Below are 144,179 nucleotides of genomic sequence, written 5' to 3'. Positions count from 1 at the left end.
TATAGTTTAAATTTGTGTGTTTTAGTTTTTTTATATTTGAAATCGAAACGAACCAAACCAAACGGAAAACAACTAAAAAAAAAAACCTTTTTTTATTTTTTTAATAAATATAAAAAAACACCAAACTAACATGAATACGAGTCATAAACTTTGGCCATAAAAAAACATCATTCATACAAATCGTATGTACTTTAGTTACTCATTCACTTGAGTTTTATGTTCTTAAACTCGTGCATACACTTGACTGACTGAAAGTGTTGTAGTGTTTTTTTTTTTTGTTTGTATGCACCAGATAAAACCTTTTTTCTGCTGTTTAAAATAATTTATTTTCTGTTTTGTAGATTTTGTCGTGATTTTGATTTGGTGTTACTGTTGGTTTTTAATGTGTTTTGGAGTGTTAAATTTTTAATATTTTTTAAATGTTTAGGTTTATTTTTTTTTATAAAATAGAAGTTGAAGGTGTTAAATATTTAAATAATCAAATTTTTGGTATTAATTTGTTTAGTGGAAAAATTAACTACTTTTTTGCTATTATTAAAATGTTCAAAACTTAATAAGTTGTAAAAATTTTTTAACCATTTTTGGTTTAAAGATTACTTAAATGTTGTTCTCAGTTTTGTTTAAATTTCATGAAATTTTTTTTTGAAAATTACTATAGTTATGAAGAAAATAGTGTCGAATTGTTTTGTCTTGTTAGAATTACAATAACTCAACAAGTTCTTGAACATATTTTTTAAATATTTGTTAATATTTAAATAATATTTTAAGTAATTTGTTTTGAACAAGTTATAAAGCAAACTATAACTTTATTCCCTATTTTTCTAAAAGTTTAAATGATTTTGCTTTAAAATCATGTTAATAACAACAAATTTTAATGTATTTATTTTAACAGCGTTTTAAGTTTTATTTGCCAATTGAAAGTTGTCTATAATAATGTTTTAAGTAAATTATTTAAAAAGCTACTTTCAAATGAACTTTTATTATTTAATTTTTTTTTTTTCGTTTTAGAAAAAAAAACCGCTTTATTATATTTACTTTAACATTTAAGCAATTTTAAATAAAATATTCTAAATGTTTTTTAACACCTTTTATGACAAAATATATATAAAAAACATTCCTTTCAGTTTATGGGGGTTTTTTTCAGCCAGTTTATGACAAACAGTAAAAACATTTCAAATTACTGTCGTAACATCAATCAAGTCAACAAATAAAATTTTTGCGAAATATAACTCTCCAACGACTAATTTTAGCGTTAAGTTGAGGAGTTTTACAGCTTTTGCATCAAAATTTTTACATATAAAAATAAAATGATTTTTTTATTTAAACTAAGCTAATAAACTTTTTAACAAAATTTTCCTTTTAACACACCCCCCTTTTTCCTTTACTATTCTTTGCCTTTTTATTATAACGGAAAAGTAAAATATTTGATTTAAAGCTCTTGAAGGAAATGGCAGCCTGCCAAAGGAGCTTTAGTTAAAAAGGAGGGAAAGAGAGAGAGAGAGAGAGATATAAAACTTTATATCATTTATATTTCATATGAATGTATAAATTTTTTAATATATAAAACAGGATATCCTCAAGGATATATGTATGTTTGAGTGTTTGAATATTTTGTCTGTGTTTGTGCATAAATCATAACACTTAAGGTTACTTTGTTGCCATGTAGATGTGAAGAGGTCTTTAAAATTTTGAAAATTTTTACTGAAATGTTCATTTCAGAATTTGATTTAAATTATAATCTCTTTTCTTCTATTCTCAAGATTTCAACAGTTTTAATTTTTTTTCAAATTTATTTTTTTTTTAATTAAATTCTTTGTGTCATTTAAATTCAATAGTTTTCAAAACTTTTTAGTTCAAATTTAACTAAAACCGGCAACAACAACAAATAAACATAAATTCCAAAATCCTCACCAGTGTGTGTGTGTGTTTTTCCTTCTCCAAAAGAATTTACTTTTAGCAAATAATTTAAAAATTATCTCTAAAACAAAAAATTTAACTAGATTTTGCTCTCTATTCTCTGATTGTATATTTTCTATGAAATAATATTATTTTCATTTTTATTGTTTTTTTTTTTTCTATTTTTGTCTATATATGACAAGGTTTTTTGTTTTCATTTTGTATTTAGAGAGATAAAGTCTCAAATCTGTTTCAAAATCATGCTTTGTATGTTTTAAAAATTTGTGTATTTTTTTTTTTGCCCCCTGAATATATGCAATAGAATAAATGCCATGCTTCCTGTGCATTCATATTAAACATTTATGTCTCTGTGTGTATGTGTGTGTATTTTTCTGTTATCATTAATAACAAATCTATGTAGAGAATGAAATATTTTTGAAAATACTTTTCATGTGCATGGAAATTCTAACAAAAATCATGACCAGGTTGTAGATTTTGAATGTTTTTGTTTTCGTTTTAGCAAAACATGTCCTCGCATTTAAATGGCAAATAGAAATATAAAAAAGTTTTAAACTGAAATCCTTTGGCAGAAATTTATTGTTATTAAATTTAAAGAAATTTAAATTTTCAATAAAATTTAAAAATTTTGAATTTTATAAAAACAAGTTTCTCGTTAGGCTTAGTTTTAAAAAAACTAAATCCTTAACAACTTAGTTTAAACTATTTTGAAGGTGTTTTCCATAAATTCTCTCTATTTCCTTTATGTTTGTTACATATTTTGCTGGGTTATTATTTTAATTTCCATATTTTTGTTTTTTCTTTGTTATTATTGTCAAAACCTCTGTGTGTGTGTTTATTTGTTTGCATAAGAGTTAATATGTGTGTAGGTGTTATCATCACCAACATCATCATATTTTTTTTTTTTTTTTTTCATATTTAGCTACAAATAAATGCAAATTTTATTAAAGTAAAAGAGTCACCGCATACAAAAATCTGCATAAATAAAATGATATGGAAAAATATTTATGCATAAATAAATATGATAAACAAATATAAATAATCCAGGGGAAACAGGAGCTATTGAAAATATCAAATCAGCAGGCATGAGAGTAGTGTTTAGCATAAAAAATTGTGGAAACAATAAATTTGAAATATAAAATTTAAAAAAAGTAAAACTTATTTTCATTTTAAGCATCAAAAGATTTGACAGAGACCTAGGTGTATTAACTACTAACTAACTAACTAACTAACTAACTAACTAACTAACTAACTAACTAACTAACTAACTAACTAACTAACTAACTAACTAACTAACTAACTAACTAACTAACTAACTAACTAACTAACTACTAACTAACTAACTAACTACTAACTAACTAACTAACTACTAACTAACTAACTAACTAACTAACTAACTAACTAACTAACTAACTAACTAACTAACTACTAACTAACTAACTAACTAACTAACTAACTAACTAACTAACTAACTAACTAACTAACTAACTAACTAACTAACTACTAACTAACTAACTAACTAACTAACTAACTAACTAACTACTAACTAACTAACTAACTAACTAACTAACTAACTAACTAACTAACTAACTAACTAACTAACTAACTAACTAACTAACTAACTAACTAACTAACTAACTAACTAACTAACTAACTACTAACTAACTAACTAACTAACTGACTGACTAACTAACTAACTACTACTAACTAACTAACTAACTAACTAACTAACTAACTAACTAACTAACTAACTAACTAACTAACAAACTAACTAACTAACTAACTAACTAACTAACTAACTAACTACCTAACTACCTAACTAACTAACTGAATGTAAACTAACTAATTTTTCGGAGTTAAAAAATTTTACTCTTTTTTAAATTTTAAAAATTTGTAAAATTTTTCAAAATTTTTAAATTTTTCATTTTTTTTACATATTTATTTTAAAGTTTTTCAGAATTTTTAAACCTCTCCAATTTTCAAATTTTTTATTTTTTTTTGTGAAATAAGATAAATTTTTCAATCTTTTTATTAAAATTTTTCAAAATTTTCCTCGAATTTCAAGTTTTAATCCGTTCAGAAGTGTGAGATTTTCATTAAACCTACAATTATTTGTGTGTGTTTTCTTTTTTTAACCAGAAAAAAATTCGTACTAACAATTTCTTAGGATATATTTTTTTTCCTACCAATAAAATATATCCCTTAGGTTTTTTTTTATTTGTTTGCTGTTTAAGTCATGTACTTTTTATATCTTTTTACTTTTAAATAGCAAGCCAGCCAAAGAAAAAAAACCCACGCAAACCTGCTACAGTTTTCAAACATTCAGCATTTTCTTGTGGTAAGTAGTTAAAACCAACCACAAAAATACACATAAATTTTGAACATGCCAAAGATATAAACACAAAGATATAACAGAAAAAAGGATATATCATACAAATAATACATAAATATGTTTCGGGTACATAAACCAAAAAAACACTCATAATAAAATGTTAGAAATTAACAATTTTCCTAGAAATTCTTGTTAATAAAAATATTTGATTCAGTTTTTTATAATTTTCATAATCCTACCAACTTTTAATTTTGAGTGTAATTTTTCCTGTTAAACACTCATATTTTATTACTCTTACTCCAAGCTTAAAGCTCTTCTCTATAGTCATACAAAACTGAAAACTCCTTTATAATATCTTATGTATTTTTCTTTATACAAGAAAATTCTCCTTTCATTTTACTTACATTTCGTAGATTCATTCAAGAAACCAAGAAAAAAGCTATAAAAACAAAAACATACACTTTAACTTATATAAATTCCCTTATATCTTTTACATACAAGAAAGAAAAAAAAACAACAACAAACAAACAACCAATGGCAAAGATCTCAAGCTGAGATAAAAGAAATCGCATAAACTCAAACCGCCACCATCATACACTGAAGCACCAACTTACACACACACACACACACACGCATACACTGCTATCAACAACACAACAGCAAAATGTATAATCATCATTATCATCGTCATAACCATAATCACAAGAAAAGCAACAACCATCAACAATAAGAACTTTAAGCTAAACAAAAAAAAGCTATAATAATAAAAACACAAATCGTCTTCATGTTTAATGTCTTGTATTGGTAGTATTTCCCCCTTGTATTTTTTCGATTTGCTCTTAAAATAAAACGTTTGGATTTCTTTCTTTTCGTTTTTTATTACTCTCTGCCAAAACCTTGCAATAACAACAAAAACTTAGACGATTGTTGCTTTTGCCCTTTGATGTAGAAAAAAAAATTATGAAAGTAGTTGAAAGAAAAAACAAAAACATTAAATGAAAACTACGGGTTTGATACCACGGGAGACCAACTTAAATGTCATTTGTGTTGAGAAAAAAAAATATTGAATTTGGCAAAAGATATTACAATTTTCAAGAAATCTTAACAATTTAAAAAAAACAAAACAAATTGAAGAGAAAAGAACATTGAGATGAAAGGATATATGCTAAGGTAATGCTTTATATATTATATCTATTATGATCAGCTAAAAACCTGGCCAGACCATTACAGGCAATATGTACCAAGGACAACTTATTCGTTTGAAGCAAGCATGTTGCAATATCCGTTAAAACCATGTATTTAGAAAAATGTGCTTGGAAAATTTTGCCTCAACCAACTTTTAGACCAGACCTTGTCGCGTCCTACTACTATTTGTTTGAACGATATAGAACGCACTTTCTCTGGAATACGCGCTGACTTAAGACCAGAGCTTCCGAAAGTGACTAGATTCGTTCTATGTGGCAAAAAAGATGGGGAAAAGGTCCTAGCTAACATTGTAAAACTTTTAAGAATATATTCGTAAAGTTTTGATCTCTTCAGTCCATAAATAATAAAAATATAGAGAAAAAACTTTTAAAATTTTTATTTTAATTTCATAACCCCTAGATAACTTTTTCATATAATTGTTATACATAAAAGCAGTCGTTATAGTTTCGAGAATCTTTCTGGCAAAAATCAGACAAACATATTGATCCTACACCCACCTTAAAGTGTACCAATCGGCTCAGAATCACTTTCTGAGTCGATGTCCGTCCGTCTGTGTGTCCATGTATACCTTGTGCGCACGCTATAGGTCGCAATTTTCAAGATAATTTGATAAAATTTGGCCCACTTCTCTTCTTTTGACTTAAGGACGAAGCCTATTGAAAATAGTTAAAATCGGTCCATTATTTCGCATATCCCCCATACAACCGTACACCCCGAATATGGCTTTTGAGCTTATAAATATGTTAAATGTATTTGTATCACTCCAAAAATGAGCAAAACTTAGTTTTATATAAGTCTTAATGATACTGCTGATTTTCCTAATAATTGGCCCTTATTTGACCCTTGATCCTCCATATAAAGTCCTCATCATAAAATGACTTGTCATGACTTGAACACATAAATGTCGGTCATTATTTCGAGAATATTGTTAGCAATATTGGTCTATATAGAACTAAGATATGGTTTAAAGTATTTAACTGTCTCTATGACTTAAAAGCTTTTTAAGTAACAGACAATAATAAAGTAACAGGCAATAAAATATTGCTCCCAATCAGTCCATTAATGGCTGCGATATAGGTGAAACATTAAAATGTCAAAATTAAAAGCTTTTAATAAGCTTTAGCTCATAAGCTTTTGAATATGCTCATTTAAAATCTATTTTTTACTCAAAACTAAGGCTGATGTCAGATTGGGCGCTACAAACTTTTCCTTGTGTTTTCTCGCATCAAGCTTCGCTTTCACTCTGACATGACACATAGGAAAACACAAGGAAAGGTTTGTAGCGCAAAGCTTCGCATTGCTTGTAGCGCCCACTCTGTAGTCAATCTAAGAAAAATACTCTGCCATAGTGATTTCTTATAACAAAGCTTTTAGTTTAAAGCTTTAAAGTTTAAGGTTATTTTTCAAAACGTATAAAAGTTATAAACAATATCTACCTTAAAGCTCGGTACATATTCAATTAAAAATTCACCCGTTTTCGAATAACAATTTGTAGTTTTTAATTAGAAGTTACCGAAAGCTTTTTCATTTTATATAAACTTAAAAGTCTTCTACTTATATATCGTAAAAAATCACTAAAGTGAAATTTTGTTTGATTTATTTGATAATATAAAAAATAGCTCATTTGATTAGATCTTTATAAAGTAGTAAAAGTTTCCTTTCTAATGATATACAATTTAAATAAGTTTTCCTCTCGTTTAAAACAAATTGAACAGTCCAAACTTTAGAATTTGAAAATAATTTCCTCCTGGTTTCAGTTAAACTAAAATACTAGTAAAAGATTTTGTTTAATACTTTATACTTTTGTAGACAAAGTTTCCTTTCCACTGATATACAATTTATATAAGTTTTCCCCTCGTTTAGAACAAATTAAAGAAACCAAACTTTAGAATTCCAAATAATTTGCTCTCGTTTTCAGTTTAACTAAAATGCTAATAAAAGATTTTCTTTAATACTTTATACGTTTGTAGAGAAAGTTTCTTTTCTAATGATATACAATTTAAATAGGTTTTCCCCTCGTTTAGAACAAATTGAAGAAACCAAACTTTATTTGCTTCCGCTTTCAGTTTAAATGAAATGCTAATAAAAATGTTTGTGCAATACATTATTTTGTAGTGAAAGTTGTCATTAGATCTCTATAAAGTAGTGAAAATTTCCTTTCCAATGATATACCATTTAAATAAGTTGTCCCCTTCTATGGAACAAATTGATCAGTCCAAACTTTACAAGATAAATTTAATGTAATTAAAGAATTACATCAAAATCTAGCTCTGGTATTTTGAAATAAATGAGAGCGGAAGCAAATTTGGAGATTTCTATTATTTAGAATTTGTTATTATTTTTAAACTATTATTCATTAATATACTTTTAGCAAAACTATATTCCATTTTTTTTATTATTTTCATAAATCCTGACATTATTTTTATGCTCCTGTTTGTTACTCCCGTTTAGCTTTTGTCACTCGTATTTTAAGCGCCATATTTGTTTGGCTACATTTTCTTTCTACGCATATTCCTACTATAATAACTTTTTTTCCTCCCATAGACTTGTCATCAATACATTGACATAATCTCTTTACTCTCATACACACACACACCCAAACACTACAATCCTGTTCCAAAGCATACATTTAGGAGTAGTTTGCTATGTATGTATGTGTTCTAGTAAGTAAATATTTATTATTCAAACACTGTCGTCTACATATTGTCAATGTGACTGATAAATAAATAATTCAGGAATTTGTTACTAAAAATTCAAACAAGAGTGTTAGTTAAGGGGCGCAGGGGGTATGAGAAAAAAGAAATGTATAAAACAAAATGGAGGTGTTAAATGTTAAGGTTAAAAAGGCATATAAGAGATTTATTTTTGTTTTAGTATTGACATTTTTTTTAATAATTTTTAAAATATATATTAATCATTAATTTGATATTTAAAATTTTTATTAAACAAAATTGGTCCTTTTTTTCTTTGTCTTTATTAAAAGAAAATATAAAAATATTCTCAATGTCTTGAGGGATCTTTATGGTGGTTTTTTTGTTTTAATATAAAAACCTTTTTTTCGTATATTTTAAGCACAAACAAATTATGGAAATGGAAAATATTTATATTATTTTTTCTTATATTTTCTTTTGTTCCAAAAAAAAACAACTTTGAAATATTTTACTTGTCTTGTGTAGATTTAACCTTATTTCTTGGTATTTGTTGGCTTAAAGCTTGCTGGTACAACAGCAGAAAAACAACAACAAGAAAATTGTAAAACATTGACTCTTATTACTAAAAGGAAAACTTGCATCAAACAGTAGGATTAAAGGAGGAGAAGTTTTTGGATAATTTTTATGTAGAGAGTTTTCTCAAAAATATGAAAACTTATTACTGAAAATTTTCCTTTTAAACCAAATATTTTAAAAAACTTTTGTAAATTATATAAAACTAAAAGTGTTTAGCTTGTTGTTGTAAAAAATCAAGTAAATTACAACAACATTACAAAAGTTATAAAGCAAAATATGTCATAAAATAAATTGTAAATCAATTTTTTTTAAATAACAAAACTTAAACATTTCATTTCTAAATTTAAATAAAAATCTTTAAAAAATGTTTGAAAGGTTATTAAAATTTTAAAGATTTAATATGTTGTTGTAAAAAATCAAGTCATTTACAACAACATTACCAAAGTTAGGCAGCAAATAATTATTTTGTTTCGTTTAAAATTTCTTTCTAAAAATATCAGATTTTCCACACTCTTTTTATCTTTTTAAAATAAAAATTTTTTAAAAACTTTTTCAACTTTTAAAAAGCTAAAAGTCTTTAGTTTGTTGTTGTAAAAAATTAAGCAAATTACATTAACATTACATAAGTTATGAGGTGAAATATGTCATAAACTCCTGTTTAACCCAAATTTTTTTTCTCAAAAATTTTAAAATCTGTTTAACAAACAGATTTTTTAAAACTTTTTATATTTATAGTAAACTAAAAGTCTTTAGCTTGTGGTTGTAAAAGATCACTAAAATTACAACAACATTATGGAAGTTATTAAGTAAAAAGTGTCATTAGTTCATTTTTTGAATTTTTTTTTTAAATTTTTTTTTTTTTTTTGTAATTGAAATACAATTTTTCATTTTTAAATAAAACTTTTTAAAACCTTTTGGAATTTATATAAAATTGAAAGTCCTTAGCTTGTTGTTGTAAAAATATCAACCAAATTACAATAACATTACAAAAGTTTTGAGCTTAAATGTATCATTGCTTTATATTTTTGGTAATTTTTTTTATACAAAATATTAAAACTTTGACACAAAATTTTTCGTTTTTAACAAAAAAAATTTTAAAAACTTTTTTGATTTATGTTAAATTTAAAGTGTTTAGACTAAAAAATTAAGGAAATTTTAACGAAAATTACCAAAGTTATAAAGTAAAAAGAGTCACAACCTTATTGCAGCAAATATCTGAAATTCTGGTTTCAAACAGGAAATTTTTAAAGAAAAACTTTTGTTTGTTTTTATACAAAATTTGTCATTTATTTGAAGCGTTTTTTATTTAAGGAATTTCTGCTTAACATTTTTAGAATTTCGAAATTAAGTTAATTTGTTCTTTTGCCCTACTGTAGTTGTTTCATATATTTTTTTTCTCCTCTGCATAAACCACAAATTTTTTAGGGTAGAAGTTTTTTTCCATTTTTTGCCTGATATATATTTTTTTGGTCTTTCTCTTCTCAAAAGCCCCCAAGGTATCATAGAGACAGAGGATTTTTTTCTATCAACATATAAGTAAAAGTGTGTGTGTTTTTTATACCTTTAACTTCGACAGTTGGATTTTTGTTAAAGTTTTTTTCATTTGTTCAGTTCTTGTTTTGTATTATTTCGAACTTTCTTTTTGTAAATGCCTTAAAATATAAAAGTAGAAACAGCAACAGCATCCATTTTCACGTTCATATAAGGATTTGTACTTGTTAAACCCACTCCCCTGCCTGCTTAACTTAAAGCTTAACTCCCCCTAAGTTTTTTTTTTTTCTACCAAAAGAATACATATTTTTTATGTCCTTTTTTATAACCAAACCCAGTCAATGTGAAATATTTTTTTTTTCCAAATAAAAACGTGGTGGATATATGTATGAAAAAAAAAACAAATACTTGTTATATACATATAGATACTCTTAGTTATAGATACTTTTGCAAATATAGCTGTATATAACGTACAATTTTTTCTAGAATATATATCTGTGTGTTTATATAAATGTCTGTGTTCATTTCAAAATGGTTGCTTTGTTGGGAGGATTTTAACTTTTCTACTGTTTTTGAAATATGACACGATTGCAGATTTTGTTTCATTTTTTTTATAGTTTTTTTTTCAGTTCTTATGGTTTCTTTTTAGCTTAGTTTTGCAAACAAATAATAAATTCAAACTTTTGAAACAAAAAAAGAAACGTTAAGAAAAAATGACAAACAACATTTTTGGATTTCAAATTTAAAAGCTGGAATATTTAAATTAAACTTTAAAAGGAAATTTTAAGGAAAATTTAAATTAAAGGACAATTTTTAAAAGTTATTTAAGCAAATGACTAAATTAAATTTTTTTTAAATAACCAGTACAGTCCCATTGTGCATTATTATTACTTCTTAAATAAAAATGAATTGACAAAACGACTCACTTATGTAGAAAAATTAACTGCAAACTAAATGAATGGAAATTTTATTAAATTTTAAATTTAAATTTGGTTAAGAAACTAGAAAATAACATTTTAGTTTGAACAAATTTTCTATTGAAAATTACAAAAGGTTTATAACACAATTTACCCTATAACTTCAGTAATGTTGTTGCAGTTTGTACATTTTTTTTTCACAAAAATAAACAAAAGACTTTATTATTTTTATAACTTGAAAAAGTTTTTAAAAATTTTAAGTAGAAGATAAGAAATTGAGTTTCGAATTTTATATAATTTAAAAAAAAAAATTTTTTGAGGTTTTCAAAAAGTATTAAACTTTGAGCTACTGTAGCAAGAGTTGTGTTTTGACTATATTAAATTTTACAACTAAAATTGAAAGCTTAATAGATTTTTTAACTAGGCTATAAATTTTATAGAAATTGAATAAGTTTTATAAAAGTTTTTAAAGAAATTCAAAGTTTTAAATTTTTGGGGTTTTTCAAAAAGTATTGAACTTTAGCCCACTGTAGCAATAGCTGTGTATTGACTAGATAAAATTGTATAACTATAACTGAAAGCTTAAGTGAACTTCTAACTAGACTGTAAATTTTATAGAAATTGAAAGTGTTTTATAAAAGTTCTATAGGTTTGAAAGTTGCACAAAAATTCAAAATCTAAATTCAATGAAATTACAAGAACTTTACTCTAGTTATGGAGTAAAATGTAAAAACATAACTAAATACATTTCCAAAACTCAACAACAAATCATGTCAAATATGTTTTAAAACTTCCCCAAACAAATATCCTGTCAATTTGCAACAACGAAAACTCCAACCAAAGTCAAAGAGAAATAAGCACATACTCTAAAAGAAAAACCCCCAGCTACTATGTTTTATGCTCATATTTTATGACAGTTGTTATGCACAACACGTACTGTCAAAACCAAAAAAAAAAAAAACAAACCTTTAACTCTCAATACTCCATTCAAATGCCAACACACTCCACCACTGTTATCCCCATACAAAAACAACTCCACTGTTTTTACACAAAATTTATGACAATATGTATATATGTGTGTACAAACGGTGCTTTTTTCAAGTTTTAACTGTTGTTGTGTCAGTTAGACATATTTACGGCCATTGTATCAATTTGACATATGCGCCATTTTTCATTTCAACTCGTACTGTCAAAAAATGTTGCACAGTTGCAAAACAAACGTAACACTTATTAAACTAAATTGTATTTAAAAAGAAAAAATATTTTTAAAAATGTTTTACAAAACCAAAATAATAAAAATTATGAATTTTTTTTTTTAAAGGAATTTATTTTTGTTTAAAAACTTTTTTTAAAAAAAAAATTTTACAAAAGTTTTTGCTCATAAAATTTAACAACAAAAAAGTTATAGGCATTAAAGAGTTGTCGGTTTAATAATGAAAATGTTAACAATTTACTACCAAGCAACAGCAACAATAACAACAAAATGTTGCTTTTTTTTGGACATTTATTGTTGTTGATGATGGGGCTGCTGTAAACATCATGTGGCAACAAAAAAAAAGCTGTAACAAAAAAGCCTTAAACAGTAAAACACCAGAAGCTAACACATAAGGAGGGGGAAGTTATATGAATATGACAAAAAAATATCTAATTTCTCCCCTTTTTACAACATTCTACGCCTTTGGATGAAATGTGTAAATGTATTACTACACCCTCACTAAAACTTGACCACATTACCCATCATTATATTGCCAAACAGCAACAACATTTAACCATCAACTAGAAATATTACCCAACAACAACATAACCATCGACAGCAGCAACTACATGGAAAACACAGCTGAGGTCATATTCTGTGATTCCCTCTTTCTTCTTATTTCTCTATGGTTTTGAAAATTTATTTTGTTCGGGAGTTAAACAAAAGTTTTTTTTTTTTTTTTTTTGTTTAAAAGGCAAAGTGTGGAAATTTCTGGCCTGTTCTGACATTATTTTATACATGTGAAATAACCACATCGTATGTAGAAAATACCTCTCTGACATACACAATTCATCCATTTAGTCCATAGTACGTTATATGTAAGTGCAACATTTTACCTACAACATAACATTACATATGCAACATCATCATCATCGTCATTATACTTGTAACTAATATCAATAGGTTTTTGTTTCCTACTAAATGGTTTTTGTTTGTAAGGAAGGTTACCTTTACATTTTTGAACAGATTTTGGACGAAATTATTCCAAAAATTTTATTAAAAGTTTTTGACAAGTTTTTCTTCATAACTTGAGTAATATGTTAATGATTTGTTTGTTATTTTCCCACAATAAACTTAATACTTTCATAATGTTTTCAACGAAAAAATATTTCAAAAATTTCTTTAAAAAAACAAGAAATTTCTCATTTTGCTTCAAAGTTTTTCAAAAATTTTGGCAAAATTGTTCAGTTTTCTGATTTTTGTAAACAAAAAATAGACATCACCCTAAAAAATGTACACTACTCCGCAAACGAGTGTAAAGACTACTACTCAAAGGACTAGGACTGGTCAAAAACTAATTCAAATATGTATATGGAAAAGCATACTCCATTTAACATTGTGATGTCCTAGATGAGGACCGCTTAATCCAATGCATTACATCAGACTAATCCCAAAACTAGTCGCCCCTGCTGAAATTATGGGAGTACATGATCCACAACATGGTCCTATGTAATACAGGCTATGTACCATGTTGTTTTCAAAAATAATAAACATCATTTGATCAAATTTTCTATTGAAAACTACAAAAGGTTTATAACACAATTTACTTTATAACTTCAGTAATGTTGTTGCAATTTAAGAAATTTTTCACAAAAAGAAACTTAAGACTTTAAGATTTTTGTAATTTGAAAAAGTTTTTAAAAATTTTGAGTAGAAAGTGAGAAATTGTGTTCAAATTTTATATAAATTAAAAAAAAAAACTTTCTTTAAGGTTTTCAAAAAGTACTAAACTTTGACCTACTATAGCAAGAGCTATGTATTGACTAGATAAAATTGTATAACTAAAATTGAAAGCTTAACAGATCTTCTAACTAGGTTGTAAATTTTATAGAAATTGAATGTGTTTTATAAAAGTTTTTAAAAGTACATTAAAGTTTTAAATTTTTGCGGGTTTTCAAAAAGTTATAAGCTTTAGACCACTGTAAAAAAAGCTGTGTGTTGACTAGATAAAATTGTTTAACTAAAATTGAAAGCTTCACAAATCTTTTGATTTTGCTTTAAATTTTGTAGAAATTGAATGTGTTTTATAAAAGTTCTACAGAGTTGAAAATTTCACAAAAATGCAAAATCTAAATTTAAGTTTTAAATTTTTACCCCCTTATTCACAAACAACATTTTTATTTTATAAATGGTTTATAAAACAAAATTTCCATACGAAATCTAATTTATAAACTGTTTATAAAATAAAAATTTTGTTTGTGAATAAGGGGGTTAGAGTTTTTAAAAAAGTATTAAGCTTTAGCCCATTGTAACAAGAACTGGGTATTGACTAGATAAAATTGTATAACTAAAATTGACAGCTCTTCTAACTAGGCTATAAATTTTATAGAAATTTAATGTATTTCATAAAAGTTTTTAAAAGTAAATTAAAGTTTTAAATTTTGGGGTTTTTTTTCAAAAAGTATTAAACTTTAGCCCACTGTAGCAAGAGCTATGTGTTGAATAGATAAAATTGTTTAACTAAAATTGAAAGCTTAACAGATCTTTTAACTATGCTGTAAATTTTGTAGAAATTGAATAGGTATTATTAAAGTTCTTTAGGTTTGAAAATTTCCTAAAAATATTTACTGATTTGTTAAAGAAAATTTCAAAGTGGGATAGCTCAGATTCCGAAAACTTTCAATAATCATTTAAAAATGCAAAACTGATTTTGTTTAAAAAAAATTTTAAAAAACTAAACTTTTGCCTATTGTAGCGAGATCTGTGTGTTTTCTACATTTAATTTTAGAACATGTAATGAAAGCTTAACAGATCCTCTAACTGTTTTATAAATTTTATAGAAATTGTCTGAAAATTATAAAAGTTTTATAGATTTTAAAATTTCACAAAAATCTATACTGAAAACTAGCAATTTAGCTAAATTTTCATTTGTTAAAGAAAAATTTCAGTTTAAATCTCGCTGCTTCGTAATTAACTGTTATTTCTAGAGAAACCTTCTCTTTTAAAGGTTGCTACGCCTAGATAAATGCCGCCTTTGTTGTTGTTATTATTATTATAGTTGAGGTTTTGGACTGTTGTAGGGTTACATCCTCATCATCATCACTATCATTCATTTATACACATATATGTATGTAGTGGTTATTATTGTGTCCTACAAGGATGACTACACTTACACAAACGCACTTATGTGGCTTTTTTGGTTTTGGGGTCAAAACTTTTTATACTCTTCACAGTGTCAATGTGTGTAGTAGATTTTTATATGGCTGTCGTATGGTTGGTCCTTTTTTGTTGTTGTTATTTTATTATCATGAATTTGTTGTTTTTTTTTTTTGTGCTAACTTCTGCCACATAATAAACTTGATTTGACATTTGTTCATGTAGGGTTTGTTTTAAGTTTATTTCTTTTTTTTCATTATTATTTTTCATATTTAAAAAAACAAAAAAAAACTTAAAATTCCCTGTTCACATTTATTTAACTTTCTTTCTTGTCATTTTATATATTTTTGCTCGGTTTTTTTATTAGGGTTTTTATTAGCCAACTTTTTTTTTGTTGGTTTCTACACAGAATTTTTCATGCTAGAGGTCATAAATTTTAAGCTTATTTTTGTTAACAAAAAACATAGAAAAAAAACTTTAGTTTGTAATAAATCTGATACTTTTTAAACACAAACGAACTTTTTCCAAACACAAGCCACTTAGAAAAAAAGAACGTAAAAAAAACTTTAAAGGTTCCAGCTTTATGTTTTCATCTTCTTCTCAATTCTCCCTTTTCGAGTTTAACTACTTAAATAAGGTTTACTTTAGTTGATTATTTGTATGTGTGGTCCGACGGGAAGATCCAAACAACTTTGTGTGGTTTTAGTTCAAGGCGGTGGGCTAAAAGTAATTTTTGCTTTTAAAATCTAAACAAAAATCAAAGTGTTCGTTCGACTTTTTACTAAAACAAAGATGCCTTTAAAATGATAAAATTTAACAAATGAGACTGTGAAAAGGTACTTTCAAGTTTAATTTACTATTTTTTATTTTTTTTTACTAGATCACTTGTTAGTTTGTTTTACAATTTTACTTTATTTAATGGTTTAAGTTTTTTTTAATTTCTTTTTTAGGTAAGTGTTTGTTTTCATTCATCAATTTGAATTTGTTTGGTGGTGTTTTTTCTTTCCATTTCTTAAGTGAGTATTAAATTGAAATCTTAACTCATAAAATTTCTTTAAACAATTAAAATTAACACAATTACTTGTAAACAATAAAATTTGTTTGATTTTTAGTTTAATGTTTTCCCATTTTATGACTAATCTTTTGGGGGTTTTACATGGTATTTAAATATGTCAGAGAGATTTGATCTGGTTATTTATTTAGACACAAAGGTACTTCCTATTTACCTTAATAAAAAACCTAACAATAGGAGAAAATTTCAAAAATATGATAAAAATTAAAGCAAAACATTTAGAGGTTGTCACACATTTTACTTTATAACTTTAGTAATATTGCTTTAATTTGTGTGATTTTATACAACAATATACCAGAGAGTTTCTTGTTTTAATAAATTAAAAAACTTTTCAAAAATCTCTCTTATAAAATTAGTAATTTTGCTTAGAGTTTATAAAAATTTTCCTGATATTGTTAACAAAAGTTTTTGTAGGTTGCCACACTTTTTGCTTCATAACTTTGGTAGTATTACTACGATTTATCTAGTATTTTACCACAATATACTAAAGACTTTAAAATTTTAATAAATTAAAAAAGTTTTGAAAAATCTTGTTTCTAATCAAAGGAATTTGGTTTACAAATTCATAAAGTTACCAAAACTAAATTAGCAAAATTTTAAACAATTTTTACATTAAAACTTAAGGAATTTTTCAACAATCTACTCAAAAGTAAGCAATTTATAATAAAGCACTATGGGCCAATTAGATATAAAAACAATTCTTGTTCTTAAAGGGAAATTGTGTTTGAATTTATGTAAAATTTTGACTTTTAATTTAGATTGTCACACATTTTATGTTTATAAGACGTATTTTGCAATAAAAAACTAAAAATATTCGTACAGTGGGACTGATTTTTAAGAAAAAAAGTACTTCTTACAATTAAAACTAAATTGTGAACGTTTTTTTTTTTAATTACGACTTAATTTTCTTCATAACTTTTGTTAAAATTTTGAAATTTAGTTAATTTTTGGCATAAAGTTACTAAAGACTTTACTCTTTCTATAACTGGAGGAAATTAAAAAAATAAATTAAAGTTTTCTTGGGAAATTTCTTAAAAGATTTCATAAAATGTTCAATCTTAAACGACTTCAACAATAAAACATATTTTACGTCTAAAATTGTTTTAATTAACCAACATTTTGGTGAATTATACAAAAATACACTTAAATCTCTATAATTTGCAATTAAGCACAATGGGTCTTGCAGCGGTAAAAAAGAAAATTTCTCAAAATTAAAATTTAAAATTGTTTTGGTTTTTCGGCTTATTATTTGGCATAACTTTAGCAAGGTTTCTTTAATTCTATAGATTTTTTACAACAACAAACTAAAAACTTTAAATTTTATATAAATTTAAAAATATTTTGGAAAATTTCATTTTTTTACCAACAAAATTGTTGTTGAATTTCATGCAATTTTCAAGCAAAAACAATAAACTACAAGCTTTACAAGTTATAACAATGCACAATGGTATAGTTTTCTAGCAAATATAAAACAACAAGTATTCGTATCGAAAAGCACCAGGATAATAATAAAGCACAATAGGGCGGCTTTCTAGTAGAAAACAAAATTTTAAACAGAAAGCAAAAATTAATAAATTTTTCCTTTACCCGACGGCTGTTGCTTAATGTAAAAATTAAAACTCTCATATTTCCATAATTTTTTTAAAAAATTTTCAGTTTTTAATTTCAAGCAATTTTATGACAAAATTCTATAGCTTTTTTATAAATTTTTTAATTTGTTTTAATAATTTAAATTTTTTTAAATTCATTCTTTACATAAAAATTGTTATTTTTATTTCATTTCCTCTTTGAACATTTGTCATAAAAATGTCTACTTGAATTATAGCAAATTTCCGTTACATTTCTATTTTTGCATTCTACACATTAAAATTTAAATTAAAATATCCTTAAAAAAAATAAAATCACACTCTCGCCCTCTGCACATTGACACTTACTTTATCACTCATTTTAAATACTTTTCATTTCACTTCAATTATAGGAAATCAAAAAATACTCTTTCTATTTAAGCTTAAATAAATGAGAGTTATTGGTCTAACATTTTCCGACGGCTTTGCACATTTTAACTTTAAACAATAACTCGGCAAACGGAACTCGTAGCCGTAAATTTTATAGAATTTTTTAAACATTATTGATTTTTCACTTTTCAGTATTTTTTCACTAGATTGTTATTATTGTTGTTGTTGCTTTTTCACACTTTTTCTCTTTTATTTATATTTTGTGAGATATAGATATTTTTTTCAATACAACTGATTTTTGATTGAATTGAAGTCAAACACAAACACTTTCATATACAAATGTATGTATAAGCTATTCTAGAAATCATTAAAAATTTATAAATTTAATTTTAGAAAATTTTAAAGTGTTGTTGTTGAATTTTTGTTCCTTTAGCACAAAATTTTTATAAATAGTCCGTACAACGTAATTAACGCAATTAAAATCAAAACATTAATGACCTTATGGAGTACATAATAGTACCAACACACATAGACAGACAGACATACAGTATAAAACAACAGCAACAACAACTACAAAAGCATTAGCAAAAAAAAAAAAAAGAAATTATAAATATAAACTGAACACCTTCTCGACTAATTATGTTAATTGTAAATATATGTACATTTACTTATACATATAGACATTCAACTAATACACTGATATAATTGTTATAAAAAAAAATTTTGTACTTAAAATTTTTACTTAATATTTTATACTTTTAAATATATTTGTAATTGTTATACACATATTTATGTCTATAGCGAAGAATAACATACATACAGACTTTTTAGATATATGTACATATGTATTTGTTGGTTTATATGTGTATATGTTTTTTTTGCACTCACTTTTCGTATACACTCTCCCATTTATGGCCATTTACAGGATATGCTCGTTAAGTTTGTTAATTTGTTTTATTTTCTTTTTGTTTGCAAATTTAGTACTGGTACTAAAATTTATTAAGAAAAGTACCTTTTTCTTAAACTGCTTAAGTTAGGTGTATTTAAGTACTTAATTCAGGCTTTTAAAGTACATTTTATAAGGTTTTTTTGTAATTTACATACTTTTAGGGGCAGTAAAATGTTAAATTTTAAAGCATATTTTAGGGTATAAGCTACAATTTTACTATTTGGTAATGAAATGGTATTTAAAGGGAAAATTATGGGATTCTAGAGGTACGACATTAGTTGCCTGCAGGTCTGTCTGTAGACTCTATTGTCTGGACTGTAGACCAGTCAATAGTCCGGCCTACATAAAAGTCAATAGTTTGGAAAATAGACGAGTCTACAGTTTGGGCTATAGACCAGTCTAGATTACAGGCTAGTATATAGTCTGTTCTATAGACCAGTCTGGACTACAGATCAGTCTAAAGTCTGGACTATGGATCAGTCTATAGTCTGGACTATAGGTAAGTCTATACTCTAGATTCTAGAGTATAGATCAGTCTATAGTCTGGACTACAGATCAAGCTATAGTCTGGACTATATATCAGTCTATAGTCTGGACTATAGATCAGTCTATAGTCTGGACTATAGATGAGTCTATAGTCTGTAAAATAGATGAGTCTATAGTATGGACAATAGATCAGTCTAAAGTCTGGACTATGGATCAGTCTATAGTCTGGACTATGGCCAAGTCTATAGTCTTGGCATAGTCCAGACTACAGACTGGTCTAGAGTCTGAACTATAGATCAGTCTAAAGTCTGGAGTCTATAGCCTGGACTGTTGCCATGTCTATAGTCTTAACTATAACCATGTCTCTAGTCTAGACTATAGGCCAGTCTATAGTCTGGACTATAGACCAGTCTATAGTTTGGACTATAGACCAGTCTATAGTCTGAACTATAGATGGTCTGGACTGTGGACCATTCTATAGCTTACAGAGGACTAGGAACTAGGAAGCAGAGCGTGTTTATTTGTCGTGTCATCTTTCAGAAAAGTACATTTTCTCTTTAACTAACCAACGAAGGAAAGGTACCTTTCTTACTAAACCTGGCCTTTCATAACCCAATAAACTTGTTAAATAGTTAATAAAATGTTACCAACACTCGTTCCCTCTCCCCCTCCAGCTATAGAAAAGAAAAAAATCACAATCCAAGAAATCGTCAAGAGAGCACGAAAAAATTGTACGTTAAACAAGAAAAATCCTAATAAAAAAGTAAGCACTAAAACTAACACACAACGCCCTTTAAATCCCCCCACCTTTAAAACAGCTTGGGAGCTAAACCGAAAAAAATTCTATATAAAATGTATTTAAAAAAGACAGCCATTTTGTCTATACAATAAACAATGAAAAGAAAAAATACCAAAGCATACTTTTAAGAGCACGAAAAAATGGTGTCTCCTATAGCGAGTGCAAAAGGCGCAAACTCTGGAGCATGCGTTTTAGGATTGTGATAAAATTTAATGAAATTTCAAAAGAGAAACAGCATCCATGAATTGCTGTTTTAGTAATTTTAACTTTAATATTAAATTAAAGTTGAAAAAACGATTTCTTTTTTGCTTAAAATTAAAGCTTTTTAAGGTTATATTGCGCCTATAAATAGGCTTTAAAATATATTATAGACATTTTTGAAATTTTATTGAAATGTTTGCATTATTAAAAAGGTTGTTTGTAAAAAAAATTATAAAAAAGTTTTGGTAAAACCTTTTCATTATAATTTTAAGTTTAGCTTAAATGTAGCACGTGTTAATTATTTATATATGTATGTATAGATGGATGGATGGATGTATATTTGGGGTTAAAAATTATGTTAATTTCGTTTTAGTAGGGAAGGGAGGGCGGTTTTTGTTATAGTGTTCTGGTGAGAGAATATAACAGCTATTGTTTAAGTAAGTGTATTTATTATTTTAAAATAGAAGTGGGTTTAAAGCAAAATAATATAGAAATTGGTATGTTAGAACTTAAAGTGCCGGTTTTAGAGTTAACACTAAATAGAAACAAATTTCAAAGCTGAAGTCCATAGAAAGAACTGTAAAATCCAGCCACAATGGCTTATTCATAATAAATATTATTATTTTATTATTGGTTTATAAATCAAATTTTCTATGCTTTCGTCAAAATGAAATTCCGTTCTGAAAATCGGACGATAAATCTTCATATAAGGGGCTTTCCAACAACATTTTCTATGTGTTATTGAAATACTTAAAGAAACTTTTCTAAACCTTCTTTAATTTCCTTTAAATTTTCATTTAATAAATTTAGAAAATTTCCTTAAAATTTTACTTTCTTTAAATATTTTAAAACAAACAATTTTCTATATTTATTTTAAACATAAAAAATATATGTATGTATTTGTATAATCCAAACATATACAAACACAAGTATACCATTTTAATAGTGTATTCCGGCTATTAAGGTAATAAACTAAAAACTTTTTTTTTATTTTAAGGAAAATTCAAAAGGATGTGCAAGTTTTACTTATAAAATTGTGCAAACATACATACACATATAATAAAGTTTTAAACATAAATAAATATTTATGCATATGTATATACACACAGATGCATACATACGTTAAAATGTATACATGTGTTAGGGTAATGTTTTCCTTAGCTCTTGTTAATATGTTTGTTTTTGTTGATTCTTTAGAGAAAATCTTAAGAGCCGACATTTTATGGAAAACAAACTTAACTATAGAAGAAAGAAAATATACCGAACGAGACCATCATCACTCACACAAACATATTATTCTAAACTTAAAAACTATAAAGACAAACTAAAACTCTCTAAATGCCAATATTAAAGCCAAGATGGACTCTAAACAAAACATGGTAAACAAATACATACATACATATCTACAAGTGTATAAGTAAAGGACCAAGAAACTAAATATTTGCTAGTTTAGTTTCTATTTAAGGTAAATGCTTTTACATACACTTGTTTTACAACACAATGTTTTGGCTAAGGACTACTGTTCGTACACAAATCTAAAGAAACGGAAATGCACAAATATAAACACGCACTTTAATACACACACCCACACACACATATACTTCATAGTTAACCTCTTCTATACCACAAAAATTTTGAATGCATCCGCAAAAGCGGAAATGATATGCAAATATGTTGCAAATATTCTACTCTTTCCTTTGGTTTTTTATATTCCACAGCAATTTTATTTTTAAATTATTACAAAATTACTAAAATTTTACTAAATTATCTTATAGCCTTCAGGATATAAATGTTTATATTTTAAACTTTAGGCTAAAAACTACAAAAAATTATTAAGGATTTTATTATTATATTTTGGTTCGCATTATAGGGAAAATATCCAAAGAACTCAATAAATATTAAGAGAAAAGATAACAACCGAAGTTGAATAAGTTATTAGAAAAATATTTATTAAAGGAAATTGAATTTGGAAAATGCATGACAATTTCTTTTTAATAAGAAAAAGAAAATTTAAATTTTTCAAATATTGCAAAATTTTACATAAGGTAAACAATGTAAATAATAACCTAATGTATATAAATTCAAACTCATCAACATGAGTAAAGTGAAAATATTGAGGTTTAAGTTAGTTAAGACAATTTTTTACATCATGTAAACAATGTAAATAACTTACTTAATTCCATAAATTTAGTGAAATATTAAAATACTAAGTCTTAAGTTATTTAAGACAATTGTTTACATTGTGTAAAAAATGTAAACAAATAAATCAAGCATGTAAAGAATGTAATTAATGGGTATTAAGTATTTTGATTTTTATAGACTCAAACTCATATTGATGTAAAGTAAAAATATTAAGGTTTAAGTTATATAAGACAATTTTTTACATCATGTAAACAATGTAAATAAAATTTTTAATTCCAAAAATCAATCTTTAGTTAAAGGAATGTCAAAATACTAAGTCTAAAGTTATTTTAGAAATTTTTTTACATCATGTAAACAATTAAATTAATCATGTAAAGAGTGTAATTAATGGATATTAAGTATTTTTTTACAGAGAAACTTTGGTTTTGCAAATTTTACACAACCTTACATAATGTAAACAATGTAAATTATAGCGTTACATCTTTAATTACACACATTGGTTGATGTAAAGTAAAACTATTGAGACTGAAATTATTTAAGACAATTTTTTACACCATGTAAAAATGTAAACAGTTCAATCAAGTGTGTAAAATGTATAAATTATTTAAATTATGTTTGTTTTTCCAAAAATAATGTTACATTGTTTACAATAACTTTCATAAATCTATAAATTCAATCGTTATTTAATGAAATGTTTAAAGGATTATAACATTTGAGGCAATTTTTTACATTATGTAAATAATGTAAACAATTAAATCAAGTTTATAAAATATAAAACTAATATAAATTATGCAATTTATAACAGAGAAACTGTAATTCTTCAAATTTTACAAAACTTTACATAGTGTAAACAATGAAAATTTTTGCGATAAATCTGGAAAAACAAACTTTAGTTGATGTAAAGTAAAAATTTTGAGGCTGAAATTATTTAAGACAATTTTTGACATCATGTAAAAAATGTAAACAATTCAATCAAGTGTGTAAAATGTATAATTTATTTAAATAATGTTTGTTTTTTAAAGAAACATTTATTTTGTAAATATTTCAAAACTTTACATAATGTAAACATTGTAAATAAAACGAGTTATTTACATAAATTACATAAACAAATTAAAACAATTAAAGAACTGAAAGACTGAACTGAATGTAAATTATAGCGATAAATCTTGAAAAAAAGATTAAGGCTTAAATAATTTAAAACAATTGTTTACATCGTGTAAAAAATGTAAACAATTAAAGAAAAACTGTAATTAATGAATATTAAGCAATTTTTAACAAAAAAAAAATCGAATTTTCAAATTTGACCAAATTTTACATAATGTAAACAATGTAAATTATAGCAATAAATCTTGAAAAAAACAAACTTTAGTTGATGTAAAGTTAAACTATAAAATCTGAAGTTATTGCAGCATTTTGTTTACATTTTGTTATTAAAATTTTTCAATTTGTCTAGTCATTTATGTTGCTAATTTTTTAAAAGTTCCATAAAAATTATTAACAACTTTTATTTTAAATCGTTTAAAATTAAATCTTCTTTGCAATTGATTTAATCTTGTATAAATATTTTCAACAACAATTTGTGTGTTGTTGTTTTTTTCTATCAAAGTATTTATAGATATAAATTTTGCATTGGTATTTGGCTCATATAATTAATAATTAATCATGGAGATTTTAGCTAGAGTTATTATTAGTATTATTGTTATTGTAGTTGTTGCTATTATTATTATTATTTATATTGTAGTTTTAGTCGTGATGATTATCGCGTTTTTGATGGCTAAATGATAAAATATGCATAATTATACCCAAAGCATGACAGAGAGCCACATTCTACTATAATTTTTCAAATTGAAAATGTAAAATGGTAAATTAACACTGAGAGAAATTAAAGGAAATTTAAGAAAATTTCTTTAAGGAAATAAATTTGGTTTTAATATTTTGTTAAAGAACTTTGTAAATATTTTCTTTTAAACTTAACTAGCCATCTGTTAGTAAAGATCGGTTAGGTTTCCGCGGGTAGAAATTTCGAAAAACTATGTATTACAAAGCCAAAATCTTTAAATGAGAGTGTATTAGTATTGAACGAGAGATTTGTAAACTTCGTGTTTTGTTGGTCATTATTTGAATAAAAAAACCTCTCCTGCTCTTTAAGCCTATCACTGTTTTAAGCTGTTCATAACATAATGGTAATATGGTGATTGTTGTTTCGTTAATTTTCTCCAAGTGTATGACATTTTTTTTTTTTTTGCTATTTAAAATCATTCATCAAAAATCATCATAATTAACTACTTATCTATGTGCATATAGTTATAGTTGGTAGATCTCTCTGTATGTGTATATATTTGTATAATTAGAAAAGTGTAATTTGTTCATGTTATTGTTGTTGGTAAATATTCCCCAAGTGTTATTTAGTAAAATTGCTTAAATGCGATTTAGCCTCAACTAAATGCATTTTATCATAAACTAAAGCTAAACAAATAAACTCAAAAATACAAACATAGACATAGATTCATTTCAACACACACACACACTCACATATACATAAATACATACAAAAAGCCATTGGTTGTCAAAGTCCCTGTAGATCGGGGTGACTATAACAAAACGTTTAGGGAAATTATCCCTTCACGACCTTTCTGACTTTAGATTTGACCCAAACTTTATGACTTTAGATTTGACCTGATCTGGAAACGAATGAATTTATCCTTTATTGATCAAGAAGATCTTTTGTAGATTACTTGGGGATATTAAAATGACGATTGACTACCTCTTAGAAGCGTCATATTATATTCAAATATATAAATACGATTCAATCTCTCTCCAAATATCTATCTAGAGAGATTCCTTTTATAACTGCCGGGTATTTACGTGTATGTATGTCATTGTTGCAAAACAACAATAGATGTATGTATTTGTACACTTTGCTATTTAAGGTTGTGTTATTGTTTAATATTTATCGTGACAAAAACATATATACACATTTTATAGATATTATATACTATATATAGTACTAACACTTGTATTTGCAACATCATACCCAGTTGAAACATATACATTGTGTATTTTAGTTTTGAAATACACAGGGTAACGAACAGCAACAACAGCAACTATAAACCTCAACAAGAGCTGTTGTTATTAGTTATACAACATTAAAACAATAGCTGCTTAAAAAGCTGTTGTACATAGATTTAAATTTTGTCTCTGTATATGTATGTATTTGTGTTTAATCCACAACAAAACAAAGTACTACAACAACAACCACAACAAAAAACTATAATTTACGAGCATAAATCTCACAAAACTCTCTAAAATGCATTCAGTCATTGCAAAAGTATCCTTGTTGCTTCTTTCAATTATATTTGGCAACCGAAAAACATGGTTCAACATTTTGTTATGTTAACAACAATTGTTGGCGTTGCAGCAATGTTAGTAAGTAGAACAACAGCAACACTTTTGTTTCAATTTGTCTTAAAACCTAAAATCTATATTTGTTAAACTAAAACATTTTATACCATTTTAAAGCATTTTAACTTGTTTGTGTTTGTATGTGAGATGGTGATGGTGATTTGCTGTGTTTACCTGCTGGAAACATTATAATATAGAAAATATTAAGAAGTTGCTTAAGCAGTGTAGTCAAGGTATTGCAAAATGGATTTCAATTACAGAAAAAATCTGAAAAGTCTAGACACTTTTTAAAAACAAAATTGTTAAAATTTGTTCTTCTGTCTGAAAGTTTGTTCAAACCAAATTTTTGAAGAGCCCTGATATCTGACTGAGTCGAAATCTTAGACAATCATAACTGACAAACGTTCTAGAATCTTGCTGTTAAAAATTAGTAAAATCGGTTAATAAATGGCTAAGATATGACCAAAAAACTAAGAATACCTCGCTAGTTTAACCAATATTCTACATCATGTAAACAATGTAAATAATGCAAGAAAACGCCTAAAAGTAAACTTAAAACTTATAATAAAATATTAGTTATTGGTTCGTATATCTTCCTACTGAGAATCTAGGAAATCGGTTCGTAAAAAGATATAGGGGAAAACCTTTAATTACCTTGTTTTTTACATAATGTAAATGGCATAAAAATGCATAAATTTAAACTTTACCCGATGTAAAGTAGAAATATTATGATTGTCAATATAAGAGACAAGATTTTACATCATGTAAAAAATGTAAACAATTATATAAATCGCGTAAAATACATGTAAATTATGTAATTTTCAATAGATTCTGAAACAATAACAAACAATGTTAAAAATTCCTAAAAATTAGATTTTGTAAATGTAAAATGGAAACATTATGACTCAAAATACTTGAGACAATTGTTTACATCATGTAAAAAATGTAAACAAGACAAGCAATCGTGTAGAACGTGTAAATATATAAAATAATGTAGTATTTAATAAATAAGAATAGAATTTGAGAAATTTTTCATACATTACACGATGTAAACAATGTAAAAAATGTCAAAAATACATACATTTCACTTCTTTTAAATATACAATTCAAATATTATGATTGAAAATAGTTTTGAGCAATTCTTTACATAATGTAAAATATGTAAACAATTCAAAGAATCGCGTAAAATTCACAACTTATGTAAAATATGAAACTTATAATAGAAAAACTTTAATTTTGAAAAATTGTACATACTTTACATAATGTAAACAATGTAAATAATAACCAGAATTACACGAAATCAAACAATAAGTGATGTAATGTTAAAATATTATGTGTATAGACATTTGTGGCAAGATTTTACATTATGTAAAATATGTAAGCAATTAAAAAATCATGTGTAAAACTTTGTATATTAAGAAAACATTTATGTAGTGACCCTAAATTGTTTACAGTAATTCTTTACATAATGTAAAAAATGTAAATAATTCAAACAATCGTGTAAAATGCACAACTTATGTAAAATATGAAACTTTTAAGAGAAAAACTTTAATTTTGAAAAATTTTACATATTTTACATAATGTAAATAATAACCAGAATTACATAAAATCAGACATTTATTTATGTGATATTAAAACATTACGTGTAAAGTCAATTGTGACAAGATTTTACATTATGTAATTAATGTAAACAAGTAACAAAATCATGTAAATTGTAAAAAGTCTTGCATATTATGAAATTTTTTTAAAAGAAATTTTATTTTTTTTTAATTTTCAATTGTTTATATAATGTAAACAACATAAATGAGACCTAATATTCTTAAACTCAAAATTTATATTAAAGTTAAAATAAAGCAAATTGATCTTATTTAAGATCTAAGAAGTCAATCTTTTACATTTCCTCTTACTAATGTTTAAACTGCTACATTTTCTACACACATTACATACGTATATTTCTCTCTTTTCCTTCTTTAAATGCTAAAGCATTTGTAAAATTTGTAAACAATTTTACTAACTATTCATTTTCACACTAATTAGCCAAAAATTTACAAACATATAAATAACAACAACATTAATAAAATATTGTTATATTTTCTTTAGGAAATTAGTACTACATACTACTACTTACCACTTAAGGAATTATGGCCACATATCGAAGGTGCTTTGCCAAGTAAATAATCATCTTTGCAGATATATTTATTGTCGTCCAGCACATAGAGTTGTTCACCCGTACTGAGCTGTTTATGGCAGATACAACATGTAAAACAATTGAGGTGAAACACCTTATCACGAGGTTTACGAACGAGATCGGAGGGAGCAATACCTTGGCCGCAGCCACTGCACTTGGTACCATAGCGTCTATAATATATAGAAAAGAAATGAAAAAGAAAATAAAGAAAAAATCGAGTTAAAGGTTGTTTGAGGAAAAAAACCAAGCCTGAGTAATTACTTTTGCAGCACTTTTAGTCAATCACTCTATCAAATCATTTTTTTTTTTTTTTTGTTTCTACATTTAAATCACTTTGAATTGTTATTGCTTTCAATCATTTGAAATTACTAGCAGGTGTTGGATTTTTTATTTTTATTTTTTATTTTTTTGCATATAATGACTTTTACTTTAAAGGCATCATCTCTCGCCAGTAGTTTAGTTAGTATGTATTTGGCTTTTTAACTATTTCCATTCTAAATTTTTTTCTAACATTTAAAACACTGACGTGTGTTCTCTGTTTAATGTAAATGGTCGTCGTACTTTTTTTCTGTTTTATTGTTAGAAAGTTAATTGATTTTCTAGTGTGTTTGGTTGTTTTTTTTTTTTTTTTTTTTTTTTTTTTGTTAGAAATCTTTCTTTTTTTATAGTTTTGTTTTTAAGTTTTATTATTTTTTTCTACAATTAAATAGGAAAATAAATCACATCAGGCTGTCACAATACACTTGTCACTTCATCAGTTTTAGCATCGTGATAAACTTTAAGAAAAAACCAACTATAAAAAAATTAAAATATTGTATGGTTTACCTCCTAGGGAGGTTTTGGAAAAGATATTATTATGGTTGTGGTTTTTAATGGGAAAGAAAGAAAAATTATACACATTTAAGAGAACAAACCGTCAAGAATCTTTAAGAAAATGTGGTTATATGCTAAACTTTCTAATTTTAATAAAAATCTTATAATACATATATGCAATATATAGGTAACATCAGCTATTAGGGACCAAAAGTAGTTCGCAAATTAAAATTAAAATTTTCCTATAATATAACAGCAGCAGTCGGCTTCATTAACCTAGAGGAACCGACCTAAATCGGCTATTAGATGTGCAATGCGAACAGTCCATAGACTAATGAATCGACTAGTCAAGAGGTTATTCAATAGTCTGCTCAATAGCCTATTCAATTGACTAGCAATAGACTTGTAAATAAACTAGTCAATGACTTAATAAATGGAATATTCAATAGACTGGACAGTAAACTAGCCAATGGTATAGTAGACTAGTCGATAGACTAGCCAGTAGAATAGTCAGCGGACTGTCGAGTAGAATAGTCAATAGACAAGTTAACAGACTAGTCCAAAGTCTGTTCAATATACTAATCAATAGGCTAGTAAATAAAGAAGTGTATGGTCTAGAAGCCTGACTAGTCAGTAGTTTAGTCAATAGACTAGTCAATAGACTAGTCAATAGTCTAGTCAATGTACTTGTCAGTAGTCTAGTTAACAATAGTCTGGTCAATAAACTAATCAAGAGGCTAGTCAATAGACAAGTCAATAGTCTAATCAATGTACTGGTCAATGGACTGGTCAGTAGATTAGTCAATAGACCAGTTAATTGAGTAGTCATTATTCTTGTCATTAGGACTAGTCAATGGTCTAGTCAATGAACTGGTCAGTAATATGGTCAATACACAGGTCAGTAGACTAGTCAATAGGCTGATCAGTAGACTAGTCAATAGACTGGTCATTAGACTAGTCAATAGACTAGCCAGTAGACTAGTCAATAGACTAGTTAGTGGACTGTTGAGTAGAATAGTCAATAGACTACTTAACAGACTAGTTCAAAGTCTGATCAATAGACTAATCAATAGGCTAGTCAATAAAGAAGTGTATGGTCTAGAAGCCTGACTAGTCAGTAGTTTAATCAATAGATCAGTAGTCTAGTCAATAGACTAATCAACAGGCTAGTCAATAGACAAGTCAATGGTCTAATCAATGTACTGGTCAATAGACTGGTCATTAGACTTGTCAGTAGACTAGTCAATGAACTAGTCAGTAGGTTGATTAACAGACTAGTCCAAAGTCTGGTCAATAGACTCATTAAGTCAAGTAGCCTGACTAGTCAATAGACTACCTAGTAGACTAGTCAATAGACTTGTCAGTGGACTGTTGAGTAGAATAGTCATTAGTCTGGTCAGTAGTCTAGTCAATAGACTAGTCAGTGGCCCAGTTAACAACAGTCTGGACTAATCAATAGGCCATTCAATAGACAAGTCAATGTACTGGTCAGTAGAATAGTCAATAGACTTATCAGTACACTAGTCAATAGCAAGTCAAAGGTCTAGTCAATGAACTATTGACCAGTTCATAAACTAGTCAACAGATTGGTCGGTATACTAGTTAAATCAATAAACTATTCAATGAAAGTTTCCAAAGTCAATAGATACCAAAAAATGTTAATAAAAGAAATTTAGAAGTATTTCGTACTCACCTGAAAAAATCATTCCTGCAGTATAATTTTGATTCTCTACTAAAGCATTTATCCGTTAAAGGTTGAAGGCATTCACAGCAGCGCACACAGGACGCATGCCAACCGCGTTCTAAAACATTTAATAAAAATTTATCTAAAATTGGTTTATTACAGCCAGCACAGGGATCGCCAACACCGACCGGCGGTTCACTACGTCCTAGAAAAAAGAAGAGATAACAGAAATTAGAAAAAAGAGAATATATAAAAAGACAACTAACTACTACGCTAGCTACGCTACGCCCCAAAGCACCCATGAAGGGGATTTTATATGCTATTTTATAACTCAGATTTATATGTTTGACATGATCGTGTTTGTCTTTGCATGAGTGAGACAAAATTCTTTCTTCAGGTGATCTCACAATTTTCTTTGTGATCATGTTTTCTACTTAACCGATTTCACAGTGAAATATTGTAAATGAAATTTAAAGTAATTTATTTCACAAAAACATCTGTCATTTTAATTAATTATCAATTAGGCCACGTAAAAAATATTTGTTAAATTTATACTGCTACCGAAAAAAATCAGACGACAAAAAAGTAGAAGCTGCAAGAAAATCATCAATGTCTGCAGACTACACATCAAATGCAAATTATCAAACTTTGGATCGATTTAATGATTTAATGGAGGACTTGCAGCAGCACCGGTAACAACCGAAAACAGTAGCAACACAAATATGCAAATTTATTTTATACAAAACAATAAATAATTAAGGAAACACAAAGATGCACAAAAGTGTAAAACAACAAGTTTTATGGCTGCACTTACAGCTCCCAAAAACATTGCACGCTTTAAAGCAAAACTGCAGGCAACAGCAAGCAGCGTGTTTTGTCATGTTTGATCACAACCAGACATGGTGTTTTTTTTTTTTTTTGTTACAAACTGTCAAAATTTTCTATAAACGGCAACATGTTGCAGCAGCAGCCTGGCTGGCTCTTTTCCTTATGACTTTTAAAGTTTTATAAAATGATGAAACATTAAATTTAACCTTGATTTTTGGACGAAAAAAAACATAAATATTCATTCAATATCGCCATAGACTGACGATTAACAGTCTCGAAAGAGTTTTTTTCGGCCAAAAAAAAAACATTATTTTGATTGATGACATCCGTCAATTTTGACATTTTTAGTGAAAAAAGTTTATGTCTATGCTTTGTTTATTTTCTTTCTTTGTTCCTGATGTTCTTGGTAACCAGAGACCAACCAACCATCAAAGACCAGGTTATTGTTCAGTGAGTGTTTAATCACTCACTAACGTAAATGCTTTGATTATAATCATTAACAACATTGATGGGTTTCTTTCGTTTAACGAACATGCGGAAAATTTTCAACAAATGTTTGAAAGATTTTTATTTTGTTTTTGTTTTTAAAGCAGCAACTAAAACAGTGGTAGATAAAACTGAGCAATTTCGTTTATTTTTAAGACCGAGTTTGAAATAAAGTCGAATTTTTTTCCAAATTGTTCCAGATTGTCTTACTTTTTGTTTTATAACTATATTTCTATTCAAACAATTTACATGATTTTTGTTATCAACCTGCCTGGGATTATAATAAACACTTCTAAAAAGAATCGTTTCTTTCAGTGTTGAAATTTGAAAATTAACGTTATTACAACGTTATCATACTATTTGACATTTTTAGGTTATATTACATTTTGCTTCAGAACTTCAGTTATACTGAACCGATATGATTGATTTTCAATACACTATAGCTTAAAATAATGATTAATATTTTGGGAGGAAATTTTTCAAATCTGGGCTTTACTTTGAATTGGAGCATAGCAAGCAAATAGTCGGTTTTCCAAAATTTGACATTTTTCAGGTTATGACATAATTTTCATAATAACTTTATTTCTACTGAACCGATTTTATTAATTTTTATAGACAAGATTCCCATATACTTAGTATATATTATAGAAAAAAATCTATTAATTCAGACACATATTAAGGATGTAAGGCTGTTTGCAACACAAAAAAGTAAAAAAGTTTTGTCATCTTAAAAATCTTGAGGTTAGCTTACATATTACTCTATAACTTTGTTACTAATAAACTAATATCTTTGATTTTCTATAACAATCTCTTTAAGATAATGAGCAATATTTCGGGTAAAAATAGTTTAATTCCATCAACTACTTTAGACGCTAAAGTGCCTGCAATTATTCCAAATAAATTGTGATTTTTTTAAAAGAAATTTTAAAGTTTTCTTATAAACATTTGTTACCCACTGTATGCTATTTTTTTATTTTCTTATTTTATAAGCCATGTATCGATTTGTATCTTGTCAGTCAGTTAGTGTGTTTTTTTCTTTGGTAAATTTGTCCAGGTCAAATGAATTTCTCATGGTGCTTTTCTTCTCAAACTTTAACACAATTTTCAAATATTTTTTTTTTTTCTACTGATTCCCTGTACCAAAAAGTAGCTGGATACTACTGCTGCTGCTGTTGGTCATTATACAATTTCATGTTTAGTTTTGGGGTTTTTTGTCTTCTTGTGTGTATGTGTCTCTAATTACTTTGCCTTTTTAGTCTCGCATCATCACTTTACGGTCATTGTGATTTTAAGGTTGCCGGAGCTGATTTTATGTGTCGAAGACAAAAACTTTGTTTTATTAGGTCACCGCCTTTAATTTCTGCATATTTATTTACTAACTTTAAGAAAGAAAAGTTTGAAAATTTTATTTGAATTTTTATCACAACATAATTTGAAAGATCGTTGTTGGTTGCAGGGGAATATATGTATATAGAATATTATAAACAGAGCAATAGCTAAAAGTTTGTGTTTAAAGCATAGATCGTTTTAACGGGAATATGGCACGTTTTGTAGAAGTATTGATGAGAATCCATCCAGCTAATCACTCTCTTGATTACTTAGAAACACTTCAGAGATAATTGACTCTTCCCTAGATTACCTAAGATATGTGCAGTATCCAATTGACTTAATATTAGAATCAAATGACCTTAATATACATATGAGTCTTAGGAGAGGTTGATAGGGGAACTATATCAAATCCGAAAAGTACACCTACGACCCTATGGGGTCTTTTGTGCACTCCTTTATCTTAATAATGCTGGTGAGAGAAATCTTATATAGTGATCTATGAAGATATTATCGTCCGATATTATGTTTGGATACAAAACCTATGAATTTTCCAATCTGTGTTCGTGAGGGATGTTATATTCGGAATAATAACGCTTTCAAGATATTTGAATCTAATTTCGATAGCCTGACAATAACAAATAAATACCCTCTCCACCTGTTCTACATTTGTTGGAATTCACCCAATCCATTACTACAATGACTTCTGCACAGAGGGAAAAAAGACGTTTTAAAATTATATACGCCTGTGTGTTACCGAAGTGACAACGCTATGTTGTCAAACAGAACCTTGAGTTGTCGAAATAACAACGATTAATGATACAATGCGTAATCGAAATGACAACAATGCGTTGTTGCAATAACAACAATGCGTTGTCAAAATTACAAGTGAGCTTACTACGTTTGTTAATATTTAGACAACGGATGTGTATAAAATTTAGATTTCGACAACGAATTGTTGCAATATTGTCAACATTACATAGTGTTGTCGTACGTATGTATATACTTTGACAACGGATGGTATTGAAAAATTATAAACAGTTTGGTGTCAATTTGGTACCAGGCGTGTATATTTCCTTTTTCCCTCTGTATAGACAGTATGATTCTTAGATTAATAATAAGACTGAAGACAACTTACATAGCTGTCGTCTTTTAAAAAAAAGTTTTTTACAAAAACAAACTTTTTCTATATTTCTTATTTATAACAACTATAGCAAAAGTTTTACATAAAATTATATTTATTTCAAAAAACTTTTTTTGCCAAAAAAAATAATAAATAAATGTAGAAAAATATAAAATAAAACTCTTCTGTCTAGAAATTGACTTGATAATGTTTTGAAATAACTTTTTTTCCACATTATAAACAACCCTCAGGCCAAATTTTGCATCTTCTTAAGACTTCCTTTTGTTCCCTTTTTCAATTTTTTTATAAGCTACAGGTTTCATATACAATTTAAAACTTTTCTAAAATAAAACTTAAAATTTAGTTTTTTTCATTATTATTATTAAAGACTAAAGTATATTTGACACTGTATCATTATACGGTTGCACTTTTGGGCGAAAACTTTGAACAAATGTATGGATCCACCTACCAGCAACCCCTTTAAATATACGAGCAAATAAACTGAAAGAAGCAGAACAGAAGAACTAAACTCAACAACAGTGGTTAACAACATACAACACCCTCATAAATAGCTTGGGGTTTTATTTCACTGGTTGCTGTTAATAATAATGATGATGGTGATGAGGATGAGGATGAGAATGTTGCTGCTGCTCATTGTTGTTTGACTATTTTGAATGCATCCTTTTTTGGACCAGCAACATCAGTAAAGAAAAAAACCAAAACATACTTAACTCTTTTTATAACAAAATTTCCCATATGAGTTTAAGTAAGCAAATATATAGTTTTTGTTTAAACTCCTGCCAAGGTGTTGGCATTTAAAATGATTTTTATAAGCAGGCAACTTAACACAACTCAACTTCTCTGCTATATGTACATATACATATAAATGAATCAACTAAAATACCTGGGAGTATTTAACACACAGACATTTGGCATTCATTCTATTGCTCTTATGTTTAAGTTTTAGTTTTTGGTTTCAGTTCCTCTCGTTCACTTTTTTTGGTAAATTCAACGCTTGCAGCTATAAAATGGCATAAATTAAACGTTTTTTAAGTTTTATAATTGCAGCTTTTACTTGGTTACCTTTAGTCTCCTCTAGTCACACATTTATTCATGCATTCCTTTGGTAAGCGAGACACACAGAGAGTAAGTGTAAAAGATGTTGTTAAAATGGCACAAAGTTTAAATTTGCGTAACATTTAACAGCTTCTGTTTACTCTTCCGATAATGATTACAGGGTTCCTAATTAAGGAGTCATTTATTTAGAAACAAACAGACACACATGCACACGTCCCTTTTCAAGGTGTTTCATGTTGATTTTTGAGTTGAGTTAAAAAGTGAAAAGGATTTTTTGTACAACATTTAAATAAGTTATTTTTTTTAAAGGTTGAGTTTAAATGATTAGAAAATTTATAAATGAAGTGTGATAAAAGAAGTATTTATTTTATACATATTAGAATAAAAAAGTACTTTTTTATGGTACTTTTTATACCCTTAAACTTCTTGAGAAGGGTAAATTAATGTCGAGTGCTTTACGTGAACACCTGCCGTGTTGGCCTATTTCACGTTGGCCTTTTGCAACCACTGGGTGAGCTTCTGTGACGACTCACCATTGCCCCATTGTGTATCTTACACTCAGATGGGAATTTCTTTCACATGGTTGTACCGGTCCATATGCAAGCACTTTGCTCAAGTACTTGAGCTATCATATCTCTGACCATTACTGGCCCGTTGCTTAACTTCCAAGATGCAAAACTATCACTTCCGTTTACAACCACGCAGATGGAATGTTCTCTGTTGAGTGGGCAACAGCACCTAGAGACGTAACCGGTAGACCGAAGTACGAATCCATCAAATAAGCTGAATAGTTTATTTTTTCGCACAGAGAACACACTGTGGCAAATTTGGTATGAACAGAGTTTTCAATGAACATACCTGGACAAGGAAGGAAAATTCAATGGTATCACTTGCATAAGATACCTTACATCCATCACCATTCAACCCTGCACACTTCTCATTTATCAGACACACTTATAATATAACAACATACGACAGACTCACTCTAGGTATACGAACGGGTAAGATCCGTAACCGCTACATTCATCTTTTATCATATACAATTAACAGCAACTCATTTCAAACGCTTAGTCCCATAGTCGTCCTCTGTGGGGTATCTGTTGTCATTCGGCAACAGAACTGAACTTATCCTGAAATATTGATTTCGCCGTGCATCAGTATTATAACTGCAACTTACTCTTCCCGCCACTACGTGGATCCCGAAAGAACCTCAGCCAACTGACTAGCCAGGACAAGTCCTGTAGTACCAGATTATGTGGTTCTCTGGTTAGACCCCATGTTAAATCATACCAAGGAAAGTCCGAGGAGTGAATTGACATCACCAGTTTATAGTCCCGGCTGACTCCGGTACTGGTAGCACCTCTTTACCCCGGAATTACAATACACTATAATGAGGGCTTTCATCACGGAAACATGCCCCGGGAGAGTCTGTCTTCATGTTGAAATCAGTTTTCAGAAGACCGCAAATATCTACGAGAACTTATAAATGGAGACTTTTTGGTACTTTTTCGTTCATTAACTGGTACTTTTTGAACTTTTTAAAATATTGAGATGGTGAGAACCTATTAAAAGTACTTTTTTATACTTTTCCATACTTCGAAAGGTACATTTTCAATTTTCTATAATATTGAACCATGAAACATAAAATTAAACACTCAGAGTCCTGAGTTAATGAAAATCTGTTGGAAAGGGTTTTTTGGTACATTTCATTCAACGGGACCTTTAAGGTTTTTCTGCAATATTGAACCTACAAACATATAATCATATATACATATTAGGGTGATCGATTATTCGACATTTCCCAAAAACCGGTTTTCGAATAGTTCGAATAGTTAACATTTAAAAAAAACCGGTTGATATTTTTCAAATTCAGAAAAAACCGGTTAACCGGTTTTTTATTACAATTAAAAAATATATATTTTAATTTGAAAAACTTAATGTTTATGTTTAAATTTGATTAATAAAACATGGCCCGAAATGATTTTTAACAGTTTAAAAGATTATAACTTTAGATCTAGTCGTCTGATTTACATTATTTCTTTAATATAAAAAAATTAGGAAAAAAGTGGGACACTTCTGTTAAACATGTAATCCTAGCTTATTTTAAAAGCCCTGTTTAGGAAATTTGCATAGGCATTCCAATACTTCCATAAAATTTCAGCCGTAAATTAATTATTGTAATTGGAATATAATCTTAAGATTGCTAAATTTTATCAAACAGTTATCCATTTTACAAATAATTTTTAATTAATTAGGAAAATCAAAAAAGTTTAACCAAAAGAGCTGTAGAAAAATATACCCTTGTTCCTCGACTCGAATATTTTTAAAATTTAGACGGGCTGTATTATTATTTACTTAAAAATTTCATTTAAATAATCTTTGAATACAAAGCAAATAAAAGTATTCGAAACCGGGTTTTAAAAAGTGAAAAAACCGGGTTATTTGATATTCGAAAAATCAACATTAAGAAAAAACCGACACTGGTAAAGCAGAAAAAACCGGTTTTAAAACCGGTTGAAAAATCGAGTCGATCACCCTAATACATATATCCTGATGGAATGAAAATATGTATGTAAGGGTGAATTTTTTGGTACTTTTTGTTCTTCAACTGGTACTTTTTGAGTCTTTTTTAATATTGGACCTTAAAAACGCAAATTTAAACACAGAGATTCTCTTACTTTTTCGGCATTCAAATGGTACTTTTTTTACCTACATATAGGATGCTAATGGAATGAAAATTTATAAGATTCAACTTTTTGGTACCTTTTCGCTTTTTAATTGGTACTTTTTCTAGAAACATAGAATTAAAGACTGAGCGTCCTGATGGAATAAAAATCTATAAAAGGGGAGTAACAGATTACTTGTTTTGATTTCCCTCACTATGGTGAAGGGTATATAAGATTCGAATTTTGTACACTGAAATGCTAAACCCCTTTTTGGTACTTTCTTGTAAAGCTAAGTACTATACATACTATAGAAATTGGACGGAAATTTGTGAAAAAAATATTTTATGCTGAAAAAATTTAAAAATTTTCGAAATATTTTTTTAAGTTATGGAAGAGTTTGGTGCACTTTAAAACCAAAATCAATCAACAATCCAAATACTAAGTAGTAAGATTTTATCCCCTTTTTCATTAGAAAATAAAAAAGTACTTTTTGTTTAAAGCAATCTGTTTCTCTAGCAAAAAGTTTAAGGTACTAAAAAAAGTACTTTAAACTTTGAAAAAGCTGATTTCCAATTAAAAACAATGATACTGTTAAACTACCAAAAATATTTGTCTATCTCTCCCACATAATTTGCAGTGATTTTTTTCTCTCTGTGTATTTCTTTTCTGGTACTTTAAACTGTCAACACATGTCTTAGTGGCTTAATTCCTTGTAACTTCTTATGTTTTTTTTTCCCTCGACTTTCATCTTCTCAGCTGGCAGTATATGTTTTCTGTTAAAAACCTTCAACATTTAAGATTTCCTAAGTTGCCACGGTACGAGGCAAGAAGGAATGAAAAGATGTAGAAAAAAGTGTTGCAAAAAACCCAAAAAAAAAAAAGAAAATTATGTAATTAATGTTTAGAAGCTACCAGTTTGTAGTGTTGCGGTAAAACGACATTAGTTACATTTTAAACATGTTTTGTATATTTCTTGCAAGTTCTAGTTGGTGTAAGTGTTAAGGTTGCATGCCTCATCATACCTCAAACTGATCATCATATTCATAAATGGTAGAATATACCTATAGCAGTATGGATGGCACTTGAGTGTTTTAAAAGTTGTTCGTGTGAAATCTCATCATTGTTATTTTCTTGGCTAGAAGGGGGGGGGAGTTCTAAAGGGGGCCTCTTGTCGGTCATAAATTTACAACAAAGTCAGTGTTTTTATAAGATTTGTGGTTGAGTCTTTAAATGTTTTCTTTTTATATATTTCTTTCTTAAGTTTTGTTTATGTGTTATAAAGAAAGAAAACAAAATCTCAAGTTCATGATCTTGTTCGTGTAGACTTCAATATATCTTATGGTTTTTTTTGTTACGATCCATGCCCACCAAAAAAGAAGAAGTTGAAGAGTAAAACAACACACCTCCTTTTACAACCATACCAACAACCAACTATCCATCCATCCATCTATCTAGCCATATTGCAGCAGGCAGGCAGGCGGCTATGCTTCTGTTTCCACTTGGATATTGTGGCAAAAACAAAAGCTTTAAAATAATAATTCTCATTGTATTGTAAAAAGACGAAGAATACCAAGTAGAAGATGATGAGGATGATGATGAAGCTTAAGTCTTCGCCCCTTGACCACAACACGTACCAAGTATATAATTTTATATTATTGCTGTTGTTGCTGTTGAGCTGTGTTTGCTGAATGCGGCCGTAATACTATTTTTGTCATGCCTTGAACCCCGTCTTTATTTCCATTACATGGATTTTTGGTTTTCAGATTTTTCTGGTCATGTTCATGTGAAGCTGCCAACCGACCAACCAACCAACCGACCGACCGACAATGATGTGAATGAAAATGATGGTCATTGTTGTTTGTGGTGGCTGCAGTTACTTTTGCTTTATGTATTTCTCAGTCTGAATATTTAACTATCTGTCTGTCTGTCCGTCCGTTCTCTTGTCGGTTGTTACCACTTGATTTTGTTTTCTTTTTTTTCGATTTCATTTTTTCTGTCTTCTTATTCATTTATTCAGAAATTGTTTCTACAGCAGCTTGCTTCAGAAGCAGCTTCTTTACGTTTTCATATCCATATCTTTGCAACAACAACAGCAACAAACACTGAAATTGTAATATAATCCACCCATTTTTATATATAAATTTTTGTTTACTACCAACTTCAAACTCAAACTTCTTGTCTTCTTTGCCATCTTGTTTTTATGGAGTTTTTTATGGTTTTGCAAGAAAAAAATATAATGTCTCCCCTTTTTCCATTGGTCCTTTTGTGGCTCCTGTTGAGGACAGAGTTATAAAGATATGTAGAGCTTAATAAAAGGATTTGGGCTTTTAGTTGTTTTGAATTCGAAAGTCAAAAAGTTTAGTACAAAAAGTAACCCAAATACTACGTTTTTGTTAATATGTGGAACTCTTTCCCCTTTTCTTGGTACTTTTCTTTTTAGATTAGATTTTTTAATATTAAAATGTTCAAATTCAACAAAATATGGGGCATTTTCAAAAAGTAGTATTTTTAGTCCTATTAAAAAAAAGTGAAAAAGTGAAAATTTTTTCCCTTAAATTGAATTTTTTATATTGAAATAGTTTAAAATATTAGTTTTTGCCAAAATTTTAAGCATTTTGAAAAGGTAGTATTTCTACTACTTTTTTAAAAAAGTGTAATTTGTACAAATTTTGTCTTAAAAATGTTTCTTTACGTCGTTTTCCATTACTTTTGGCATTTTTAAAACTTTTAAAATAAATATTCATTTTCGCTAAAACTTTAAACATTTTGAAAAAAGTAGTATTTCTACTACTTTTTTAAAAAAGTGTAATTTGTACACATTTTATCTACAAAATGTTTCTTTTTATTGTTTCGTATTACTTTTTATATATTAAGCACTTTTTAAAAAAGTAGTATTTTTAGTACTTTTTAAAAAAGTAAATAAAATTATAATATTTTACTAAAAATTTGATTTTCTATGTTAAGATGTTTTAAAATTCATAAATGCAATATAATATAGAGCATTTTTAAAAAGTAGTATTTCTACTACTTTTTTTAAAAAGTGTAATTTGTACAAAATTTATCTTAAAAATGTTTCTTTTTATGGTTTTCTATTATTTTTTACATTTTTAGCACTTTTTAAAAAGTACTATTTTTACTACCTTTTTCAAAAAGTTTATATTAGTATAATTTTTAAAGAAAGCGATATTTTTTAATAATTTAGAAGAACAATTTAGAGATTTCACAATTTCTTTTACTATTTCTCTTATAAAATGTATTCATTTTTGGTACTTTTTGCAAGGCAATTGTACTTTTCTTAATTTTTGACTTAAATGGAAAAAGAAACGTTGAATATTGGTACTATTCTAATGAAAATCTTCTTTTTAAAAGATAATTGTTTTTGGTACTTTTTGGTAGAATGAAAAAGTCTAACATTTCTTCTTTTTTGATACTTTTTCTCTTAAGTTTAATTTAAAGTTCATTCATTAGATTATGGGTGAAGCATTTGAATGCTTTTTTTGATAATTTTCTTTATTTTTACCTTAAAATAGAAAAGCAAGCCTGAAAATTTCCCATAATTTTGATTCTCTTAAAACTCTGTCCTCTACCAAAGCGACCATTGTTATTTTTCTCTCTTTATAAAAAGTTTTTTTGCTTATATTTTCCGAGTTTTTTTTCCAAAGCCAACACATGAATGGATGATATTTTCTGTGTAGCACATTTTCCTTGATACTTCACGTAAGAAATGAAAGCAAAAAATACATTACATATAGTTTTTTTTCTGATATTGGACTTCAGTGAAACGTGACTAAAATGTAAATGCCAGAATTTTCAGTAGACAACAAATAAAAGCGAAAAAAAACGACAAACTCAACTGAACAGCCAACTGTAGAGAAATTGGAAAAATACATAAAAAAGGGAATTGTGTTGGCAACAATGACAGTCAAACAAATACATAGTGGAAAAAGTAAAAGAATTCAAGCAGCCGTATTTAAACACAAGGCAACTGTTTCTTAGACTCCTTTAAATGTTGATCAAATCTTCCTGCCACTATTTCTAGTGAACTCCTTTAGCTGTGTAAAGGATTTTTGTGTGAATGTTAAAACTCTGCCTCTTACGTTATACTACTTGTAGTAATAGTATGGAAAAAAATAGTACATTTCTCATTATCTTTTAGTCAAGATAAGTACACATCAAATAATGGAAATAAAACTGTTTAACATTCTGGTTGAAATTTTGTGTTTTTTTTTTGGTCCAGATTTTGATTTAAAACATATTCATGTTTATTTGCTGCTGGAAAAAAAAATTGCTTCAGAAATTTTGATTGATATTTGTTAAGCAAATGTGTGATTGTTTTAACTATTTAAGAGAAAAAAAGAATTAAAGAACTTTGTAAAGTTCCAGGAATATTCTTAAAGAGAAATGCAAACAAAGTTACTTCAACATTCTGATGGCTATAAATATCTTAAAGGTCTAACCGTTAATATAAACTAGATCCTCATAAATAGCGTAATCGATTAAGCTAATTATGTAAATCTGTTTGTCTTTCTGTCTGTCTGTCTGTCTGTCTGTCTGTCTGTCTGTCTGTCTGTCTGTCTGTCTGTCTGTCTGTCTGTCTGTCTGTCTGTCTGTCTATCTATCTATCTATCAATCTATCTATCTATCTATCTATCTATCTATCTATCTATCTATCTATCTATCTATCTATCTATCTATCTATCTATCTATCTATCTATCTATCTATCTATCTAATCTATCTATCTATCTATCTATCTATCTATCTATCTATCTATCTATCTATCTATCTATCTATCTATCTATCTATCTATCTATCTATCTATCTATCTATCTATCTATCTATCTATCTATCTATCTATCTATCTATCTATCTATCTATCTATCTATCTATCTATCTATCTATCTATCTATCTATCTATCTATCTATCTATCTATCTATCTATCTATCTATCTATCTATCTATCTATCTATCTATCTATCTATCTATCTATCTATATATCTATCTGTCTTATGTTTATCTTATATTTGTCTGTATGTACGTACATACACACATATGTACGTCTGTTGAAATCAATTTTCCCCAGATATCTTTGGGATCCGAGTCTTTAATATTTCTATTACAAAAATAAAATATTTTCCATCTCACAAAGACAATATGGGAAAGGGTGTTTAAGATTCGGCACAGGCGATTATAGAACACTTAGTTGTTATAATATAAATCGGTAAAATTTATATTGATTTGAGTTGGTATGTTTTTGAAAATTTCTAAATTTATTTTTACTTCCTCTTAAGGAAAACATGGCGACTGTTTACTTTTTCAACCATTTTTTTCTTACAAAACAAACGCCATCAAAGTGTATTTCTTTAAACATGAATTTCAATCCAAAAGATCTACCAACCGATACACAAATGTTGCAAATAAAAGCAAACAATATATATTTTTCATATAAAGTTGCTGCAACTACAACAACAATTGTCGACATTTTAGCTTTTGTGTTTTTTTTTTGAAATTTTATTGGAAGACATTTAGAATGTCTGTCTGTCTGTCGTTATATAGAACAGAAGAGCAAATGAATGAATAAATGTTTGCGAAAAAAACAATTATTTTACAACAGAAAAGTCAAGACAGGCACACCAGCAGTAAGAGAGTTTGAGGCATGCGGCAAAAACTCGCAATGCAGCAAAGAAAACAAAAGAATTGAAAGAAAAAAAAACGAATGAAAATGCTTATCGCGTATAAGAAAAGTTTTTTTTCTTTGCTAAACGTTTCCTTTTTTTTGTACTTGTGTCTTTTGTTTTCTTAAAAGCTGCCACAATATTTCTTAAACAGAAATGCAAAATTTATTCAGTTTTTTTTACATACATAAAGCAAATATTCTATATATAAACACTCAAACAAAACAAACGTAAAAAATTGCTATATATCGCCGTGGCAAGATAAAGACAAGAAGAAAAATATACAAAGAAGAAAAAAACTACAAAGAGCCAGCCATTGCAATATTGCGTGCCTAACTGCTGCTGCCTTCGTTTTCAACTGCCATTTGTTTGTTCAACGCAGTATAAATATAAAAAAAAAAACTTTTTTTATATATAAAACGCCTTCCTTAGGTTTTGTATTATTTTCTTTTTCTACATACATATAATGTAAAGTATATAAACTTAAGCATATGTGCTTGATAAACATACATACATATCTTTCATATGTGAAATGGTTTTTATACATACAAGTACAATATTTGCAATAATGCTTATCATAGCATTGTATTTTTTATAAGAAACAGTTCTTAAATAGAATGAAATCTTACTTATTTACATTTGTTACATGAGATGGAAGTTTTATTTACATAAATTAATGTTTAATAGTTTAAGTTTAAATGTACAAATGTTAGTTTTTATTAATGTTTGACAATTATTTACATTGTTTACATAAGGTAAAGAATAGAAAAGTAACAGTTTTGTATTACAAATTACATAAACTGTATAAATGCTATATTTTAGTTGATTTATTTAATTGTTTACATTGTTTACCTAACGTAAACAATTGTGTAAAACAACTTTATATATAATATTTTCAATTAACATGAACAGCAGTTAACATTTTATTAATTTTAGGCTTTATTTACATTATGTAAAGAATGATTATTTTGTTTAAATCAAACGTTCTATGTTTAAAACTACTTACTATGCAGTTGTAACTTATTTTACATGATCATTTTAATTGTTTACATTTTTTACATAATGTAAACAATTGATTAAACAACTTTATACATAAAATTTTCAATTTACATAAAGTACAGTTAAAATTTTATAAATTTTAGGATTTATATACATAGTTTACATTATGTAAAGAATGAATGTTTTGTTTAAATCAAACGTTCTATATTTATAGTTACTTACTATACAGGTGTAAGTTATTTTACATGGTTTATTTAATTGTTGACATTTTTACCTAATGTAAACAATTGTGCAAAACAACTTTATACATAATATTTTTATATTACATGAACAGCAGTTAAAATTTTATTCATTTTAGGCTTTATTTACATAGTTTACCTTACGTCAAGAATGATTTTTTGTTTAAATCAAACGTTCTATATTTATAATTACTTACTATACAGCTGTTACTTATTTTACTTGAGTTATTTAATTGTTTACATTTTTTACATGATGTAAAAAATTTCAAAACTTTTAAAATTTAACTTTACATCAACAAAAGTTTGAAATTGTGTAGTTTTGGATATTATTTACATTGTTGACATGATGTAAAGAATTAAAAAAATCAAAATTTCTCTATAAGAAACTGTATAATCTACTTGGTTTACAAATTCTACACGATTCATTAAATTATTCACATATTTTACATAATGTAAAAAATAACTTAAGTCTTAACTTTTTATTTTACTTTTAGTTAAGTTTAAAAGTGCGTAGTTTGAAGTACTGTTTACATACTTTACACTTTGTCAAAATTGTAAATAATGCTCAACACTTATAGTTCTCTACATAAATTACAAGATACACTTACTTTACATGAATTTTACATTATGTAAAAATTTACACAAAATATTTTCTCTTTTAGTAATTTATGTTTCCTTTAATAAAATGTAAAATTTATGGATTTTTGGGTATTATTTATGTAAAACATGTAAAAATTTATTAAAACTTTTAATGTTGTAATACCAATGTATTTTCAATAAAAATTTCACTATTTACGAGAATTATTTAATTCTTTACCTCAGGTCAAATTGTTCAAGTATTATTATAAATAACTGACTTAATTACTACATTTTTGATGTAAATTTTAGCTTATTTACCTAATGTAAATAATTAAAATTATCAAAGAATTAATGAATTTTTAAATAATTATTTTTTTTACTTGAGATTTTGAATTCTTTACATTTTTTACATAATGTCAAAAATTGTTAAAATATCAAATTTTTAAAATTTTTTATTTTTAACTTTAACTTAAGTTAAAATCTTATAAAGTTTTACTTTATTAACATGGTTTACACAAGGTAAAGAATTGATATATTGGTGAAAAAGTTTGCTTTTTAAACTCGTGGTGACTTTAAACTTAGTTTAAGTTTACTATTAAATAATTTAAATCAGAGAAATTGTTTAACTTTCTAAATTATACTTTAAAATCCCTGTTTAAATTGTAAACACTTTAAAAATTCGTCTTCCCCTTATCTCCTACATTCCTTCCCCCCTTTGTTATTTTTCCTAACATGTTTAGAGATTTTATTTTATTTTTTTTTTATTATTTTATTCTATTCAAGTACTTGTAGTATGTTGTACAGGAATAAGAAGAAAAAAAGCTGGTTGTGTTTTGCAAGCAAAACACGCTTCTCAATATCTCGAGAATTCGTATTCGTATCTTTAAAATGTGTGTTTGTTTATTTTGCTTTTCTTTATTTTATTTTTTCTCTTCTTATCTTATGAAGAACATGCAGTTTTCTTCAATAGAAAAATAAGAATAATAATAATGGGAAAAATGTTCAAAACACTGAGAGAAATAAAGAAAGCATACAAATGTTTATTTTACAGTGACAATAAATGTACGATTTTATAATAATTTTATGATGTTTATATTGCAAATTATGCATATTTTATACAAGAATTATTTACAAACATTTAACTCAAGTTATGGTCTGACTCCATAGGTCAATTGGTAGATTAGTAGTCCCTCAATAGATAGGTTGTGGGTTCGCTTCCCACTTTGCTTAAGTACTTGAGCTATCTAATCTCTGACCATTGCTGCACCGATGCTTAACTTCCGAGATGCATAAAACAACCACACAGATGGGATGGCCTCTGTTGAGTCGGCAACAGCACCTAGAGCACCAACTAAGTCGAGACTTTCGTTATTACTCACAGAGAACACAATGTGGTAAATCTGGTATGAACAGAGTTTTCACTGAACATACCTGGACAAGGAAGGAAAATTTAATGGTATCACTTGTACAAGATACCTTTCATCTATCATCATTGAACTCTGCATACTTCTCATTCATCCGACACACTCATAAGAGAACAACATACGACAGGCTCACTCTAGGTATACGGGCGGATAAGTTCCGTATATCCCTACATTCATCCTGTATCATATACAATTAACACCAACATATTTCCAACGCTTAGTCCCTCAGTCAATCCTCTGTGGGGGAATCTGTTGTCATAAGGCAACAGCACCGAACTTATCCCGAAATATAGATTTCAGTCTTTTAACCGCAGCCACTACGTGGATACCGAAGGATCCTCAACCAACTGACCAGCCAGGACAAGTTCTGCGGTCAGCTGGCCACCCGTAGTAGCAGATTATGTGGTTCTCTGGTTTGGCCCCATGTCAAGTCATACCAAGGAAAGTCCGAGGAGTGAATTGACATCACCAGTTTATAGTCCCGGCAGACTAATAGTACTGGTAGCACAGTAGAGGGAATAAGAAATATACACGCCTGGTACCAAATTGACATTAAAGATTTTATAATTTTTCAATAACATACGTTGTCAACAACACTATGTAATGTTGACAACGCAACGTTGTCAACATTGCAACAATTCGTTGTCAAAATCTAAATTTTATACTTTAAATTTACTTTATAGCGGCGGTTTAAACTTTGTTATTATTTTCAATTAGTTATAATTTTACTTTAAATTATAATTTTCAAAATAAATATTTTTATTTTTTTTAGAATGGCGCTACTGTTTTAAGATTTCTTTCAATTTATTCTGTTTCGAAAACCATTCAATTCCAAGTTCTTTTGAACAAAAAACAACAACAAAAATATTTTTTTTCTTTACAAGCAATTTAAGGTAAGAAATAACTGAATGAATTTCATTGTAAAATTGCACATAAGTATGTATGTATGTATGTATGTATGTGTTTTTTCTACAAGTATTTTTGTACAACAACTTAACATAGTTTTGTTATTCCGTTTTTTTTTACAATATTAAAAAACATTCCGGAGAAAAAGAGGGCTCCAAAAAAAAAAGAACACAATCCATTTGTTGCTGATGTTTTAAAAAGAAAAACCAATGCCGACTCTGACTGACTAAATATTGCAGCAGAGTAACAATTTTTAAACAACTACGTATAGTAGTTGTTGGCTTTGCTTGAGGATCAACCATATAAATTGAATGCAACAGCAACAACAACAACAACGAACTGCAACCATGGACAAGCAACATTGAACACGTACCACCCAATATTTTGTATTATTGAGCATGTTGGTTGTATTTCTGTTGCTGCTGCTGTTGCTGATGATTTTTTTGTAAGAAAGACATTTTCCTTTTTTCCTTCTTTATACCACACGTTCATTTGTACTACTACTTCTCGTATCATCGCTTATGCACAAGAAGCCATCACAGTAGTGGCTGATGCTGATATTGCTTGTGTTGCTGATGCTGTGGCTGCTGTTTTAGCCGTGTTTTATAGTTCTTTGGTTACTCTGGGGCTGGAACTTTAATAGTTTTTTATTTTTTCAGTTCAGTTCTTCTTATTTTTTATGTTTTTTTTTCAAGCCATTGTTTGGCTGCCATTATTATCATGTGCCACAAGAATAACAACAACAATAGCAACTACATCCGCAGTCTGTATAATAACAATAACAACAAAATCATAGTCAGCATTAAGTTAACAACAATTTACTTAGTTCACTACACTCTAGTAGTTTTGTTATAGGATCAATTTTAAAATAATTTTTCTGGATTTCAAAGGTTTCAAAGATGGCAGTCACTTCCTAAAAAAACTGGGTGCCTCTGTTAGCACTGGTTCCATGCCCACCAGCGGCTCTGGTAAATCTAAATTGCGGCTTCTCTTTAATATTCATTCAAAATTTTTGTTAAATTATACCTTTTAAAACACTTTTGCAACAATGTTTTCTAAATATTTATGCGCTACTTAGACCTCAATTATCTACTTTAATGGCGGCAGTTTGTTAACGCTTTTTCGATGTCCTTTTTCATTATGTCACCATTATTATAAATCGATTACATTTAACAAGCTGATTTTTTATGACATCAAATGGGCAAGTATTTAAGACAAACATAAATGTAATATTCCATAAATTGTTCAAAAAAAATTGTTCGCATATTAATGGCTTAATTACAAATAAACATGGGTCCTTTTGATGTAATATTCCTTTGAAAGCAACTTAAAAGTTAAAAGAATATTAAGGGTATTCACGTTTTTCCATAAAAATGTAAACAAAGTTTTCATATAAAATTTTTATAAAACAAATTTTGTTTTATAAACCTTTTATAAAATGGAATTTTGTTTAGGAATATGTGAGGGTAAACTCTTGAGTGAAAGTTTAAACTTAATAAATTTGTTGTGTTCTATGCATAGCCTTATTGTTAGTTTAAACTTGTGTTTTACTAACCCTTTACCATTTTTGTATATACAAGAGAATGAATACACTTACATATGTATGTGTTGCAAAGGTTAATCACGCCTTTTTTAGATTTTTATCTAAAAATGATTTATAAGAACCCTGTTAAAATGTGTCATCACAACCTTTACTGTAGTTAAAGCTAGAAAAACGCAAGAACAATATTACAACAATTTTGTAAAACTACACAGAGGGAAAAGGAAATATACACGCCTGGTACCAAATTGACACCAAAGAGTTTATAATTTTTCAATAACATCCATTGTCAAAGTATATACAACACTATGTAATATTGACAACGCAACGTTGTCAACATTGCAACAATTCGTTGTCGAAATCTAAATTTTATACACATCCGTTGTCTAAATGTTAACAAACGTGGTAAGCTCACTATTGGCAACGGATTGTTTGTACATAGTGTTGTCGTACGTATGTATATACTTTGACAACGGATGGTATTGAAAAATTATAAACAGTTTGGTGTCAATTTGGTACCAGGCGTGTATATTTCTTTTTCCCTCTATGTAAAGTTAAGGTAAAATAAATTTTAACCGAAAAATATATTAAAATTATTTTTATTAATTATATCCAACACCACTACAGTGGGGAGGGTATTATGCGTTTGTGCTGATGATTGTAACACCCAAAAATATTGGTCCTACATCTACCTTAAAGTATAACAATATGCTCAAAATCACATTCTGAATCGATTTATGTCCGTCTGTCCGTCTGTCTCTGTGTCCATGTAATCCTTCTGCGCACACAATTTTCAAGATAATTTGATGGAATTTGGCACATACTCTTCTTTTGAGCCAAGAACGAAGCCTTTTGAAAATGGTTGAAATCGTCCCTTATTTCGCCTAGCCCCCATACAAACGTTAAATGTTCTAGTATCTCAACAAAAATCGTCAAAACTTAGTTTTATAAATGATAGGGCCTCATTTGACCTAAGCCATCATACAAACTTCCCCATCAGAAAATGACTTGAAGGTCAAAATTCTCCATAAATAACTTTAATGTAGATGTAAATATACCAAAATATATAAGAATAAACCCATATTTACCCTTTCCTCAATATAACCTTCTTGTATAAAATCCCTTTTTTGTACCCCTCACCTTCGTTAGAAGGATATATAGAAGTTTGTCATTCCGTTTGTAATTTCCACAATATAATTTTCTGACCCTATAAAGTATATATATATTTTGGATCCATATATATAGCAGAGTCGATTAAACCATGTCCGTCTATCTTTTGAAATCCTTGTTTTATTTCCTTTCACAGGCTGACAAAATTTGAAAAAGTCAAAACTCTGAGAATAAGTTAGACGTTTCTAAAGTATTAAGCAGCGCTAAGTCCGATCTCAGATTTTCTCCATATCATATGGGATTTGAGAAAACGCCATTTTTGAGACGTTATAACAGCGTCATGATAACTTTACTTGCAAAATGTTATATGCCGTCAGAAACTCAATTTTATCAACTTTAAAATATAGGCTTAACATCTGCATATCTGCTTTCTTCTTCGAGATATCATAACCTAAAGATTGAAAATGTATGGTTTTTAAAAATGAATGCTTTTGATACCCTGTACAACTTTAGTGCAGAGGGTATTATGCTTTGCACGCCTATCTGACAATGTTGCAATTAACTCAAAATCACTTTCTGATACGTCTTAACTATGTCTTAGTAGTATAGAAGAAAGTATAGCGATGCGTAGCCGATACCCTTAAACTATTAAATGTAATTTATTTTTCATAATAAAGCATTTATCTTGAATATTACCTTGTTTCCGATTTATTTAAGCAATTTATTGACGAAAAACTAATTTTCTAAAAGAGGTTTTATATGGGGGATAGGAACAAAAATGGACCGATCCCGATAAAATGGGCTGGACAGATTTGTATTTATATAGTATTTGTCTGTGCTAACTTTCAATTCATTCATTAACACTGTTATTGCAAGTGTTAATGAATGAATTGCGGATATTCAAGTCACTTTCTGAAGGGTGCTTTGCATGGGGGCTACGGTCAAATGAAGTCTGATCATTTCAAAATTCTGCAAGGACATCAAGGCTTGTATAAAACTTAGTTGTGCGAAATACATTTATATCATACATAATTATGAGCTCAAAAGCCCTTTTCAGGGGTTTCAGTTGTATGGGGGCTAGGTGAAATAATGGACCGATTTTAACCATTTTCAATAAGCAAAACAAACGTGTATTCCAAATTTCATCAAATTATCTTGAAAATTGCGACCTGTACTTTGATAACAAGTCGATCGGTATACTTTAACATCAGCAAAAACGCATAATACCCTTCCCACTATAGTGGTGTAGGGTATAAAAAAGTACTTTTACGTTTTAGACAGAGATTAAAAACAGCTAAAAACTCTAATTAATATTTAACTATAATAATAAACCACAAACTTTACAAAGAATTTACAAATCAAATATTTATTTTACTTCATTTGTATATACATTTGCAACAAAAAAAAAAAACTTTAATAAATAAGAAATTAAAAGATATTTTGACACATTTACTTGCATAAATAATCATCAATATCATCATAATTATCAACACAGTCAATATTTAAGACTTTTTGAAAAACAAAAAAAAACTGAAATAAAATAAAAATTTAAAACATATAAATTTCTTAATAATCATTATTATTAAATGGAAATTATTTTAACAACAAAAATATTATTATATATTGACGACGTTTTTAACAACAAATATGTTTTTATGATTTTAATACTTTTACGAGTGAGAGAGAAGTCTCTAATAAAATTTATGTAAATTTTCTTAATAATTTTTGTTTAAATTTTATATTAAATATTTTTTTTTTTTGTGTGCAAAATTATTGTGGTTATATGTATGTATTTTGTTGTTATTATTATTATTTGTTTGTTTGGTTGGTCGTTCGGGTTTGTTGTTATTATTATTGTTATTGTTTGTGCATATTTTAAATATGCCTTTATTGTTGCTATATATATAAAATATATGCATTTTATATGTATATATGCAAACATGTTTTTTGTCTACTTTTAAATGTATACACACACACATTTATATACTTTTTTTATGCATTATTTGTTGGCATATTTTGTTTATGCATTTTCAAAAAAATAGTTGAAATTATTAAAATCAGCAGACATTGACAGTCTGTATTCAATAAATAAGTATAGATTAAGTTATTCATAAAAATTATATAAATAGTAGACAAAAAATCTCATATAAGTGATGGTCCTGTTAGTTCATTTCTAGAATTTTTCGTTTTAAAAAGATTGAAATTTAGTCTAGATCGCTTCTTTGAAACGCCAAATATGCTGTATGATAAAAGCTTTTTTTATACAAAAAAAGCTTTTTTGTGCAAAGAAAGTTTCCTCCTAGTAGTCCTCTTTCATTTAATTTCTATTTAAATTGTTTTACTTTAATTTTTCGGTTGTAATGTCCTTTGTTCGTTTCCCTTTCACTGTTAAATCATATGCATGTGTGCTTTAATGTTATAATCGTATTATAATGCTGCTTTTAATACTCGTTACAGCGTGTAAAATTTTTTTAAATATTTCAACAGTTTTAAAGATTGTAAATATATATATATTCGTAGTTTTTTTTTTTTTTTTTTTTTTTTGATTTGTAAAGACTGCCACTCAATGTTGCTCTTGAGAGCAGAAAAACAATGAATATGTTGGCAAATTTAAATAAATTTGCAATTTAGATAGTTAAACTCTAGTTAAAACAAAGTTTAAAAGTTTTACACTTTGTTGAATTGCTGTCAAATTGACAGATGAATAGTTGACAGCTGATTTGTTGCCTCATACAGACACATTCCTCTTTTTTACTTTTATAAGATTTAGAACTAGCGATTTTATTGGTGAATGGTAATGCATAGTATCGTTAATGTTTTAAAAGTTTGGATAAGAAAACGCTTATTTGCTTTGCATTTCTAATTTCTTTCAAAACATAAGTATTTGATTCCAATGAAATCTCTTGCAGATTAGCTAAAACTCTCTAACAAATGTTTCTTTAGAAAAAGTACCTTAAAAACAAAAGTACTTTTTGAAATAATGATCTCTAAAGTAGAACAAATATTTCCAGTTGTATAGCAATAGTTAAATTATATTTTCCTTTCAAACTTTGTTATATATAAGTTTTTTCAAAAGGAAATACTATCTAGTTATGCTAAACTGATAGAAAAATACTTATCTGTAAAAAGTACTTAAATAACTAAAGTACTTTTTTTAGAAAATTAACTTAAAAAAAGTACTTTTAAGTTAATTTCTTACAAATAATTTCTTTCAATACTTCACTATTTATAAATAAATAAGAGAAAAATTTCTCCCGTAAGTATTAATTAATAAAGTAAAGATCAAAGTTCATAAAAAGGTACTTTTTTGAGAGCTTTAAACCTTTTCCATTGCTATTGCAGTAGTTAATTTGTATTTTTTTTAAAAACTTGAATACTTTAACAACATTATTGCAAATTTCTTTAAAATAACTAAACACTCTTAAAATAATTTTCGGAATAATTTCTTTAAACATTAAAAGTACTTTTTAAGATAGGAAATTGCAAAGTTAAAAAATTACGTTATTTTTAAATAAGTACAATACTCTCCTCTCAAATGCTTTTTTAAAATGATATTCAAAATAATTATTATTAAAAAGTACTTTAAAATCGAAGGTACTTTTGTCACTAATTAGTTACTAAGTTTCAAATAGTACTTTCTAGTTTTTACACCCCAAAGAAATACTAATTTTTCTCAAAACTTTTGTATTTTTAAAGTAATTTAAGTAAAATAACTCTCAGAATAGCTTATTACTCTATAAGCAAAAAGTACCCACAAAATAAAAGTACTTTTTGCAATAATGAACATTAAAGTTATAAAAGTACTTTTTGATTAATTAAGATTAAATGGTATTTTCTTAAAAAATTTAATTATTTATAATTTGAAAGAAGTTTCTTTGAGATTACATACTACATCAAATCCGAAGAAATACACCTATCGGGCCTGTGCTCCTTTCATAAAAAGAAAACGGGAAAAAATTGTTCAATGTTTAGAAACTCAGATTCTTGTAATTCCTAAGAATTTTCCAATTAGTGTTAGTCAGGAATGTTATTTCCGGAATAACATCACTTCCAAGATACTTGGATCGAACTTCGACGATTGCCTGATAGTGGCAAAGAAAGTGCTCCAGAGTTTCACTGTTCTCTCCACAAGCTCTACATTGGTCTGTAACCGCACGTCCATTCAGAATACGTACCATGATACTAACTTCAGACTTGCTCATTTTGAGGAGATTTCTTGTCTTACTCTCATCGGGGTCACCCCATAGGATCTTTGTGGTTCTACCCAACGTTTCAATATTCCAAGAGAAGGCCTTATGGTATTCTCTCAACCATATTTTTAATTCAGCTTTTGTTGCGTCGAATGGTTTTTCGTTTGTCAGGTTAACTACCACGAGCTCCCTTCCCATTAAAGCTATTACATTCGCCCTTTCGTTAGCGACTACTCCCGAGTGTCCCGGTACCCATATGATGTAAACCTCACCTCTGGCAGAGTATTCAGTTATTGACTTCTGTCTGTCGGTAAATATTGTTTTCTTATTGTACAGTCAACTATTAAAACAATTAGTTACTCTATTAACCCCTTATGACTAGCCAAGTGGCTAGTACCTTAAGAAAATTACCAACTGCACAAAGAATTTTTGATTTTAAATACTTTATTGTTATTGTATCTACTATCTCAAGTTAAGTTATTTCATCATAAAACTGATATTATTTTTGTCTAACTTGATTATTGACAAAATGGCCGCCCTTTCAAGCTTTTATTTTAAAGAAAAATCTAATATAAAAACTACAAAATATTAAATATTTTTTTGTCTCTTTTTTTAAAGAAAAACATTTTGTGTCCATCATCATCATAATGTTGAACTTTATCTAATGGGAAATCAAATTGTAAGGCATCACCGGAAAAAGTGTATAAACGGAAGAAGACCAAGAAAAAAAGGAGAATATTTTCCCATACCTTAGAGGCTCATAAAAATGGTATTACTACAAGATTTTAAGAATTTCCCATTGAGTTATCTACATAAAAAAAATGTGTAGATTTTTTTGCTTTAGTTTTTTTAAGCCGCATTATCAGATGTTGCATAAAGCGCGTAAATCTCTGTTCTAATGGCCTCGTTTTAGAAGTTTCTGTGTATGTGTTTTTTTTCTTTCACTTGTATTCCTTGCTACTTAGATTGTCCTTTGTAATGTTAGTGTCAGTGAAAAAATATTATCTCAGACATTGCAAACACATTCGTATGCACACACACACACATATACACACTTTTGTATACAAAAATAAACTAAAATCGTAAAATCGTTTGAATATCCATTCAAAGTAAAATATACACCAGCTATAGAAAAAAAACACCCCTTTAAATACACAAACTCATCCATAGAATGAAGCGGTTACTTTCGGTGGATTTAAGCAAAACTAATGGGATCTTTTTGTGAATACAAAAAACCCCACTCCCTATAACCCAAACAAAAAAAAGTGGGAAAAAATAGCGACCAGAATTTGAAAATGTTGCAGTTGTGTGCAAAAGTCAACTTTCTTATCTGTGACATTAAATCGTTTTTAACTAGTGCTGCTGCGGCTGCTGATATTGCTGTTGCCGCCGCCTGATGCTGCCACACTGACAATGTCGTTTCTTTCTGTTGTAATCCAACACCAGTTCAAAGCGGCTACACAAAAAACACACAAACTCTCATGAAAAAATCTCAAAATTGTAATACCATTTAAACAGTCTTTCACACACACTCCTCTTGGTGCTGTTTTTTTAGTCAGTCGGCTTTAATTTTGTGGCTGCTAGTGTTACGCGCTTGTATTTTTTTATCTTTTGGGTTCAAACGTTTTTGAGTGTGTTTGTTTTTTTTCGCTGGTGTTTGGCTGGCAAAACAATGGTGACATTAAATTCATTGTTGTTGTTAAATGTAAGGTGGCCTTAGGAATTCTCTAACCCTCCCGATTTTATGTTGCGATAAAATTTTACCCAAAAAAATATGAAATCAAATACTTTTTTTAATGTTTTATTTCTGTTGTTGTAAATATTTTTGTTTTTTTTTTATTTGGGGATTTTCTAAATATCAAGGAAATGAAATCGTTTTTTGGCTGAAATTTACAATTCTTTGTAACCACAAAATTGCTTTTAAAAAAAGTAAAGATATTTTATGAAAATACCAAAGTACAAAAAAAAAACATCTGCAACTTCTACGTAAAGAAATATATGTATCTGTTGGCACGTAAATGGACACCCCTATTGCCTGTGGACTAGTACATAGACTAGTCTATTGACTGATCTACTGACTAGTCTATGGACTAGTCAATACCGCGGTCTACTGATTAGTTTATTGACTATTCTGTGGACTAGTCTATTGACTAGTCAATTGTCTAGTCTATTTACTAGTCTATAGACTTGTCTTTTGACTCATATATAAATCTGCCTATTGACTAGTCAATACCCCGGTCTATTGATTAGTTTATTGACTAGTCTTTTTACTAGTCTATTGAGTAGTCTATTGAGTAGTCTATTGACTAGTTGATTTACTAGTCTATTGACTAGTTGATTTACTAGTCTATTGACTAGTCGATTTACTAGTCTATTGACTAATATGTTGACTAGTCTATTGACTAGGCTATTGACTAGTCTATGGACTGGTCTATTTACTAGTCTATGGACAAGTCTATTGACTAGGCTATGAAGTAGTCTATTGTCTAGTCTATGGACTAGTTTATGGACTAGTCTATGGACTAGTTTATGGACTAGTCTATTGACTAGTCTATTGTATAGTGTATGGACTATTTGTTAGTTTATTGACTAGTATATGGACTAGTCTATGGACTGGTCTATTGCCTAGTCTATTGACTAGTCTATGGACTGGTCTATTGACTAGTCTATGGCTGGTCTATTGATTAGTCTATGGACTAGTCTATTGACTAGGCTATTGACTAGTATATTCACTAGTCTATTATCTAATCTTTGGACTAGTACATAGACTAGTCTACTGACTGATCTACGGACTAAGTAGCCAATGGACTTGCCTTTCGACTCATATATAATCTTGCATATTGTCTAGTCAATACCCCGGTCTATTGATATTTGGACTAGTCTATTGACTTTGGACTAGTCTATGGACTAGTATATTGGCTAGTCTGTGGACTATCCTATTGACTTGTATATGGATTAGTCTGGACTGGTCTATGGACTAGTCTGTTGAGTAATCTATGAACTAGTCTTTTGACTATTCTATGGACTAGTCTATTGAGTAGTATATGGACTAGTATATTGTCTAATCTATGGACTGGTCTATTGACAAGCCTATGTACTAGTACTTACATGGTCTAGTCTATTGACTGATCTGCGGACTAGTCTTTGGACTTGTCTTTTGACTCATATATGTATACACTTGTCTATTGACTAGACAATACACCGGTCTATTGATTAGTTCATTGGCAAGTCTATGGACTGGTCCATTGTCTAGTCTATCGACTGGTCCATTGTCTAGTCTATGGACTGGTCCATTGTCTAGTCTATGGACTGGTCCATTGTCTAGTCTATGGACTAGTTCATTGACTAGTCTACGGACTATAATATTGACTTATCTATTGCCTTTTCTATGGACTATCCTATATATAGGTCTTTGTACTAGTCTATATACTAGTCAATATAATATATAGTAATATGGATTAGTCTTTGGACTCAAATATTGACTAGTTCATTGACTATTATATTGACTAGTCTATGGAATAGTCCATTTACTAGTCTATGAACTGGTCAATATACTATTGCCCAACCCATGAATTTTCCGTGCCCGATAAAAAACCTTATTCATGTTTAGTACTTGTTTTTCCAAAAAAAAAAGTTCTATTTCAACGGACCAAACCTAACAAAGAAAAATTAATAACAACAACAACAACAAAAACTACCTCATATAATTTGTCGTTAAGATGTTATGGAACATCATTATCGGAAAATGATCAATAATAATAATAAATGTGTCTGATGTTGTTGTCGATGATCGGCCAACTTACTTACATAATAATGATCATTAATTATTGTTTAGCAAAACGCTGCTCTTTATCATAATCATCAATAATACACGCTTATAGTATATGGAAAAAAGCAATACGATGCGCTTTTTTTCAATAAAGAGGAACACTATGGCGTTGTTAATTTTTTTTTTTTTTTTTTTTTTGTTTTGTTGGGTCTTTCAGTTTTTTTCTGATTGTCAAATAATAATGGTGCGTGTAATGGTGTTTGTGTGTGTGTTGGTTATATGAAGTCAAGAAAAGGTGAATATTTTGTTTGTGAAAAGAACCGCCGGTGTTGTGTGTCTCTTTTGTTAAACATCATGTTTTTCTTTAAACCGGTGAGGCGCTTTATTTAAACACTTTTTTTCTGCTCTCAGTTAACAACCCGTTTGCGGCGGCGCTCTAACTATCAAAACTACAAGCCGTTTTTTTCAAGTGCTTAACATGGTCATTTATTATGGGTTTTTATTGAAAACCCATTTTTAATATTTTATTAATTCTGTGTTGCTGGTGTTTAAGGAGTATCTTGCAGTATTGTCACTTTTCAAAGGTATTTCCTTTTTCTTGCTGTTTCAAGTTTTAATCCTTTCATTTTTGTTGTCATTCCCCGGAGTAGTGTGTTACTGGCGTGCGTGTATGTAAGTTTGTTTTAGTAAATTGTCATCGTGTGTCATTAACATCTGTGCTTTTTGTGGGGTTCTGTTGCTGTGGCGTCTCACTTTTTTATCTCTAAACATTTTTAATAGAATTTTTCTTTTTGATCTTTTTTTAGTTGTAAGAAAACAAAATTTGTTATTAATAATTTTTGCTTTAAATAATAAAATCAGGCGGCTTTTTTATTCATTTTATTTAAACGTTGACAAAAACGTTTAGATGTAGGTGCTTTTTTGTCGTTTAGTGAGTGAGTGTGTGTAAAATATTTGAAAAGTTGTTGGTCGTTTATTTGCCAATGTCCATGCTGGGTTTGTGAGTTTTTTTTTTTTTTTTTTTTTTTTTGTTTATTTGAGCGGTATTCAACAAGTTGTAAAAATATCAATTAAGTCATTTTATGATTTGCCATTAATTGCGTGCCACTTGTAAAAAATTGTTTGTTTTTTTCTTTACATTTAGAGCGGCTGTTTGTTGAAGTTTACAATGAAGTCGGTAGCAATAAGTAGTAAGTTTAGTACCTTTTTTTGCATAATTATTTTCAAATATATAATTTAAATTATACATTAAAAGTAAAATAAACACAGTTTAGAAATCGTAAATTTTAAATAGAGTGCAATGCTAAGGCTTGAACATTAAAATACATATAGATAAATGTTTTAGCAAACTTTTTCTTCAATATAACAAACATTTTAATGGCATTAGTTGTATGTTATTATTTTGAACTAAAAATCTATATTATAATTGTAGTTAAGCTTTAATAAAAGTAATGTATAAAAGGTTTGTTACCTAAAAATAATACTTAATAATAGTTTAACTTACTTCCTATTACGTCAATATAACAAAATATTTTAATTGACTGTTAATTGTTAAGTTTTTAATGATATTAAAAGTCTTAAGGATTTAGTAATGAAATAGTGTTATTTTTTAGTTTGTTCTTCTTATTACAATTTTTTTTTCATGTACAAATTTCAATGTTTAGTTTTGGTACTTTTTAACTTTAGTACTTTTTTAATTATTTTAGTACTTAGTTTCCATTAAATTAGAATTGTATATTAAAAATTGCACATTAAAAGTACAAAGTAATGTTTTGGTACTTTTTTACATTACATTATTTCAGTACCTTTTAATTTTAATGTACATAATAGATTTCCAAAAAATTTTTTACACGAATTTTAGAAAAATTTCAGAATTGAAAAAAAAAAATAATTCGTTAAAATGGAAATGAACAGGCAGATAAGCTTGCCAGAACAGGATCTGCTTTTGAGGTCTTCAACGCCGTTCCAGTAGCAACCCCGTTAGGTTTTATCAAGAGTAGTATCCTCAGATTCATATCTTCAAAAGGGTGAAAATGCATAGAGGGAAAAAACCGGTAGAAAAGTACCGACATTGATACAATCTGTTGTCAAAAGTTAGCTTACCACGTTTGTTAACATTTACACAACGGATGTGTATAAAATGTAAATAACACCCAGTTATCATTATGACAACCACCGTTGTCATTTTTACAACGCATCGTTGTCAATGCAGCAACGTTTTGTTGTCATTTCGATTACGCTTTGTGTCATTTCGGCAATGCATCGTTATCATTTCGACAACACAAAGTTCTGTTTGACAACATAGCGTTGTCACTTTGATAACACATCGTTTTCACTTCGAAAATATACTGCCATATAAATAGATATTATAAAAAAGCCGCCACCAGTCGTAGATCGAATCTGCTTTTATGATTTGACTACGTCATGTATTATTTATATTTTATTTGATAACGTCGTGTATTTTTGTTGTTAATTTGATAACTATCCGTGCATACTTTGACCACGAATATTATCGAAAAATTATAAATACTTTGGTGGCAATTTAGAACCATGCGTGTATAATTTTAAAACGTCTTTTCCCCTCGGGGTAGGTGGAATAACCTAGACACATGTAAAGGGGCCAAGATATTGTGGCCCTCCTAAACCGAAGTAGACGGGATATATCGAGATTAATAGCAGTAATAACAGGACACTGTGTGCTAGGCAGACATGCAAGTTGGCTTGGTCTACCCTTCAATGAACACTGTCGCAGTTGCAAAGACTGAGAAAAGGAAGAAACGGTCTTCCATCTTCTCTGTGGATGCCCAGCTCTATCCGTTAAAAGAAACCGTTTTCATGGCAGTGATATTTGGTGAGATATCTGGATCTAAGCTGCTTAATGATATCCTGAGATTTCTAACTGCTACAGGCTGGATCTAATACTATATAATACTACATCTGACGAATGGAGTGGTCCGGTCAAAACAGAGTCTCTTCTCTACTTGACTGTTCGCACGTAGTGAACTACCACCTTAACCCAGATTTTGGTACATTTTTTTCATATTAAAAATTGCACATTAAAACTAATGTTTTGGTACTTTTTTAAATGAGTACTTTTTAGTACGTTTTCAGTTAAATATAATAGACTTCCAAAAAAAATGTTTACAATAATTTTAGGCAAATTTCCGGATTTAACAAAAAACTTCAGCAAAATTTAAATGTCATGGAAATTTTGCTACATTTGTACAAGTTTTAACTATAAAAAAGTACTTAGTAGTAAGTACTTTTTTGGTACTTTTCTGTTTTATAAGGATATGTTTCAACAGAAATCAAAAAATTAAAGGTTTCTTCACAATTGTTGTTATTTTTTCAAAAATTTTAACCATTAGAAAATTAAAAACTAGTAAATTCTTTTCTAATAGTACTTTTTTGCTAAAATAAAGTACTTTTTTAATGTTTCACTGCAAAAAAGTTTCTTATAGAACAATTAAAGCTAGATAATCTTCAAGCCAACACAATTTTAAGACAAATTGCGGCTTAAGGTATTAATCGAGCCATTTATATAGTAAAATCACAATCTTACGACCTGGTACTTTTTATAAAATAAAGTACTTTTTTATTGATTTACATAAAAAAACAAAACAATTACAGCTTTTTAGTCTTAATCCTTAAATATCTAATCCTTTACAAAGTTTTCTGAAAAAACGTCTATCCCCCCTTTAGGAAACTGTTTAAAAATTTTTTTTTAAAACTCGTTCTCTTTTTCAAATCCAAAAGACTGTCTTAGTGTGAATTGTTTTTAAACAACCTCTATATAATTTCTTCTTTTTCAAGCAGTTTTTTCCTCATATTTTTAGTTTTTTTTTTTTTTTTGAGGAATTTAACGCGAGAACTACTGCTGTGTCTTGACGCGATTTATAATTGTGAATGTTTTTTTTTTTTTTTTTGTGTTAACGTTGAAACAACGTTTCAGTCTCAACCTCAACTCTCAACATCACCTTCACTCATCCTCCAGCTCGTATGTATGTATGTATGAAATTTCTTATTGATGATGAATATTTCATTTGTTCATTGTCGAGCGATACGTAACGAATTGCATTTAGTTGCGGTCATCTGGGTTGTGTTTGGTTTTTTTTTTCTACTTTATTTCTTTCGGTTTTTTTATATTTATAGTGGTAATGTGAGCAGAGTATGAAAGAGTACGAGTCCGTCTGTCTGTCCATGAATCTTCTAAGTATGTTTAGCATTTTGTTAAAGTATTCTATACTAGAGTTGAAGAGTGTTGTTAAGAATGTATTATTTTCTTTTCTAGATACGTTTATAATTTTCTTGACATGTGTAAACAGTTCATCAAGTAGAAGATTTTATTAGGAATTTTTTAAAATCACATGTTTCGAGTTAAAGAGAAATAACCTGCTGTTAAGTCGAAATAGGAAAAAATGTGATAATTATTTACGTTATATAATAAAAAAAAATCAATTTAAAAATTTTCATAAATTTTTTTTAGAAATTTTAGAAATTTTTTGAAATTTTTATCAAAAGTTCAGATTTTTATTATACCCTACATCACTATAGTGGGAAGGATGTTATGCGTTTGAGCTGATGTTTGTAACACCCAAAAATATTCGTCCTAAACCCTTATGTCCGTCTGTCTGTCTGTCCGTCCGTCCGTCTATCTGTCTGTCTATCCGTCTGTGTATCCATGTAAACCTTTACAGCAATTTTCAAGGTAATTGGATGACATTTGTTACAAGGACGAAACCTATTGAAAATGGTTTGTTATTAAAAGTACTTCTTAGTATATTTTAACTAAAAAAAACTCTTTACAACAACAAAATTTTATTGATCTTTAAGGATGTTTCTTTTTTTAGCAGAAAAAAAAATCTATAATTTTTATTTTATTATTCTGCAAAAAGTATAAAAGAATGGCTTAATGTTTGGTCTTTAATATTTAAATTTTTGCCCAACGTCAACAAAAATATTTATGACTTTAACAAGGCAAACAGAAGGCGTTGTAATGTTGAAAGTAGTAAAATTTAATCAAAAAAAGTAGAAATAAAACTATAAAAAAAGCTTTACATAAAAATAACATAAATTTTGTTAAAAAAAAAGTTTACATAAACCAATAAAGTGTAATGCTGAAAACTCATAAAAGCTTTACAAATAAAACAGGGTTTTTAAAATCCTATACACATGATCGATTTAAACTCTTTCTTTCAAAACGTCTGTAAAAACTGTGTAAACTAATATATGGCTTAAAATGTGTTAACAGCCCTTTTGGTTAAGAAATCCCAGGATTTATTAATAAATGTCCGCGCGCGTGTTTTAAGCCTTTAAAATGGCACACTATAGGCAGCCTTAAGCTAAGCTTTTTTTTCTGTCTTTCTTTCATACTTCCACTCTTTTGTTTAGTTTTTGTAAAGAAATTTTATTTCTTTTGGTAAATGTTAGGAAAAACATAAATAAATGGGATTTTTCTTTCAAAAGAAAAGTATTTTATTTACTATGCTGCTGCTGTAAAGTTAAAGAGGCCTGCTGTTTACTGCTGCTACTAGCAGCATTTATATACATTCACTTCCTTGTCTAACTAACTGTGAGCCTTGCTGCCTGCCTGCCTGCTTGTCTTGTTTATTCATCTTTTGTGGCTGTTAGATGATGCTGATGATTTCTATACATTTTATGTAAAACTAGGAACAGCCATAGAAAACTGATCATTGTTCTGATTTAAATCTGTGTTAGAGTTTTTGTTCAATTGTTATTATCATATGAGTTTAAAGTAATTTTTTTTGCACATTTATTAAACCGCTTGAGTTGTAATTTATTTGCTAGAGATTTAATAGATTTAAATTATTAGCCTGTGGATTTAAATTTCTTAAATATGTTTAACTATTTGGGTGCAAAAACTTTCGGGTTTTGCAAAAAAAGTCAAAATATTTGAAATGGAAATGGATGTGTAAAACTGATGTCCGTTTGTCTTGTTAAACTCATCAATACTTTCAAAAATCCTTTGAGTTTTCATATAGATTTTAAAAAGTTCCGTAAGGATCAATAAAGTTAGAGAAATGCAAGAAAAAGTAAGTCCTTAACTACTTCTTTTAAGGAACATTTTTATTTATACTGAAAACTAGATAAATTTACTATAACTTTTCCTACACAATATTAAGTCCATTTTAACAAAACTCAGTTGAATAGTTTTACTTTAAAAGCCTATCTTAGGTAGAATCAAAATGACCAGAGTTTAATGTTCATTTGATACTCTAGAAGTGAAAGAGGATTTTGATGACATTACACATCATGCTATAAAAGCTCCCGAATAAGTCCAACTACAGTTAGTTAGACTATTTAAAAAAGCTATGAAAGCTATCCGTTAATAGAGGTTAAGTTTCAAAGATTTAAAAAATTATTTGAACATATTTTCAACAGTTTCTTTTATTATATTTTCCCCAAAAACATGTAAATTTCTCCTCAAATTAATTAATAAACATAAAAACAGAATAACGACGGCATGACCACAATTGCTAAAAATGAAAATAATTGATATATAAAACAAGTTTTAGTTTAGGTTAGGTTGATAGGAGGATGTATACTACATCAAATCCATAGAAATATACTTAGGCCACTATCGGGCCTGCTGTGCGCTCCTTTTCATGAAAAAAATTTGTTCACTGAATGTATTATTTTTCAATGAGTCAGGAATGTGATTTCCGGAATAAAATCACTTCCATGATAGTTGGATGTAACTTCGATAAATGCCTGACAATGGCCAAGATAGTGCTCCAGAGTTTCACTGTCCAATTTTGTATAGATGTGCTCGTAACCCTGTGAGTCCACTAAGAATACGTACCATCTTACTAACTTCAGACTTGCTCATTTTGAGGAAATTTCTCGTCTTGTTCTCATCAGGGTCACCTCATAGGATCTTTGTGATTCTACCCACTGTTTCATTATTCCAAGAGCCCTTATTGTATACTCTTACCCATATTTTAAATTCCACTTTTGTTGCGTTGAATGGTTTTGCCTTTGTCGGGTTAACTACCTCGAGAACCCTTCCCTTTAAAGCTATTACATTCGCCCTTTCGTTGCCGACTACTCCCGAGTGTCCTGGTACCCATATGATGCAAACCTTAGCTCTGGGAGAATATTCAGTTAAAGCTTTCTAACAATCCAATACGGTCTTAGATTTAATTCTATCACCTGATATCGCCCTAATTGCCGACAGCCAGAAGGCTGATGAGAAGATGAAAATAATTGTAATTTAAAACATGTTTTAGTTTAGTTTTTAAGACCTTAAAGTTTAAAAAGAATTACGACGGCAAGATGACCCCTAGAAATGTATAAGCAATAGTTGGATGTTTGTTAAAAACAAGAAAAGAAACTCCAGAGGATTCAAACTGAATTACGGAATTACCTCGGAATATCATCAGCATGAGGAAATTAAGATTCTCCCAGTCTAGGAACACAATGTCGTGTTGACTAATTAGTTCCTCCTGGGATGTTACAGGAGGAGTCATTCCAACGTTAATATCAGACAGTTGGCTTATCGGGAAGGATCTTCGTAGAACATATGCAATTATGTTCATGATCCAATAGATCAGTCCACGTACTCGGCAACTTTGAACGACATTAATGGAGACAAAATCAATTCCGCCGTCGCAGGATACCGCATGAATGTCGTACTTGAAGGTCGCCCATGACAGACTCCGAAGAAAACCTGCCGCGTAAAACAAGAGTAGTTCTTGCTCAACTACTATTGGAGTGTAGCAACAGGCTTAATGCCTACTGGACACGCATAGACCGAGTCGTCCCAATGAATGTCCAGCATGTGGTCACCGTTCCCACGATAACCATCACCTACCTATTCATCTGCTTAGCCAACCCTACTTCTCCTTGTCTAATGGTCACATTAAGTTTAAGTAGCACAATTTTTAGTCTTGGACATTGATGTGGAACCCTCCAATTAAATTATTGTATAGTTACAACAACAACGGTAAAGCGTCTAGTGACGTTTTAAATGAAAAGCTTTTGAAAAAATATAATATATCCATCCACATAAGAACTTTCGCTAGAACATTACCCAGAACAAACCCACAATTTCCTAAATATAAACTCCCGTTAAAAATACAAGTAAAATCACTTCAGATTCTTAAATAGCAAACTTGGAACTAGTAACCATAACTTCTGGTTTACGTACTGTGAAACATTGTTGGGATATCAAAACATTTCTAAAGAGTTTTGATGAAACCACATCTTTGTAGTTATACATTCGTGGTAGGTCCTATACAACTTATACTAGAAACTTTTTGGACCTGGAACTAATTCCGAGAGCAATTAAATATGAACAAAACAAACTATTGTATTAAATCACTAGCAAGAATTGCGTCGGTCTAGTGTTGAAAAATGTTGGAAATCATGTAAAAAGTTTAGAATCTAAAAACCGGGAATACTTTTTTTTTAATTTTAACTATTTATAAACTTGCCTTTATAAATCTATTGAGAAATCCTTTTACATAGTCTTTAAATAAAACAAATATTGACCCCAGAATCTAAGGTTTCATAGCAGTTTAATAATCCAAAAATCAAGTTCAAAAAGTTTTTGCCGTTTTTTTTTCTCGTAATTAAAAAGTTTTTTTGAAACAATTTCTTTTTTTCTTGCGGAAAAAGCCAACAGAAAAAGTTTTGACAGTTGGTTGCTTGTTGTTTTAACTGCACACACATACACATACACAATTAAACAAATACATATGTAAATAATAAACACAAACACACACTCACCTATATTGTGTTGATTGTTGTGTAAAACCGAACCAAACGCCATTAGATCCTTAACCGGCGGTGCTCTTGAGCCGAGGGCGGCGAAACCGTCGCCCAAAAATGACGCCAACGCGACAGCCCTAAGGGGCGCTTTAGTTACTTCGGTAAGAATTTTGTTAAACAAATTATAGCAGGTTTATAAGAGAATTTATTTTTGGATTTTTGTTTTTTTTTCACTTTTTTTTAGGGGGGTTTTTAATTTTTTAAATATTTTGTTGAAAAACAAATTTTCAAGATTTTTATTTTTAAGGATTTGAAAAAATAAATTATTTTAAATTATTTTATTGGTTTTATTGGTTTAAGGTATTTTTTTTATTATTATGAATTTGAAATCTTTTAATTGCCAACAGGTTTTTTGTTAGATTTTTTTATTGCACTTTTTTTTCTTTTCTTTTTTTGAAGTAAAAGGAACAAGTTAGACGGCGGCGTTTATTTTAAACACGAGTAGGTTGTTTTTTAACTTTTTGTTGTTGTTGTTTTTTATATTTTTGTTGACGTTAATTAGCGCGCGCAAAAAAAAAAAATCTACAATTTTTTTTTAATGTTTGTAGTTAAAGGATTTTTTTGCTATAAATTCCTGTTATTAAGGGGGTCGGTGAGTATGTGGGTTTGGTAGGGGAGTTAGACAGGATGTGTTTTGTGGGTATATGCGTATTTAATATTTGAGAGTAATTGAAATTATTTTAGAGTATGATGATGAGCTTTTCTTTTTTTAACGTTTTGCTGCTAATGATGATAATAAGTTTAATAATAATGATGTTTTGTTGGCGTTTGTTTGGTGTTGTTTAGAGGGAGTTTTAAAAAAGAGTTTTATAATACAAGTGGTTGTTGAGAAAATGACCTATGTTGTCGGTTAAGTTAAGGTTTAATTACTTAATTCTTAAGCAGCGTTTTTTAAATCACCGGGTTTTACACTGTTAAAAAGATTGCTGCAATTTGAGTTAAAACCTTTAAGCAGTTTAACACTTTTCACTTTTTTTCTAGGTTTAATATTTTCTTAAATTTTTCTTTAACTTTTTTCTTTTTAAAAGAAAATGACTTTTTTGCTCTTTTTTTGTTAACCGTTAAATTAATCCACAAATAGGTGTTACTAACAAGAGCTTTTAGTCATTAACAAATTTTCACTTTTTATAATTTTTTTCTTAAAATTTTATCCAAATATTACGTGTATTTTCTTAAACATTTACGTTTCATATAGTAATTTGTTGTATTTCTTCAGAAAATACGTTTTCTAAACTTGTATTTCATAAGTTTAATATTTATCCGCTACGTATAAACCGTACCCTCGCAGCGAATGTCAAACGAAAACTAAAATACGCGACGTTATTGTATGTGTACGGTTAATGGGATGGATGCCTCAAGCAACAACTTACTAAAAACTAAATCTCACAGATACAATATTTCAAAAAAAAACACACCAACAAAATACCAACAATAATAACAACATTTTAGCAGCAGCAGGTATAAACAGAACCGGTTTATCATACAAATAACACCAAACACAACAACAACTAAAGTTACAGCCTCTCATTGTTAAAGTTAGAAACCATTTATCTCTTTCTATTTGCTGCTTTAACTCTGCACAACCAACAGAGACAACAAATATTTCCCCTTAATTTTCTAACGCTCTCAGCTCTCCCAAAAAACTCTCCTTTAATCAAAAATATACTTTTGTTTTTGCTTTAAAAAGAGACAACTACACTTTCCTATAAACCAAAACTTCTCTTTCTTTCTCTCCAAAGTTAATTGTTGTTTTTGATTTTTCTCTAGCAATGGAGTCTGTTGATGACATTTTCATTTCAAAAGGCTGACTTGTCTCATATGTTCCGTTTTGTTGCTACATCTGCTTAAGACGGAGACATCATTTTTGTGGTTAGAGGGCGTTGCTAAGCAACTGTGTTAAAACTGTTTGTTGTAGTTGTTTTTTTATTTTTAAGTTTTTTTCAAATTGTTTTTGCATAAAACTTTTTACACGTTGTTTTTAATGCACATTGTGCTCTTTGCTGTGTGTTTTCATTTTTTTCCTCACAAGTTTGCTCTATTTGTTAAACTCTCTCCTCTCTTTTAACGCTAAAATATTAAAAGTATGTCTTGTTGTGTTTAGTTGTTGTTAGTGTTTAAAAGTTTTGTTCCAGGGTTTGTAAACAACTGTGTTGTTTGTTTTCTTTTTTTCTCTCAGTGTGTTTCATTTTTTTTTCTTTTCTGTTTTTGTTGTTATATATGTATGCAAGAGTGTGTTTACGTTTTGTTATTTTTTTCTCTGCTAGGAACCAATGGCATTTCAAAAAGTGACATTTTGCTCGTCGTTGCTGTCGTTTGGCTAAAGTATGGAGTTAATATTAGTGTTTGTAAGAGTGTTTATGCAAAAATTGAACCTACAAACCAACAGATACTAAGTTAACATATAGAGCCCTGTATACAACACTTCTTGTTGTGTTTTTATCATGAATCGAGTTTATTGTTGTTTGTTTATTTGTTTGCTATATGATGGTTTTGCTTTTCTCTTTGTTTTTATTGTAGTTGTAGCTGTTGTTGCTGCTGTTTAACTGAGTGTAGATTTGTGTGTATGTTTGTATTCCAAGGTAAAATGTCAAATACTTTCTGTTGTCTGTCATTTGTGTTGGTTCAAGTGCAAAACATGAAGTTTTGCTTTGGCTTTAACTTTAAGTGTTGATGGGTTCTTGTTTGGTTTTTTTCTTTTTGTTGTTTATTTTCACATTTTGTATTGTTAGTTTTTTTGTTACGGCTGTTTATAGTCACAGTCACTATATTGCCAGCCATCACAGAAAATAGGATTGCCCATTTTTAGGAGTATAAAATGGGTTCACTACAAGAGAATAACGACATCGAAAATGAACATGTTAATTGTAATTCCCTGCTTTTAAAATATGTACCTATCTTTGGTTATACAGTTTTTAATTTCAATTGAATTTTTTATAGAAATTTTTCAATAAATTTCCTTTTTAAAGGAAATTTTCTACAATTAGTTTTAAGGCATTTTCTATAAATTTCCCTTTTATACCTAGTATTTTTTTACAAATTTCCTTTTTAAAGAAATATTTTAAATCTCCTTATTAGAGGAGATTTTGAATAAGTTTACTTTTAAAGAATATTTTTATAATAAAAATTTCATTAAATTTCCATTATAAGGGAAATTGGTAATAAATTTCCCTTTTAAAGGGAATTTTCAATATATCTCCTTTTTAAAAGAAATTTCGAATAAGTTTCACTTAGAAAAGAAATTTCCAATAAATTTCACTTTCAAAGGAAATTTTCAATAAATTTCCCTTTTAAAGGAATTTTTTTATAAATCTTTTTTCAAGGGAATTCAGAATAAGTTCCCTTTTCAAAGGAAATTTTCAATAAATTTCCCTTGTAAAAGAAATTATTAATAAATCTTCTTTTTTTAAGGGAATTTGGAATAAGTTTCCTTTTTTAAAAACAATTTTCAATAAATTTCCTTTTTATAGGAAATTTTCAATAATTTTCCTTTTTACAGGAAATTTTTAATAAATTTCCTTTTTATAGGAAATTTTCAATAAGTTTCCTTTTTATAGGAAATTTTAAATAAATTTCCTTTTTATAGGAAATTTTCAATAAATTTCCTTTTTTATAGAAAATTTTCAATAAACTTCCTTTTTTATAGGATATTTTCAATAAATTTCCTTTTTATAGGAAATTTTCAATAAATTTCCTTTTTATAGGAAATTTTCAATAAATTTCCTTTTTATAGGAAATTTTCAATAAATTTCCTTTTTATAGGAAATTTTCAATAAATTTCCTTTTTATAGGAAATTTTCAATAAATTTCCTTTTTATAGGAAATTTTCATTAAATTTCCTTTTTATAGGAAATTTTCAATAAATTTCCTTTTTATAGGAAATTTTCAATAAATTTCCTTTTTATAGGAAATTTTCATTAAATTTCCTTTTTATAGGAAATTTTCATTAAATTTCCTTTTTATAGGAAATTTTCAATAAATTTCCTTTTTATAGGAAATTTTCATTAAATTTCCTTTTTATAGGAAATTTTCAATAAATTTCCTTTTTATAGGAAATTTTTAATAAATTTCCTTTTTATAGGAAATTTTCAATAAATTTCCTCTTTATAGGAAATTTTCAATAAATTTCCTTTTTATAGGAAATTTTCAATAAATTTCCTTTTTATAGGAAATTTTCAATAAATTTCCTTTTTATAGGAAATTTTCAATAAATTTCCTTTTTTATAGGAAATTTTCAATAAATTTCCTTTTTATAGGAAATTTTCAATAAATTTCCTTTTTATAGGAAATTTTCAATAAATTTCCTTTTTATAGGAAATTTTCAATAAATTTCCTTTTTATAGGAAGTTTTCAATAAATTTCCTTTTTATAGGAAATTTTCAATAAATTTCCTTTTTTATAGGAAATTTTCAATAAATTTCCTTTTTTATAGGAAATTTTCAATAAATTTCCCTTTTATAAGATGTTTTCAATAAATTTCCTTTTTATAGGAAATATTCAATAAATTTCATTTTTATAGGAAATTTTCAATAAATTTCATTTTTATAGGAAATTTTCCATAAATTTTCTTTTTATATGATATTTGCCAAAAATTTCTTTTTTATAGCAAATTTTCAATAAATTTCCCTTTTATAGAATATTTGCCAAAAATTTCCTTTTTATAGGATATTTTCCAAAAATTTCCTTTTTGTAAAGAAATTTTCAAAAAATTTCCTTTTTATATTAAATTTTCCAAAAACTCCTTTTTTGTAAGGAAAATTTTCAATAAATTAGTTTTTTAATGGATGAATGTAGTTTCCAAAGGATTTTTCAAGAAAAAATTTCAATAATTTTCCTTTGTTTGTGAAATTTTCAATATTTTTTTCTTGTTAACAACTCCCAATTTCCTATTAGAAAATTCCCCTCCTTTTGACTGACAATTTCTTTGAATGTAATTTTATATTGAGGGCATCTCCTATTTTGTAAACATCTTCTTTTGCTCTTCTTGTCTCTTTCTCAAAACCAGCAAAGCCATACGAAACACACAACACGCACACCTACTTGTAACGAAGGAAAAAATCCGCCCCTTCGGCATTTTACGCGAAGTCTTTTTATAACAAAAACAAAGAACAGCAAAAAAATATGATTCAGGTTGAGTTTTTTTCTTACAACAACAACAGCATACACTAATACAATGGAGAGGTGAGTGGGTGGGTGTTTTTGGCAGTTTCCATAGTTCGTGCTCTACATGACACGGTAATAAGCCAAAGATCAAGCCTTAAATATGGACAATAAAAAAAAATACTTTTTACACTTGTTTGTTGGTGTGTAAGTATGTATGTAAATAAGTATATATTTGTATGTAGGATTTTTGTAAATATGAGAGTTTTATTTTTTTTACTAAGAAGACAACAAAAAAAACTTGTATATCAATTGCTCTTCCATAGAAATGAATGACTTGAAGTTTATTTTTTTATTCTATATGAACATTATTTCTTGGGCCCATGAAGTCCTTATAGGGGGCTGTTGGTAACTAGCTGGGTGTATGCTTTATGTTAAGAAAAAAAGTTTAAAAAAAATATTAAACATTGCCTTTTTCTACATAAAAAATGGTTGCTCTAGTCGTGTTTTCTTGTTGGATTCTCTAGTGTTTCCTGTGTATGCCCGTTTGTTGCTTCAATTCTTCTTTTCGCCAGCTGTTCTGTCGTCTGTGTCAATTTTTTTCTTGTGTTTTTTTCGTTTCTTTTGTTATTAGAGTGGGTGTGTGTATGTTTCTTGTGGACTTGTTGGTCGGTCTCCTTCAGTTTTGTCAGTTTCGTTAGTATTTGTCTCTTGTCTGTGTTATTTTTGGTTTGTGTGTTTTTGAATTGAATTTTTCTTACAATGATTCTCATTCCCTGTACATTTTTGACATACAAAATATTGCACATCAGGGTGTTAAGCTGTGAAGTGTTTTTTCAACTTTTTTTTCTATATTTTTGTTGTTGTTGTTGTTCTTATTGCTGGTAGATTTTTTTAAAGGTTTGTGTGTTTGAGCTTTATTTGCTCTCGTTGACATACTATACCCACACAGACACTTATTTACTTATGTTTATATGTATGTATCTACATACATACATACATATGTATGTATGTATATACGTATGTATGTATGTACTTAACCAAGAGTAATTACCAGATTGAAATAATTGGACACTATCCCTAAAATGGGGTTAACAGTTTAAATTATTTTTCCCATAAATTTCCTTTTGGTTGCAAATTTACAATAAATTTACTTTTTCTAGGACATTTTCAATAAATTTAATTTTAAAGGACATTTTTTATAAATTTCCTTTGTTACAGACATTTTGGAAAATTTTGCCTCTTTTAAGGAAATTATTAATGGATTTGCCTTTTTAAAGAAAATTTTCAATAAATTGTCTTTTTAATGGAAACTTTAAATAATTTACTTTTTAAAGGAATTCTTTAATAAATTTCCTTTTTTAGAAAATTTTTAATAAAATTAAATTTTGAAGGAAATTTTAACATATTTCCCTTTTAAAGAACAAAATTTTCAGTAAATCTGCCTTTTTCAAGAACTTTTCCTTTTAAAGGAAGTTTTTAATTAATTTCTTTTTAAAAGAAATTTTTAATAAATTTCCTCTCTATATGGGAAATTTTCTATAAATTCCTCTCAATAAATTTCTTTTTTGAAGAAAATTTTCAATAAATTTCTTTTTACAGAAAATTTTTGATGAATTTCATTTTTAAAGGAAATTTTCTATAGCAAACTTTATATAAATTTATTTTGTAAAGGACATTTCATTTCTAAAGAAATTTTTCAATAAATTTATTTTCAGTTAATTTATTTTTTAAAGAAAATGTTTAGTAAATTTCCTTTTTAAAGGAATTTTTTAATAAATTTTCTTTTTTTAGAAAATGTTTAATAAATTTAAATTTCTAATAAAATTTTCTGAAAATTTTAATCAATTTAAAAGAAAATGTAGTAATAAATTGCTTTTTTTAAAGAAAATTTTTTAAACATTTGTTTTTTAGACGATATTTAAAATAATTTCTTATTGGGAAATTTTAAATAAACTTTATTTTTTAAGAAATTTTTAATAAATTTCCTTTTTCTACATTTCCTTTTAAAGAAAATTTTAAGTTTTTTTTAAGGAAATTTTAAAGGACCCTAACCGAGAAAGGACATAGACCCGTCTGCTATGCAGACGATGTCGTAATACTTTTAAAGGCAAAGGATACAAATTACTTGTGTAGAAGAGCTGAGGAGGTTCTGAATACGCCCTTGAGCTGGTCCTCAATGTTAACCCGGCGAAGACGGAAATCTGTCTTTTCACAAGAAAGACAAACATATTTACGTATAATGAACCTTGCTTCCTGGGCAAGGAGATACCGGTGACAGACAAAGTTAAGTACCTAGGTGTAATCCTTGACCGGAAATTAAAATGGAGACACCACATAGAGGACAGGATCAACAAGACACATCGGTGCTGGGCGATATGTAGGAGAACTATAGGTATAAAATGTGGTCTTAGTCCTACTATGACAAATTGGCTTTATAAAAGTGTAATTACACCAATTCTAACTTATGCTTCAATAATCTGGTGGACTGCTTTGGACAAAATGTGTAATATCAAACTACTACAGGCGTACATGCTGTGTTCTACTTCAACCAAAGCTCTGGAAACGTTGCCAGATATATAGAACACGTCATCGATGTATACTGGACACATTGGAAGGTTATACACAATCATCGGACGTATCTGATCGCATACCAGACACAAAATATGTCGGAAACTTTGAAACTCTGATCCCAGATAGAATGCCTTGGTCAAGCGGAACATTAGAGCAAATACCAGTAGGAATCCTTTGTTACACGGATGGCTCTAAATTGGGGGTCAAAGTGGGCCTTGGGTTCAATATTGAAGACCCAGCAACAGAAATATACCACCATTTACCTAATCATAACACAAGCTTCCAGGCAGAAGTCCGAGCAATAACGGAATGTGTAAATTGAATTGGAATAAATATGGCGCCCACAGCCCTTAATATATTTACCGACAGACAGAAGGCAATAACTGAATACTCTCCCAGAGGTAAGGTTTACATCATATGGGTACCAGGCCACTCGGGAGTAGTCGGCAACGAAAGGACCGGATTCAGACGAATGTAGAGCATGTGGAGGGAACAGTGAAACTCTGGAGCACTTTCTTTGCCACTGTCAGGCATTCATCGAAATTAGATCCAAGAAGTGATCTTATTCCGGAAATAACATTCCTGACTAACACTGATTGGAAAATTCTAAGGAATTACATCCGGGAAACTGAGATTCTGAACATTGACAAATAATACATTCAGTGAACAAATTTTTTTCATGCAAACAAGCGCACAACAGGCCCGATAGTGGCCTAGGTCTGTTTCTTCGGTGTAGTATACATCCTCCCTCCTATCAACCTGACCTGACCTAAAGAAAATTTCGAAAACTTTCCTTTTTAAGCAAAATTATCAATAAATTTCCTTTGTAGGGAAATTTTCAATAAATATAAATTTCATTCTTTAAAGGAAATTTTCCATAAATTTGCAAAGTTTTCATAAATTTCTTATGATAGATCTATTTTTTTCGATATCTCCTTCTGGCAACTCTTTCAAAACTTGACAAATAAAAATATATGACAGTTTGTTTGTTGTGCACGTAGTATGTGTGTGTGTGTGTAATTTCGTATGTGTGTTTATGTAAGTATAACGGTTTTTTATTATAATCTCTATGATATTCTTTCAACAACGAAATGTTTTTTTCGCCAACAACTACTACTTCTATTTATAGTTGTTGTTATTCTACAACTAATAACAACTACAACAAAAATACTACTTAATAAGAACGAAAAAAAATTGTTGCTTTAATAAATTTTTGGTTCAGTGTACTTTAAGGTGTAGAAATGTGAACGAATAAGTACGAATGTATGTGAGAAAGTTTATTTATGCACTGGATAAGAGAAGTAAAAGAAGAAAGAAACACAAAAAAAAATAAACGAACATTTTTAAACACAAGAGGAAAAACACACACATTATCATCACTCACACTCCAATAAGAGGAAAGAAAACACAACTGAAGAACTTCCGTTTGTTATATTTTTACTAAGAATTTACTTGAAAATTACAATAAAAACAAAAAGAAAGGACGACAAAAAAAAAACTTTTTTATTTTACAATTTTCTGTATTTTCCGGTACTTCTTCAGTTTTTTTTTTACAAAGTACGAACGAATATTATTCGATTTTAGCTTAAAAAATAAGTTAAGAAAAAAAGAATAAAATAAAGAAAAGAAATATGTAGAAAAATATTAACAAGAAACATATAAAAAGGTATTTGAGTTAAAAGGAAGAAAAAAAAATAACTCACAGATAGATGAGCTGGAAGTCCTTTGATGTTGCTGCTGCAAAAATAAAAAAAGTAAAATTTGAATTGGAAATAAGTAAGAAGAAAAGCATAAAATTCATATTTCAAATTATTGAGTTGTTAAAGATGAGAAAGAAGCAAAAAAAACGAAATACAAATACTACTTATTTGTAAGTATTTATTTTTTTAAGCTAAACATAAAAAGAATCTTAAATCCACTGATGATACGTTTATCATGAAGTCATTTGCCATGAATTCATTAAAAGTTTTTGGAAATTTTCTTTAACAACACGAGATATTAGAGTAGTTGTGGCAATATTGTAATGATGAATAAAGTAAAATTAATCATATTTATATATTACTTTGTTTTAAAGGGTTAAATTATTTCCGAATTGAATACTAGAAAAATAATTTTAAAATAGATTTTAATAGATATGTTTTAATAATCTTTAAAAAGGCACCTATTAATAACTAATATAACAGGAAAAGAAAATTTTAGAAAAAGACGAACCCCTTAGACCAAGTTAAACTTTTCTAAAGGTTTGAGCCGCGCTGAATCCGAATCTTACGCTCTCAAATCTCATCACATCTGGGATGTGAGATATCGTGCCTGAAGTTTGAAAAAACGCCTTTTTGAGACGTTATAACAGCGCCAATACAGCTTTATTTAAAAAATGTTGTATGTCATCTGAAAGTCCATTCTGTCACCTTTAAAATAAAGAGTAATTTTCACTAAAGTAAACTTTTCGTCATAAATTCAAATATCTTCTAAAGATCGATATGAAATATAATTGTAGGGCTTCCATATGTTTTCGTCTCTTGTATATGTGAGAACTTTCTTAAGCGTAAAAGAAAGAATGAAAGCTTATGAGAGACTTTTTGATATATCTCTACGTTCGTTATAAACCTGAAAGAGGATAAAGTTAGAATTTGATCATTTTTCTGGTCAGTAAAGTTCAATACATTTCAATAAAAGAACATAAAGAGTCATATTATTGGTTGTAACGCGAATAGAAATCGCTCGATCGATCTTTCACTATAAATATAAGAACTTTCGTAAACGTGAAAGAAAGAACAAAGAGATCTCTTTAAATGAAAATCTCTCTAGTTCTCTTTCTCTTTGTTCGTTATAATCCTAAAAGAGAATGAATTCAGTCTCTGATGGTTTTCTTTTCTACCCAGTTTAGAGCATTTGCTGGTCAGTAAAGTTCTCTATTAGTCAATATAAGAACATAGGAGTCATATTATGTGCTGTATCGCAAACAGAAATCGATTGATCGCGATCGATCATCCATTTTAAAGTGTGAACTTTTGTAAGCGTAAAAGCAAGGACGAAGATATTACTTTGACGACACCATGTTTATATGATAATATCTCTAGATAAAGAGTATCTCTCTCTTTTTGTTCGCTATAATCCTTAAAGAGGATGAAGTCAGGCTCTGATCGTTTTCTTTTTTACCTAGTTCAGAGCATTTTTAGGTCAATAAAGTTCTGTATTATTCAATATAAGAACATAAAGTCATATTATTTGCTGTACCGCTAATAGAACTCGGTCGATCGAGTTCGATCTTCCATTTTAAATGTGAAGAGATCTCCTTGTCGACACCATTTTTAAATGAAAATCTTTCTAGATCTCTTTATCTCTCTCTGTTTGTTACAATCCTGAAAGAGGATGAAATCAGTATCTGTTCGTTTTCTTTTCTACCCAGTTCAGAGCATTTTCTGGTCAATAAAGTTCTCTATTATTCAATATAAGAACATAAAAAGTCATATTATTTGCTGTACCGCAAAAAGTTGATCGAGATCGATCCTCCATTTTAAATGTGTGAACTTTCGTAAGAGTGAAAGAAAGAACGAAGAGATCTTTTTGTCGACACCATTTTTAAATGAAAATCTTTCTAGATCTCTTTATCTCTTTTTCTGTTCGTTACAATCATGAAAGAGGATGAAGTCAGTCTCTAATCGTTTTCTACCCAGTTCAGAGCATATTCTGGTCAGTAAAGTTCTCTATTAGTCAATATAAGAATCATAACGGTCGATCGATCATTTTGGAAGTGTTTACCGACTTCTTCTAAGAGTTTAATGCAACTTCAAGTCGGATTTAATTTTCTCCATAAATTTCCTATCTATTACGTCTCAATTTCTCTGGGAAACACTTTAGACTTCCTGGAATCATGTACGAGTTCCCGAGTTTCTCTATCTGTGTCACATTTGGCTCGATATCCGTCATAGTTTAGATCATCATTTGTCATAAGAAATCTGTTTATGAAGCTCCAGATAGAGTAGGTTATCTAGTCAGATCGCAAGACAAATGACTTATCCAGATTATAGTGCCGGCGGATTCCCATATTCCTGTTGTGCCAGGAATTTTGGAGTTATTCGTATCCACAGATACTAATACTTCTAGTACGCCGGTGCGGTAAAAATCATTTGACTTGCAGTCTGATGAGACAATCTACCCTATCTGGAGCTTCGAGTTACGTCTTGCGTCGGTTATTGGAGAGATTCCCTGGAGGTAAATGTAGTGGTTGAATGCCCAATTGAGGGAGGAGATTTTTGACATAAAAATTGACTTAAGTCTAATAAGTATTTCGGAAAAGGTTCGATGCTGTTGTCAGGACATCTGGTTACCCCGGAGAAGTGACTGTGGCACTAAATATTGAGAATGGTTTCATATACAGTTATTATGAACTGAATGTGTCGGATGTTTTCTGTAAAATTTAAAGAGTTATTTGATGGTTGACATGATAATGGATATATCCTATTCATATATGTATTAGTTCTCTGCTTTGTTAGTGTATATTTCAGGATTGACTCCGTTCTATCGCAATGTGTCCATTGTGTGCTCTTGGCGAAACAAAGGAGGCCATGTCAGCAGTGTTGCTGAGTCTGTTGTCGAGGAAGGCTTCAGCTATTACTATTACCTGAAGATTGGCGAGCATTCCTTTCAACTCTGAACAATGAAAATTTTTAAGTCATAGATACATATAGATGTCCTTGCTATCTTGTTATCCTGTGTAATATAACTCATCAAAACTTTTTTATTTAGACCTGCAGCAATCTGTCTTTTAATGATATATTTAAACACTAACAAAACCACAAATCACTTACCAAAAGACTTTACACACAACAACTCCCCATTCATTATATTTAAGTAATAACAGCGCCACAGCCCTGACAAATACAAACTGACCTTACAAGGCCATTCATTTGACATTAGCGTCTGTTAAATTTGTTTACAAAAAACATTTGTATTCATTTATTTAAAATATACGTTTTAGTTAAATTAAGTAAAAATGTTTAAAGAAAAATAAGTACTTAAGAAAAAGCTATTTGTGAAAAGAAAAATCTTTCATAATATTTGTTTTATTTTCTAAAAGATTTCTGAAAATAAGAAATGTTCTTATATAAATAATAGAGATTGTGGAAAATGCTTTTTCCATTTCATTTTAGTGTTTTTTTCTTTGTTATACCCTACACCACTTTAGTGGGGAGGGTATATTGGGTTTGTGCTGATGTTTGTAACGTACAATAATATTGGTCCTATACCCACCTTAAAGTATACCAATCGGCTATGTCCGTCCGTCCGTCTGTCCGTCCATGTAAACCTTGTAATCAAAGTACAGGTCACAATTTTGAAGATAATTCAATGAAATTTGGTACATGATCTTCTATTGTCCCAGGGACGAAGCCTATTGAAAATGGTTAAGATCGGTCCATTATTTCACCTAGCCCCCATACAACTAAACCCCGGAATAGGGCTTGTAAACCTTGTAATCAAATTACAGGTCGCAATTTTGAAGATAATTCAATGAAATTTGGTGCATGATCTTCGGTTGTCCCAGGGACGAAGCCTATTGAAAATGGTTAAGATCGCTTCATTATTTCACCTAGCCCCCATACAACTGAACCCCTGAATAGGGCTTGTAAACCTTGTAATCAAACAGAGATAATTCAATGAAATCTTCTATGTTACCGGAAACGAAGCGTATTGAAAATGGTTAACATCGGTCCATTATTTCACTTAGCCCCCATACAACTGAACCTTCGAATAGGCCTTTTAAGTTCTTAATTATGTTTAATATACTTCTATCTCGACAAAAAGCTGTAAAACCAACTTCTATATTAGCCTTAATAACCCTCATGAATTTTATAATTACATTTGACCCTAGCCCCTATAAAAAGCCCCCTTCAAAATTTGACTTAAATGCCACAATTTTATTCCAGAATAAATGGCTTAAGTATATCTGAGACAAGGTAAAATTCGACTTAAATGCTTCATTATGAAAACTAAATCATATTTTATTTTTGTAACAGGTGTAGGGTATTATATGGTCGGCCTCGCCCGACTATAATTTCTTACTTGTTTTTTTTATATTTAAGAGTCATCAGCAAAAGTGATATTCCTCGTTGTGCTGCAAGAAAAAAAGCATTTTAAACTGATGGCACATCTAAACAGAGAGAACAAAAATAAAAAAAAATGGAAAAGGTTTGGAAAATAAAACGAAACGTAAACATCCAATAAGACAAGCGTATCTCGTTTTGACTATGACTATCTACGTGCAATAATCTGTGTTTGAAACCATCAGGTGAAAAAACAATAGTTTCTACATTATTACACTCCTCCATTTCCACATGCCACTACATACTACACACAGCAATAGCAAACAGCAACTATGCTGCAACCAGACCCCAAACATACAATGTGTCAATTGTGTCCACCTACACACAACCTCCTAGAACGCTTCCTCCTTTCGCTCCTTTCCTGTAAAATCTTTAGAAGATTTGTAGGGTTGCGTGGTCTGTCGTTCGTTGTGTCAGTCGTTTGGTTGTTAGTGTCAGTTGAAGTAGTAGTATTTTGTGGTTATTATTGTGTGTGTGTGTGTGAATATGTGCTTCTATTTGGTTGCTAATGTTTGTTCGACTGTTATGTTTGCTGCTGGTATCAAGTGGCACGAAGTGGCATGGCACGTACAACAAGAAGATTCAACCATTTCATAAACATGATGCAATCAATGATAGCTTACAAACACAATCACACATTTATACACATATGTATATGGAAGCAAATACACACGTACACATACTGGAATGAATGAGTCCTTGTTGTACATGCTGAATACCAAAATCTTACTTGAATCGTATTTGATATTCTTGAAACGTCGACGTCCCTCTTTCACTGCTGCTGGACCCCAGAGTGTGGCACTAACTAAAAAGGAAAAGAGAAAAAAAATATGTATATATAAAATGGTGGAGAAAAAATATAAAACAGAACATAAACCACAAACACCAGATGAAAAGCATTTACTGATTTACGCGACGATACGTACTTTTCTTTTACATACATACAAACACAACCCACAAACATACATATTAACTACACTTAAGAAAATAATTATGTATGTAGTCCATACTCAAAGCAATCGGTAGCGGTCCCAAAAGTAAAAATTATGATTGATTTTGGAATGTAAAAGATTGAATTAATACAAAAATGGTCTTAATTTAAGCATGATTCGTACTTGATTTCAAAACATTCAAGGGGGTTTTTCTTTCTGTGTACCGATGTACAATTCCATGATGGTAGGTATGTGACGATTCTTATATGGTTATATATTTACTATAAAAGAAGATTGTATATGTTAAACATGTTTGTATTGTAGTCAAGTACATTCCATCTCTTTAACCCAATTTACCAAGGCGTAGATGCAGATGTGACTTTACATTTTATATTCCTTTAATGCTAAACTTGTAAAATTTAAAAAAGTTCTGGAGAAAGATTACTTTCAGCTCAAGAAATATTCAAAATTTAAAAAATTATGATCTTTCGGATATTTTTAAAATTAAATTAATCTTTCCTACAATCGTTTCGCTCTAGCTCGTCTCACAACTAGCTGCCGACTATTACGATCACTTCTTTGTTTCCTATTTAAAACTGCAATTGGGAATTTATAAATTGATTTTAAAAGCTCTCGATATATGTAGATTTAGACACAGACAGACGGATTATTAACTTCCCCAAAAGGTTTTAAGTTTGTTACTTGGGTTATTTTAACACTATTGTTATTGTTATTGAGGTTACAACAATATTTCCATACATAAAAACCGAAATATACATCTACAATATTACACTTGTTTACAACTATGTTAAATCCAAACATATACTTACATATTAATGTTACTACAACAGAAACAATGTCACAACTCAAAATTCAACATTTTTATATACTTTAGATTATAGTCGAGTCTATATAAAGTCTGGGCTAAAGCCTAGTCTGTAATCGAGATTATAGTTTGGTCCATAGACTGAATTAAGTTTTAATTTATAGAGAGTTTAGTCTGAAATATAATGGAGTCTATAGTCTAATATTTAATATAGTCTGGACTATAGTATAGTCTATAGTATGAACAACAGTATAGTATATAGTCTGAACTATAGTCCATTCAATAGTTAGGGCTATAGTATAGTCTAGACTATAGTATAGTCTATAGCCCGGACTATAATATAGTGTAGTCTGGACTATAGTATAGTCTATTGTCTGGACTATAGTATAGTCTATTGTCTGGACTATAGTACAACCTATAGTCTGGACTAAAGTATAACCTATAGTCTGGACTGTAGTCTGAACTACAGTGAATTCTATCATTTAGTTTATAGTCTGAAGTATAGTCTGGATTATAGTCTAGTCTATAGTGTGGACTATAATCTAGTCTATAGTCGGGACTATAATCTAGTCTATAGTCGGGACTATAGTCTAGTCTGCAGTCTGGGCTATAGTCTAGACCATAGTCTGGACTATGGTCTAGTCTATAGTCTGGACAATAGTCTAGTCTATAGTCTGACTATAGTCTGGACTATAGTCTAGGCTATAGTCTGGACTATAGTCTAGTCTATAGTGTGGACTATAGTCTAGTATATAGTCTGGACTATAGTCTAGTTTATAGTCTGGACTATAGTCCAGTTAATAGTCTGGACTATAGTCTAGTCTACAGTCTGCACTACAGTCTAGTCTATAGTCTGGAATATAGTCTAGTCTGTATTCAGTCTACAGTCTGGACTATAGTCTAGTCTATTGTGTGGAGTATAGTCTAGTCTATAGTGTGGACTGTAATCTAGTTGATAGTCTGGACTATAATCTGGACTATATTCTAGGTTATAGTGCGGACTATGATCTAGTCTATAGTCTGGACTATAGTCTAGTCTACAGTGTGGACTATAGTCTAGTTGATAGTCTGGACTATAATCTAGTCTATATTCGGGACAATAGTCCAGTCTACAGTCTGGACTATAGTCTAGTTGACAGTCTGGATTATAATCTAGTCTATATTCGGGACAATAGTCCAGTCTACAGTCTGGACTATAATCTAGTCTCTAGTCTAGACTATGGTCTAGTCTATAGTCTGGACTATAGTCTAGTCTATAGTGTGGACTATAGTCTAGTTGATAGTCTGGACTATATTATAGTTTATAGTGCGGACTATGGTCTAATCTATAGTCTGGACTATAGTCTAGTCTAAAGTGTGGACTATAGTCTAGTTGATAGTCTGGACTATAGTCTATTTTATAGTGCGGACTATAGTCTAGTCTATAGTGTGGACTATAGTCTAGTTTATAGTGTGGACTATAGTCTAGTCTATAGTGTGGACTATAGTCTAGTTTATGGTCTGGACTATAGTCTAGTCTGTCTATATTCTAGTCTATAGTCTGCACTATAGACTAGTCTATATTCTGTACTATAGTCCAGTTCATAGTCTGGACCATTTATATACCTATAGACTGTATTCTCAAACCGATTAAAATTTAAAACATTTTTAGTTATGGAAATGTTTTTAGTGAGTTTTCTTTTTCTTAAAAATATTAAATATTGAGATATTACATTTTTAACAAGTGCGCGCTGATGAGTATGCAGAAGGAGTATTCTTCGTCTGACATTCGTTTGTATCAACTGACTGACAACAATGTCAATTTATAAGGAACGACTCCCACGACATACATCTCAATATATTTTCACGTTACGAATTGGCTTCAGAGTCAGCAGAGTATAATATAAAAAAAAAAAATAAACAACTACATGTAACAAATGGAAGAGGACTAAGTAATCACACCATTTCCCACAGCAATTATGAAATTTACAAACAAATTTTTGGAAAATTTCAGAATTCAAGAGAAGAAAATCAAAAGCAAATTTCAATTTTTTTTTTTTTTTTGAAAATTTGAAATATAGAATTTTGAATTTCGAAATTTTCTGATATGCTGTTGCAAATGGTGTATTACATTCACGTACAACGGATGAGTATTTATTCTAATGTTTTGATAGTGAATTGGGAAATAAACGTTGGTTGAAAATGTGTCTTTTGTTACAATTTTTTCTGTTTCAGTTTTTTTATATTTCACTTCTTCGAAAGGTGTGTCAAAAACATTTTGTAAAATGTACACTTTTCTTTTTTTGTAGTTTGGATTATGCAAGGTAATATTCGTTTATGGATCATGATGCTACGTGTGAGGTTTACAATATTTTTTTGTATCTGTATCTTTTTGGCTGTTTCTAGTACGTATGGCTATGTATTGCTGTCATTGTTATTGTTGTTGTTTATGAAACCAATTCCATTTGGTCTCTAGGGATGATAAGCTTAACTTTCTGTTATTTTTTTCCATTTAGTTCTTTCGTTTATTTAAAATGTTGAAATTGATCATTACAGTACGTATTTTTTTTTTGCTCTACAATTAGATTTGTCGTCTGATTAGTGGTAATCTTAAGTTATTGGTGTAATTTGTTAATTTTTAACATTATAAGATAAAATAAAAGGAACATGTATGTGTACATGGAGGTAGAATATGAGTTGATAGTGATTGTTTTGTTTTTGTGTAGGAGTTGTGATGGTTAACTGTAATTTTAGTAGTGATTTGTAGTTTAATGTTTTAACTACTTAATTACAGGAAGAAGGCTTTAATGAGTATAATTTAAATAATGCGTGGATAGCTCTACAAATATTATATTAGTCAAACTTGACATATTGGGCTAATTTGTTAAAACATTTTCTCTCTTTTTAAAAAAAAAAATACTAGACCAATTTTAACCATACTTAATAGACTTTGTACCTTCATTGCGACCTGTAGCGTGCGCACAAGGTTTATATAGACACACAGACAGACAGACGGATGGATGGACGGACATAGCTAAGTCTACTCAGAAAGTGATTCTAAGCCGATAGGTATACTTTAGGCTGCATGTAGGACCAATATTTTCGGGTGTTGCAAACATTAGCATAAACGCATAATACCCTCCCCCACTATAGTGGTGTAGGGTATAAAAACTTTTCAAAAAAAGAAGCGCAAAAGCAAAAAACAAACCAATAAAACATTGTTCCTACTGTTTAAATACTGGCTATAGTTGAGGATATACTTTCATTGTGATAAATTATTCTTAAAATAAAAAAATAAGCGTTTCACATATTTTGTTGTGCCATTTCATTCTTTTTTCGATTCTTTTTTTTCTCATTTTTTGCTCAAGCTTCCTGCCAGCCTACTTTTTTCTAATTGTAAAAAAAGAAGACGATACAAACCGCATACAACAAGTTGTAAGAAAGCAATCTTTAAAAAACATCATCAAGTTGGTTTCATCTAAACAGTTTCATCCAGTAGTGGTTGCAATGATTTTTATTATTTTTTATGCCTCCCCAAATAATGTGGCTGATATTGCTGCTGCTGCTGTTCGGTTTCTTGTTTTTGCTTAGATGCAATCTCATGCTTTAAAAATCCAGATTCTTGTTCCTTTTTACTATATAATGGGTACCGTCAAAACAGGCTAGAAAGACAGACAGACGGACAAAGGTACTGTTTGTACATGTTGTTTACTACAAACTCTTCTTCTAAAATTGCATATGCAACACATTTGTTGTTTTAAGTTTTTTTTTATTGTAGAGTGTAGAATTCATCATCATTCATCTTTAACTTTTTTTCTATACCTTCTGTCCATATTGTCCATCATTTAAAGATTTTTGGTTGGTTGAAGGTATAACTGACTGACTGTATGAATGACTGCTAGTATTGTTGGTTGGTCGGCAGCAATCATCATTTACTTAGTCATGCAACCGTCCATCCATCCTTATACATTATTTACATCCTCACTTCTTGGTCGAGAAACTAAAACTGTATGATCTCAAGAAAAAAAGAATAAAAGTAAGATAAAGGCAAAATTTAAAAAACAAAAAGTTGTTGAAGTATTTATGTCCGTGTGCATTGTTCGATTTAATGTCGTTGATTTATTATCTCTTTAGACATTTGTAGATATTTCTCTTAAGATTTACTTACTTTGATATCTTCTATTATTAGAGTTGGCTGATGATCTTATTGGATTGCTGAAGTATAGCATCCAGTAGTTACATGATAAAGATCCTTTTATGATTTTATGTTGCAAAATTTTCACTTGTTATTTTATAGATTTGCCAACATAAGATAATAATGGCAAATGTTTATTAAACGATAGTGATCTTCTTTAACGTAATTATTTTGAAATTAAAATAATGGCCAGTTAAAAGATGGTAATAAATAACCAACGTTAAGAATCTGCTTAATATCAATATAAACAAACAAAGTGATCAATATTTAGAATAAATTTTCGAGACACTATTAACTTTACTTTAAAAATAAAATATATTTTTTCTTAATTTTCGATCACTTAAACAAAAATTTAATAAATTTATTAATAATTTTATAAACAGCCAATAAAAAAAGTCGATAAAGTACACACACACACATACATACCTGATAAAATAAATAAACGAATTAATTAATAAAATAAATGTTTATTACATGTATCGAAAAATATTAATTATAAAATATGTTTACATTCATTTATAAATATTTTGACATTAACTCTACCTACAAACATCCAAACACGCACAAATATTTATAATAATAAACAGCAACAACAACCAACAACAGCAACAACAATATTATCCAAAAACAAGAAAAAAATATCATCGAATTCGTTGTTGGCAAATATTGGATTGTTTGTCATTATTGTTGTTTTTGCAATAAAAATTCAAATATTTACACAATAATTTCCAGAATGCAGCAGCATCATCATCAACACCATCATCGTCGACATCAGCAATGATCTCACACAGAAACAACAAATACCAAACGACTATTAAAAGTTGTATTTTCGCTATTTTATATACAAACAAACAAATATTCAGCCAACAAATAGTTAGACACTTTTTTAAATATTCAAACATAGTTATATACTTATGTATGTAATTCTAACTAGAGATAGCGTTTAAAACAGGGAAAAACATTAGAGTTCCCAACTCTTTACTATAACATTAACTATACTATAGACTAAAGTAAACATTAGACTAGGTTATATAGACTAGATTAGAATAATCTATAGACTAGACTATAGACTAGACTATAGACTAGACTATAGACTAGACTATAGACTAGACTATAGACTAGACTATAGACTAGACTATAGACTAGACTGTAGACTAGACTATAGACTAGACTATAGACTACACTATAGACTAGACTGTAGTCTAGTCTATAGTCTAGACTATAGACTACATTATAGACTAAAGTATAGGCTAGACTATAGAATAGACTATAGACTAAAGTATAGGCTAGACTATAGAATAGACTATAGTATGGACTAGGCTATAATATAGACCATAGACTAGACTATAGATAGTACTATAAACTATATTACAGACTCGACTATAAAGTAGACTATTCACCAGTCTATAGACTATGTTATGAACTATAGACTCGACTATGTATATTAAAAAATAGACTATAGAATTCAGCATAGACTGGACTATCGACTTAGATGTGGACTAGAAAAGTTTAATTAATATTTTTTTTTTTTTTGCAAAATATTGTTTAATATTGTTTATTTTTTAATTTTCGTTTTTGAAACCCCTTGATTTTAACATCCTCATCATCATTTGTTATAGTTGTTATATTTTATTTTTAGTCATCGCGTTCACAGTTACCGAGTTTTTGTATTTTTGTGATAGACAGACGCACTTGCTATAATACCGTGAGTCCGTGTTGTGTATGTGTTTTCGTGTACAAAAGTACAAGTTTCGTGTCATTGTTGCAACATTAACACTGAACAAATACAGGACGAAAAAAAATCATGAAACTCTCTTGGTTATAGTAGTTAGTAGTGGGTCGCATAAAACCCAGCAAAATTGGCATTTTAATAAAATTATTACAAAACTACTGCTTCTGTTGCTAAAAGACATTACGTTCTATCTATGTTAAAAAAATACATTCACAATTTTTTCTATTTGTAGCTTTGCTGGGTTTAAATAACCTACCAACTCACTTTTATTTGTAGCTTTTAAAAAAATTTTCTCATTAAATTTTATTTTAGCGTTTTAAACTCATTTCTGACCATTAAAATAGTTGCTGTTGTAGGTTACTATAAAATTTGTTTTTATGTTTAATACAAAATAAAATTCTAAAATAAATACATAAGTTTTGATTTTGTCAACTGAATTTGTTTACTAGTAGCAGTAGTTTGATTATTTCATGCACAATTTAATAGTTATCATTTCAATAAATATAAAATATATTATGACTAAAGGTTACATTCCGTAATGGCTATAGACTTGATTATGGTCCACACTATAATCCAGAATATAAACTAGACTATAGTTAAGACTTTAGCTTAAACTATAATCCAGATTGTAGCGTTAATTATACTATGTTTTAAAATATAGACTAGACTATAGTCCAGTCTAGAGACTAGATTATAGTTCAGACTATAGACTGGGCTATAGTCCCGACTATAGACTCGAACATATTCCAGACTTCAGACTAGACATTAACCTAAACGACAAACTATCCAGGTTATAGCCTAGACTGTAGTCCAGACAATAGACTAGACTAAAGTTCAGACTATAGACTAAACATGGTTCAGATCATATTTCACATATAATCCAGAATATTAACTAAACTATAGACTAGACTATAATCCAAAATATAGACTAGACTATAGTTGAGACCAGAGACTAGACTATAGTCCAGACTAGAGACTAGACTATAGTCCAAAATATGGGCTAGAATATAGTCCAGAGTTAAGACGACTGGATTATAGTCAAGACTATAGACAACAGACTAGATTGTAGTCAAGACTATATACTACAGCTTAGACTTTAAACTAGACTATAGTCCAGTCTATAAACTAAACTATAGTACGACGACTGGATTATAGTCAAGACTATAGACAACTAGATTGTAGTCAAGACTATATACTACTGATCAGACTTAAGATTACAATATAGTCCAGACTACAAACTAAAATATAGTACGAAATATATGTATACTAGACTCAGACTTTAGATTACATTATAGTCCAGACTATAAACTAAACTATAGTACGAGATATATACTAGGCTAGACTTTAGACTAGGTTATAGCCAAGACTATAGACTATACATTAGTCTTGACTATAACTTTACTTAAGTCAAGACTATAATCCAGACTATAGACTATAGTCCAAAATATGGGCTAGAATATAGTTCAGAGTTAGATTGTAGTCAAGACTATGTACAACAGTTCAGACAGTCCAGACTATAAACTAAACTATCGTATAAAATATACACACATTACGCTATACTTGAGACTAGGTTGTAGCCAAGACTATAGAGCGTATAGACTAATATTCAGACTATAGACTAAACAATCTTTTTGACTAGAACTTGGCTAAAGTCTGGACTAATGTTCCGCACAAAATATATACTAGGTTAAAGTCCACACTAGATTATAGTCAAGACTATAAACAAGATTATAGTCAAGACTATAGACCAGACTATAGTCAAGAATATAAACTAGACTATATTTCAGATTACAGTTTGTTTTATAATCTAGCTTGTATCCATTAACCTATTTTTGGATGCAGGGACCTTTATAACATAAATGTTTAGATTCTTAGTAATTGTTCTACTCGGTTATTCAACAGCTCTGGCTTAAATACTTCATGTTAAAAAGATAACAACCACTTGGTGGCATCGGAAAAAAATGTACATAGAAAAAATTGGAGTGCCAGTTTGCTTTTAACCGTACCTGTCAAACTGACATTGACATCGGATGTGTTTGTTACGTTAAGAGCACACACACACACATACAAATGCTTCAGCAATAGCCAGCAGTTTTGCTAGAAGTTAATGTATCCTTTTGCCAAAAATCTAACTAATTAGTTAACTCAAAGTTACATATATTTACATACATACGTATAGGTATAATAATTTCATATATTAATTTCATATATTAATAATTTCATATATTAATAATTTCATATATGTATGTATGTAAGTAAACATGTCGTTGTAGTCTGTAATAAAAATTCTAAATACTAATTTGTGGACTTCAATCACTAGTTCAAGGGATTCACTTTTGAACTGCAGGGTAAACTTATGCAAAATTTAAATCATTTACACACTAGCACTAAAATTCTCACCCACAATCTGTCACACTCTCTCTATCTCTCCCTCCATCTCTTACACACATGGCACCATATAGAAATGTCCTATTTATATAACAATAATAATAACAACAACAGTAATAAATAATACAATAAAAAAACAACAAACAACAAAAAGTGAATATGAAATATTTGCATTTTTATTGAAAATTAAAATAATTTTCACCGCAGACGTCAATTTAATAAAAAAAATATATGTATTTGTAAAATATTTAAATTAAAATAGAAAATAATTGACTACAAAATGTTGCCAACAAGCCGTCAACTAAAAATCGACAGGATATACAACAGCAGCAGCAGCAGAAAGAAGCAACAAAACTAAGAATAACAAAAACATCAATAGTTGTAATAATAAACTACAACAATAAGAACAACAACAGGTCGCCAATAAAATGTATAAATAAATACTGGGATTTAAATTGGTTATTTTTATTGAAAATGCAGGAAATTCAGTTTTTGTTTTATTTCTCAAATAGAAATTGTTTTATAATATTTTTTCAAAAACTATTTGTTGTTTTTATAAATTAACATAGTGTGATGTTATATTTTTAGCTTTTTTTAAAACGAAATAATGAAAATATTAAAATATTTTTTTTAAAGTTTCGATTTTAAGAATTTTTCAATATTGCTCCCACACCAAAAAATCCAAATCGAATCCAAAATATATCTGTAAATTAACTAAATATTTTAAAATGTATATTTACATACATACTTACTACATATGTATGTATGTTTGTGTCAATTTAAAATACCATTGGGGAAAAAAACTAATTAAATCTATAATAATTAGAAATAAAATGAACACAATTTGAAATGACATCCATCAAAATTGCAACCGAATTTTCGGCTGTCAATGTCATGAAGAATTTTTTCGATTTTTACTTTTAATTTCAAATCTGTTTTTTTTTTTTTTTTTTGTTTTAAATGACAACTAATTCCGGTAAAAAATTGACACTTCAATTTAAATTCTTTCGTTGAAAAAAAGAATACAATACAAATATTAACAAAAATAGATTTGTTTACAAAAAAAATAACTAGTGTAAATTTTTAACACAATGACACGAATACATCCAATGAAAACAAATATAAAAATAATTATTTAAAAATTAATAAAAAAAAAAAACATATATACACACATTTACATATTTGTACATACATAGAAAGACAAGTATATAAATGCATTTCAGTAGGTGTGTTTATGTAATTTGAATCTTTAAAGGCGGGCTTATCCATCAGATACTTGTTTGTCAAATTGTTTAAAGATAAGCATTCAAGCATTTTTTTAAAAAATGTTGCAAGAGCATATCTTGCTGCAATCTGTTAAATAGACAAAGAATTTAGAACTTACTACATAAAAAATGTTGTAAAAGTTCAATGTCAATTTGTTTTAATACTCTTTGAATCCCTCGTAAAAGATCGATATACATATAAGACAAAATATTATTTTGTTAAATTCAACTAAAATTGTAGTGAAAATATATGAGTGAAGCTTTTTAAAGCTTTTTTTGCAATGTCTTTTTTACAATAAAAACTTTTATTTATTTCTATTGCAAAGCTTTTATTCTGTAAATTTTATAAACGATTGTTGGAAAAACATGCTTAAGCTTTTATTGTGTTAAACTTTGTAAAAGCTTTAAAAAGCTTTTATTGTATAATTTATATAGCAAAAACTTATTTATATAACAAAAAATTTTTAAAACAAAATTTTATTGTGTAAAAAGTTTTTTTAAAGATTTCATTGTGAAAGTGTACTTTTTAAAAGCTCCAAAATGTTTTTATTGCAAACTTTATATTGCAAAAACTTTGTAAAGCTTTTATTGTGCAAATTTTTAAAACATTTGCAAGATTTGATTGTACCAAAAGCTTTTCTTAAAGATTTCATAGTCAAAAAAACCTTGTAAAAGCTCCAAAAAAAAGCTTTTATTGTAACATTTATATTGCGAAACCTTTGCAAAGCTTTTATTGTGCAAATTTTTAAAACAATTGATGTAAAACATTTATTAGATTTTCTTTTTTTAAAGATTATATAATAAAAAGACTTTTTTGAGGCAAAAGCTTTTTAAAGCAATTGATGTAAAACATTTATTAGATTATCTTTTATCAAAAGCTTCTTTTTAAAGATTATATAATAAAAAAAAACTTTGTAAAAGCTCCGAAAAAGCTTTTATTGTGAAAATTTTGTTGAGGCAAAAGCTTTTTAAAGATATCAAGGTGAAAGTGAGTTTTTTTAAAGCTCCAAATAAGCTTTTATTTATGTTATTTAATATAAATATTTCAGAGCTTTTATTGTGTCAAAAGCTTTTTTAATGATTTCATTGTGAAAGTGAACTTTTAAAAGCTCTAGAAAAGCCTTTATTGCAACAAATTTGTATTACAAAAAATATGCATATTTACCATATAATAACTTTCTTTTTGATCTGCTGTTAAAAAGTTTTAAAAGCTCTTTTTATCTTTTATTTCATTAAAATACTTTTGTGTAAAAACTTCTTTACGTTTTTTGTGAAAGCTCTAACTTCAATATTTTGTTGCAAAAAATTATATTTCACTAATTCTGATTTGAGCTTTCTTGTAAAAAAAACTAGCTTATTAATTTTTAAAGCTTTTGTTTTAAAATACTTTTGTGTAAAAACTTCTTTACGTTTTTTTGTGAAAACTTTAACTTCAATATTTTGTTGCAAATGCTGATTTGCTCACAAATGCTTATTTGAGCTTTCTTGTAAAAAAGCTTGTTTATTAAATAAAAAAAAATATTTCATAAAAGTTTGTTGTAAATAAAGCTTATTACTCTACTAAAGCTTTTGTAAAAAGAACCGAAAATTGATTATCTTACTGAATAACTTTTATAACGATTTATTAAATTTTCTTTAAAAACTTAAATATTAAAAAAAACTTTTATAAAAACTTTCTACAGCTTTTCTGTCTGTACTTTGAGTTTGACAAAGAACAAATCTGGTTTTTCGAAGGCAAAAAGTTGACCTTGGGCTGCACAATGTTATTTACAATCCGTTAAAATTTTCTTATCTTTAAGTTGTGAAATTTTCGAATGAAATTCCCAAACTTTATAGACAACAAATTACTAAATTTATAGCAAGTTTTTCAAATAGCAATTGTTTATCTAAAAATAATCATAAACTGGAAAATCGCAAAATATATAAATATTTCATTTAAATTACACTTAACTTAAGGCGCTTAAAACATTCCAGCCATAATTTAAAAATGACATTTATAGCGACAGAAAAAAATCCCAATTTAAAATGTGTTTTAAAAAAACACATTTTCATTAAAACAAAATTCTGTTCAATTTAAACTAATATTACTAGCAATAGAAATATTTAGTTCTCAATAATTTATGTACGATTTTTTTTCAGAAAACTTATTTTTCTTAAATAAAATCTTTTAATATTTGCATTATTTAATACAAAACGTCAGTCAGTTTCTCACCCACCACACCCAAGTAAATTATTACAGCGTTTAAGATTTAAGGAAAAAAACAGCTTTTCATTTACATACTTAAATAAAACCCAGCTTAACTGAAATTTAAAAAAAATCAAAATCGTTGAATGTTGCTATCAAACCATATTTTTTGTAAGAGCATTAAGCATATTTAATTTTTAAGAAAAATTCTTTGTTTTATGAGCAATATAGAAAAATTATTAAAACAGATTTTCTTAAAAGCAATTTTGATAATTACACATAAAGAAATATTTGTTGAATTAGAAGCAAGAATATTTCTTTGTAAAACGCTTTACTAGAAGAAAAGCTCAATAGTCTAGTCCATAAACTAGATAATGGACTAGTCCATAATCTATAAATTAGTCCATATAGTAGCCAATAGACTAGTCAATAGATTAATCCATAGACTAGTCAATAGACTACTCCATAGATAAGTCTATAGAATAGTTAATATACTGGTCTATAGACTTGTCAATAGACTAATCCATAGACTAGAGAATAGACTAGACCATAGACTAATTAATAGACTAGTACACAGAGTAGCTAAAAGACTAATACATAAATTAGTAAATAAACTAGTCAATTAATAAGAATATAGACTAGTCAATAGACAAGTCCTTAGATTAGTCAATAGAATAATACACAGAATAGTCCATAAAATATTCAATAAACCAGTCCACAGACTAGTTAATAGGCTAGTCAATATACTAGTAGATAAACTAGCCAATAAACCTGTCCATAGACCAGTTAAGAGATTAGTCCATTGAATGGTTAATAGACTAGTCGATATACTGATCCATAAACTACTTAATATACTGGTCCATATACTAGTCAATAGACAAGATCTTGATTAATTAATAGACTTGTCAATAGACCAGTACATATACTAGCCAGTATACTAGTCCACAAACTAGTCAATAGACTAGTAAATTGTCCATAGCCTAGACAATAGACTAGTCCATAGTCAATAGACTAATCCGTAGACTTGTCAATAGACCTGTCCATAGACCAGTTAACAGACTAGTCAATATACTATTCCATAGGCTACTCAACAGACTAGTGTATAGGCCCTTGATTAATCAATAGACTTGTAAGTAGACCAGTCCATATACTAGTCAGTAGACTTGTTCATAAACTAGTCAATAGACAAGTACATAGACTAGCCCATAGACTAGTCCATAGACTAGTCCACAGACTAGTCCATAGATTGTTAATAGACTAGTCCATAGATTAGTTAATAGCCTATTCAATAAACTAGTCCATAAAATAGTCAATAGACTAGTCCATAGACTAGTTTATAGACTAGTCAATAGACTAGTCCATAGACTAGTCCATAGACTAGTCCATATAATAGTCAATAGACTAGTCCATATACTAGTCAATAGACTAGTCCATATACTGGTCAATAGACTAGTCCATAGACCAGTCCGTAGACTATTCCATAGATTAGTTAATAGCCTATTCAATAAACTAGTCAAAAGACTAGTTCATAAAATAGTCAATAGACTAGGCCGTTGACTAGTCAGTAGAATAGTCCATAGATAAGTAAATATAATACTTAATAGTCGATACACTAATAATTCTCAATTTCAAGCGTTGATTTTTTCAAATGATGAGTTTCTTTCATAACTTTATACAACCACCAACAGCGGCTCAACACACATTCACTCAGATCACAAATCAATCAGTCGTCTTAGAAATCTGTATATGTTCTTACTTTCAATTAAAGTCTTGAAAGCCATTACGATCAAATGGCAAAAATAAATATTTAAACAACTGCCTGCTACATAAAACACATTTCACTTACATTCGCTTACCCAGTCCGATAGTGGAAATAAGCCGATGTCAGTCAATCATGAGCTGGTGGGAAACAATAAAAACCGCATGTGCGGTTACGCTGTATAAATCACCGGACACACCTCCCTCTTCTTCTGTCCCGTTGCGGTGTTACAGTTAAATGCTCTATTAAATCCTTTTTTTCTGTTGTTTGTGTGTGCAACATGAAACAGCTGAAAACTGCATACATTTCTTAGATACTCTTCTTGTGCCGTTATTCTTGCCTGCACTTCTTAAAACGTTACTTTTAGTTAGAGTCTTAAAAAAGAGGTTTATTTGTCACTATTCTTAGGATCATTTCTGCTGCAAATATGTATACAATTTCTTAATGGGATTTAAGGGGTGTTAAGAGATTAAGGCCGCAATCTCAAGATTTATTTTGTATTTGTAAAAAAGGTTTGATATTTTTGAAATCTATTTTAGGGCCTTTCCTGAGTTTATTTTAAGCGCGTGGTCATCAAATCCTGAAGTGTGTCTCAGGTAGTTTTGTGGTTAGTGTGATTTTCTAAGGAGCTTGTTCAGTAGGTGTTGAAAATCTATTCATTATTTAATTAGATCAGTATTTGTGGATGTTTTCATGTTATTAGTGTTAATGATTTTGTTGAGATATTTATAAATCTGTTAAATAGCTAATAAAATGATGTGATAAAATTATTGGTTTAAAAATCGTGAGACAAAAAATATTCCACATTTATCTTAGAACTGACTTATTTAAGTAATTTATTGTAGAAAATCAAAATTTCCGAAAAAGGATTTTGATTAAAAATGTATTGACTGTTTCTTTTAAACTTTTTATGTCGAATTTCATTGCGATAGAAATTGATAAAAGGCTATAGTCTAGTCTACAGTCTAGTCTATAGTCTAGTCTATAGTCTAGTCTATAGTCTAGTCTATAGTCTAGTCTATAGTCTAGTCTATAGTCTAGTCTATAGTCTAGTCTATAGTCTAGTCTATAGTCTAGTCTATAGTCTAGTCTATAGTCTAGTCTAGTCTATAGTCTAGTCTATAGTCTAGTCTATAGTCTAGTCTATAGTCTAGTCTAGTCTATAGTCTAGTCTATAGTCTAGTCTATAGTCTAGTCTATAGTCTAGTCTATAGTCTAGTCTATAGTCTAGTCTATAGTCTAGTCTATAGTCTAGTCTATAGTCTAGTCTATAGTCTAGTCTATAGTCTAGTCTATAGTCTAGTCTATAGTCTAGTCTATAGTCTAGTCTATAGTCTAGTCTATAGTCTAGTCTATAGTCTATCTATAGTCTAGTCTATAGTCTAGTCTATAGTCTAGTCTATAGTCTAGTCTATAGTCTAGTCTATAGTCTAGTCTATAGTCTAGTCTATAGTCTAGTCTATAGTCTAGTCTATAGTCTAGGTCTATACTAGTCTCGTCTATAGTCTATCTATAGTCTAGTCTATAGTCTAGTCTATAGTCTAGTCTATAGTCTAGTCTATAGTCTAGTCTATAGTCTAGTCTATAGTCGTCTATAGTCTATAGTCTAGTCTATAGTCTAGTCTATAGTCTAGTCTATAGTCTAGTCTATAGTCTAGTCTATAGTCTAGTCTATAGTCTAGTCTAGTCTATAGTCTAGTCTATAGTCTAGTCTATAGTCTAGTCTATAGTCTAGGTCTATAGTCTAGTCTATAGTCTAGTCTATAGTCTAGTCCTATAGTCTAGTCTATAGTCTAGTCTATAGTCTAGTCTATAGTCTAGTCTATAGTCTAGTCTATAGTCTAGTCTATAGTCTAGTCTATAGTCTAGTCTATAGTCTAGTCTATAGTCTAGTCTATAGTCTAGTCTATAGTCTAGTCTATAGTCTAGTCTATAGTCTAGTCTATAGTCTAGTCTATAGTCTAGTCTATAGTCTAGTCTATAGTCTAGTCTATAGTCTAGTCTATAGTCTAGTCTATAGTCTAGTCTATAGTCTAGTCTATAGTCTAGTCTATAGTCTAGTCTATAGTCTAGTCTATAGTCTAGTCTATAGTCTAGTCTATAGTCTAGTCTATAGTCTAGTCTATAGTCTAGTCTATAGTCTAGTCTATAGTCTAGTCTATAGTCTAGGTCTATAGTCTAGTCTATAGTCTAGTCTATAGTCTAGTCTATAGTCTAGTCTATAGTCTAGTCTATAGTCTAGTCTAGTCTAGTCTAGTCTAGTCTATAGTCTAGTCTATAGTCTAGTCTATAGTCTAGTCTATAGTCTAGTCTAGTCTATAGTCTAGTCTATAGTCTAGTCTATAGTCTAGTCTATAGTCTAGTCTATAGTCTAGTCTATAGTCTAGTCTATAGTCTAGTCTATAGTCTAGTCTATAGTCTAGTCTATAGTCTAGTCTATAGTCTAGTCTATAGTCTAGTCTATAGCCTAGTCTAAAGTCTAGTCTATAGTCTAGTCTATAGTCTAGTCTATAGTCTAGTCTATAGTCTAGTCTATAGTCTAGTCTATAGTCTAGTCTATAGTCTAGTCTATAGTCTAGTCTATAGTCTAGTCTATAGTCTAGTCTATAGTCTAGTCTAGTCTATAGTCTAGTCTAGTCTATAGTCTAGTCTATAGTCTAGTCTATAGTCTAGTCTATAGTCTAGTCTATAGTCTAGTCTATAGTCTAGTCTATAGTCTAGTCTATAGTCTAGTCTATAGTCTAGTCTAGTCTATAGTCTAGTCTATAGTCTAGTCTATAGTGTAGTCTATAGTGTAGTCTATAGTCTAGTCTATAGTCTAGTCTATAGTCTAGTCTATAGTCTAGTCTATAGTCTAGTCTATAGTCTAGTCTATAGTCTAGTCTATAGTCTAGTCTATAGTTTAGTCTATAGTGTAGTCTATAGTCTAGTCTATGGTCTAGTCTATAGTCTAGTCTATGGTTTAGTCTATAGTCTAGTCTATAGTCTAGTCTATAGTCTAGTCTATAGTCTAGTCTATAGTCTAGTCTATAGTCTAGTCTATAGTCTAGTCTATAGTCTAGTCTATAGTCTAGTCTATAGTCTAGTCTATAGTCTAGTCTATAGTCTAGTCTATAGTCTAGTCTATAGTCTACTCTATAGTCTAGTCTATAGTCTAGTCTATAGTCTAGTCTATAGTCTAGTCTATAGTCTAGTCTATAGTCTAGTCTATAGTCTAGTCTATAGTTTAGTCTATAGTGTAGTCTATAGTCTAGTCTATGGTCTAGTCTATAGTCTAGTCTATGGTTTAGTCTATAGTCTAGTCTATAGTCTAGTCTATAGTCTAGTCTATAGTCTAGTCTATAGTCTAGTCTATAGTCTAGTCTATAGTTTAGTCTATAGTGTAGTCTATAGTCTAGTCTATAGTCTAGTCTATAGTCTAGTCTATAGTCTAGTCTATAGTCTAGTCTATAGTCTAGTCTATAGTCTAGTCTATAGTCTAGTCTATTTTCTATTCTACAGTCTAGTCTATAGTCTAGTCTATAGTCTATCCTAATATATATAAAACGTAATTTAACATGGGACGTCTGTCGTCGTCATTAATCTCTAAACTAAATTTATTTAAAACAATTTGTGGGCAAATACACCAGACGTTAAAGATCATCAAGTTTTTTTAAAGATTATTTTGCCTTTCAAACGTTTTTTAAACTAATTCTAAAGATGCCATTAAAGAATAAGAAAGCACGTGTATAAAGTATAATATAAAAACAAAAAAAAAAATAAATATAAATTATTATGAATATGTATCTCCGTCCTGTGACCATCCTTCCTTGACTTAACATGTCTGTCTAACTTTATGTATAATTTCCGGTTTACCTAATTTCGTTTTGAAACTTTTTAATCTAAATATTGCCATTTTCAAATTATGTATGTGAACATTTACAAAATGTCGAATAAATGCAACAGAAAAAATAAATATGAAAAAGAGCAATATGTTATAAAAAAACTACAAATACAATTTTTGTAGACAAACGTACAACATATTCAATCTTAACCAGTAAAAGATAATGCGAATCATCAACCAACAACAACATCACATGCAGAAATGTTAAATGTATAAACAAGTATTTACCTTTTGGTAAAATATCTCTGAAAAAAATGTTTAAAAATTGTATGCAAAACTGTTAAACAGAGTATGGAGCATGAAGTTTTTTTTTTACATACGAATCATCTTCATATTTTTTTAACTGGCCAAGAGACGTTCTTGATATAAAATAAAAATAAACAAGTATGAAAGTATAGTCGGGCGTGGCCGACCATATGATACCCTACACCAGTTATGAATATTAAATGTGATTTATTTTTCATAATATCTCATTTATCTTCAATATTCCCTTGTTCCGATACATTTAAGCAATTTATGGATGAAAAACTAATTTTCTGAAAGAGGCTTTATATGGGGGCTAGGGGCAAATATGGACCAAGCCCGATAAAATTTTGTGAATATATTTATATTTACATAATATTTTATTGTGCTGAATTTCATCGCGATATTTGTGTTTATAAGTTAATTTGGGACATTCAAGTAATTTTCTAAAGGGGACTTTGTATGGGAGCTAGGGTCAAATGGGGCCCGATCTTTATGAAATTTGGCAGGGTTATCAAGACTTCTATAAAACTTAGTTGTGCCGTATTTTGTCGATATATCTGTATATTTAACATAATTATGAGCTCAGAAGCCCTTTTCGGGCGGTTCTGTTCTATGGGGGCTAGGTGAAATAATGGACCGATTTTAACCATTTTCAATAGGCTTCGTCCTTGGGTCAAATAATACGTGCGTGCCAAATTTCATCCAATTATCTTGAAAATTGCGACCTGTAGCTTGCGCACAAGGTTTACATGGACAGCCAGCCAGCCAGCCAGCCAGACGGACGGACGGACGGACGGACATAGCTTAATCGACTCAGAAAACGATTCTAAGCCGATTGGTATACTTTAAGGTGGGTCTAGGACGAATATTTTTATATGTTACAAACATCAGCACAAATCCAATATACCCTCCCCACTAAAGTGGTGTAGGGTATAAAAACGAAAAAAATGGAAATAAAATCGAGTTAGAATATTTATGCGAGTTGTGTGTACATTTCCCGTTTGGCAATTTCAAATAGGGATTTTCATTTAATTATGAAATAAAAGGTTTTTCTTGAGAGATTTGAGAAATAGTTTAGTCTGTAGTCTAGTCTATAGTCTAGTCTGTAGTCTAGTCTATAGTCTAGTCTATAGTCTAGTCTATGGTCTAGTCTATAGTCTAGTCTATGGTCTTGTCTATGGTCTAGTCTATGGTCTAGTCTATGGTCTAGTCTATGGTCTAGTCTATAGTCTAGTCTATGGTTTAGTCTATAGTCTAGTCTATAGTCTAGTCTATAGTCTAGTCTATAGTCTAGTCTATAGTCTAGTCTATAGTCTAGTCTATAGTCTAGTCTATAGTCTAGTCTATAGTCTAGTCTATAGTCTAGTCTATAGTCTAGTCTATAGTCTAGTCTATAGTCTAGTCTATAGTCTAGTCTATAGTCTAGTCTATAGTCTAGTCTATAGTCTAGTCTATAGTCTAGTCTATAGTCTAGTCTATAGTCTAGTCTATAGTCTAGTCTATAGTCTAGTCTATAGTCTAGTCTATAGTCTAGTCTATAGTCTAGTCTATAGTCTAGTCTATAGTCTAGTCTATAGTCTAGTCTATAGTCTAGTCTATAGTCTAGTCTATAGTCTAGACTATAGTCTAGTCTATAGTCTAGTCTATAGTCTAGTCTATAGTCTAGTCTATAGTCTAGTCTATAGTCTAGTCTATAGTCTAGTCTGTAGTCTAGTCTGTAGTCTAGTCTATAGTCTAGTCTATAGTCTAGTCTATGGTCTAGTCTATAGTCTAGTCTATGGTCTTGTCTATGGTCTAGTCTATGGTCTAGTCTATGGTCTAGTCTATGGTCTAGTCTATAGTCTAGTCTATGGTTTAGTCTATAGTCTAGTCTATAGTCTAGTCTATAGTCTAGTCTATAGTCTAGTCTATAGTCTAGTCTATAGTCTAGTCTATAGTCTAGTCTATAGTCTAGTCTATAGTCTAGTCTATAGTCTAGTCTATAGTCTAGTCTATAGTCTAGTCTATAGTCTATAGTCTAGTCTATAGTCTATAGTCTAGTCTATAGTCTAGTCTATATTCTAGTCTATAGTCTAGTCTATAGTCTAGTATATAGTCTAGTCTATAGTCTAGTCTATAGTCTAGTCTATAGTCTAGTCTATAGTCTAGTCTATAGTCTAGTCTATAGTCTAGTCTATAGTCTAGTCTATAGTCTAGTCTATAGTCTAGTCTATAGTCTAGTCTATAGTCTAGTCTATAGTCTAGTCTATAGTCTAGTCTATAGTCTAGTCTATAGTCTAGTCTATAGTCTAGTCTATAGTCTAGTCTATAGTCTAGTCTATAGTCTAGTCTATAGTCTAGTCTATAGTCTAGTCTATAGTCTAGTCTATAGTCTAGTCTATAGTCTAGTCTATAGTCTAATCTAGTCTAGTCTATAGTCTAGTCTGTAGTCTAGTCTATAGTCTAGTCTATAGTCTAGTCTATAGTCTAGTCTATAGTCTAGTCTATAGTCTAGTCTATAGTCTAGTCTATAGTCTAATCTATAGTCTAGTTTATAGTCTAGTCTATAGTCTAGTCTATAGTCTAGTCTATAGTCTAGTCTATAGTCTAGTTTATAGTCTAGTCTATAGTCTAGTCTATAGTCTAGTCTATAGTCTAGTCTATAGTCTAGTCTATAGTCTAGTCTATAGTCTAGTCTGTAGTCTAGTCTATAGTCTAGTCTGTAGTCTAGTCTATAGTCTAGTCTGTAGTCTAGTCTATAGTCTAGTCTATAGTCTAGTCTATAGTCTAGTCTATAGTCTAGTCTATAGTCTAGTCTATAGTCTAGTCTATAGTCTAGTCTATAGTCTAGTCTATAGTCTAGTCTATAGTCTAGTCTATAGTCTAGTCTATAGTCTAGTCTATAGTCTAGTCTATAGTCTAGTCTATAGTCTAGTCTATAGTCTAGTCTATAGTCTAGCCTATAGTCTAGTCTATAGTCTAGTCTGTAGTCACACAATTCCGAAAAATTTCTGTTTTGGGTAGGGAAGTTAGATTAAATCCCTCATCCTTTCACTGAAACCCTTAAAATTAAAACCTAAAAAAATTTGTAGTATAAGCCAAAAAAAACTGCACAAGGAAAAGAAGAACTAAAAATACAAACTTGACTTGGTTATACATACATACATATTTCAACCCTGGCCAGACATCTATTCCTTACAACACACAGTACAACAATTTTGCACAGATATGAAATGAGAGTGGAGAACCAACAACATTATGAACTTCTTTCTACAAGACTGTTGCAAATCGATTCCTGAACAAATTAAAACATTTCAAGATTTATTCGCCAACCTGTCAAAAGTTCGTTTGGCGCTCATAAACAAAACAGTAAAAAACATAAAACAACAAACACAACATTTATTCATTCATACAAACAGCAAAAACACAGGTAAAACGCAACGTAAACGTTGGGACGGACAGACAAACAGATAAATATAAAATCGGACAGACATGGGACAAAAAGCCAATATAAATAAAAGAAGTTAAAGGAGAATAAAATAAAAACTTTGTCTTTTTTGCTATTTATTGTTGTTCTTGAATGGTACTTTTTGTGCGATTGTTTTTAGTGGTTTTTGTTGCTGGAATTGTGTTCATCGATAGTTCTTTGGTTGGTTGTTCGTTGGTCGATTTGTTGGGTTTATTTCGCCGCTTTGCCTGTTTGATTTAGTTGGTTGGTATTCCCTGCTGTGTTTTATATTTGAATTGTACTCGAGTTAGTGTTTTTTCTTTTCTTTAAGCATTTTTTTAATAAGTCATATGTTGTATTATTAAAAGACTTCCGGCGTTATTTACGTTTTCTTCTCTTTTTTGTTACTTTATCATTTGAAACTTATTTTTCATACAAATATTTCTTTCTTCTTCATATTTTTTTTTTGGAACAAACTTCATCTTCCTTTACCAATTTCATATGAAAATTGTCTAAGAACAAGTAAAATGTTGCTAAAGGTAAAATAGCTATAAGAATAATATGATCTGTATGCGTACAAAAAAAAATTGAAAAATCGTCTGTCATAATATTATTTGTATTCGCTGGTATGATTACAAAGTATTTGAACACGAGTTATACAAAAAAATAAAAAAGGAATGGCGGGAATCCTAAATTCATGCGTAAATTTTGCGGTAGAATAAAATAATAATAAATGAAAACAATACTCTAGATAATTTCATTATTTTTGGGAGTATTTTTTAAATTTTTAATTTTGTATTATGGTTTATTTTATTTCTGCAAATTCATTGTATCTATGTATTAAAAAACGTTGTTGAAATTGTTTAAATAATAACATAGAACTGAACTAGAACTGAATTAGAACTGAGATAGAACTGAACTAGAACTGAACTAGAACTGAGCTAGAAATGAGCTAAACTGAGCTAGAACTGAGCTAGAACTGAACTAGAACTGAACTAGAACTGAACTAGAACTGAACTAGAACTGAACTAGAACTGAACTAGAACTGAACTAGAACTGACTAGAACTGAACTAGAACTGAACTAGAACTGAACTAGAACTGAACTAGAACTGAACTAGAACTGAACTAGAACTGAACTAGAACTGAACTAGAACTGAACTAGAACTGAACTAGAACTGAACTAAATGAACTAGAACTGAACTAGAACTGAACTAGAACTGAACTAGAACTGAACTAGAACTGAACTAGAACTGAACTAGAACTGAACTAGAACTGAACTAGAACTGAACTAGAACTGAACTAGAACTGAACTAGAACTGAACTAGAACTGAACTAGAACTGAACTAGAACTGAACTAGAACTGAACTAGAACTGAACTAGAACTGAACTAGAACTGAACTAGAACTGAACTAGAACTGAACTGAACTGAACTAGAACTGAACTAGAACTGAACTAGAACTGAACTAGAACTGAACTAGAACTGAACTAGAACTGAACTAGAACTGAACTAGAACTGAACTAGAACTGAACTAGAACTGAACTAGAACTGAACTAGAACTGAACTAGAACTGAACTAGAACTGAACTAGAACTGAACTAGAACTGAACTAGAACTGAACTAGAACTGAACTAGAACTGAACTAGAACTGAACTAGAACTGAACTAGAACTGAACTAGAACTGAACTAGAACTGAACTAGAACTGAACTAGAACTGAACTAGAACTGAACTAGAACTGAACTAGAACTGAACTAGAACTGAACTAGAACTGAACTAGAACTGAACTAGAACTGAACTAGAACTGAACTAGAACTGAACTAGAACTGGACTAGAACTGAACTAGAACTGAACTAGAACTGAACTAGAACTGAACTAGAACTGAATTAGAACTGAATTAGAACTGAACTAGAACTGAGTTAGAATTGAACTACAACTGAACTAGAACTGAACTAGAACTGAACTAGTACTGAACTAGAATTAAACTAGAACTGAACTAGAACTGAACTAGAACTGAACTAGAACTGAACTAGAACTGAACTAGAACTGAACTAGAACTGAACTAGAACTGAACTAGAACTGAACTAGAACTGAACTAGAACTGAACTAGAACTGAACTAGAACTGAACTAGAACTGAACTAGAACTGAACTAGAACTGAACTAGAACTGAACTAGAACTGAACTAGAACTGAACTAGAACTGAACTAGAACTGAACTAGAACTGAACTAGAACTGAACTAGAACTGAACTAGAACTGAACTAGAACTGAACTAGAACTGAACTAGAACTGAACTAGAACTGAACTAGAACTGAACTAGAACTGAACTAGAACTGAACTAGAACTGAACTAGAACTGAACTAGAACTGAACTAGAACTGAACTAGAATGAACTAGAACTGAACTAGAACTGAACTAGAACTGAACTAGAACTGAACTAGAACTGAACTAGAACTGAACTAGAACTGAACTAGAACTGAACTAGAACTGAACTAGAACTGAACTAGAACTGAACTAGAACTGAACTAGAACTGAACTAGAACTGAACTAGAACTGAACTAGAACTGAACTAGAACTGAACTAGAACTGAACTAGAACTGAACTAGAACTGAACTAGAACTGAACTACAACTGAACTAGAACTGAACTTGAACTGAACTTGAACTGAACTAGAACTGAATTAGAACTGAACTAGAACTGAAATAGAACTGAACTAAAACTAAACTAGAACTGAACTAGAACTGAACTTGAACTAAACTAGAACTAAACTAGAACTGTACTAGAACTGAACTAGAACTGAACTAAAACTGAACTAGAACTGAACTAGAACTGAACTAGAACTGAACTAGAACTGAACTAGAACTGAACTAGAACTGAACTAGAACTGAACTAGAACTGAACTAGAACTGAACTAGAACTGAACTAGAACTGAACTAGAACTGAACTAGAACTGAACTAGAACTGAACTAGAACTGAACTAGAACTGAACTAGAACTGAACTAGAACTGAACTAGAACTGAACTAGAACTGAACTAGAACTGAACTAGAACTGAACTAGAACTGAACTAGAACCAGAAAAATTAAATCTATTGAATATTTTCTATAAAAAACTTATTGAAATTACCCGTTCTCATCCCATAGTGCTCAAAACATACTGTGTGAAACATTTGTTTCATCTCACACAATATATTTAAAAAAAAAAAATTTTTTTCGCTTGCAATTTTTTTATTCCTCCAACATTGTAGAAAAGGAGTTTACCTTTAAAACCAAAAAAAAAGGAAACGAAAAAAAAACTTTACACAGATTTGTGTAAATTTCTTGTATGTGGGTGTGCTTGGTGGTAACCACCCACTTGACTTCTGCAACCCAGCCTTAGAACATTGTTGACGCTTGGGAATCATCATTATCATTTTCATCTCTCAATCTTTTTTTATTTTGGGAAGTTTTTTTTTGTTTTCAAACTAAGCTTTTTCTTTAACGCAACTTAAAGTTGACCTTACCAGTACTTTCGTACAAAAAAAGTGCTGCTCATATGTTGTGGGAATTCACCTGTATGTTATTCCTTGGTGTATATAGTGTTTTCTGATGACCAAAATAATTTGTTGTTTTTTTGGTTGTTTTTTTTTTTTTTTTTTTTTTGTTAAATATTGACTGATATTTTTGACACACCTTTGTTTTATTAAAAACAAAAATAAAATTTATCGAAAGTTTTATTTTTTTAATTTTAAAATTAATTTTTCTCAACAATTTTCTATAAAAAGAAAATTTATCTAAAATTTTTTATTAAAAGAAAATGTTTTCTTGAAAAAGAAATATTTTATAAAATGAAAATTTTATGGAAGTTATTTATAAAATTAAAATTTTATCAAAAATATTTTATAAAAAAAATGTTCCAAAATTCTCTATAAAAAGTAAAGTTTATTGCAAATTTTCTATAAAAAGAAAATATATCGAAAATTTTCTATAAAAAAGAAAATTTTATCGAAAATTTTCTATAAAAAGAAAATTTATCTAAAATTTTTTATAAAAAAGAAAATTTCATCTAAAATCTTCTAAAAAAAAATATTTCATCGAAAATTTTCGATAAAAAAGAAAGTTTTATAGAAAATTTTCTATAAAAAAGAAAATTTCATAGAAAATCTTCTAAAAAAAGAATATAAAATAAAATAAAATCTTCTAAAAAAAATATTTCATCGAAAATTTTCGATAAAAAAGAGAATTTTATCGAAAATTATCTGTAAAAAGAAAATTTTATCGTTAAAATTCTTTGAAAATTTCAAGAGAACTTGAGATCATGAAAACCCTAATATGAGTAAGAAAAGTGTTTGTTGCGCCTCCTATTTGTCAGATGCTGAAGTAGTTGGTTTTTGTAACTGTATAACAATTTCCAGGTGGGTTGTTGTCTTTACTGTATTTTAAAACAAACTTGAATTCGCCGAGAGCAAAACATTTATAAATGTTATAAAAGAGTTTATAATAAGCTTGTAAGTACAGCTAAAGGTTGTTGTCTAGCCTAAGGTGAACTTAAGAATTATAAAAAGTAGGACAGTTACAGAGAGAAATTATAAGAAGAGTATAGCAGACAGATGTTTTTGAGTTTCCAGAATGTCAAATCACATATGAAAAAAATTTGACATTTATTGAAATCACATAGAAATCTTTTCACAAATTGTCACTCGCTGTCACCTCATCATTCAAGTTGTATGAGAGTTACTGCGTATAAGCAGATTTTGCTGTGCACCTCACACAAACACGTGTATTTCTTATGGGAACTAGGCTGCTGCGTATCCCTAGGGCCACTTTAATTTGGCGCAGCACATATAAAAAAAATGATATTGCTGTACACAGCTAGACGCAATTTCTGTGCACAGCATCTTGCTCTCTTCTGTCTTTTCGAGAGTATTTCTTATTATTTTTTTGAAGTATGTAAATAAAAAGTAGTACATATTATTGTTGATATATCATAAAAAATATTGAATAATCTCTTTATTCAATAATATTGTATAAGTTCGATATTACTAAGACTTTTTATTATTAAATGCTAATTGAAGATTTATATTGAACATAACAAAATTGTATGTGTTAGAAACTAATTAAATATTATACAAAAATTTTAAAATATGTACATAAATTGCATAAATTTCGCTGGTAAGTACTTACTAGGGTTCTATAAATCGACTTTCGAATAATCGAACAATCAACTTTTTGTCGAAAAAAATCGAAAAGTCGAACATTTTGTTCCAAAAAAGTCGATAACTCGACTATCGTCTATGAAATAAGTCAAAAAGTCAACTTTGTAAATAAAAGTCGATAAGTCGAAAAAAGGCATAAGTCGGAAAAAGTGGAAAAAAGCGGAAAAACTCGAAAATAGTAGAAAAAAGTAAAAAAATAGTAGAAAATTTTAAAAAAGTGGAAAAAAGTCAAAAACTCTAAAATAGTCGGAAAAACTCGAAAAAAGTCGAACAAAAGTCGAAAGTAGTCAAAAAGTCGAAAAAAATCGAGAAGTCGGAAAAAGTCGAAAAGTCGACTATTTATAAAATACTAAAAGTCGAAAAGTCGAAATGAAAAAAGTTGAAAAATTGTCTTTTCATAAAATGCAAAAAGTCGACTTTTAACTAATTGCAAAAAGTCGAAAAGTCGACTTTTCGTTTCAACTATAGAACCCTAGTACTTACTAAGCAAAAACCTTGAAAGTAAATGCTTATACGAAGGAGTCAATGTATCCGAAAAATACAGTGATTTCCACACTGGTTCCTGGTTGGCTCTATTTCGTCTTTCTTCACGAATGTACTCATTGTAACCGAGGTTGAAGACAATCGTCCTTTAGTGTCCCATGGGGTGACGATTGACTTCCTCGTAGAACAAAATAGTTAGTCACCTTGACACTTGACACAGTTCGGAACTGTCCGACCGAACTGCTAGTCTGGTGGAATGTCCCAGGCATTTTTTGTTCATCATAGCTCGATTTGAACGAATTTTACATATTGTTTTTGGTGCAGGCCCCTACTACTAATTGTTTGTTTTGCTCCATGGATATTTGATTTGGGGGGTTGATTCGGTTAGATTTTGGGAATGATTAGGTGGCGCTGGCGGCGAATGCCTTGGATCGATCTCGCGCAATTCAAATGCTGGTGTTCTCAATAAAATCGTCGTATGCCGATGGGGATACTAGAGTTTTCAATAACATCGTCGTATCCCTATGGGGATACTGGTGTCCTTAATAAAGAACGCCCCTATTATGGGATACTATAGATAAAATTTTAGCAATAATCATAATTTGCAATCCCTTATAACACCTGTTAGAAAAAACTCCTATGAGTGTCTTTGACTTTATTATCCTTATTTAAAAAACAATACAATATTTTTCTCAAAAATTGTTCAGCTAGAACGCATTAATTTGAGACCATCGAACAATTTATTTACAAATTCGCTTTAATCTAAAAATTAACGATTTTGAAAATTCTTTAGAACTTTAAATTTTGTATTTATTCAAAGAATATTTCTCGGAGAGGGAAAGGTGCGAATCCTGTTTGAAATATTTCAAAAGGACCTTTACATAAAAAACTAAACTAGAATGAAAATAATTGTTAATATTTATAAAATTAAATTCCCAAAAATAGCACAAAAATTATAAAAAAAATTCCCAAATATTACGATCCCCAAATAAAACATGAAATCCCCAATTTGGGAACAAATCCCCACATCTGGCGGCACTGGTCTAGCCTAAGGTGGACCTAAGAATTATAGAGAGTCCTACGGACAGTTAATGTAAATTGAACAGTTTTTCTATACAGTTTTTCATATTAACCTCTAGAGGGATGGAAGGGTATAACTTGCAAGGTGAAAATTTAACATAAAACATGAAAATTTTTATATTAGAGAAACTAGGCTTTTTGCAAATTTTTGAAAATAAATTGTTTTGATTTGTCATAAGAATTTAAATAATTATTTAACAAGTTCTTTTAAAGAGCAACAATTATTTAAAAACATTATTTCCCTCAAGTATTCACTCTTTGCCTCACCTGAACTAATAAACCATTTAAAAAAAACTCACCCTCTTTGCACCACTTGTTCGATAGTTCTTCTTCTAGTTCTTTTAAGCCAACATTAGAACACATGCCATCATCATCATTATTATTATTATCGTCATCATCATTTCATTCTCATTTGAACATTAAAAAATTTACATACAAACACACACACAACTTTAAAGTTTAAACTCTAAACAAGAAGAATGAACATAAAAAATAAGCAAAACAGTAAAACAAAAAACAAAAGATAGATATTTAAAAAAATACTTGTCTAATATGAAAAAATAACATAAAAATTGGCGAAAAATATAAATAATAATAAAAAATACAAGAAGAAAAAAAAAATAAACGTAAGAAGAGCGAGTGAAGGCAATAATAAAAAAACACATACTCAGGTATGAGTATAAAAATACTATAACAAAAACAACAACTCGTTTCAACAAGTGATTTAGTGAGTAGAGCTACCAGATTAGAGGAATTTGTATTGGAAGTGGGAATTATGTAGATTATATAAATAAATCGACGCCAATGAAATTAGACATTCCCCTTGGCTATAACAAAACTCGATTGTTCTTAACTCGCTTCTTATTGAATCGAGGGACAATGCCAAATATTTAGATGTTATGTTAGTTAGTGAGTTTGAAAGGAGTATGTATATACATACATAAAATCCAAAGAAATACACATAGGCCTCTATAGGGCTTGTTGTGCGCTCCTTAACCAGTACCTCAGGTGGAAACCACCACCTCCGGTCTACCACACTAGAACACTAACCTACCGGAGGCCATTAGATATTATACCGGACTCTAATGGTCACCCCGGAGCATGTTACGTTTATGATCTTTCCCATCTTGGTGTTATTGCAATTCGGGGGAAAAGAGGTGCTGCCAATACCTCTAGTCTGTGGGACTATAAACTGGTGATGATCAAATGTATCCTTGGTCATACCAGGAACCGGTAGCCCACAGGGAAGATTTTCGGACTTTGTCTTTGACCCGGACTCGGACTTTGTTTAATCCCGGTTATTGTCTTAAACCCAAAATAGCGGGAAGGAAATGTTGGTTAAAAATACTGATACACGGTGAAGTAAAAAGTTGCTACCAGTACCTCTAGTCTGACGGAACTAAAACTGGTGATGCCATTTCGCTCTCTGGCTTGTATTTGGAATGATTTGACATGGGGTCTAACCAAAGAACCTCATAATCTGGTACTACGGTTTGCCCTGTTTGGTCAGTTGGTTGAGGTTCCTTCGGAATCCACGTAGCGGCTGTGGTCTAAACCCTAATTCTCAGGAAGAGTAAGTTGCGGTTAAAGGACTGATGCACGTTGAAATCTATATGTATTTCGGGATAAGTTCGGTGCTGTTGCCGCTTGACAACAGTTACCCCACAGAGGAGTGAATGTGCGACTGAGCGTTAGAAATGAGTTGGTGTTAAATGTATATGATACGGGATGAATGTAGGGGTATACGGAACTCATCTGCCCGTATACCTAGAGTGAGTCTGCCGTATGTTGTTCTCTTATGAGTGTGTCGGATAAATGGGTAGTGTGCAGGGTTGAATGGTGATGGATGAAAGGTATCTTTTACAAGTGATTCCATTAAATTTTCCTTCCTTGTATAGGTATGTTCAGAATAAACCCTGTTCATACCAAAATTACCACAGTGTGTCACTGTGAGTAAGAACAATGTCTCGGCTTATTAGATAGGTTCGTACTTCGGTCTACCGGTTACGTCTCTAGGTGCTGTTGCCGACTCAAAAGAGGTTTGAAAACGGAAGTGATGTTTTTGTATCTCGGAAGTTATGTAACGGGGCCGCAATGGTCAGAGATTAGATGGCTAAAGTAATTGAGCAAAGTGCACGTTTACTGGACCGGAAATTCCATATACGTAAATTGCCACCTGCGTCGTCACAGAAGCTTACCCAGTGGTTGAAAAAGACCACCGTGAAATAGGCCAATACGGCAGGTGTTTACGAAAAGCACTCGACATTAATTCCACAGAGGAGTGACTGTGGGACTTGGTTGGAAATGAGTTGGTATCTATGCATATAATACGGTATGGATGTAGGTATACCGTCCCGTATACCTAGAGTGGATGTATCGGATGTTTTTCTCAATGAGTTGGATGAGGGTATGTTCCGGGTTTACTCTGTTCATACCGTATTTATCAGTGATGATTTTGCATCTTGGAATTTAAATAAAGGGGCAGCGATGGTCAGAATTGCTCAAGTAGTTGAGTAAAGTGCTTGTACATGGAATTGAGCATGTCTAATAAGCTGACCCTGTGATTGTAAAACTACCATCTTGAAATAAGGCCAACATGGACTCTAAATTTGCATCCAAAATGAAAACTCAGCACAGAGTTAAGATTATAACGGTGGCCTACAACACCTGTCCCTAGATGTTCGATATAAAATGGCGACTTAGTCTTAATATAGTTAAACGGCTATGGTACATTATAATCTTATATATGTGGATCTCTAGATGGACCAACTATATAAAGTTCAGAGATCAGCAGGCACTGGTATAAGAGGTTCACTAAAAAGTAGTCCTTTGGAAGCATTGAATACTATGTTGCACCTTAAAAATTGGGTATTTTTTAATTTTCATTTGAAGGGAGCTTGACTTTAACAATCTCTGGCTACACTACCCGCGAACTAAAGACACACACACATACATACCACCACTCTAACAATGGTATGCATACGCTGTGGAAGACAAAAATTAAACGATTACTAGCGACGGCGATGACGACTACAGCGAAAATACAACGATGGGGAGCAAGCAACCAAAAACTTAAGGTTTGTGTTCAAAGTCTTTCGTTTAATGAATTCAGTTGCTACGCGTTTGTTAACGAGAATGGTTGATTTTGTGGTAAAAAGCGAACAAGTGAAAAAATAAATGAAAACAAGTGATTGTGTGTGAATATAATCGGGAATAGAAACTGTAAATTTATTAAAGAGTGATTAACAACAACAAAGAAAACAAAAGAGAAAAGCAACAACTAAAACTTAAAATATAAACTTAGAGTTTATTTTGTTTTTGTTGTTTTACTTTTTTTTTCTACTTTTAATGAAAGTCAACTCTAAATACAATAAAAAGAAAGAAAAAACACATACATAAAAACAACAACAACAAGTGAGTGTAACTATAAAGAGAGTGTTAAATGTTAAACAAATGTGAATGAAGAAAACAACAACACAAATCTAATATTTAAATACATAGAAATACAAATAAAATATAATAATATTAGAAATAAATAGAAAATTTATGTGGAATTTGAAAACATCTTAATAAAGTGGTTTAAAAATAAAAACAAAATTATATACAAACATTAAGCAAAAAAGAATTAACATTTGTTACTTTTCAAAAATTTAAAAAAATTAAATGATGTTGCTAAAGATCTTCTAATACTGGATTTTAATCTTTTGCTGTTTTTTTCTGTTGTTTTTTCTTTTGTTGTTGGTTTATGGTTTCTAGTTTTTTGGGGCCATTAAACAAAACTTTATATGAGTTAAAGCTTAAAGCATCTTTTTCATTATATTCACCATTAGTTACTCTGTTATCGTCATCATCATCATTTGACAATGTCTCATCAAATTAGATTTTTATTTAATGACACCTTACGGTTAAACAAACTAAATTCTTTAACAAATCAGTGACGTTCTAAAAAACAACAATTTTTAAATTAAACAAATATAGAAAAAAACCTTAAAAGCTTCTTATTATAATCAACTAATAACATAAATAATTCCGTACATTTATTTTTTTTTTTTTTTTTGTCAATTCATTCGATTATTTCGTTTGTTGGTTCGTTTAGTTTTAGTGTTGCACAGTGGTTGAGATCTCAGCTAATAAATAGATAAATTTAATATAAGAAAAACTATTATAAGACATTTTTATTGGTATCTAGGTGTTGTTAAATCAGTTTACACTTTGAGAATTTCCATTTGTTTGCATTCCTTTAAGACTCTGCCTATTCTCTTCTAAACTAATAAAAATTTCTTGTCATTCATTAATTACAAAATGGCACAAAACATTCTAATGAGCTTTTGTTGTCATCATTTATGGTTAATTTTGTAACTGTAATCTTTTAATATTGTTGCTATTTCTAGATAAAATAAGATAAATTAAATAAAATAAGTTTATGTTTAAACAAATATCGTTAGGCATTTGAAAAAAAATTAATCATTTTTACAAGATCATGTTTAAATGAAATTAATTACTGATGTAAACATTGATTAATTAAGTTAAGGTCATTAATTAACTAGTTAAATCTAGTTTAAATGATAATAACAAAATAAGTTTGAATTATAGTAAATATAGCGTTTTTAAATTCGAATTGAAATTTCGAGTGAAAATTTTCTATTTCGAAATTAGTTTTTCTTATTGGAATGAAAATTATGAATTTCGAATTTTCATTTGAATAAAAGTTTTTAATTTTGAAAACATTATGTCACTCCAGGCAGATTTTGGAAGTTCCGAACATACAAATAGATCTTCCCGATATGTTTAAAGGGAATTTATTAGGCACGTCTGATATTTTTGAATAGATAATCTTAAAGTAAAGTTGGCAACAATTTGTCTACTGAAAATACCAAAGTACACTTTATTAAATTTATTTAATACAGAACTAATTATAACAGATCAAAGTTAAATAATAATCAAATGATCTAACTTTAATTAATTAAATTATCATACTAAAGCTAATTCTTAGCAAATAACATTAACTTTGACTTACTAAAGTATAAACAAATTGTTATTTTTTCTTTACTCAATAAATTAAACCATGAAATCCGATAGAAACCTAATTTCCATTTCTTATTGTACTAATGGAAACATCAATCTTAACTTAATTAGCCATAATTATTTCTAATGATCTAGTTTTTTTTATATTCCTTTAAGGCCCACTGTCTTTAATATTTTGCTATTTTTTTTTTCTTCTATATACAATACACACAACAATTTGCTACGGTTCTGAAAAAAAAAATATCTAAAACGAAAAATGCAAAAAGTAGAAGATAAAAAATGTAAGAAAAAAAAAATAAACCACATTCTTTTGGTTTCTTTAAATGCTGCTGCGTCTGCGGTTAACAGAGGCGGCTGGCTGTTGCTGCTCAAGAAAAAAAAAATGATAATAAATAAGAATAAGTAAAAACCAAACCAATTTTGTGGCCTTCGATTCGACAAATTAAACAAGGCATCTCTGGCTAGTTAAAAGTTGGCTGGTTTGGTTTGGTGGTTCTATTCTTACCATCTCGTAGTTCCGCTAACTTAACGTGTTACATCTCGTGTCTATCTTACTTTAGTTTAATAGTTTTTAGTAGCAGAGTTTAGTTTAATTTAGTTTTGATGTGATTTGGTTTCGGTTTTTCCTCTTTCCTCTAACATACATCATTATTAAAAGTATAATAATGAAGATGATTATGATGATGATGATGTAAAGAACATAATTAGCTTATTTTGCAAAATCTTGCTCTATGCTGAAATGTTTGCTCTTCTATTAATATTTTCTTTTAGATTTTCTATTCTTTTTTCATAATCCATAACAGGGATGGAAAATTAAGTATTATTGTAATTATTTAATTTCTTTTTTACATAGACTACTCAACAGATTAGCGCATAGACTAGACCACAGACTAGTCAATAGGTTTGACTTGGCAACAGACTCTCCCACTGACTAGTCAAAATAGTAGTCTACTATGGATTAGTCAATAAGCTAGTCCATAGAATGGTCAATAGACTAGTCCATAGACCAATCTACTGACTAGTACATAAACTTGTCAATAGACTAGTCCAGAGATTAGTCAATAGACTAATTCACATACTAGTCAACATATAATCTAGTCAATAGACTAGGCAATTGGCTAGTCTATAAATTAGTTAATAGACTACTGCAGAAACTAGGCAATAGACTAGTACAAATTAATCAGTACACTAGTCAATAGACTAACCAATATATTAGTCCATAGACTTACCCATAGTCAAGTCCACAGACTAGTCCACGGATTTGCAAATAGACTAGTCCACAGACTAGTCAATAGACAAGTCCACAGACTAGTCAATGACAAGTCCACAGACTAGTCAATAGACTAGACAATAGACTAGTCAATAGACTAGACAATGGACTAGTCCATAGACTAGACAATAGACTAGTCAATAGACTAGACAATAGACTAGTCAATAGACTAGACAATAGACTAGTCAATAGACTAGACAATAGACTAGTCAATAGACTAGACAATAGACTAGTCAATAGACTAGACAATAGACTAGTCAATAGACTAGATCCCAGACTAGTCAATAGACAAGTCCACAGACTGCTCAATAAACTAGTCCACAGTATAGTCAATAGACTATTTACAGACTAGCCAAAAGAAAAGTTCATCAACTAGTCCAGAGACTAGTTTATAAACTAGTCCAAAAGGTAGTCAAAAGACTAGTCACATACTAGTCAATAGACTAGGCAATAGACTAGCACAAATTAATCAGTAGACTAGTCCATAGGCTATTCTACAGACTAGTCAATAAGCTAGTCCACAGACTAGTCAATAAGCTAGTCAACAGACTAGTCAATAGACTAGTCCACATACTAGTCAATAGACTAGTCCACAGACTTTTCAATAGACAAGTCCACAGACTAGTCAATAGCCTAGTCCACTGACTGGTCAATAGACTAGTCCACAGACTAGGCAAATTGGCTAGTCCACAGACTAGGCAAATTGGCTAGTTTTGAGACTAGACAATAAAGTATAGATTAATCAGTAGACTAACCAATAGACTAGTTTATGGGCTTTGATCCCTTATCCTGCTAATATCACCACTTTTGTACTTGAGTCATTCGTACTTGATTCTAGTATTTTGTACTTGATTTAGATTACAGAAATCGATTGTATACCATTTCAAAGTGTCTATCTTCCAAGTCTGATTCATAAAATGTAAAGTGCATTTGGCCAAAACCGTTTCTTTTTCTTTCAGCTGCCTCTCTCTCCATAACTCTTTCTCTCTCATTATAAAAAAATAGTAAAACAAGCCTCAAGTGCAAAAAAAATAAATATTTTTCTTCTAAAGAAAAAACAACAGCGCCATGCTCCTCTTGCTGCTCTACCAACAACATCATAATAATGGCCTTTCCATGCTAGAAACCACATACCAACCAAGTCAAACAAGCAACCAACATCCCAGCTACTCCCCCTCCCCCTTTTGAACTCTCTTTATCTAGTTTATTTACTCTTATTTGAGCCAAACAAGCCACTTTATGTTTTTTTCTTCTTTTTCTTCTTCTTCTTCCACTCAGTTTCTTGAACAATAAAAAATAAACAAAAACAACAACAATAACAATAATAAGAAAAAATATTTCATAGTTTTTCTCAGACTATTTTGAAATTTTGTGAAAATTCAACAATAAAGTTAAAAAAAAATCTGAAAAAATACAACAGCAGCAGCAACAACAGCAACTACTACTGCATCCATAACGTCAACAACAACAACATCTACAACAACAAATACTTTTAAATCTAACTTACATACTTTGGATTTTTCTTTGGCGGGTAAGTTATTCCTCCATGGATTGTTTGAAAATAAAAACGAGGGCAGTTCGAAAGGTTTGGCTATTCTAAAGAGACTAAGACACTAAACTTTTAGAGACATACCTAATTATCCAGGCTTTCAAGCATCGTTCGCTTATTTTTAAATAAGCTTCCAATTTAAAAAATACTGTTTTTCTAGAGGTGTTTTGCCTTTTTCGGGAGAAACTAAGTGAGTTAACGGATCGTAATATACTTCATATTAAAGGCAATTCGATAGACGCTAACAAATTTTACCATATTATATAAAAAGACCATTTGTTTATTTTTAACAAAATTTTCAAATCAACCCTCGTCTAACATTTCATTTTCTTGTTTGCCAAAATTATTATCCAAAGCTCTCAAACTCTAGTGAAAAACCACTTTTTTTGTATAACTTGCACAATGGAAAACTAGTTAGAAAATTACGGTAGGTCAAAACCAACTAAATTATACCTTACACACTGCAGCAGCAACGAAAACATAAACAATAAAAACAACAACTAAAAAAATTCTCATAAAATATGACAGTTGGTGGCAATAATTTTTAATTTGAAAATTTTTATAAAATTAACAAAAAAAAAAAAAAAAAAAAAAACAACGAAACTGCACACTTAAATTGTAACAAGTATAACAAGTCAAATGGAAATTTATTATTACCCCTTGGTAGTCATAACAAGCCCCTTTTAAAATTATTATAAAAAAAAATATTTTTAAATACTTGTGGAGACTCTATGGCGTTGCTTATTTCGTTCGGCTCATAGTTCAGCGTTTTTTTTTTTTTTTTGTAATATTTTAGAATTGAAAAAATAAACAAATTTCTCACCATTGATTTTTGTTTAAATTTGTAAACAAATTATGTATTATTAAATGAAAATATAAATTATTTGAAATTATTTAGTTTAAATGCATTTTTTGATGTTATTATAGATCGGTCTTTAGTTAATACTCCTTGAAGCCAAGACTATAGATCACTAGATAGTGAAGTTAGATCACATTTATAGTCATTGCTAGTATACTGTAGATCAGCCTAACGTCCAGACTACAGATCTATAGCAATGAATATGAACCAGTCTATAGTCAAAGAACTAAAGATCAGTTTATAATGTAGAATATAGTACAGTTGAGACTTACATAGATCACACTTTCAATCAATCTACATCTAGACTATACATCTATAGCAATGAATATGGACCAGCCTATAGTCAAAATTAAAGATCAGTTTATGGTGTAGAATATACATCATTCTATATTGTAGCCTTTAATATACATAGGATGATCTATATTCTAGACCTCATTGTCAAGATTTCAGATTAGTCTGTAGGATGGTATAAACTGATAAGACTGTAGATTAGTTTATAGTCAACAATATAGGTCAGTCTATAGCCCGGATTTCAGATCAGTATATAGTCAAGACTATAAATCAGACTATTGTAAAGAATATTGATCACCTTATAGCAAATGCGATAGATTAGTCTATTATTAAAGGTATAATCAAGACTATAGATCAGTCTGTAGACAATGAATCACAAGAGATCAGTATATATCCAGACTATAGATAAGTCTATATTCAAAGCTATAGAGCATTCTGTAGTCGACACTATATATTAGTCTATAGTTCAGACAATGTATAACTCTTTAGTCAATACTATAGATCTTTCAGTAGTCCACGCATAGATCAGTCTATAGTCAAGACTAGAGTCCATTCTGTATTCAATACTATAGTTCAGTATATAGTCGAGACTAGGGAAAACACAGTGGCTAAGACTAAAGATCTGTATATAGTCCAGACATTTGTTGAAAGTTTTGTTTTAATATATAATTTGACAGTTTCAATTAGAGTGAATCAAGTGCGATAACAAACCTTGTATCAAAGTAATATAATCCTAACAAATTAGTTCAATATCTCCAAAATCCCTTTTATTATTTACAAATCCCAAAAATTCCTAAATCAAGGTAAAATAAACCATAATTTGTTATATTTCTTATGAAATCTTTGATATTTTCTTTAAAACCTAAGAGATACCCTTCACTCAGTCAATCAAGGTGTGTTTAGTATAAAATTTATAAAAAAAATTTCTGAATGTTTCATTGTTTTAAACATTATGATTTTTTGTTTATTGTTTCGAGATGATGATATATTGATTGAAAGAGAAAAAAAAAAAAAAAAAAACAAATAAAATAAACAAAAATATAAATATGAATAAAAAGTAAAATAAAAACGCTCATCAACTTGCGTAATTTTTTGTTTTTAAATAAAAATTTCAGCTAAAAGATAATCAATGTTAATTTTGTTAAGAATATTAAATACAAAACTCAGTTACAATAACAAATAACGTTAAAAAAGCGTTAATATGAGAAGCTGTTTTCAAAAATTGTATATTAATATTAAAACAAAATGAACTCACACTAATGGCATCTTTAACGAAAAGTTTTAAACAAAAATCTTTTAATTTAATAAAACAAGTTTTATAAACCACAAATTTAAAAAAAAAAAATCCCAAAAAAAAACTCTGAAGTTTTAATATGAAATTAGTATTTATTAACAAAAAATATGTATAAAAATATAATAAAAATTAAAATTAATGTGAACATTGTCTTTTAAAGCGAGTACAGGTTAAGAAAAAATATATTAAATGACCTTGGTGCAAAGTTAACTGGTGATTTTTTTTAGTATTCTCCTCCCTCATTCTTGATTATTAATTTCTTGGTATCACCGTCATTTGTAACAAATCAGTGGGAATCTAGAAACCAGTGTTGCTATTATAGTGAATTTGCAAAATTGTTTAAAATTGTTCAAAACTAGACAAGATTCTAGACTGATCAATAGTCTAGACTAAAATCAAAACTATGGACTGATCTATAGTATAGAGTATAGACTGATCTATAGTATAGACTATAGACTGATCTATAGTATAGATTATATACTGATCTATAGTATAGACTATAGACTGATCTATAGTAAAGACTATAGACTGATCTATAGTATAGACTATAAACTGATCTATAGTTCAGACTATAGACTGATCTATAGTCCAGACTATGGACTGATCTATAGTCCAGACTATAGACTGATCTATAGTCCAGACTATAGACTGATCTATAGTCCAAACTATAGACTTGTCTATAGTCCAGACTATAGACTGATCTATAGTCCAGACTATAGACTGATCTATAGTCCAGACTATAGACTGATCTATAGTCCAGACTATAGACTGATCTATAGTCCAGACTATAGACTGATCTATAGTCCAGACTATAGACTGATCTGTAGTCCACACTATAGACTGATCTATAGTTCACACTATAGACTGATTTATAGTTCACACTATAGACTGATATATAGTCTATAGTGTAAAATAAAGACTATATTTCAGAGTATAGACTGATCTATAGCCTAGACTATAAACTGATCTGTAGTCTATAGTGTAAAATAAAGACTTATCTATATTTCAGAGTATAGTCTAGATTGTAGTCTGATCTATAGTCCAGACTATAGACTGATCTATAGTCCAGACTATAGACTAATTTATAGTCCAGACTATAGACTGATCTATAATCCAGACTATAGACTGATCTGTAGTCCACACTATAGACTGATCTGTAGTCCACACTATAGACTGATCTATAGTCCATACTATAGACTGATCTATAGTCTATAGTGTAAAATAAAGACTGATCTATATTTCAGAGTATAGACTGATCTATAGTCTAGAGTCTATACTATATAGTATAGACTATAGACTGATCTATAGAATAAAGTGTAGACTATATTTTGACCTAACTGACTGTAGACTGATCTATAGTCTACACTGTATACTATACATTGATCTACATCTCAGAGTATAGACTGTTCTATAGTCGTGACTATAAACTGATCTATAATCTATAGTGTAGACTATAGACTGATGTATAGTCGAGACTATAGACAGATCAGTCTATAGTCATACTATAGACAGCTCAATTCTTAATGATCTGATCTATAGTCTAGACTCTAGACAAATGGCTGGTTTATTGTCCAGACCATATACTGAAATATAGCCATGATTTAAAACGGATCTATAGTATAGACCAAAGAATAATAAGAAGTTGGACTATGACATTGTTTTACAACAATAACATTTCCTTCTCTTCACAGACGAGTTCTGTGTAAATTCAACACACTTGTGAGAACTCAATTCTCTCACAATACTTCAAAACTTTTTCGCGAAAATACCGGTATAATAGGACTTGAACGACATTTTTTCACAAACACATAACTATTTTTTAATTTTTTACACAATTTTATCGCATTTAACAATCCGAAATATTTTTATTTTTCACAAACTAAAAAAATATTTTTTTAATATTTTTGACAATTAATTTTTGTGTGTTGAAATTAAAATTGACAAAACAAAGTTGTATATTTTGGTATTGAAAATGAAAAAATTAATTAAAATAAACTTATTTTTTTGCAAAAAAAGAGATTTTAAGTCCGAAAAATATATTTATTAAATGTTTACTGATTAGATGTGGGCAAAATAAATTAAAAAATCTGCGAATGTAGAAATTTAAATGTTATTTATTTTTCCTAAAATTTTTATGTACGATTTTATGCAAGTATGTATGTTTGGAAAGTGTGGTGAAAGTGTTTGGAGCTCCAATACTAATACAAAAATTCTACCAATACATACTTAGAGTTAGGTACCGAATGACAACTCCTTTACGTACCAACTGACAAGCCCCAATTTCTTTATATTCTTTGGTATAGACTATGAACTTATATTTGTCTAAAGTATAGCTTTATATTGTCTAGAATCTAGACTATAGACTGGTCTATAGTGAAGACTGTAGACTTATTTACACTCTGCTGTCTATAATCCAGACTATAGATTGATCAATAGTCTAGACTATAGACCGATCTATTAGACTAGAGACTAATCAATTGTCACAACTATAGATCAGTCTATACTAAAAACTACAGATCAGACAACACATATACATTTAAAATAAGCTTTAAATCAAGATATTAGAATTCATAACTTGTTTTTTATATAAAAAAATATTTATATAAAAATTCTTAACTCACAAAACATTCTTAACTACCTACATACATATAAGGATAATTAAATTTTTGAAATGTCAAACTAACTCTTAAACAAATACACACACCAAAGAATATAAAGAAATTGGGGCTTGTCAGTTGGTACGTAAAGGAGTTGTCATTCGGTACCTAACTCTAAGTATGTATTGGTAGAATTTTTGTATTAGTATTGGAGCTCCAAACACTTTCACCACACTTTCCAAACATACATACTTGCATAAAATCGTACATAAAAATTTTAGGAAAAATAAATAACATTTAAATTTCTACATTCGCAGATTTTTTAATTTATTTTGCCCACATCTAATCAGTAAACATTTAATAAATATATTTTTCGGACTTAAAATCTCTTTTTTTGCAAAAAAATAAGTTTATTTTAATTAATTTTTTCATTTTCAATACCAAAATATACAACTTTGTTTTGTCAATTTTAATTTCAACACACAAAAATTAATTGTCAAAAATATTAAAAAAATATTTTTTTAGTTTGTGAAAAATAAAAATATTTCGGATTGTTAAATGCGATAAAATTGTGTAAAAAATTAAAAAATAGTTATGTGTTTGTGAAAAAATGTCGTTCAAGTCCTATTATACCGGTATTTTCGCGAAAAAGTTTTGAAGTATTGTGAGAGAATTGAGTTCTCACAAGTGTGTTGAATTTACACAGAACTCGTCTGTGAAGAGAAGGAAATGTTATTGTTGTAAAACAATGTCATAGTCCAACTTCTTATTATTCTTTGACACACACCTTAAACCATTTTTTTTAATAAAAATTTAACCATTTATAATAAAATATAATTATGCATAAAATCTAAAAAAATGGATATAATAATAAGAAAAAAATATAAACAAAGAAATATTAATGATTGTCTAATAACAATCATAGAAAAGCAAAAAAACAACAATTGAAATAGAAAAAAATTAAAAGCAAGAAAAAAATTGATGAAGAGGAAGTGAAAAGAAAAATCGCAAAAATGTATTTTGTTTCTTAATATTAACACTATTAAGGTGAAATACAAGTACGAGTATGAGTATCTATAACTACATAAAGTATTAGATACTATATCTGTATCTAAGAGTTTAATAGTCTTAGTATACTATATATTATCCAGGCCAAACATGGCTTAAAGTTGTATTCAACATGATGTTTTTATTTTTCTTTCGTACGAACATTTGAAATTAAGTTGTGGTATTGATTATTTTGTATTATGTTTTAATTAAATAATTTTAATATATTAATTTGTTAACGGGTAATGGATTTTAGAGAATTTCGAGGCGGCTAATTATTATGTTGTATAACAATTTGCTTAAATAAAATTTAATTATTTAATAAAAAATTTTAAAAAGTTTAACAGTAGGTTGTTTTTGTGTTTTGTATTTTTTAGATTTGCATGAGTGCATCTTAAAATGAAAATTTGTTTTACGCCCTCTCAAAAATTTTGCAGTTTTTTTTGGGAGGATTTGCTTTAAATTGTTTTTGAATTGGGTTGTTTTTTGTTGTTGGGTTATTTTGAAATTTTTATTTATTAGATTAATTAGAGTGATTTATGAAATAAAAAGTTTCATTTGGGTTTAAATTGCAAAGAATAGAAGTTTAGATTCGTAACAGATTGAACTATAGATCAGTCTGTAGTAAGAACTAAAGATCACTCAAGACAATAGATCAGTCTATAGTCAGGTCTATAGATTAGTTTATATAAAGTCAAAAGACCAATCAACATACTACAGATCGTTTTATAGTTGGGACCCTAGATCAGTCTATAGGTAGGACTATAGATCAGTCTATAATAAATGTATAGTGAATACTATAGGTCTCTATATTCATGACTAGAGATCACTCTAGATCAATATATAGTAAAGACGATAGATCATCCTATAGTAGAGATTATAGCTAAGTCTATAGTCAGGACTATAGATCAGTCTGGGCTATAGATCAGTCTATAGTCGGAACTAATAATTAAACAAGACTACAGATCAGTCTATATTCAGAACTATAGATCAGTCCTAATCTGGACTATATATCACTTTATATTCAGCACTACAGATCTGTCTAAGCATCTAGTACACACTATAGATCTCCATTTTCAAGACTATAGATCAATCCATAGTATGAAGTATAGAACAACCTATAGTCTGGATAATAGATCACCCTATAGTTAGGATTATGTATTAGTCCATATTCAGAACTCGTTCTATAGTCACGTCTAAAGATCTGTTTACATATAATTTTATAGTTTGAACTATATACCAGTCTATAGTACATAGTATAGTCGAGATTATAGCTAAGTCTATAGTCAGGACTATAGATCAGTCTGGGCTATAGATCAGACTACAGACGGAACTAATAATTAAACAAGACTACAGATCAGTCTATATTCAGAACTATAGATCAGTCCTAGTCTGGACTATATATCACTTTATATTCAGCCCTATAGGTCTGTCTATAGCATATAGTACACACTATAGATCTCCATATTCAAGACTATAGATCAATCCATAGTATGAACTACAGAATAACCTATAGTCTGGATAATAGATCACCCTATAGTCATGATTATGTATTAGTCCATATTCAGCACTATATATCGTTCTATAGTCACGACTAAAGATCTGTTTATATATAATTTTATAGTTAAAACTATATACAGCACACAGTATAGACTATAGATCCCTATATTCAATACTATATATAACACTCTACAGTCGAAATTATATATCTTTCTTTAGTCAAGACTATAGTTCAGTCTTTAGTCAAGACTGTAGATCAGTCTATAGTCAGAATTATAGATCAGTTTATAGCCAGGACTGTTTAGTTTACAGTCAGAATTAGACTATAGTCTACAACATCCATCAACAAAACCTCTGAATCAAAATTGTTGTTATAATTTTTTTCAAGGTCTTTCAAAATTCAATAAATTTAAGACAAATAACAAACATTTGCAAATGTATATTTTAACAGTTTTCTTGTAATATTTGTTAATTTTCAAAAACCTCTCATAACATAAATGTTAATATAAAAACACTTTAAATATTTAAAATGACTCTTCAATGAATTGCAATTACTATAACCCACATAAAACGCTTTCGAAAATAAACCTTTTTAAAGATCCCCCCTTATACATATGTATGTTATCTATAGTAATTGAACTTTCAATCAATATAATTAATTTAAATCACGTCTAAAAAGACCTTGTAAATTTTAAATAACAAGACAAAAAAAATGTTAAATTTAAAACTATTGTTTTTAATTGAAATCTTTTTTTTTTTTTTTGTAAAATTTTTTCGCACATTTTGAAATTTTTTAACGGTTTCTTAAAAATTATTTAAAACAGAAATTAATCTTGAACTACATAAAATACTCAAAGAAAAACAACAATAAATAAACAAATAATGTAAATAATTTTTATGAGTCTCTTTTTGGTTTTTTGACATTTGATAGACAGTTTTACCCCACAGTCTGGTTGTTTTTTATGTATTAGTTTCGGAAATGTTTATTATTTTAGTTTTGTTTGTAAGTAAATTATTTTTTTTTTATATTTTTTCAATTTTAGCTTTATCTTTTTTGGAAGAAAATTAATTTTTCATAACATTTGCAAATAAAGTTTTGTAATGTCGCTATTTTTCTTCTTCTCTTTTTTTTTTAATGTCTTGACCTGAAATGTTTGCATCATTTTGATTAAGACTATAATTAGACTTAAGTAATAATTAAGATTTGGCAACGCTACTCTTTTCAGTTTGACAACACTTGTGCAATGAGCTTTAATGGCATCTTTCTCTTAATATTAGAGTTGCCAGTACATAATTTTTTAATTGAAATATTCAAATAACTTTTACGAGAAATATTTGTCTATAGTTCAGACTCTAGACTATAGATCAGTTTATAATTAAGGCTATATATCAGTTTATATTCTAGATCAGTCTAAAGTCTAGATTATAGATCATTCTGTAGTCTAGACTCTAGATCAGTCTATAATCTAGATTACAGATTAGTCTATAGTCTACACTATAGATCTGTCTATAGTTTAGATCAGTTTATAGCTCAGTCTATACTATAGATCAGTCTATAGAGTAGACTATAGATCAGTCTATAGTGTAGACTATAGATTATTCTATAGTCTAGACTATAGATTAGTCTATAGTCTAGTCCATAGTATAGGCTATAGATCAGTCTATAGTCTAGACTATAGATTAGTCTATAGTCTAGACTATAGATTAGTCTATAGTCTAGACTATAAGTTAGTCTATAGTCTAGACTATATGTTAGTCTATAGGCTAGACTATAGATTAGTCTAGAGTGTAGACTATATATTAGCCTATAGTGTAGACTATAGATCTGTCTATAGTCTAGACTATAGATCAGTCTGTAGTCTAGACCATAGATCAGTCTATAGTCTAGACTATAGATCAGTCTATAGTCTAGACTATAGACCAGTCTATAATCTAGACTATAGATCAGTAAATAGTCTAGACTATAGATGGAAAGATCGTTTTTTAGTGAATGATTATCGAAAGGGATATCTTTTTGTTCTGTAAACCTGTGCCCCGTTTCTGTAATTCTCGCATCGAGAAAATCTGTCGAAAAATTCATGATCATCTTGTGTAAAACAGGGTGAATACAAGAAATTTAAAAATTTCTTATTAAATTTTAATGAGTACAGTTTAAGAATAATCAGAGTCACACTGTTAAAAACTGGAAATTATATATTAAGTTTTTTCTCGATTCGAGAAAATTACAGAAACGATCTACAGTACGTAGATAATGTTCTCTTTATAATGATGTAATTAATTAATTCGAACTTTAACAAAAATGTGATCATGTTACACAATGATCTTAAGTTATGAATTGCTAGATAGATCAGCAACCAAAATAAAAATCAGAACCAAGTTATACGCAATTAGTTCTATTCACGATCAAAAAGTAAATTAAATTTCTCATAGATTTATCAAGATCTGGTATAGTCTGAACTATGGATCAGTCTATTGTCTAGACTTTAGATCAGTCTATAGTATAAACTATAGATTAGTCTAAAGTCTACACTAAAGATCAGATTATAGTCTAGACTATAGATCAGTTTATAGTCTTAACCATAGATCAGTCTATAGTCAAGATCATATTTTCTTAGATATTTATCGGAAACACGAACTTTTTTCTGGCAACTCTGTTAATAAATTACTGTTGCATTTCCTTATAATCTTCATCTGGCAACATTTTTCATTGTTTCTTGCAATAAACTTTAATGCATTTTATAATTAATTCTCACGCAATTCTTATATGTACTTAAATCACAATCTTGTGTACGCAAGCGTCAAATAAATATACTTGACACTTGGAAAATGTCGTGGTGTGGTGATTTTAAAGTTCTTTCTTAAAACATTATTTATCTTTTATCTCACCTTGCATCAATCACGCCAGTTTTAACCGGTTGGCAACGCCACTAACAAGTTGGTCCAATGGCACATAAATCCGAACAATGTATTTAAAACACGAATGCGAATAATAAATACACAACAAATTTTATTTGTTGGCATTTCAGTTTTAATCTAAACAAGATTAAAAATAAATAAAATAAAAAGTAAACATTTTTATTACAAAGTATTAAATAAAAATGACATACTCCATCCACATCGTACGTTCGTACACCACTTTCAATTCTCTAATTGCATTAATTCGTATGATTCGTTCATTGATACGTCTTTTAGCTGTAAATTTTCAAATAACATACAACCTGGTCAGCAGCAGTCGTCTATCAACAAACCAGAGCCATAGTACGTACACCTAACAAAATGTTTTAAATTCACTTTCAAAAAAAGAAATGGAAAATATATGGAGTATTTTAGTTTTAAAAGTATTAAAACATTTTAAACATTTTTTTATGTAAAAAATTTCATTTAATTAAAACCAAGTTACTAGTTCGTTTTTGTACAATATTTCTCTTAACCAGTTTTCTATGATTATTTAACAATTAATATATAGACAACAACAACTATTTTAACCGTTTTTATTAAATAAATTCATTTAAAGCGAAAATAAAATACCGTTACCATCACTTATCTGTCTGTTAATGGGGAGAAATACGTAAATAAATTAATAAACAAATTAATGGCAAAAAAATTAAATAAAAAGTAATTACATGCATATAAAGTCATTTTCATTGGTGGCTTCATCTTATACGAATAGACACCTTTTACTTAAGTATTGATTTTTTACTATATTGCTCTACCAAGAGTTTTAATGTTAATGTCGATAGTTTATACAGGAAAGATCGTTTTCTAATAAATGATGATCGAAAGGGATCTTTTTTTATTCTGGAAATCTGTAAATAATGCTCTCTTTATAATGATGTAATTAGTTAATTGGAACTTAAACTAAATGTGATCATAATGATCTTAAATTATTAATTGCTAGTTAGATCAGCAATCAAAACTAAAAATCAGAACCAAGTTATTCACAATTAGTTCTATTCATGATCAAAAAGTAAATTGAATTCTCATGGATGTATCGACATTAATCTTATATCTTTTACAGTTTTTGATCTATTCAATATAAGCTGCTAGATCAGCGATCAAAGCGGTAATAGGTGCGATATCTCTAGAAGTCAAGTCAAAAGAACATTGAACACAACTGTTACTATTATTGTTTAAATTTCTATAGTTTAAGATCTAGTCAAAGTCAAATGCATGATCGTCGATAGAAATTTATTATTATTGAAAGTCAAACCAAAGTTAATTGAAAAGTTTTCATAATGATAAACTTAAGATTTTTCTATTTTGTAATATATTTAAGAGCAAATAGTAGTTGTAAGATCGGTAATCAATATATAAGTATTTAGGTCAGTTGCAAGATCGGTGAGAAAATATTAAAATCGATTAGTCAACACTGTAAGTAAAATTTAATATGCACAAGTTAAACAATGATTCAGTTTAAAATCCAAAAGTAAATCTTTACATTTTTCCATTTTATGATCTATGCAAGATCATTTAAATAAATATTTGATATTGTGGAAGATCACTTGGTTTCCTTTTGCAAGATTCTCGAAAATTTCGATGTTAATAACATATATTTTTTCATTATTAAAACTTCTTTTTTTTCTTCTTTTTAGTGCTTTTTTTCACCAAATTTCGGTACATGTCCTAACCGATTATTTAAAAATCATGTAAGTACTAAGATTTTTCTACATCTCTAATATTTTGTAAGCTGCATAACTATAAAATAGTTGGCAACATTGCTGTTTATGATAAAACAAACTTACATAAATATCTACCCTGCAGCATTACCACTTGTTATAGGAATTTTTTTCTATGATCGTGCGTGACTGGCAATAATTTTCTTTGTTGTAATTTTATATTTTCTAATTTTGTTTTCCATAGATTTAGGCAGATCTTTTAAGGAATCTATTTATTACTTTTAATTGCATTTTAAAGGTATTTATGAAACGAACATAGAGAACTAAAAAGGTGCCATAGAAAGTTATTCACAATTTCATAAATTTCGATTTTTACAAGAAATTGATTTCGATTTAAACCGTTTTTTTAATTAAATTTCAAATTTGAATTTGCTGGTATCGGATGTTCCGTTTGTTCGGAAGTGATCTGTGGATTCTGACCCCGTGATTAGTCACCTGTTTTGTTTTTTAAATTTACAATCTATTTGATTGGATCTATGTTTTTTTTTTTGAGGTTCTGCGATCATATTCAATTTACTGATCGTGTTAGATTCGATCCATATTTTCTTTTGAGGTTCTGCGATCAGATTTAATTCATTGAATTCAAACGTGATCGATCGATCGATTTCATTTAATTCACTGATCTTTAAGAGCAATTAAAAACTCAATGATTTTAATTCTAAAAATATCAATATGATCCCTAATAGATTTTCGCGTAATTGTTGATCATTCTGAGATTATATCATATATAATACACTGATCGCACTGTCCTTATGGGTTTGATTTAAAATTTAAAAAAATCAGTTTTTAAGATCGATTTTGTGATCATACATTGTTGTAGTAACTTGAAAATTGACCCCGGTTTAATTTCCAGGCTTGTTGATCATTTTTAAACTTTTTTTTAGACCAAGGAACACATAACTTTTTACAGCGATCGTATTATCGCTCAATGATTTAAGTGCTAATAATTTTAGGTACTTAACTTGATCTAATTGATCAAGTTTGATTTCCTGTCTTTTGTTCGTATTGTCATGATGCGTTTGTCATTTTTTTATTTAGATCTATTTCTTTAGACCATCAAAGCAACCCTTTTTTCTCGATTTTATTTTATTTTGTATTTTGAATTCATTCTTTTCAAACTCTGCTTTTATAGCAAAAATATAATTTATTGACCCAGCTATTTTCTTTTAAGAAAAAGTATGTTAATTGCAATCTGAGTGTCAATTTCACATTATGATCAATACAACAAAGAATTGTATTGCCACAGTTTTGCAAATATTTCTAAAACTTTCCTCATGCAACTGCAACAATTATTCAGAAAGCTGAAAAATATATTGATAATGATTTTTGTTTAAATTTTTTTTTTTTTTTTTTTTTTTTGACATTCATGTTACAGATAGTTACTCTCAGCTTCTAGTGGTTATGCGTGTTGATCACTGATCTAGAACCATAACATGTAAGAGATTTCACAAAATTTTAATAGAAATTATTTATATTTTTTTGTAAACAGCTTGATATATTCTAAATTCTCCTTAAGTAATCCGATAATGATGATGTTGATGTTAATGATGATGTTGATGATCAATGAAAAGCGAAAAAAAACAACTAAAAAATTTAAGTTAATACTACCACATACCAGTTTCACATGATTGCATTTTTATACATGATGCATCAAAATACAAAATACAATGCAATATTTTGTATGGATTTGTTGTTTTAGTATTTAAGTTTTTTTTTATAATTTTTTGCTGTTTTTGTATTTTAGCAAAGTTGTAAAACGACACTAGTATGGTATCTTTGGTGTTTTGTTTATTTGCTCGTTTTTTTTAATATTGTTGTACTCAATATGTATGAAATGCAAAAAAAAAAAAAAAAAAAAAAAAATAAAGAAAAATATTGACTAACATACTTCCTTCAATATATAGACAGATATAGTAGTGAGTACCTCGTCGTACTGTATCTGTAACTACATGTGTTCATATATGTATGTATGCAAATACCAGTACACAAATGATACTTATATATCTTTGATTTTCTTATAATTTGTTGTTATTAGTTTATAGATTTTTAATTAAAAAAATCAAACTACAACAAAATTACCACCTGATACTTGTAACCCCCACCACCACCACTACTACTATTATGGTTAAATTACGATCATTCAGGGTGAATATTACACTAAAGAGTTTAACATAACTCACATAATGTGTTATTTTCTAGATATTTTTATTATATTTTTTTTATTCATTATGGAATTATGTAAGATTTTATTACATTTACTTGTTGCTTTGCTGTTTGTTTATTGATTTGTGTTTTTAAATGTTTCTGAAAGCTGTGCTTTGTCCGATTTAATCTGAACAAAGAAAAACAATTGTAAACTTCACGTTTAAAGTTTTACATTGTGCAGATATTTGCCAATTTTATTCGCAACATTATTAAATCTTTGCTTAGCAAGGGGCAAAGATTACAATAGTATTTGCAATTTTAGTTTGTAAATTTATTTCATTGCAACAAAATTTTATTGAATTTTTCGAAATTTTTTCACATCTTTTCAAAACTATAGAATTTATCAACAAATTTACAAAAATTAAGTAGAAAATTTTTTAAAATTTTGGAAAGTCTTTTGAGGTTTTATTAAAAATTTCTTTAAAACTTCCGATTTTTTTCAGTTCTAGTTCAATTCTAGTATATTTCTAGTTCAGTCTTGTTCAGTTCTAATTCAATTGCAATTCAGTTCTAATTCAATTGTAGTTCAGTTCTAATTCAATTGTAGTTCAGTTCTAGTTCAGTTCTAGTTCAGTTCTAGTTCAGTTCTAGTTCAGTTCTAGTTCAGTTCTAGTTCAGTTCTAGTTCAGTTCTAGTTCAGTTCTAGTTCAGTTCTAGTTCAGTTCTAGTTCAGTTCTAGTTCAGTTCTAGTTCAGTTCTAGTTCAGTTCTAGTTCAGTTCTAGTTCAGTTCAGTTCTAGTTCAGTTCTAGTTCAGTTCTAGTTCAGTTCTAGTTCAGTTTCTAGTTCAGTTCTAGTTCAGTTCTAGTTCAGTTCTAGTTCAGTTCTAGTTCAGTTCTAGTTCAGTTCTAGTTCGTTCTAGTTCAGTTCTAGTTCAGTTCGAGTTCAGTTCTAGTTCAGTTCTAGTTCAGTTCTAGTTCAGTTCTAGTTCAGTTCTAGTTCAGTTCTAGTTCAGTTCTAGTTTCAGTTCTAGTTCAGTTCTAGTTCAGTTCTAGTTCAGTTCTAGTTCAGTTCTAGTTCAGTTCTAGTTCAGTCTAGTTCAGTTCTAGTTCAGTTCTAGTTCAGTTCTAGTCAGTTCTAGTTCAGTTCTAGTTCAGTTCTAGTTCAGTTCTAGTTCAGTTCTAGTTCAGTTCTAGTTCAGTTCTAGTTCAGTTCTAGTTCAGTTCTAGTTCAGTTCTAGTTCAGTTCTAGTTCAGTTCTAGTTCAGTTCTAGTTCAGTTCTAGTTCAGTTCTAGTTTCAGTTCTAGTTCAGTTCTAGTTCAGTTCTAGTTCAGTTCTAGTTCAGTTCTAGTTCAGTTCTAGTTCAGTTCTAGTTCAGTTCTAGTTCAGTTCTAGTTCAGTTCTAGTTCAGTTCTAGTTCAGTTCTAGTTCAGTTCTAGTTCAGTTCTAGTTCAGTTCTAGTTCAGTTCTAGTTCAGTTCTAGTTCAGTTCTAGTTCAGTTCTAGTTCAGTTCTAGTTCAGTTCTAGTTCAGTTCTAGTTCAGTTCTAGTTCAGTTCTAGTTCAGTTCTAGTTCAGTTCTAGTTCAGTTCTAGTTCAGTTCTAGTTCAGTTCTAGTTCAGTTCTAGTTCAGTTCTAGTTCAGTTCTAGTTCAGTTCTAGTTCAGTTCTAGTTCAGTTCTAGTTCTAGTTCTAGTTCAGTTCTAGTTCAGTTCTAGTTCAGTTCTAGTTCAGTTCTAGTTCAGTTCTAGTTCAGTTCTAGTTCAGTTCTAGTTCAGTTCTAGTTCAGTTCTAGTTCAGTTCTAGTTCAGTTCTAGTTCAGTTCTAGTTCAGTTCTAGTTCAGTTCTAGTTCAGTTCTAGTTCAGTTCTAGTTCAGTTCTAGTTCAGTTCTAGTTCAGTTCTAGTTCAGTTCTAGTTCAGTTCTAGTTCAGTTCTAGTTCAGTTCTAGTTCAGTTTAGTTCAGTTCTAGTTCAGTTCTAGTTCAGTTCTAGTTCAGTTCTAGTTCAGTTCTAGTTCAGTTTCTAGTTCAGTTCTAGTTCAGTTCTAGTTCAGTTCTAGTTCAGTTCTAGTTCAGTTCTAGTTCAGTTCTAGTTCAGTTCTAGTTCAGTTCTAGTTCAGTTCTAGTTCAGTTCTAGTTCAGTTCTAGTTCAGTTCTAGTTCAGTTCTAGTTCAGTTCTAGTTCAGTTCTAGTTCAGTTCTAGTTCAGTTCTAGTTCTAGTTCAGTTCTAGTTCAGTTCTAGTTCAGTTCTAGTTCAGTTCTAGTTCAGTTCTAGTTCAGTTCTAGTTCAGTTCTAGTTCAGTTTTTCTAGTTCAGTTCTAGTTCAGTTCTAGTTCAGTTCTAGTTCAGTTCTAGTTCAGTTCTAGTTCAGTTCTAGTTCAGTTCTAGTTCAGTTCTAGTTCAGTTCTAGTTCAGTTCTAGTTCAGTTCTAGTTCAGTTCTAGTTCAGTTCTAGTTCAGTTCTAGTTCAGTTCTAGTTCAGTTCTAGTTCAGTTCTAGTTCAGTTCTAGTTCAGTTCTAGTTCAGTTCTAGTTCAGTTCTAGTTCAGTTCTAGTTCAGTTCTAGTTCAGTTCTAGTTCAGTTCTAGTTCAGTTCTAGTTCAGTTCTAGTTCAGTTCTAGTTCAGTTCTAGTTCAGTTCTAGTTCAGTTCTAGTTCAGTTCTAGTTCAGTTCTAGTTCAGTTCTAGTTCAGTTCTAGTTCAGTTCTAGTTCAGTTCTAGTTCTAGTTCAGTTCTAGTTCTAGTTCAGTTCTAGTTCTAGTTCAGTTCTAGTTCAGTTCTAGTTCAGTTCTAGTTCAGTTTTAGTTCAGTTCTAGTTCAGTTCTAGTTCAGTTTTAGTTCAGTTCTAGTTCAGTTCTAGTTCAGTTCTAGTTCAGTTCTAGTTCAGTTCTAGTTCAGTTCTAGTTCAGTTCTAGTTCAGTTCTAGTTCAGTTCTAGTTCAGTTCTAGTTCAGTTCTAGTTCAGTTCTAGTTCAGTTCTAGTTCAGTTCTAGTTCTAGTTCAGTTTTAGTTCAGTTCTAGTTCAGTTCTAGTTCAGTTCTAGTTCAGTTCTAGTTCAGTTCTAGTTCAGTTCTAGTTCTAGTTCAGTTTAGTTCAGTTCTTTCAGTTCTAGTTCAGTTCTAGTTCAGTTCTAGTTCAGTTCTAGTTCTTTCTAGTTCTAGTTCAGTTCTAGTTCAGTTCTAGTTCAGTTTCTAGTTCAGTTCTAGTTCAGTTCTAGTTCAGTTCTAGTTCAGTTCTAGTTCAGTTCTAGTTCAGTTCTAGTTCAGTTCTAGTTCAGTTCTAGTTCAGTTCTAGTTCAGTTCTAGTTCAGTTCTAGTTCAGTTCTAGTTCAGTTCTAGTTCAGTTTTTTTAGTTTAGTTCTAGTTCAGTTCTAAATCAAATTTCGTATGGATTTTTTGTTTTATAAACCTATCATAAAACAGTTTAATAAAAAGTTTAATTTAATGACTCAAAATTTAATAAAATTTTTCGAAAAATAACTTTCATTTTTAAAATTTCAAACAAAAATCTTTTTTAACACCTTTGTAAAAAAAACCCAACTTAAGTCACACCTAAACTCATTACTAAAAATATTGACATTTAATTTGAAAGTTTTTTTTTTTATTTCCCATTAAATTTCAAATCTGTGTTTATAAAATTTTTTCATAATAGTTTAGAAAATATCACTCTACAATTCAGTCACTCACGCCATCGTTTAAATTCTAATATTTTTTTTTTTTTCGTACATGACCTAAGAAATCGTGTCGTTACTCCAACACTAATTACCAGACATTTCCACACGAAACTGTTATAAAACTATGAAATTGTTGTTAGTTTTTTTTTTTAATTTTTTTCAAACTTTTTTTTCAATGTTGTTATTGTTATAAGATAATTAATTACACGCATTGTGCTGGGGACACTATAACCAAAAAAATAAACAGCTGTTTTTTTTTTTTGTGTATATTTTGGCAATTTGTAACTTGTCCATTTTAATTCAATTTGAAATTGTTGTGATGTCATGTTGGTTTTGTTACGTTTTTGAAAGAAAATTATTTAAAAGTCATTTTTGAAATTGCAAAACACTTTCTAAAAAAGATGTTTTAAGTAATTTTAAAACAATTACTTTTGTTCATTTGAGTTTAATGTTCAATGATTTTTTGTTTAAATATAAATATTGAAAAGTAATTAATTTTTTAATTCTGTAATATAAAGATTTCTGTGATTTATTAATTATTTAGAAAGTGAGTTGCCAAAACAAGTTGGCAAATCGCAAATAGTGCTTAAAGTAAAATTAACGATTTTCTTACTATAAACTCTAAACTAGTTAAAATTTAAAATTTTTATAGCACAACTTGCTTAATTTTTTTCTAATAAAAATCAACATTTTTTTTTTTTTATTTTGTCTATAGTTTCAAGTGACATTTTGAATTTTATGTAAACAATTTTAATAACTTTTAGTAAAAGATCAAAAATTAACCTATTAGTTTCATAAAACTTTTTTTTTATTATTTTTAAATTTTTTTTAAATTCTCTCAGTTTCTTTATTCATATTTGTGAATATCTGTGAATCATTTAGTGTAGAGGAGAGGAAGTTGTATAAGACTTTTGAACAATATTGATTTTTGAATTGATCTTTTCTTATTTGTTTATTGTTATTATTGTTGCTGTTTTTTCTAAAGTTCATGGCATCTTCCGTTAACATTAAGATTTTGTCGTCTTTTTTCACAAAAAAAACCTAATATTTAGTTTTTTTCCTTAAACAAGTCGAAGAAGAAAACATGTTTAAAGTTTAAACTTTAATGTTAAATAGCTAAAAACCACCACCAACAACAACAACTACAAACAAATAACGAAGAATACAATTTGAAAAATGTCAGCAATTGTTATTTAAATTTAAAATCAGTTTTGTTGTATTTTTTCTCAAAAATTAAATTTTGTTTGATTTTAATGTGCCAAACCAACCAACAACTAACAAACAGATTTTGAAATCCAAGGTGTGTGTGCTTGTGTTTAACTTCATTAAAATCTATACATTCATTCCATAAAGTTTAGTTTGTTATTTTCAAAAGGTCTATTTAATGTCTTTTCATTATAATGATTGAACATATATTTCAAAACTTATTTATTTTTTTATTTTATAGTAAGAGTATTTTAAATGTCTTTAAAAGCGAAAAAATAAACAAAAATTAGCATTTACAAAAATTATACGTTTATTCTTTAAGTTTATGTTTAATTATTTCTTAATAAACGTGCATTTGCATATTAAAAAGTCTCATCAGAAATTTACAAAAATAAATAAATAAACAAAACTTGACACTTGCATTCATTCATTGATTTCACTTTGGCTGAAATGACAGTAATACTCGTAATTCATAGTCGTTTCAAGTCATACTTATAATGTTTATTGCGTGTAGTAGTAATAACTCCCTCAGCAGTTGCATTAAGGAATGCACTCATGTAATTGTGGGCAAATTATGCATAAATTTTGTAAAATTTTTGGCATGAATACATAAATATTTGAATAATTTTTGTTAAATATTTGTTAAAAAAACAAGACAAATACATATTCTTTGTAGGCAGTTAAATTTACTAATTTGAGTTCATTATTAGCATATTTTAAAGCTAAACAATATAGCAACACAACCTTATAGTCTTGTCTAGTCTAACGTCTAGTCTATAGTCTAGTCTATAGTCTAGTCTATAGTCTAGTCTATAGTCTAGTCTATAGTCTAGTCTAGTATAGTCTAGTCTATAGTCTAGTCCTATAGTCTAGTCTATAGTCTAGTCTATAGTCTAGTCTATAGTCTAGTCTAGTCTAGTCTATAGTCTAGTCTATAGTCTAGTCTATAGTCTAGTCTATAGTCTAGTCTATAGTCTAGTCTATAGTCTAGTCTATAGACTATTCTATTGTAGGCAGTTAAATTTACTAATTTGAGTTCATTATTAGCATATTTTAAAGCTAAACAAATATAGCAACACAACCTTATAGTCTTGTCTAGTCTATAGTCTAGTCTATAGTCTAGTCTATAGTCTAGTCTATAGTCTAGTCTATAGTCTAGTCTATAGTCTAGTCTATAGTCTAGTCTATAGTCTAGTCTATAGTCTAGTCTATAGTCTAGTCTATAGTCTAGTCTATAGTCTAGTCTATAGTCTAGTCTATAGTCTAGTCTATAGTCTAGTCTATAGTCTAGTCTATAGTCTAGTCTATAGTCTAGTCTATAATCTAGTCTATAGTCTAGTCTATAGTCTAGTCTATAGTCTAGTCTATAGTCTAGTCTATAGTCTAGTCTATAGTCTAGTCTATAGTCTAGTCTATAGTCTAGTCTATAGACTAGTCTATAGACTAGTCTATAGTCTAGTCTATAGTCTAGTCTATAGTCTAGTCTATAGTCTAGTCTATAGTCTAGTCTATAGTCTAGTCTATAGTCTAGTCTATAGACTAGTCTATAGTCTAGTCTATAGTCTAGTCTATAGTCTAGTCTATAGACTAGTCTATAGTCTAGTCTATAGTCTAGTCTATAGTCTAGTCTATAGTCTAGTCTATAGTCTAGTCTATAGTCTAGTCTATAGTCTAGTCTATAGTCTAGTCTATAGTCTAGTCTATAGTCTAGTCTATAGTCTAGTCTATAGTCTAGTCTATAGTCTAGTCTATAGTCTAGTCTATAGTCTAGTCTATAGTCTAGTCTATAGTCTAGTCTATAGTCTAGTCTATAGTCTAGTCTATAGTCTAGTCTATAGTCTAGTCTATAGTCTAGTCTATAGTCTAGTCTATAGTCTAGTCTATAGTCTAGTCTATAGTCTAGTCTATAGTCTAGTCTAGTCTAGTCTAGTCTAGTCTATAGTCTAGTCTATAGTCTAGTCTATAGTCTAGTCTATAGTCTAGTCTATAGTCTAGTCTATAGTCTAGTCTATAGTCTAGTCTATAGTCTAGTCTATAGTCTAGTCTATAGTCTAGTCTATAGTCTAGTCTATAGTCTAGTCTATAGTCTAGTCTAGTCTATAGTCTAGTCTATAGTCTAGTCTATAGTCTAGTCTATAGTCTAGTCTATAGTCTAGTCTATAGTCTAGTCTATAGTCTAGTCTATAGTCTAGTCTATAGTCTAGTCTATAGTCTAGTCTATAGTCTAGTCTATAGTCTAGTCTATAGTCTAGTCTATAGTCTAGTCTATAGTCTAGTCTATAGTCTAGTCTATCTAGTCTATAGTCTAGTCTATAGTCTAGTCTATAGTCTAGTCTATAGTCTAGTCTATAGTCTAGTCTATAGTCTAGTCTATAGTCTAGTCTATAGTCTAGTCTATAGTCTAGTCTATAGTCTAGTCTATAGTCTAGTCTATAGTCTAGTCTATAGTCTAGTCTATAGTCTAGTCTATAGTCTAGTCTATAGTCTAGTCTATAGTCTAGTCTATAGTCTAGTCTATAGTCTAGTCTATAGTCTAGTCTATAGTCTAGTCTATAGTCTAGTCTATAGTCTAGTCTATAGTCTAGTCTATAGTCTAGTCTATAGTCTAGTCTATAGTCTAGTCTATAGTCTAGTCTATAGTCTAGTCTATAGTCTAGTCTATAGTCTAGTCTATAGTCTAGTCTATAGTCTAGTCTATAGTCTAGTCTATAGTCTAGTCTATAGTCTAGTCTATAGTCTAGTCTATAGTCTAGTCTATAGACTAGTCTATAGTCTAGTCTATAGTCTAGTCTATAGTCTAGTCTATAGTCTAGTCTATAGTCTAGTCTATAGTCTAGTCTATAGTCTAGTCTAGTCTATAGTCTAGTCTAGTCTATAGTCTAGTCTAGTCTATAGTCTAGTCTATAGTCTAGTCTAGTCTATAGTCTAGTCTATAGTCTAGTCTATAGTCTAGTCTATAGTCTAGTCTATAGTCTAGTCTATAGTCTAGTCTATAGTCTAGTCTATAGTCTAGTCTATAGTCTAGTCTATAGTCTAGTCTATAGTCTAGTCTATAGTCTAGTCTATAGTCTAGTCTATAGTCTAGTCTATAGTCTAGTCTAGTCTATAGTCTAGTCTATAGTCTAGTCTATAGTCTAGTCTATAGTCTAGTCTATAGTCTAGTCTATAGTCTAGTCTATAGTCTAGTCTATAGTCTAGTCTATAGTCTAGTCTATAGTCTAGTCTATAGTCCTAGTCTATAGTCTAGTCTATAGTCTAGTCTATAGTCTAGTCTATAGTCCTAGTCTATAGTCTAGTCTAATCTATATTCTAGTCTATAGTATAGCAAGAATAAAGCGTTTTTAATTACTGTTCTTCACTAAGTTTAATAAATTGACAAAAGTTGAAAATTGTTAATAACTTACGGCTTATTTCTTGATCGCAAATAACTTTCAACTAAATGCCTTATAAAGAGCATTAATTTATAAACCATTTCCTCTTTTCGTTAATAATTTATTGATTTATTTCCAATACATATTACCACATTAGTATTAAATCTTGACAAAAAAAATTAATAAATAATTTAATATTTTCAAATAAATAAATTTTTTGTTTATTTTAAACTAGTACTCATGATTTGTTTCATATCTGAACACTTTCTCCCCAATTTATACTTTATTTATAAAAAAAAGTCTTTCATACTTATATGGCCAGAGTATTTACTTTTTCCAAACACTCATGTCATACCATACATTTCCACTTTGTTAACTGAAATATTTCTATTGTCGTTGTAAAGGCAAAAACAAAAAATGTATAAAATTAATAAATAAATTAATAATAAAAAATATGTTTACGTTTTATATAAAAACAAAACAAAAGTAAACTCGCAACTTAAAAAAATATTGAAGAAATCGGCGGAGTAACAAAACATGAAGAAAAAAAAACTAACTTGACGTATGATCTTGGTATTAATTAATTCAATACAATGAATGTCTTTTATAATAAAAACCCATAAAAGTCAAAACTAAACACGCCACGATATCAAAAGCACACATACTGCAGTAAACGCTCATAAAATCCCTTGTTCGCTAACCTAACTGGCAGATATTATATATACACTTGTAATTATCTGTAGTGAATTAAAACTTCACTGACTTCAAACGCCCGTCCATGCGTCGTCCCCCTTTAAATTTATCAGACTTGATTGTTTGTCTTTTTGTTTGAGTGCTAAAACTTAATAACAATAGTTGGGAGAGTACAATAAAAAGACCTGACTGAACTGAAACAAGTCAGCCAGTTGGAGTGGTATTATTACTATTACATCATCTCATAACTTTTGCAAAAAAAAAATAATCAGAAAATCAGAAAAAAAAACACCAACAATCTTTAAGATGGTTTTATAAAATTACAACAACCAACTAAATAAATCATAAATAAAATTGACCAACATTTGAAAACCCCCTATTCGGGGGCAATGAATAACCAATTTGACTCAATGAATGAGTTCAAACCAAGCGATGCTGAAGCCAACAACGACAAACATTTTACAAATTTATTTTGTAAATCATTCAAAATAAATGGATTTCATTGAGACTTAAGGCCAAAATTGTAATTCTTACAAAATGCAAACAGAAGCTGTTAAATTGAAAATGAACTAAAAACTTAATTTCACAACTTCCTTTAAGATATTTTACTTCAATTTAATTTTTATTTAAAAAAAATCACACATTATTATACAATATAATTTCAGGGACCATTTCAAATTAATTTAAACGTTTTTAATTGAAATCTTTTATTTTATGGGAAACATATTGATAAAAATAAATTTTAAAAAATTCGCTTAATTTGTTATTTAAGTTTCCTTTAATTTGCTGCACCTATTACATAAAATTTCAATTTTTAAATTTTTGTTTTATTTATTTTGTTTAGGGAATTTTCTATAGACAATATTTAAATTATTATACAAATTTATTTTTATGTTAAATTTTTATATTGTATAACCATATACAATTTTGGAAAAAAAAGGTGTAAAGATTTAATTTGATCATTTTATTGAATAATGTATTGTGTTTTCAAAATGTTTTTATTTTTTTTAATAAAATAATTTATGCCATTCTTTTGTAAAAGCTAATAAAAGAAAATAAAATTTTGATTTTTTTAACCAAAATCATTAGCATTATATACAGTTATAATGAATATTTAGGCAATAAATTTCTTTCGGATTACATAAAATTTTTGGGAAAAACATATGACCATCTGACAAATAATTTAGTTATAACTATATAGTTCATGCTATAGAGTGTTGTCTATAGCATGGACTATAGATTATTGTTGCCTAAATTATGTACTTTGCACTATAGTCTTGTCTGCATTCTCGTCTTTAGTTTTGTCTTATAATCTGGACTATAATCCTGCCTATAGTTTCGTCTATAGTCTGGATTAGGTATTGTCTTGTCTTTAGTCTGGATAGTCTAAACTATGTATAGTATTGTCTATAGTTTATACGATAGTCTTGTCTTTAGTCTGGACTATATTCTTGTCGTTAGTCTGGACTATATTCTCGTCAATAGTCTGGGCTATAGGCTAGAACATAGTCCTTCTTGTAGTATCGTCTATAGTCTAGACTATACTCTTGTCTTTAGTCTGGACTATATTCTTGTTTATAGTCTAGTCTGAATTATAGTCTAGATTATAGTTTTGTCTATAATCTACACAATAGTGTTTTCTATAATCTGGACTACAGTCTTGCTGTAGTCTCGTCTGTAGTCTTGTATTTGATCTGGTCTTAATTCTTGTTTATAGTCTAGTCTGAATTATAGTCTTTAGTCTAGATTATAGTCTTGTCTTTAGTCTACACAGCAGTTTCTTCAATAGAATGTGC

At 29.1% G+C, this 144,179-nt stretch overlaps 1 protein-coding gene and 1 long non-coding RNA gene across 2 annotated transcripts; one reads left to right on the top strand and one right to left on the bottom strand.

The window, feature by feature from the left end:
- Positions 1-28,572: 28,572 nt before the first annotated feature.
- On the bottom strand, positions 28,573-69,202 carry LOC119610347 (LIM/homeobox protein Lhx5-like; the record flags this gene model as incomplete). Its single annotated transcript, XM_037965508.1, has 4 exons — positions 68,674-69,202; positions 67,816-68,431; positions 31,139-31,334; positions 28,573-28,802 (listed from the first exon to the last, which is right to left on the bottom strand). Coding segments are annotated over exons 2-4 (469 nt in total), but the record flags the coding sequence as incomplete, so codon positions are not given.
- Positions 69,203-114,321: 45,119 nt separating this feature from the next.
- LOC119610348 lies at positions 114,322-131,275 on the top strand. The gene is made up of 3 exons (XR_005231986.1): positions 114,322-114,611; positions 118,771-119,023; positions 131,222-131,275. It is a non-coding gene; the product is annotated as an uncharacterized LOC119610348 (long non-coding RNA).
- Positions 131,276-144,179: the final 12,904 nt, after the last annotated feature.

This window comes from Lucilia sericata, unplaced genomic scaffold (genome assembly GCF_015586225.1).
Source record: "Lucilia sericata isolate MDLA Ls3-8-SP2 unplaced genomic scaffold, ASM1558622v1 Contig001165F_arrow, whole genome shotgun sequence".
Lineage (NCBI taxonomy): Eukaryota > Metazoa > Arthropoda > Insecta > Diptera > Calliphoridae > Lucilia > Lucilia sericata.
Note: the sequence above shows the minus strand (reverse complement) of the source record. Positions and strands in the feature narration are given on the sequence as shown.